A 141,120-nucleotide genomic window follows, 5' to 3' on the forward strand; every position below is an offset into this window, starting at 1 on the left:
AGATGGTTTACAAACATGTTCTCCCATCCTGTGGGTTGTCTTTTCATTTTCTTGATAGCACCCCTTGAAGATCTATTTTTCCTTTTGTTGCTTCTGCTCTTAGTGTCATGTTCTAAGGAGGCTTTTTTGTTTTTGTTTTTGTTTTTTTGTTTTTTTTTTTTTAACATGGCTGTGATGCTGAACAACTCTGGTCTTTCCCATAAAACAAGTAAGATCTAACTGACAGAGTATACTGACCCTTGAAGCAGCAACCCTCAGGTTTCAATATAGGCCTGGGTATTTTTAAATAAGTAAGGCTAGAATGAGCTATGGAGTTTTTAAGAATATATTGAGTGATAGATGGCGATTACATCAGGTGATCTGAACAGACCTGCATAGGTAATAAACCACGTCACACAGGTAGAATATGCCAGTACCGACGTGTATGGCTCCCCATTTCAGTAAGACTATGTGGTTCTCTAGAGGAGGAAGAGGTGACCTTCTCAGCTTTTTATTGGTCAAGTTCTACTAAGGCTTGTAGAATTACCTACCATCAGGTCAATGCTTCTGTCTAGAAGAGGCTTTCAGTCCCATGGGCTGAAAGCAGGGCTAAACTGCTGAGCCACCCGGGCTACCCCTTTTTTTTAAAAAAGGTTTTTTTTTTTCTTTTTTTTTAAGAGAGTTGTTACAATTCTTTATATATTCTGGATATAAGTTCCTTCCTAGGTAGATGGTTTACAAACATGTTCTCCCATCCTGTGGGTTGTCTTTTCATTTTCTTGATAGCACCCCTTGAAGCATAAGCTAATTCTGTAATGATATCCAACTGATCTATTTTTCCTTTTGTTGCTTCTGCTCTTAGTGTCATGTTCTAAGGAGGCTTTGCCTAATCCAAAGTCGTGGAAATTTATGCTTGCATTTTCTTCTAAGAGTTCAATAGTATTAGCTCTTACACTGAGACTTTTGGTCCACTCTGAGTTGGTTCTGGTATATGAGGTGAGAGGTAGTGGGTCTAACTTCAGACTTTTGCATGTGGATGTCCAATTGTCCTAGGATGCTTTGTTGGATTAACACATAATGTGCTCTGAAAACATTGGTTTGGATAGTCATGCAACATGGACGTGACCAAAGTCCCTGCCCCGCCCAGTGAGACAGTCCCCAGCAGACCAATGCCTGACACATAATACTCTTAAAAAATGCTGACAAATGAATGTCATTGAAGGTGGGGAGCCAGAGCTACCAGGTTCAGCTGTTGGAGTCCCCTTCATTTGGCACATGGCTGTGAGTCACTCCGAGAGTGTTTTCTCTAAGCACCCTCTTGGCAGCAGCCTGAGAGGTGCATTGGTGCCCTTGGGTAAGAGAGATAAACCAGTAGTGCCACTATAGCCCAAGCCAGATCTCTGGGGGGGAAAAATCCCAAATTTTGTTCTGAGGCTGCCCAGGAGGTAAGGAGTCAAGAGAAAAGAAGAGAGAAGCTGGGGGAGCAGCTGGCCTGGATGTGAACCAGGACAGGGGACCTTGAGTAACAAAGCAAGAGGTGCCTGTACTCAAGGTCAATGTTTCTTGCCTTAAGCTTCAAGAGTCAAAAGCAGGGAAAAGCTCTTGGCTGGCAGATGAAATGAAAAGATAAAAGTGCTGGCAGCCACCCCAGACATCTCTGCACCAGCAAAAGCTGCATCGTATCCTTTGGGCCAAGTGGAGACGCAGCCTGGGGACAGCCAAGCTTCTGGAACAGGCAATGGATGAGCCTGGGGTCTGGGGAAGGATAGGGAAACCTTTGCTGGGGAAACGTGATGGTCAGCAGGACCTCATGAGGCAGTGGTTGGTTTCCCGTTGGCTTCTCCAGGAAGCAGGCAAGCTCTGTCTCTCCTGGCCCTGACACTACAGTCATCTTATCTGGGGGCTGGGAATGTGGGAGCCTCTGGTGAGCCAGCAGCTCCCTTGTGGCTGCGGGGTCATTGCAGGGGACATCTCCATTGTCATCAGACCCTTCCACTTCTTCCCTCTTCAGTGGTGGAAATACAGGGAAGGTGCCCCTTGTTAATTAGTCCAGTGCTACATGCCAGTCTGTGGAGGCTCGGGGGTTGTAAACATGGACAAGGCTCCTGTTCACTGGGAGCTTCCATTCTACTCCAGGTGGAGGGGTGGGGGGGGGGCGCATGTAAAAGAATGAGTACAGAGTGACAAACGCAAGGACCACAATAAGACAGAATAATGGAGTGGAATGTCTCTGAGGCAGGAAAGGGTGTGGAATCTCTGAAGGATGGAGGGAAGGCCAGTGGGGAAGAGCACGGAGCAAGAAGTGTCCCAAGCCTAGTTGTGCAAGGAGTGTCCCAAGCCTAGTTGTAGGTGCCCGTGAGGATGGTGCATTTTATTCCAACTTTCAGTGGAAGGCTCTGGGGAATTATGAGTAAGAGAGCAACACAATTGGTTTTCATTTTGGAAAAGGCCCCGGGGCTCCTGGACCATGGGCTTAAAGGAGAAACACATTGAGAGGGTGGGGGTGGGGGTGAGGGGTGAAGTGGGGATGGTTATCAAAGGGTCCAGATAGGCAGGGGAGGGGCACAAATGTGTTACTATTTTTTTAAATGTGTTACTATTATTCAGGTTTGGCAAGGCCAACTGATTAGGAGAGACTGTCATTGAAAAAGTAGTTTGTGACAGTCCCCGGGAAAGAGGACAGGCCACAGGGCTACGTGGGGAAGCCCCAAGGTCAGTCAGAAAAAAGGTGGAAGGAGCCTGGGAAAATGTGCACAAGGTTTCTGTGGGAAAGCATGGGCAAGGCAGGGTAAGAAGCCTGAGTATTGGCTAGTCTGATAGTTTCATCAGGCTCTGGGCCACGGAAACTGCTCCCTAGTTGTCAGTACCTGGTTCTGGGGGATTCAGGCAGGTGGCCCTGAGTGTGACAGCATGATAGAGGAGGTGGTTGGGAGTGTGGGCTCTGAATTGGTTGGTTTGTGTATGAAATGCATACTCCAGGGTAAATAATTTACGATCTCTAGGAACTGGCTATTGTAAGAAGGGCAAGGCCCTCCAGAGCCAGCCAGGCTGCAGGTGTCAGAACATCAGGGGCTCCTGTATCTTATGGAGAGAAGTTTGGGAGACAACATTGGCAGGATTGGCTGATGGGTTAGACATAGGAATGAGGGAGGAGGAATCACCGAGGATGCTGCCTGGGTTTTGGTTTAAGCAACTGGGTCCCTCACTCTCAAAGTAGGTCTTTGGGAGGTCAGAAGACATAGCTCCCCCTAGGGAGCTTAAACTCTTGTAGGGAAGACCAGCTTCAAGTTGGGAAGGTTGGCAAGTCAAGTGGCATTAGGCTCCCTGAAGTATGGGTGGACCTTGCCTTAAATCACAGAAATATTGCTAAAAAGTATTGCATAATACAAACATTCATAGTAACCATTTAGAAGTCCTATTTCTCCATGGACTTACATTCATTTGAGAAACCATGACTTCCATGATGAGGGGCTCTGCTGCCATCATCCAGGAATGTTATGCTTTCCCTAAACTCGCCTTATCTGTCTTAGAAAAATCTCTTCATGGGAATTTAAGATGAAGCCTTTCAAAAATATACTCTTTTACTCCATGTAAATAATTGCTTTTTAACTTTCTTGTTTTGTAAGATCATATTTCATCAAATTCAATTACATGTAACAGTAAATAGCTTCTATTATTAGTTGGAATCAAGATTTAAACAACAGTACCCATGACATAAAATAATTTCTGTGTGGATTCGATTTGATGGTATAGGTTCCACGAAAGGTGGGACTGCTGATATATTTATATCTGTCACAAAGCTATAAAGTAGTATCTTCCTGGAATACAACCTTGACCTGGTAAGGGACCAGATGGGCAGGGGATGTTATAACACCTAAGTTAACATTCTCGAGTGCTTGCTAATTTAGATGTCACACAGCAGCTACTGTGAGGGTGGAAATATTGATTGCTGGTGAGAAATTTGATTGTGTGGTTTGGGGCAGGTGATAAAGGTCTTGAGTGGCTTTCTCTGACTAACCTCCCTTGATGCTGGAACATCCCATCCCATCAACTGGAAATCACACATTTGAAATGATCATATAACACCTGCAAATATCTATTGTTATTATTTTTTGGCCTCCGTTTTATTTTTTATTTAAAAAAATTTTTTTTAAGTTTTTATTTATTTATGATAGTCACAGAGAGAGAGAGAGAGAGGCAGAGACACAGGCAGAGGGAGAAGCAGGCTCCATGCACTGGGAGCCTGATGTGGGATTCGATCCCGGGTCTCCAGGATCGCGCCCTGGGCCAAAGGCAGGCGCCAAACCACTGCGCCACCCAGGGATCCCTGGCCTCTGTTTTATAGGAAGCGTCTTGTCTACTACACTATAAGCACTTTGAAAGTGGTCTGGTGGCAACTGTATCTTATGAATACAGACCTCTCCGCAACACCCAGCACCAAACTCTCCTTAGCACATACTTGGGTTAAATACTCTCTATATTACATGTATAAATGAGTGAATTAATTAACATAACATAGGTGTCCTCTGGCAGATCTTTATCGGATCAACTTTTTTTAAACATATGTAAGAAGTCAGTTTGGTTGTGCATCAAAGGACACTATTGAGAGAGAGCAGAATGAGACAAAATTCTGCAAATCATATGTCTGATATGGGATCAATATTCAGAAGATAAAGAGAACTCTTACAACTCAACAAAAAAAACGAACAACCCAATTAAAAAATGAGCAGAGGACTTTAAAAGACATTTCTCCAAAGAAGACAGACAGTAAGATATACAATGGCCAACAAGTACATGAAAGGATGCTCAGCATCACTAGTTGTTAGGGAAATGCAAATCAAAACCATAATGAGAGCCCACTCATACTCACTAGAAGGCTACCGTCGAACAAACCAACCAAAAAAAAAGGGGGGGGGGATAATAAACAAGTGTTGGTAAGGATGTAGAGAAAACAGAACTCTCATGCATTACGGATGAGATTATATCCTTGTACGGATATAAAATGGAGCAGCTGCTGCAGAAAAACAATTTAGAGGTCCCTCCAAATGTTCAACATAGAATTACTATGTGATCCAGAGATTCCATTGCTAAGTACACACCCAAAATAATTGAAAGCACAGACTCAGATACTTGTACATCAACATTCATGGCAGTATTTTTAAAAATTATTATTCATGAGAGATACACAGAGAGAGGCAGAGGGAGAAGCAGACTCCCTGCAGTGAGCCCAATGTGGGCCTTGATCCCAGGACCCCAGGATCATGACCTGAGCCAAAGGCAGATGCTCAACCACTGAGCCACCCAGCCCCTTATGGTGGTATTATTCACAACAGTCAAAAGGTAGAAACAACCCAAGTGTCAGCCAACAGATGAATAGATAAATGAAATGTGGTCTAGCCCCACAATGAAGTAGTATTTGGACACAAGATGGAAGGACATTCTGATACCTGCTACAACGCAGGTGGATGCTGAAGAGGTTTATGTTTAGTGAAATGTGAAACATTTTATGCCAGACACAAAAGGACAAATAGTGTAGGATTCCACTTACATGTGGTACCTAAAACAGGCACTTTCAAAGGAGACTGAAAGAATGATGGTTACCAGGACCAGGAGAGGGGGAGATGGGACGGTAGCATTTAATGGGAACAGAGATTCTGTTTGGGAGCATGAAAAAAGTTTTGGAGATGGATGGTAGCGATGGTTACTCAATATCATGAATGCTTAATTCCACTGAACTATATGATCAAAAATGATGAAAATGGTAAATGTTATATTTTGTCACAATTTTAAAAATCACTAAAAAGAAGCCAAGTCACATCGGGCAGCATCCCACGGACAAGGGGCTGAGAGGTACTTGGCTTGGGTAGCATCATTTAACCAGGTGCCTACATGTCTCTGCTGCACCCCAGGATTACATCAAGCCAGTCATCCTTTTACCTTTGTCTGGGGAGGGTTGGACACATGGATGTTTATCCCAGGGGCTGACATCTGCCAGAGCGGGGACAGCAGCCAATGTTCATGAGGCAGAACGAGAACTGCTTAAAGGGTCCAGACCCTGCCTCCATTGCTCCTTGTCCTTCCCAACACCCCAGCAATGCCTGTCCTGTTGCAATTTTATTGTAACAGGTTAGTCATGTGTTAGCTGAAGTCAGATACTTTGCCTTGAAGACTGGTCCAGTATGGGAGAGTGCTGAGTACCTGTTAAGTCCCTGTTGCGAAATAAAAAGTTTTGCATATGAAATTCAAACACATGCCAAGGGCTCTGAAATATGACATTCCCGGGACCCATGCAATCGGGCAGGCAACAGTGATGCTCTCCTAATTCTCATAGAATGAAGCACCACGTGGATAAGGTCCCCAAAAGGATTTATCTGTATTAAGTTCCAGGATGCTTGGTAAAGTCAGAGCGAGGCTCTCAGGTATTTGAAGAAATCCAAATTGCAAATAGAACCCTAATGAGTGCAGCTCCACATAATCAGGTATTTAGAGGTGAGGCAGGAAGTGTAAATGGAGCTCTACTTAATGCATGTGCTAATTGTGTTTCCCTGCAATTGGGACATCAACCCTGACTGTCTTAAAGCTTTTGTGTGTAGCTGGTGATTGGGCAGGGGTGGGGGGAGATGGGTGTGTGTCTGTGTGTGTGTGTGTGTGTGTGTGTGGCAACGGGACTCCTCAAGTGCAAAAAAGAACAACTTCCTATCCCCCCTGATGGTGTGTAGCTGGTGAATGGGGGGGTGGGGGGTGGACAGGACTCCCCAGGTGCAAAAGAAAACAACTTCCTATCCCCATGGCTGGCTCAGACCTGCTGGGATGCTCTAACTCCACCCTTGGATGGAATCGAAGGAGGAAATCTGACTTTCCAGGCCTCGCTCTCTAGCCAGGATTTTAAATGTCCAGTCCCATATACTAGTCAAAACCCCAAAGTTACAGCTTCTCCCCACCGCCCAGCTCCTGGGGGAGGTAGGGGAAGGGCTGGTGCATGCTTCTACCTGCTATCTGTAGTCCCTGCCTCCTCCAGAATCACAGTTGGGGCAGGAAAAAGACACAAAAGGGGACAGGTGAGGTTTACCAACTGGGAAGCCATGGATCAGCATGAGTGTTCAGCAGGGATCTGAAGCCTACCGCACCAGGCACTTTGGAGGGTCTTTGGAGACTCCAACTGGGAGGAGCTCACACCTGCGGTCCTTTTGATTCCAGTGAAAACACCTTCTCTGGCTAGTCTTCTGTTATTTATTTGTAATCCCACCCCCAGCCCCTAGAGATTTGAACTCATCCTCTGGTTCCCCCTCCATGCCTTCCCTTCTCATCTGGCTGGGAAGATTTAAGAACCCTCCTAGACGCACAGCTGGTCTGCAGAAGCTCCCACCTCAGACCCTCTGCCTGGGGAAGAATGTCACTGCCAGGGGCTGCTTTAGCCACACGCCCCCTCTCTGCCTTCAGATGTGTCAGGGGAGGGCCGCATCCCTGGCGCTGGGGCCTGTGTGCCTGCCCTCTGAGTTCTCTCCAGAAAGATCCTTCCAGTCTGCTGGAGAATAGGGGAAAACAAGCCACTGCTCCTCCACATGGGGGCGATATTCACAAGACACTGACCCCTAAATGCCATCTTTTCCCTGACCTCAAAAGTGCTGCCCGCTTTTTCTTCTTCATTGTAGTTGTTGGATGTAAAGCGGTCCAGCTGTCCATACCTCACTCTGGAATGGGGAATCATGGCCTCTAAAGACTGAATGGAGCCTGGGTCCTTTTTAGTGTCCCTCTACACATGCTTCTCATGACCACAGATTGTAGGCAAAGCAAGGAGAGTCTCCTGGCAAAGAGCCTGCTTCTCCCTCTGCTTATGTCTCTGCCTCTCTCTCTGTGTGTGTGTCTCTCATGAATAAATAAATACAATCTTTTTTTTTTTTTAAGAATTTTGCTTAATAGTAAATCCAAAAGGTGAAAAATTCTCAGCAGAACTTCAGGGAGTCATGCAAATCATTCAGGGGCTTCGGGGGGCCCAGAAAATTACTCCAAAATACCAGTTGCAGGTAAGAGCTCTAGCGGCTAATGAAGATCTTCACGGCCCATGCAGAGCATCAGCAAACTGGAATCCTCCTCCAATGGGTGAGTTTTGTCCAGAATATTAATGAATCCACCAGGGCCTTTCTCCAAGGTACTGCAACATGGATGCAACCTAATTAGAATGCAACCGGGTACCCTCTTGGACCATTTCACACTCGTTTACCACCTCTGGGAGCAGGCACCCCAACGGCAGGTCCCCTTCACCCAGCGTTCTCTCCCCTCCATCGTAGCACCCTGCCTAGCACATGGTGGGATCTAGATATGCCCCAATAGAATTACAGTCTAAGGATGGAAAATGGGGTGATCCACAGAGACCAGGTATTTATTCAAGGGTTTACTCCTTTCCTTAAAAACATTCTTTTAAAATTAGATTTGAGATATAAAAAAAATAAATCTGCTGCTTTATTTTATTACTCTTCTGATATATTAAATTATGCCCTTGGTGGTTTAGAACTGTAACCAGAAAAGTCTATAAAACAAAACAGTAAGCATGTTAAAATTGCCTGTATTTTTAAAAAGTGGGCCTTTAACATCCTCCTGCAGAAAAGGCCAGGTGCCCTAATAAATGAGGAAAGAGGACACAGTGTTCTACTGAGCCCATTTGCCTCCCCAGTATCCATTCGCCCTCTCTTCTAGTAACAGACACTTGATTTTATTCAGTGTGGCAATGTACACAGTACTGCATTTCAAGCTTCTCTTACAGCTAAATATGACCACATGACTAAGTTCTGGCCTATGAGATATAAGCAGAAGTTGTCCGAACAGATGAAAAGGGGGAATAGACTGCTGGCATGTGCTTTTTTCATATTCTTCCTCCACCTGCTCCTTGCTTCTTGCCTAGAATGTTGATATGACAACCGGGGCTTCAGCAACTCTTTTGGCTCATGAGGCAACCGTGAGGCTGGAGGTTTAAGAATGGAAGAAGAAAAGGTAGGAGGAGCTCAGGTCCCTGGTCACCTGGTGGAGCCACCAAGATATCCTAGGACCTTTGACCTCTAGATTTTTTTTCATTTGCAAGATAAATTTCTGTTTTGTTTGTTTCTTTATTTCCAGCTTCTGTCATTTACTCAGTTTTACCTGTTACATTTGTCATAAAGGATCACTTAAGCACCAATCTTTTTTTTTTTTACCCATTTTGGAAAAAAATCTTTCCAGAATGCATGGCACACTCTCTTGTCTTTTTAAAGTACCCACATAGGGCGCCTCGGTGGCTCAGTCAGTTAAGTATCTCCCTTCAGCTCAGGTCATGATTCCAGGGTCTTGGGATCTAGTCCCCACCAAGCAGGGAGCCTGCTTCCCCTTTCCCTCTACCTGCCACTCCCCTTGCTTGTGTTCTCTCTCTGTCTCTGTCAAATGAATAAAATCTAAAAAAAAAAAAAAAAAAAAAGGCTTAAAAAATAATAGGCAACCCATATAGTGAACATATAAAGTCACTGGATTAAAATACAGGACACCCAGTAAATCTGAATTTCAGATAAGCAACAAATAATTCTTTAGTAGAAGCATGTCCCAAATATTGCCTAGAATGCACTCATATGAAAAAATAACTTGCTGTTTATATGAAATTTAAATGCAACTGGGAGTCCTGCATTTTTATTGGTTAACTCTGCCAGCCCTAACAGAACAGACCTTTTTCCTGCTGTTACTCATGATGATGTGTATGGCGATGCCTTGAGGGCCTACTGAGGCATGTAGGGCGACCAGCCCTTCTGTGAAATGGACCTAGATTTCTCTGCTTTTCAGTCTTTGTCCTGCCCTCACAATATTTCCTTATCCTCTTTGATTGTCGGTCTGTCAGTAGGTCTGTCTGTCGCTTGGATTCCTGCCTAGATAAGAGGGGGGCAGTTAGAGCTGCCTTGTGGCTTATGTGAGCCTTAAATGTGGGAAGGGATGGGGCAGCGCCTGGCCCTTAGGACGCCTCCGGCAAGTGTGGTAATTACTGTGCAGTGGGCAGAGTAACTGGATAGTCCAACTGGAGAAACAAAGATCTAAGGAGAAAGCTTCGATGAGTAAAATGTGAGCAACAAGGATGCTGAGGTCGCTGAGAGGAGACACAGGCGGGGGGCCGGGGGCTGGGAGCTGAGGTCACCCAAAAGCTTGAAGACATGCACCCAGCCAGTGTGGGTGGAGCCGGTGGGTAGCATGGGTGTTGTTATGTGTTCCCCAAAATTCACATGCCGAGGCCCAGACCCCCCAGCACCTTAGGATGGGACTATATGAGGGATGGGGTCTTTCAAGAGGTGACTGAGTTCAAATGAGGTCATTAGGTGGGATTCTGATCCAATCCGACTGGTGGCCTTAGAAGAAAGGTTAGCACCAGACCCGCACAGAGGGACAACCACACAAGGACCCAGAGAGAGGATGCCATCTACACACCAAGGAGAGGGACCTCAGGAGAAAGCAACCCTGCCGACACCGTGGTCCCGGATTTCCAGCCTCCAGAACTGGGAAAATAAATGTCTGTTGTTTGTGCTGCGCTGTCCACACCCTCTGTTATGGCAGCCCCAGCAAACCGGTAGAGGTGTTGCAGCAGAAGGCTGCGGAAAGGTGGCAGCAGGCCGAGTGCCTGGACACAGAAATTGGTCCCTTTATCCAATAGATATTATTATTGCTACTGCTGTCCTTACAGATGTCAGGGAGCTCAGCAATGAACACTGTCCTCCCTGTGAGGAGGACAGAAACCTAAGTGAAGGACAAACTAGAGAACCACAGGCAGTGGCAAGTGCCAGGCTGAGGGACTGTCCGGGAGGGAGTGAGGAGCAGGGAGACAGGTGCCAGTCCAGGGAACCAGTCAGAAGAGGCTCCAAGGATTAGGAGCAGGGAAGAAGGGGCCAGCTGGGCAAAGGGCTGTGTCAGGTAAGGGAACTGCAAGGGGCATTTTCTTTTTTTCTTTCTTTTTTTTTAATATTATATTTATTTATTCATGAGAGACACAGAGAGAGAGGCAGAGAAGCAGAGGGAGAAGTAGGCTCCCCATGGGAAGCCTGATATGGGACTTGATCCCAGGACCCCGGGATCACAACCTGAGCTGAAGGCAGGCGCTCAACCACTGAGTCACCCAGGTGCCCCTGCAAAGGGCATTTTAAAAAACCCCAAGGAGGCCATGCCGCCAGAGCTCAACATGGAGAGTAGCCAAGAGGAGGCCAGGAGTGGGTGCAGTGGGCCTGGGCCCCAGGGAGGCGTTTGCACTTACCCTAAGATGAGGGGCAGCCAAGAAGGGCTGTGCCCGTAGAGGAGGCGAGCTCCTTCCGGCTGTGTTGGCAACAGCGGGGGTGACTCCCAAGGGCATGATCTGAGCAGCCGTAACTCAGGCTTCTGGGGAGCCAATTTGCACTTATGCTGGAACACCAGAAGTCCCCAAGTGGCGGAGGTCATAGGTTTGCCTAGAATTGGTAAAGAATTCCACTGGGCACAGTGGAAAAAAAGATATAAATGCAGCTTCTCCTGCACACTGGGCGCTGCTCTGGTGCTGAGGACACAGCAGCAATGCAACAGCCAACTTCTCTGCGTTGGGGGAGGTGGCAATCCAATGCAGTGTGGTTACAAATCAATAAGCGTACGATGCCAGGCACAATATATCAGCTCAGAAGAGAAGTAAAAGTGAGGTGAGAAACAGGGGGAGGAGGCGGTGCTAGTGTGCTACTTGGAAGAAGGGAAGGACTCTCCCATAGAGGACACTTGGGCACAAACCAGAAGATCTGGGTTCCACAACCAGAGTGGTAATTTCAAGGACCCCAGGAATGCTTCCTGGCACTGGAGAGATTTTTCATCTGGCATCGGGGCCCAGGAATGCCCCTATCAATCCCCTGCAGCTTCCATACAGACATTCCTGGGAAGAACCTCAGCCCCAGCCGGCGCACCTCCAGCGGAGATACGTTAACAATCTGTGCTGTGCAAACTCACCTTTGCCCAGCATGGATGGAAGTTGTGTCTCTCCACTGCTCTGTGCATAGTAGGTGCTCCAGAAACGTTTTTTAAACGAATAAGTGTGAATATCCATGGAGTGCCCTGGTAAGCCCGCAGATGTGATAAGTGAGCATTTATGATTCTGTTCAAACATACCCAGAGGCGGATCAGGAGGGTAGGAGATGGCCATATGATCACTGACAAGGAAGAGGCAGGAGGAAGAGACAGTGTTTGGGGTGGAAGGGCTGTTGCTGATCAGAACCGGCTTTCGCTCCATCATGTCGCCTGGCTCATGGCAGAGGGAGCACATGACGAGGTTATCAATATGGGGTAAGAGATTCAAGACACAGAAGGCCTTTATCCCCTGTTGGAAACAGAAGCCGCCCTCTTGCACCCCCTCCCTGGTGATGGTGGTTTTGTGTTGGGAAGCAAAGGCGAAGCACATGGAAATCATCACAGAAGGCTTTACTCATCCGGAAAGAAAAACCACTGTGGCGCATTCGACACCCCGGTCCCAACCCAGATGTTTTGCTACCCAAAGGTCGAGGGACTTTTTATGAGTTAAGATGTAGGGAATCTCCTGACTCAGATAGCAATCTGGAGCTTATCTCCAGGCGGTACCACTCCTGGCCCTTCAGGCCTTTTACCTCACCCTAAAAAGGGAAAGACCCTGAAATCAACCCTAGAGTGATATTTTAGAACAACTGCCAGTTAGAGCACTCTTCCTAGGTGTCACCCAGTTTTCTCCTGCTGTTATGGGACATAAAAGAGAATTGTTGCATATTAACCTCACATAAGGCGGCCGGGGAAGGAAACAGGCTGGATCTGCCTTCCACCTCCAAGCATGCAACCTGAGCGAGGCCAGCATGGGAGACAGAACGAGGAACTGCACGTATTTTTTCCCAAGGTCTAAGTTGACAAGGTCATTCGTAAGCTAAAGATACAAGGACTTGGAGTTTAAGAAGAAATCTCTTGTGTGTTAGAGCTTGTCCTTGAAAAAGGGGAAAGAATTGGTGGGTTTGCTAAAACACCATGAGCAAGGCGAAGTAAAACACAGGACCCATAATGTTGGCAGTTCCTGAAGACCACTGTCGTTCCTAAGTTTCTTCCTTTTCCTATTGGTTTAAAAACAAATGCTCATTTCATGTTAGTTATCAACCTGGCAGGTGTTTTGCTAATCACTAGTGACACAGCGAGATGTGCAGAGATATGGCCCCTCCATTCTCAAGGTGATCCCGCACGCTCATCAGCAGAGTTGTGTGTTTGGATGGGCTATAGAGCCGTCCTAAGTAGGGATGGCAAAGAATGGTGTCCCACAGTATGTCAGCACAGAGTACACATCCAAAAATGTCCAGTATCTGCGAAAGAAACAAATCCGAGATGTGGGTTGGATAGCAAATCAATGGTGTCAAGTTGAGAGAGAGAGATAGAGAGAGAGAGAGAGAGGAGTCTGCAGCCCTGGCAGGAATTAGCAGAAGTGTGGTTAAGAGCGCACATTCTAGAACCAGATGGCCTACCTCCCACCACTCGGTAGCTGTGTGACCCAAACTTCTTTATTGTCTTGGTTTCCTTGACTGTAAAATGGAGGTGATAAGGAAGTACCTGCCTCAGAGGGTTGTTGTAAGAATTAAGTCAAGGTTGTTGTAAGAATTAACTCAAAATGAGCAGAGCCCTTATAAAAAGGCTGAATATTCCATAGATGTAGCTATTCACTTCTTCTAACCAAAGGGGTGGGCATGTCATGGCATCTTTGAAGCCTGAGATGGGATTGGCCGGCATCACATCTCATCACTATTGGTTCTCATAGGAAACCTTTCATCAGACAAGGTAGTGGGCTGAACAATGGGGCCCCCATAGATCTGTTCAGCTGCAATCTGTGAAGATGAATTTATTTGGAGAAAGGTGTTTTGCAGAGTAATTTAGGATCTGAGGATGAGACCAGGCTGGATTAGGGCAGGTCCTAAATCCAATGACAAGTGTCCTTATCAGAGGAAAGACAAAAAGAAAAGTAAGACATCCAGGGAGGAGACTGCGTGAAGAAGAAGACAGAGATTGGTGTGGTGCGTCTACAAGCCAAGGAATGCCAGGAACTGCCTGCTACCACCAAAAACAAGCTGACAGAGATGTGCAACAGATGCTCTCTCAGAGCCTCCAGAAGGAACCCACCGTGCCAACACCTTCGTTTCAGACTTTGGGCCTTTAGAGCTGTGAGACAATCATTTCTATGGCCTTAAGCCACCAATTTTGTGGCAATTTGTTACAGCAGCCCTAGCAGATGAATGCAAATGATATTTTGGGTCTCAAAATTGGAGGACGCTGAAGAAAGCTCCTTCTGCACGGCCTTGCCTCTAGCAACAAGAAAATGACTTGGTATTCCTTGGCCTAAGTCTGCAGACCATCTAGGGAGGGGATATTGAGTGACAGAGCAGAGAGTAATCCTCAAGGTCATGTGAGGAGGTGGCCGGGACAGATGGCTCACCTAAGGTGATGACAGGTACAGGGGGAGGATGACAGGACGAAGCATCTGAAGATCCAAATTCTAATCTAGGTTCTGTACTTCACTAGCCAGGTCACTGTCTTGGGGCTCAGCTTTCTTGTCTGTGAAATGGCAGGATTGGGCTGCGTGCTCTCTGGGGTCCCTTCCGCCGTGACACTCCATGAGTCTGCGGCCGTCCGCCACGGCCGCCAGGGGTGCAGCCTGGAGGAGGACAGTGCCAACAGCCTGACTGCGGCTAGGTCCTTGGCTCTGTCCGCTGGCACAGCCTTACCTGTCTGCCAAGGCCCCAGAGCGAGGAAGGTGGGTGAGGGCGGCGGGCACGATGCAGTGCACTGCAGCAGCAGTGTGGCCGAGTGTGTCCCAGGCAGGGCGCAGCAGCAGAGCCTTCCCTCCTGGTCTGTTTAGAAACAAGTCACACACACCGCGTCTTCCTTCCGTAATGAAACATATATGGAATTGATGCAATTGGTCCCTCTGAACTATTTATTTATGAGTCTTGATTGCCCTCCCCCCACTTTCTCCTTTACTGTCCTTTCTCAGACTCTGAGTTGGCATTAAATTCAAAATCGGGGGACACTTCATGTCCCCCCCACACCCTCCTCGACTTCTGGGTTTATCTATTCTGCATCACCTCTCATGAATTATACTAGGATGTGCCATTCTAACCATATCTGCATTTAAAGTGCTTCTCTCCCCTGGAATGTTCCCAATTAAATCCCTGCCTCAATCTTTAATGATTAACTAACTTGCAGAGACGCAGGAGCAAAAACTTTAAGAATCATGGACGTTGTCAGGACAAAATTTACACTTTGTGGGGCCCACCCTGTGTGTTTCACGTGAACACAAATTTCTTAAGTGGGATTTTCTTGAAACAAAGCAAAAAATAGACATTTCCAAACTGTTGAAACTTTGCCAGGGGACAGAAAGGAATATTTTTCTATTCTTTTTACTCTGGGTCTTTCTCTGTCCTTTCTCAGTAAAGTGATGGTGTGGTCTTGTCTGAAGCAAAGCAGACCATCACTCGTCACTCGCTGTCTCTGCTCCTTCCTGGGCATCAGGCTCCAATTCCCAAACTTCAGAACAAGTCCCACCTTCTCCAAAATGTGGTCCCAGAAAGGAAGGAATTAAGGATTCCGCAGTCCCGGTCCTCTCCTTTTTCTTGTTCTTGTTCTTTTTTTTTTTTTTTTTTTTGCAAGAAAAGCATCTTCAGGTGAACAAATGGGGGGAGGTGGAGCAAAGCCTTGGACCTGGTTGTGAGGAAGTGTGGGGAGGGAGGAGGTTCTTTGGAGATCTAGGAGCGGGCATCTTGCAGTGTCAGGGGTTTAAATTAAACGGAGGGGAGGAGGAGAGACCATCCCGGCGGCGCCTGCAGCGTTGACTCCGGGCATCATTTCGGTGCAGGGACCCAGCTGACACTTCTTATTTCGGGTCCTGCCTCCCCAGCAGCAGTCTGCAACTTGCCGGCATCCGGGCAGCACCACGGCAGCTGATGAGCAGAGGAAAGAGGTAACTTTCAGGGAGGGGTGTGTTGGCTTCTTGATGCTAGATCAGCTCATTTCACAGGCTCCTTAGGCAGGCGGCAGGAAGATCCCCTTTCCTTTGGGTTTCAGAAAGCTTTCTCCTCTGAGAAGCTTCAGCCCTCTCCCTGCACTTTGCGGAAACTCCGGGCTTGATGAAGTTCCTCTATGTCCTTCCCCGCATGGCTTTCCAGCCGAGCGGTGCAAGGAAAGCTGAGTCAGTCGCTCACAGGGGTACATTTTTCAAAATAATTTTAAGACGCTGTTTGGATTATCATTTTTAATGGGGTTCTTTCTCGTGTTGGTTTCATGTTTGCACCTTGTGTTTTGAGGAAGCTGCAAAGAATGTTAAGTTTACGGAGGAAATTTTGGTGGGGGTTTTACGGTTTAAAAAAAAAAAAATTCTACTCCATTGCAGTCCTGCTGCAGTCCCAGCAACCTGGTTTAGCTGCAGAGGCTCTCATGGTGCCGTCTGCCTCTCCTCTTTACCCTTGCTAGAGTCGGAGTCTCTGATTCCCACCTGCCTGGCTTCTCTAAGCCCCCCCACCCATTCCCTCTCTCCTTGCCCACCCACCATCTGCAAAGGACCCCGTAAGTGAGCTGATGTTCGTGACACTTGGGGTTTGAAGGAGAATTTGGGCACTGCAGCTTTAAGAATGCCGTACTGCGAAATCTTTCTCCTTCAAGTGACTGCAGAAGCTCTTCGGCAGTGGGAGGAGGCAGCTGGGGGGGGGGGGGGGGAGGGAGAAGGGGGGAGGGGGGGAGGGAGGGGAGGGGGAAGAGATTGGGATACCCACTCTCCGGGTCTGCCCCTGTGTACCTCAGCCTGGGGAGCACTCAGCCCCAGGGCAAAATCCAAAAGCCCGATCAGGATCTTACTTTGGTTTGGTTTCCCTCTCCCGCATGCTTGGGGCAGGGGACCCCACAGACTTATGGATGAGTTTAAGCTTAGTCCTTGCCTCGGAGCGCGCGTTTGTATCTGGTTAACTGGCTCTCTAAGTTATGGGGAATCGGGCTGAGGCATTCGGTCCATCTCTGTTGTGATTTTTCCTAGCGTGGCTTGAACCCTGGGAACACAAGTGCAGCCTTACTAATCGGGGGTGGAGGTTTTCGTCTTCTGGGTAAACTGAGGCGAGCTTTGGAGGGAAACTCAAAATGCAAATTACTGTTTGCGATCACTGGGGCAGAGGCTGCGGTATTTAAGAATGGATGGATTCCCTCTGTGTTAGTAGCAGGTATTGAATGATGATACATGGGGTGCCTGCCAGTTGGGGGGCTCCATTGGGGGCTCCTCTAGATGGGATGGCACAGCAGCAGCTGAAAGCACACTTTGGGCAGTGGCTTTTTCTGGGGAAATGAACAAGCAGCTTAAGGCCCCTGAGCTCTAGTCTTTGGGACCAGACTCCTCCCCACCTGGCCAAAGGGCCGCCCCAAAGCCAGTCGCTGCCTCAGTAGGTGCTGGCTGGAGGAGCTCCCAGGCTGGCACTGCTGGCATGGCATTCCCGGACATGCAGTGCTGGGATCCTGGTCTGTGCTGAGAGTGATGTCATGCAGGGCCAATGCCCGCAGCTGCCCAGGTGGTCCCAGGCACTGGTAGGGCTGAACTCACAATTCTCCCAAAGCAAACGGTGTCCTTTTACCAAAAAAGAAAACAAAAAAAGGCAAACAACACACACAAAAAAACCCATATTCAGTCTCACAATAAATCAGCACTAAGGATGTGCAGCAAACGTCTCAGATATAAATTATCCAGGCAAGCCCCTGAAACAGCAACTGGGCTGAGGCTGGCAATGTGCCATGACCTCCGTGAGTTCCTGCGTCGTGTTCTGGTTCTTGCTGGAGACGGGAGCCAGACTGGAGGGCTCGTCCTGAGAAAGCCTGCCTGTGCTCGGCCAGCGGAGCCAGAGATAGAGCTCCCTGGGGCACGACAGGTGCTCCTATCAAGCCTCTATCGGCGTTTGGGAAACTACATGCTCACAGACCAGTATTTCATAGAGTCTCAGACCACATAACCACCCAGACTGGAGGAGCACCCCATTCCCAAATTAAGAGTGTCTTTCTGCTTCTCTACTCTGGCCATCCCCATTCTGTCCCAGAGAGCCCTCAGTTTTGCTCCAGCCATTTTAATACATTCCCTGTGTATTTAAAACCATCTCTGACCCCTGCTTATAAATCTGGGGTGACCGGGGTCAGGTGCTTGTAGGACTCCCTGGTGATATGCAGCAACTTTATCTTTCCAGACAAGCATCCTTCGACAGGAAAGATATCGAGCCTGGTCCACCCAAACCAGTCACTGGGGTCCTACGTTCTGGGGCTTTTGAGGTCAGCTTTGTGTGGCACTGAAGTGCAGTCTCATTGGTGCGTCAGCCAGAACTGGCCCTCCACCCCCGCCCCGGAAGCTGCTAGGATGTGTCATTTGGACAAACCTTGAGTTTTCCCTCATCGATGGGACAGAGGTGTCGGTGGCCTTGCCACTCTGGGGAGGAGGAGAACAGAGCTGGCAGGCTCAGGCATCTCCTCTCCCATCTGGGGCCTCCCCACCCAGCCTGGATGACAAATGAGCATCCTTCAGATCTGCAATTAATTCCTTTCTATCTGGAATTAGCCAAGAGAAAAGCCTCTAGTTGATGCAAAGCAAGTGTTGCTGTGCCCCCCCTGCCCCAGCATGCCATCCAAGTGTACCAGTCTCTGGGCCCCTCAGGGAGGTCAGGTGACACAGGAACTAGCACATGCGCTCTGAGGGGGAGTAGGTGACCCTGAGCCTAGCACTCTGACTCTGCTGGGGTTTTGGGAATGAGCTCCACTGGCTGCTAGTGTGAGATGAGTGGGGGGCTTCTCACTGCAAGCAAGGTGCCCCTCCCCACAGGCAGGTGCCATCTGGGCCTGAGTGACAGCAGTAAGGCAGCTGGGGAAGAAGCAGTCAGGGTGACAGGAGACCCTCAGGGTTGGTAGGTGGGGGCAGGCCCTTAGCTCCTGGATGTCCCGGTCTCTGGTCTCTGGGGCAGCAGACAGGGAGCTGGTGAGGTAAGAGCTGGCCTAGGATAGCAAGGGGTCAGCACTTCCTGGGTTTTGTCAGGCAGAAAAGCCAACGTGATTGGCATGATTGGCGATGATCTCCGCACACCCCCACGGCCCCCATGGCAGACCCACAGGCCTGAGAAAAGGAATCTCCCCTGCCCTCCCGTGGGTCAGACCTCCGCGGCCTTGGGCCTGACCCCACAGTAACATCTAGGTGGGGGATATGGGCCTGGGCTGCTTTTTTTTTTTTTTTAATAAAATAATTTTTATTGGTGTTCAATTTACCAACATACAGAATAACACCCAGTGCTCATCCCGTCAAGTGTCCCCCTCAGTGCTGCTTTTTAAAGAGAATTCTCTCTTTCCATCCCCCGGAGTCCTCAGAGGCGGGCTCACCGTGCTCCCCTAATTGCTGAGAGGGGAAATGAGGCTAGAGCTGGTCCCTGAGTCAGGTGGGGGCTGTGCCCAGAGGCGCGGGGTGGGGGGGTAGTGGTGGGGGTGGGTACGTCTGGGTCGGAGGCTGGGGCACCTCGCAATGCACCAGTGCTGAGTCAGGGCTTCTCGGCGCGCTCCCCTCCCACCCCGCCCAGCCTTGGCCGGCCCTGCCATCGCTGCTGCTGCTGCTCCAGGTCCTCTTCTGCAGGGGCAGCTGGAACCCCACGCTAGTGCAGGTCCCCCCGCCCTCCCCGCTGCCCGGGCCAAGTCAGCAGTGCTGGCGGCTGCAGGGCTGCAGCGGGCGGTGCGGAGGCCCTGCACCACTGCTCCGGCGGCGGGCGCGCTGGCGGGCTGCTCCTGCTCCTGCTCCTGCTCCTGCTCCTGCTCCGTCCCGACGGCCACCTCCCGGCGGCTGCGCGCAGCCAGCGCCGAGCCAGGACCCGGTCCTGATTGGTGCACTGAGTGAGTCTCGGGCTTTATTTATACCACCTTTTCTTCGCGACTCTTCATTAGAGTTGACGGCTGGGGCAGGAGGCAGGAGGCAGGAGGCAGCCTTCCCCGGTGGGCAGGATGACAAACAGGGCTCCTGCGCTGACTGGCTTCCCGCTTCCTCGGACGAGCCTTGGCCATGGGCGCCTGGATACTCAGCGTCCACCAAGCCGGGGGCACATTCGGAAGCCCCCACAGAAGAGCAAGATGGGCAGCACCTCGGAAGGATCAGGAGGGAGGAGGCTTTGAGATGAGCCCCGGGGAGCTGTGACCGAGGCCCTGGCTTTGGACCTCCTGCCCCTCGCACCGTGGACACCAGTTTGGAAAGCGAGGCTGCCTTTCCAGTAGGGGGGTAAGGAAAGGATTCCCACCTCAGCATCTTCTTGGGTGTGAGCAGAGGGACCTTCTCGGACTGCATTCTTGAACGCTCCCGCTCAGGATTGCTGGAAAAGCCTATGGAGACAGACTGAGGCACGGAGACGATGGGAGAAGGTTTTCTCCCCATTGTCATGGAGGCAGTAGCAGGAGGTTAAAGACGACGGAGGAGGTCCAGCTTCCCCTGCAGAGGGAAGCCCAGCCAGCAAATGTGGGTGGGGTCCTGTACAGCTGACCCTCCTGGGTGATGCGAAGGGCTTAGGTGGCAGGAGCCAAGGGTCTGGGGGACGGAGAGGGCAGCCCCAGGGGGTTTAGCCAGCACCTTGCGCCCAGAATAGCAACCTCTGGTGCAGGTTGTCCTTTATGGCAGCAGCAGGAAAGTACTGCTCCACTCGTCCTCAGGGGCCTGTTCCTGGCAAATGCCCCATCGCCTGGCAGGATGGGAAGTGATGTCACGCTGCGTACATGAGCCTACTCTTTGGGGGCTGTTCGTGCTTGTGAGACAGTTCAGAGACTGGTGTCTCTCACGGTCCTGGACCCTGGACGTCCACAAGGAGAGCCCTGGTGCTGGTAGCCAGCGCTCTTTTTAGTGTCCCCATCTCTGGAGGCTGCCCTAGGAGCCTGCATTGCGCTGGAAGAGGAGGGTGACTGGAGAAGGGGAGGAGGAGGAGATGGCAGGGGCCAGGGGCTGTAGAACCTGCTCTGCATTGATGTCATCAGTTTGGGGGCCCTGTTCAGGCCCATGACTGCCCCAGAACTCACACCAGGAGCCCTGATCAGCCTGGGACAGGCACTGCGGCTGCCAGTCTTCCTGCCAAGGGCACGGGGACAGGTGGTTCTCCAGGGGACCGTCTGCACCCTCCGGGCAGAGCCAACTGGCCAGCTCCATCCCTGCAGCTCCTCCAGGGTCGAGGTCTGTGGAAAGGGTCCGTGAATGGAGGGTCTGGGTTTCCACTGGAAATGGGATGCTCTGGTGTCCACCTGGTAAAGCAGCAACCCCAGAAACCCCAAGACGGGGAGTACCAGGGAGGCAGGTGGCAGATGGCAGGAAAAGGCTTCAGAGCCAGACCCCGACCCATGGGTGTCCCACTGACCATCTTTTGCTTTCTATCTACCCAATGTAGAATCGGCAGTTTCTCTGCCGTGCTCACTCACGCAAATCTGATTAAGGACCAGAACCTGTCTTTCCTTTTATGCATGTAAACTTTAACCTCCCAAATGGGAGATACTTAGAAATCATCTGGTCCAAGCCCCCGGCTCAGAGATGAGGACAGGGAGCCCCAGAGACCACTCGACTTGACCAAGGACACAGGAGGCTCAGGGCAGACCTGGGAGTCTCTGGGACGTGCTTGGACCTGGGCCTGTGGGACAAGGATGAAATCATCAACACTGGACCCACCCTAACTCTGGTGAAATAGGACAAGGTAAGGAAAGTGGGCATCGGGAGGTGGCAGGAACCTGAGCTCCTGAGGACCATGGGCAAAACGTAATGGCCATCAGGTCGTTCTGCCCCGGGACCTGGGTGCTGCCTTTGAGCAGGTTTACGGCACTTCTGGTTTACAATTATCGTGGGGTGAAGTGCCGGGTGGGCCAGGAGGCGGGGTGCGAAAACATGGGGCTTCATCATAGTTGCTTTTCTGGTCAATTCCAGCAAGTGGGGCCTCTGGCGCGGATGGCGGTTATCGGAGCTGTAAGTCAGGCTTCCTCCAGCAGAGGGCGCCCGAGGACGTGGGAAGGAAGCCCAGCCGCTTGCCGCTCGGGGGCGGGCTGCGGGGTCGCTGGGGTGCCCGATGGGGCTTTTGGTTTTACTTGGTTCACGCCGCCGTCAGGCAAAAGAATTCTTCGGGATTTTGTTTCAACTAATAAAAGAAAGGAGGACTGGCCATCCTCGAGTAAGGTGGCAAATGACAGATGGGCCTGCCCACCGGCGACGCTAAACTGAGAGCGTCCTGGTCCTCTTGCAAGATCTTCAGGCCACGCTTGGGTTTCCGGTGGGGACCTGTGCCCACCCCTGCTTGGGGATCCACGGGGGTCCACATGGATTGGCCACTGGGTTTGCTCGTTCTTGTCCCATCAACCTTTCCTGATGACTCTGTCTTTTTGTCACTTGGTTGGGGGCTTCTATTGCAGGGTCTCAGCTCACTTTTGCATGGGATGAGCTCCGGCCGCCTTCCCATCCCCCGCGGTTCCTCTTCAGTGTTGATTCGGTGTCGTGAATAGGGCCGATCTGAACACCCTGGAAACTAAAATGCGGTGTACTGGTGACCTTCAGGTGCCGGGAGGTGAATTAGTGCGATTATGGAGAAGACAGTCCGTTTTCTTGTATCATGAGATTACTTCTCTTCTCCGTGATAAAATAGGTTGCACAGGTCACACATTATTGTGCCCTACTCACCGCTCTTCTTGTGACAGTGTGAGATGATAAAATGCCTACGTGCGGAGATGAAGGCAGGTGAACTAAGATCGCACGTCTTAGTTCTCCAGTGTAGGGCAGGTCTGAGACTGTCGTGCTTGTGTGTGCACCGCGTGGACTCCCGGACAGAGGAGCAGGGCAGCTGCTGGGCCCCTTGCTAAGATGTGGGTGGGGTTTATGCCGACATGACAGAAATGGGGACAGTTAACCGAGTGATTTGACTGGGGCAGTCTCAAGGGGCACCAGTAGGCAATGCGTGGCTTTCTGACCCTCTGACAGTGTAAAATTGTTACCGTCCTCCCGCTTGCCGCAATTTTGCTCTCCGCAGTGTCCCTCAGTCAACCGCGGTCCGGAAGCAAAAGATCCTCCTTCTGAGCTATCATCAGATGGTCGATAGTAGCCTAAGGCTATGTCCCAGCGCCTAGTCATTCACCTCCCTTCATCTCCGCACGTAGGCATTTTATCATCTGACACTGTCACAGAAGGGTGAGTAGGGTACAATAAAATAGAGACACAGAGAGACTACATTCACACAACTTTTATTCCATTATAGTCTTATAATTGTTCTACTTTATTATTCATTATTCTTGTGCCTAATTTATAAATTAAACATTAACGCAGGTGCACATGCATAGGAAAAAACATAGGGTATATAGGTTTATCCAAGGTTTCAGGCACCTACTAGGGTTCTTGGAACACATGGCCCTGCAGAGAAGGGAAGACTACTATCTATCTCCCAAGGAATTCTTTTTTTCTTTTTTTTTAAGATTATTTATTTCTTTGAGAGAGAGCACCTGTGCATGAGCAGGGCAGGGTGGAGGGAAGGATGGGGGGCAGTGTGGTGGGGTGGGGAGCAGAGGAAGAGGGCGAAGCAGGTTCCCCACTGAGCAGGGAGCCCCCTGCAGGGCTCCATGCAGGACTCGATTCCAGGATCCTGGGATCATGACCTGAGCCGAAGGCAGACACTTAACGGACTGGCCACCCAGGCACCCCTGTATATCTCCCAAGGAATTCTTGATCATACTTTCTTGATAATATGATTCGACCCCACAAGTATTTATCAAGCATCCACTCACGTGAGAACTGGGGCTGTGAATAGGTGCAAACAGTATAAAGCACAGTCCCTGCCTTTAAAAATCAATAGCAATATCACCGTATGACAATACGGTGGCAAAGCACCAAGGGATGGGATCACTTCTTAGTGACTGAATTGACAGTTCTGTTTCTGCCTTCTCCTCCTTGAACCAAGTTCTGGTCAAGAGTGGGCACTTGGACATTGTGCCAGAGTGACAGATCACTTGAGTTCAGAAGCAGGGTAAGTAGACCCATCCAGTCCTGGGGCTCAGGTTCCAGTGCCTGGGTCAATGCCCATTACTTGCTTTCTTGGGGTATCTTGCTGTGGGGTCTATCTGCTCCGGGTGGGGCATTTGGCCTGGGCCCTATGTTCAAAAGAACCTTCAGTCTTTTTTTATCTGTTCTAGTGTACAGCACAGTTCTCTCGTATTTGGGGTATTTGTTAAAAACATTCTGTTTTAAAATATTAAATGTTTGAAACACATTTTTTTTAAGATTTTGTTTATTCATGAGAGACACACACACAGAGAGAGAGAGAGAGAGGCAGAGACACAGGCAGAGGGAGAAGCAGGCTCTGTGCAGGGAACCCGATGTGGGACTTGATCCTGGCACTCCAGGACCACGCCCTGGGCCGAAGGCAGGTGGCAAACCACTGAACCACCCAGGGATCTCCCTGAAACACATTTTTTAACCCTATTTTGACATTTCTTCCTTTTGCAACCTCCCAGGTCCCCTACAACGGGGAAGTGGCCTGCATGTCTCACGTCCTCTTTGAAAGGCCAGGCCACGTCCTCTGAAAGGCCAGACCACATGCAAGGCACTGCCACTCTGGTTTAAAGGTCACCTTGCCCTGCAGCCCACATGTTGCAAATAGTCCTTTCAAGGTCTCAGAGATACCAGGCTTCCTTCTGTGTCATAAATGTGCTTATTTCATAATAGGGAGTAGACTAGGCTCAGGCATTTTTGTTTGTGTGTGTGTGTTTTTTTTTTAAGTACTAATTTGGTTTTTCTTCCTCTTCTTTTTTTTTTTTTTAGATTTTATTTATTCATGAGAGACACACAGAGAGAAGCAGAGAAGCAGAGACATAGGCAGAGGGAGAAGCAGGCTCCCCATGGGGAGCCTGATGCGGGACTCAATCCCAAGACCCTAGGATCAAAACCTGAGCCAAAGGCAGATGCTCAAGCACTGAGCCACCCAGGTGCCCGTGGTTTTTCTTTAAAACTGAAGGGATTAGATAGGCCTGGCTCATGATAAAAATGTGAAGGGCAACCCAGGTGGCTCAGCAGTTTAGCACCGCCTTCAGCCCAGGGCATGATCCTGGAGTCCCAGGATCAAGTCCCATGTCAGGCTCCCTACATGGAGCCTGCTTCTCCCTCTGCCTGTGCCTCTGTCTCTCAAGAATAAATAAATAAAATATTTTTAAAAATGTGAAATGGGCCAAGCTTGTCCTTGACACTCCCCACTGCCTTCACCCCACTAACCTACCCCACAGGCTCAAAGGGACCCAGGTCACCATGGGGCCTCTTTTTGGTGCCTCTGCTCAGCTTGGCGGCCTGAGCTCCATGCTTTTGTTAGATCTGACCCATCTCTCTCTCTCTCTCTCTCTCTCTCTCTCCTCAGAAGTTTGCAAATTCTGTTGTGGACACCAGTGCATGTAGGTCCCTGGAAGGCACACGCTCTCTGACATTTCCTGGAGACTGCAATGCTTTGACTCAAGAAAGAAATTCCTCCTAGCAAAATCACCCTTGGGAGAGAATGTTGGTGAGGGACCCTTGAGCAGACAAGCCAGGTACCCCCAGGCTACCTCCACATGCACCTGGCCCTGCAGTTGATTTGGTCTTCATGACTTTTTTGCTTCTTAGGTCCTTGCAGGCCAACAGTGGCTGCTCTCCCAAGGTGTTCCTTCTGGGCAAGTGGAGAGACACAGCCCCAGCAAAGAAGCCCGGTGAGTGCCTTTATCTATTCCAGCCAGAATTCCAGGTGCTCGCCACACAGTCTTCTGAGGGCTGTGCTAAGAATTCTGCTTATTTATAGAAAGACATGGGTGATGCTAATCCACAGCTAAGTGCGAGGGTTGGGGCAGTGACCACAAACACAAGTTGGCAGTATCTACCAAAGGATGAGGATGTGCGTTGGTGTGGCTGAGTAGAGAAAAGGGGGTTCCCTTAAGGACAATGACCCGAGTCAGTATGGGAGTCATCCCCATAATCCTTATGTTGGAAATATTTATGTGTCCTGGGATGTGGGTGACTTTCTGGCTTTCTGCTGAGCTGTCATCCTTTAGAGTAGACTCACTGTCAGGGGGCAGCCTATTCCACCAATTACTGTGTCTTTTTACCAGCTGCCTGGTTTTATGAAGGCCCCACCTATGCTTATGGCACTTCCCGCTCCATCTCATCAAGGGCCAGGTGTGGGACTCTCTCACCTTGCCTTTCAACAGGATTGACTCTTTCTCCTGTCGAATAATCCACATTTCCTACTGGCATGAGGTCACTCTTTTTTTTTTTTTCCTTTTTGATTAATCAGTAGAATAATGTAGGTATCTGCATCAGAAATAAGGTACTCATGTTAATATTTTCTGAATTAAGAGAGAATTGCCACTTTGTACCCCCACAGCCCTGTGGCTGTAAGAGATGGGTGTTTTAACCATGGTCCAGACCATCTCCTTAGTAACTGTCACCTCTTACGTCTCACTGGGGGTTCAGGATGGACACGGGCTTAATGGTTATAGCCTCTGGTTCTCATTGGTGATGATGATGTTGGTGACAGTGTTGGCCCCAGGGCCCTGGTCTGGTTCCTCTGGCCTCCCAGGTAGCAGAGAGGACTTCTTGGTGTGTTTCAAGATTGGCAAGGAGGCAGATGTCACTGGAATAGAGTAGTGAGCAGGAGCGCAATAAGACATGAGGTCAGGAGTCAGGGCCAGGTTTATTTGAAGATTTTAGGCCATAGAAGGGACTTTAGCTTTGACTCTGAGCAGGGAGAGGAGCCACTTTTGAGCAGAGGAGAGATGTGACTAGATTTCATTCTAAACACCACTCCTGGATGCTGTGCTGATGACGGGCCTTGGGGAGCAAGGGCCCAGTAAAACTGTAGGAGGCTGTGACAGTCACTCAGGCAAAAGCATGACGGTGGCTTGGACAGTATAGGAGGGAAGGCTGTGATGAGAAAAGCGTCTAGGTTCTGGCTTTATTTGAAGGTGGAACCAGCAGGCTTTGCTGATGGACTGGATATTGGGGGAAGAGAGAAAGGAATCAAGGATGGACAGCAAGGATTTTTGCCAGGGTGCTGGAAGTATGGGGTTCTTATGCATGGAGAAGGAGGAGACTTGAGAGAAGCAACCTAGGGCGGCCAGGTGTGATCAGAACTTCAGTTTGGCATGTGTCACATATTCAGATTCCTATTACATATCCAAGAGACTTTGAATTGGCTGTTGGCTCTCAGAGCCTGGAGGTCAGCAGAGAGGTCATGGCTGCTGATAACAGTTTGGGAGTTAGCAGTGTACAGAGGAGATTGATAAGCCATGAGGGTGGATAAAATCACCCAGGGAGGGTGTGTAGGTGGACTGAGCCCTGGGGTCCCCTGACATAAAGAGGTGGGGGCTAGAGGCAGGCCCAGCAGAAGACACTGAAGGGTGGTCAGCGGAGTAGGTGAGAATGAAGACAGTGGCCTCCAAAAATCCAAACGGAAAGGAAAAAAAAAGAGTTTCAAGTATCAGGGAAGGATGAGCCGTGTCAAATGGTGCTGAGGGGACTTGGAAGTGGTCATGGGGTTTTGCAGCACAAAGGTCGTCGGTGACCCTGACGAGGTATGAGTGGTACAAAAGCAAGCTTTGGTGCTGCCTCCTCAGACCCAGTTGGCAAGAAAGAGGATCCATCGGACTCAGGCTCATGGCAGCCTTCAGGTTCTGAGGATGCCACAGGCTCAGGGGAAGCTCGTCCCTTCTGCCCTGGGTCTCGTGTGGACGGCTGCAGCTGCAGAGCCCCAGAGCTTATCCTTTTGTGTCCAGTGACTGCAGAGAGACAGCCTCCAGGCTGTTAGTCTATGGGGCCAACCACCTCTATTTCTGGTCCTATTGGGAACTGCTAGGCACGCAGCACTGGGCTGCCCAGCACAAGTGACACACCAGACCTTTCAAAATATTCTGCCCAAACTTGGTCGGTCACACTACTTCCTTTTAAACACCATCTTTGTCCTCATATTCAATAAGCCAGTGACAGCAAACCGACACATGATGCAGTCCAGGTCTACGATTTCCCGATCTTCTGGGTCACCCCAGGATAGGCTTGAGAACTGCATGGTCCCATACGGTGGCCACTTGCCACATGTGCTTGTGCACCAAGGAACCAAATGTTACCTTTTTTAAAATTTTTATCTATCTATCTATCTATCTATCTATCTATCTATCTATCTATCTATCATCTATCTATCTATGAGAGAGCGAGAGGCAGAGACACAGGCAGAGGGAGAAGCAGGCTCCATGCAGGGAGCCCAACGTGGGACTCGATCCCAGGTCTCCAGGATCACACCCTGGGCTGAAGGTGGCGCTAAACTGCTGAGCCACCCGCGCGCTGCCCCTAAATGTTACCTTTTATTTAATTAATTCCAGGAGTCACGTGAGGTAAAGGCGTGGAACTTTCTCACCTTCACAGACACTTCTATTGGACAGCACCATAGTAGTTTCAACTTTTTAAATTTGAGGGGAGGAAAGAGGGGAGGAGGCAGCCGAGGGCTTCTGAAATTGTAGGTAAAATTTTGTGTGATGTGAGTTGTTTTTTTTCCCCTGGAAAGGGTTCATAGCTTTCATCATATTCTCAGGGGATTACATAACCCCCAAAAGGGTAAGAACCATGAATCTGGAGCAATAGATGGTAACTACATCATCATCATCACCATCATATATAATATTTATTTTATTTTTTTAAGATTTTATTTACTTATTTATTTGAGAGAGAGAGAGAGAACATGAGATGAGTAGGGAGAGGGGCTGAGCAGGGAGCCTGATGTGGGGCTCAATCTTAGGACCTAAGGGTGATGAGCTGAGCCAAAGGCAGATGCTTAGCCAACTGAGCCACCCAGGTGCCCCTCTTATTTTTTTTTAATTAGGCTCCACACCCAAAGTGGGGCTCACACTCATGACCCTGAGATCAGGAGTCACATGCTCTACCAACTAAGCCAGCCAAGTGCCCCTATATGCTATATAATAAGACATGTATTTCTTATGTAACATATGTCATCATATATAGTGTGGGGCGGCACCAGATTTACTTAACCAGAGAAGTTGCCTTTCAATGTTGTGTGTTGTTCATAACGCTGGCAGTGGAGTTGTGAAGCCATCTTGGAGATGGTCTTGTCCTAGGAGAAACCACTCAAGGGTCCCTTTGACACTCACTGGCTTCTGGGGGCAATTTAAGACCAGAAGCATCTGGCTGAGGAAGGGCTATAGCCAAGGCAGCTGTGTGGCCCCCCCACTGTGGAGGTAAAGGTGATTAGAAAGGTGACTAGAAGGTGGCAGTGGGCCAGTAAGCCTTGGGGAAGGAGAGGGTGGAGTTTAGACCTTTCCACTGTCTGGGACGGATGGGGATGACCCTGATGCAGTTGGACAACAAGAAGGAACACACTTCAAAGGTGTCTGGGGAACGAGCCATTGGAAGCCCACTTCAGCAGCTAGGAAGTCCTAGAGAAGCAGGTAGACCTGGCACCCCAATACCCAGGAGGCTATGGTAACACAAACAGGGGGTTGCGGCTGACTCTGGAGCCAGACCACTGGACTCACATCCCAAACTAGCAGCATGACCTTGGGGAGCTTTCTAACCTCTCCACGCCTCAGTTTCTTCATCTGTAAGATGGGAATAATAAAAGCCTAGTGTTTTTATGAAGGTTAAAAAATGTCATTTCTGTAAAACACTTGGGCCCAAGCCTGACCAAGGGAGACCCCCAGTGTAAGTCTTTGTTAGATAATCCAATATGGATCAGCAAGACTTTCTGTCTCTAAAGAGCTAGACACTGAGGGTAGTGGGTCTGCTCTCTCTAAGACATGGGGCATCCTCCTGCATCACCCTGCCCAGCTGTACCTGGGGAAACCAGCAGACCTCAACCTGACCATCCAGATCTATTCTGGAGGGATGATGGAGGCAGTAAGCAGGACTGACAGCCTTGGGGTAAGTTGCTGCTCCCAGGGTTCTTTGGGCAGGGGCTATGTCCTTCATACCATTCTTAGGACAGAAACTGGCCCTGTTTTCCTCTTTGAGCTGGAGAAATAGGATGTACCAGCTATGTATATTTATGAAAGCTGCAGGCAGGGCAAACAGATCTGGGCAAATCTCACTTCTCTGGACTCAGGGTTGGGGAGTTTTCACTCATTCCAATAAAAATGGAGGGGATTCCCCTCTGTCCCTGCAGCCTTTGTTAAATAGTGTCTCTGTGTTCTGAGGCTAAGCATGCCTTTGGGGTTCAGCAGAGGTCCAAATTCCAGGTCTGTCACATTTTTTTTTAAAGATTTTATTTACCTATTTAGAGAGAGAGAGAGAGAGTGAGCAAGGGGAGGAGCAGAGGGAGAGAGAGAACTTCCAGCAGACTCCTTGCTGAGCGCAGAGCCCGACTTAGGGCTCGATTTCATGACTCTGAGATCAAGACCTCAGTGAAATCAAGAGTTGGATGCTTAGCTAACTGAGCCCCCCAGTTCCCCTAGATCTGTCACTTTTAAGCGATATGACTGAAGCTTCTCTGAGACTCAGTTTATCACCTGCTAAATGGGCATAATATTAAGGATCTCATAGAGCTGCTGGGAGTCAAGTGAGACCAAGTCTGTAAAACACATTAACAGAGTATAACATAGAATAAGCACCTGATAAATGGTAGTAAATAACGTATGTATGTATTCATTTGTATTAAATATCTACCGATCAATCAATCCATAGATAGATATCTCCTAAGAATAAGCTGACCTCTCTGTCCTCAATTAGGAAAAAGACTGACTTGATGCATAAGCCAAAGGGTGACTTTAGGAACTGGAAAATAAACAGAACTCAAAACTATGTTTAGTTAAAATGCCCAGTCAGCATAGCAATGAGTAAACATTTCAAAGTAATTCTCCCCTTTGTGCAGCACTCTTCTTACATTTTTTTGCTATTTTTAATCTGGTGGCGATTTCTTCACCAGCCCAACCAGTCAAGTTGGGCTTCCTTATTCAGAGATGGGGCCTTGAAAACTGTGCTTGCTGACACAGGGCTCTGTAATGCTAGGGGGACTCCCTGGAGCACCCCCATGTGCCGTGTGCACATACCGAGACCCCTCCACTATTACTCTCCCAAGTGATTCTCTGATGTCAGGGTTGCAGGGAAGAAAGTCCCTCTGTGCAAGAACTCTTTCTTCTGCAGGGTCCAGTCTGGGGCTGTGTCCCTGTAGTCCTTTCTTCGAGGGCATAACAGACAGGCTGCCACAGCTTCCTGGCCACTTGCCCCTGAGATGGTCACAGCCAGGGCCCTGGCATAGCACAGCTACAGCTGTAGGATGCCTGACGCTCCTGTGTTACCAACAACCTGGATTAGATCTGTTAGCAGTAAGTAAGTACCAAGAGTGCCAGAGCTTTCAGATGACTGGCGGGGCTCTTGCCATGTATTTGTAGCCAATAAGGAAGACTGGTGACTCCTTTTTTCTTTTCCTACTGAGATATAACTTACTTGCCATAAATTTTACCACTTAAAAGCGTACTGTTCAGTGGGTTTTAGTGTATTCCCCAAACTGTGCCCCATCCCCATATCTAATCCCAGGACATTGTTTGTTTGTTTTTAATTCACTGTTTTGCACAAGATTGATCCATAGGTTGACTGGAGAGTGGGACTCCTTGGTTACATTTCAGGCTTAAAGGCTTCTGGCACATTGGTTCACAGCTATGACTGGGATGTGGACTTTGCACAGACGGAGGCATACACTGAAGTCTGCCCACACTACTTCTATAGCCCCCTCTCTCCATAGCCCTGCTTTGCTCGTAAGTCAGGTGTATGTGTATGTCTGGGTGCTTGGTGGGTCCTAGGTGAAGTACAGATGGCTTGGCATCCTTGAGCCTGGTCGGGCTGGGCACAGGTGAGTGAGACAGATTTTGGTATATACTTTGTCAAGAGTCCTCATTTACACAAAAATGCTAAAGGAAAAGAAAATCAGGCCTGGATATGGTTTGGCCTTTCTGGATGAAAAAGTGTGTTAAGAATCTGATTATTCCAATGCTTTAGTTGCCAGAACCTGGTGTCTCCAAAGGGAATGCATTCAACTGTTGGCTGCCCGGGTCAAGGCATTTTGGTGGTTCTGCAAGGAAAGCAAGAAGAGAAAGGGCCAATGAGGGCAAAAGCACTCAGACAGGATGCTCCCAGGTGCTATATGCATACGGCGGAGAGCTAATGCATCCTCAGGGCCTGGCATCCCACAGAGGTCCCTTAGATGAACTGGGGTTGACCCGAAGTGCCACCACGTGCAGGCACTGTATCTCATGCTGTGTATCCAATTTCCCCGAGGGGCAGAGGTTCCGCAGGATTTACTGACTCCTTACCTCGAACTTGATGCTGTCTGTACACACAAGAACACCAAGGCCTCGAGAGGCTAAGCAATTTGCTAAATTGAGACAAAATGGCAAGTGCTTCAGAGGTGAGGCCGGGGGTCTCAAAGGCGTGCCTGGGGTCCTGGTTCTGCCTCACTCTCTTCCTTGTGACGGTGGCCAAGTTTTACCTTTCTGATCCTCGGCGTCCTCACCTGGAGATGGGGGCGGTACCAGTACCAATCGCACAGGACTGTTTGAAGATCCTGCCTGGGGAAGGGTTTACGATGATGCCTGGCACACTGAGAGCACTCAGGGCAAATGAGCTGTTATTACGATTGGTCAAGGTTACACCCAAGTCAGGAGAATCCCCTTTTCCTTTCCATTGCAGTGTGCTGCCTCTAGAGCCACTGGCCTCATTTGAATCTTCCTGAGTCTTTGAGGATCTGGGAAGAACATCATCACCCCATCTGCCCCACGATGATGGCCATCCTGCGGTGAGGGTGGCTGGGGAACTGTCCCCTACCCTGCATGGTGGGTGTGGGGGAAGGTCGGTCTGACCTGCAGCCATCCACCTGCACCTAGACATTCTCACCTGCTGGCTAACTCTTTACTTTTCTAGGACTGTTCCAGAATCCCCGGGAAAGTGTGGGAAACATTGGGCTCCACAATCTCTGTGCACTAATCTCAGGATCTTCATCCATCAAATGGGGGCAGCCCACCTGGCCTCCACTTGCTCCCTCCTGCGAGCCCAGATGTGATGACACTCCAGGGCAGCCAGGGCAGCAGCCGCTTCCCTGCCGTCTCCACAAGGACTGTTTTCTCCCCAGTACGAGTCGAATGAGCTTCCCCTGTCGCTTCAGGGAGCCGCCGCATCACCAAATCAGGAGGACCTTCGCCCTTGGGTCGGTCTCGGTCGCGTCCCGGGGTAGGAGACAGACGCCTGCGAGGTGTACGTGCCTCGCACGGAGTCCTGCGGGTGTCGTGAGTGTCGGTCTGCGAGGAGGGGAGAAGGGTTTGCTTCTCGCGGAGAGATCTCTGTCCTGCAACAACCCCCGGGGCAGAAGCGCTTGCGGAGGGATCCCCGGGGCCGCTTGTCTCCCAGAGGTCCCGGCAGGTCGGGCTGAGCGGGATTCAAGACGGCTGGCAGCGGGGTGGTGGCCGGGATCTCCTTCCCCACCGCCGACAGGCGAAGCGGGGTCTTTGGAGCGGCCCCTGCACGTGCGTCCGCACTAACCCCGAGGGCGGGCCTGCCCGGGAAACCGCGAGAAATGGGAGGCGCGCACCTTGCGGGCGCCCGGCTCCTCCCCGCGACTCCGAGCCGGGACGCGTCTGCGCCTCCGTGCGGGTGGCCCTGGGAGGCCGAGCCCGGCCTGCGCCCCCGCCCGCCCCGCGCCCGAGGCCGGGGCCGGGGCCGGGGCCGGGGCCGGGGCCGCGCCGGAACGCGGGGCGCGGTGAGTGGGGGCGGGGCGCCGCCGCTGGGGGCCGGGGCCGGCCCGGGAGCCCTTCCCTGTCTCCTTCAGCCCGGGGCCGCGCGCGCCCTCGGCGCCCTCCCGGCCGGTCGGCGACGACAGGTCCAGCCCCGGGACGCCGCCTCCGCCCGCGACGGCCGCGACGTTGGTGCCTTCTCCCCTCTTCCCCCGGGGAGGCCGCGCGGGCCGGGCATCGCGGTCCCCGGGAGCGTGGCGACGGCGGGGCGGCCCCACGGCTGGGCGCGCGCCGTCCCCCTCCAGGGCGCACCCCAACCCCGACGGGCCCGGCGCCCGCAGCGCCCCCGCCCCGAGGCCCGCGCAGGCCGGCCCCGCCCCCAGCGCCGCGCCGGGCCACCTGGCCTTCCGTGCAGGTGCGGGGAGGCCGGCGCCCACCCGCCCGGGGGAGCCCACTCCGGGGGCTCTGGGGCCGCCGGCCGCGTCTCCCGCCCCGGGGCCGGCCGGTGCGCGCGGGAGGAGGACCTAGAAGCGGACTCTGCCTGGGCTTGCCTGGGCTTGTTCAGAGCCGGGCTGCTTCCCTCGGCGACCACGCGGATCCGGGGGGATTTCGGGATCTTGCGGGAGCCCTGCAGCCCGGCGCCGGCGAGGAGGGCGCTGGAAGCCCGCGGCCCTGCTCGCCCCGGGCCTCGGCGTCCACGGCCGGCGCAGGTAAGCGCTCGGGTTCTCAGTCTGCTCAGAGTTCGGGAAGGGGGCAGGAGCTTGAAGGCTGATCGCGGGAACCCTGCTGAATGTGCGGCCTCCGAGTCCTAAGGAGAGAAATTTCCAAGAAGCAACAAAATGCTCTTTGATTTCATAATGTTTGGAGAGAAAGGGATGCCTTTTCTGGGTTTTGCGTGGCTGGTGGTTTCTTTCTACCTCACTCTCCGTGGTGGGTGCAGAAGGGCTCGTGGGTCTGGGGGTGGAAGCGGGGGGCTCTGGTTTTAGGGCCGCTGCTTTCCCAGCTGCGAGGGAAGCCCGTACCTCGGTTTCCTGAAAGCGGGGGGCCTGGAGACTAGCTCCCCACGGTGGCTATGACAAATCTCAGCAGATATGAAAAGTCCTGTGGTCACTACGGAAGTGTTATATTCGGGGCCCAGTTTGCCAGCTTGCATTTTTAAAGAGAGGAACGGGAGAAGGGGTTTCAGCCTTCCAGTCCCGGAGGTGGACATGAGCCCTCCACCCCCCTCCCCCCACAACCCCCTAGTGGCCAGAGCCGGGTCCAGCTGGGAGCTGCAGGTCAGCATGGAGACTGGATCAGCAGATGGCCTCCGCAGGAACTCCCCACCCCCAGGTTAAGTGGCTGTGGCCTGGTAGCACGGACAGGGCCCATGCTCTTGTGCCTTCACTATTTCTGTGCCTGCTGAGGGACAGGAAGCAAGGGGACAGCATGGTTGTGCACAAAGACTCCGGGCCTACGCCCTCCTGGTATATTCACTCGTGTCTCCTGCAGCGAGGAGTGGCTGGGCTTCCTGGGTTAGTGCCTGTGGACTCCTTTAGCAGATGCTGAGAGCCACAGCACGGGGCCAGGAGGGCCCACTGTATGTGAGGCCAGTTCTGCCTCTGCGCCCGAGTCTGAGATGCCTTTGGGACAAATGGTCACTCCCCTGAGTGTCCACATGTGGCATGTGCCATAAGTGCTGTGTGGTGGTAGCAGCTGAGATGGGTGGCTGGCAGGCTGGGTGCTGGGCAGGAGGTGAGGCTCCTATACTTGCCAGCCTTCCCCTTGAGGGTCTGTCCAGGGGCAGAGGGCTGATGGGGAAGCATCAGCTGGTACCCTGGGGTCCAGTGGCTTCTGCTGCCATGTAGGTTAGTGGCCTGGCTCCTGAGCTTCCCCAGCTTGAGGACTGGCCAGTGCTGTCCTGCTTTGCCCTGCCAGTCCAGTTGTCTGTCTGGCCTCAAAGATTCCCTGGTTCACACACGTGGCAGCCACAGGACTGCACTTATACTCCTTACCCCGCACCCTTCGTGCACATCACAAATCAATCATCCTAAACACACTCTGGCCTTGGGTCCTTCCATCCCAGCATGCTGGGTGGTAGTTCCCACGGGTCATGTAAGCTGATCTTCTGTTGGAGGAAACTGGCCTTACGTGGACACAGCAAACATTTAAAACAGTGTTAGGTTATGATAAATGCTCTGAAGGGGTAGGAAGGTGAAGAGTGCCAGAAAGGGGTTGTTAGTGTTGATGGGGGAGGGAGGGCTTAAGTCATTGAGGAGAAACCTGAAGAAGCCAGGAGAAGCCTCCTCAGGCAGAAGGGTCACCAGCAAGCACTAAGGTCTGCTGTTTGGTGCATTTGCAAAATCGACAAGAAGGCCAGTGAATCTGGTGGTGAGCAGCAGCAGGTGAATTCAGGCAGGAGTCAGCTCATTAGGACTTTGTGTGCCTTGGGACTTTGAAATTTTAGGTACTTTTTTTTTTTTTTTTTTTAAAGATTTTATTCATTTGTCCATGAGAGACACACAGTGAGAGGCAGAGACACAGGCAAAGGGAGAAGAAGCAGGCTCCTCAAGGGGAGCCCGATGCAGGCCTGTATCCTGGGACCTCGGGACCTTGCCCTGAGCCAAAGGCAGATGCTCAACTGCTGAGCCACCCAGGTGTCCTGAAATCTTAGGTTTTAAAACTACCACTCAGGCTGTTTTGTAAAGAATATATAGAGGTGAGAGTGGTGGCAAAGAGACCTACTGGAGATGTTCCTTGGACTGGTTAGAAACCACTGTGGTTCAGACCAGGCTGTAGCATCGGTTTTGAAGGGACAACCAGCAGAGTCTACTGCTGGGTGGTCACGGGAAGGTAGGACGCCACACAGAGGAGATGAAGATGACTCCAACGTCTGTGGCTTGCACAGATGGGTGAATCATTTATCGAGGGGCGGGGAACAGGCTGCTGGGTTTTATGGGCATCTGGAATTCTGTTTTGGCTACAGTACGTTGCCTGTTAGACACCCCACTGGAGATGGTGTTGGGTTCTGGCACCTGGAGTGTGGGAGATTGGTCAGGGCAGGGGTGTCTTTGTGACTAAGGTGGTACCGAATGCCAGGAGATCGAATGAGGTTGCAGAGGGAATGGGTGGTGGAGCTTTTAGGGAGAGCACGAGGCAGAGGATAGTCATCTTGGAGAATGGGAAGAAAATGGTTAGAAGTGATAGAACAGCACTTGCCATCTGGCAGATGTTTGATAAATATTTGTGGGACACTTGGATGGGTAGGTACATACATGGATGCATGCACGCATAAAAAGTGGTAGGATTGGTGTGCAGAGCTGAGCATGAAGGCCAGCTGGGGAATGTAATAGGATAGTAAATCTCTGGGATTTCAGGGGCTCACAGGGCTGGGGCAGTAGAAAGGATTCGGCCTGAACTTGGGAGAGCAGCCAGGCTTCAGGGACAGTTGGAGAGAAGGGGGTGGCATTAGCAGAATTAGGAAGGCACGAGGTGTGTTTAGGAGTCTGTTACAGGAGCTGGACTCTGGATGGGTGGAAGGTTCTTACAAAGGGAGAGTTGGTGCAGCAGAATAGCTGAGGCCCCTCGAGAGGGCCGGGGCGGGGGCAGGGGGAGAAGCCGGAGAGTGGGAGAGCCTGTCCCCCAACCCAGTCTGAGAGGGCGACAGGACACCCCCCCTACCCCTCATCCCCACCCCCAACCCCCGTGGCAGAGCCAAGCTGCCCAGGTGTGGCTGACAACACACTCTCTGGTCTCTGTGAGGTGGGGAAGGCATGAGGATGATGATCTTCATTTGTGTTAGATGCAAATCAAGGTGCAGAGAGGCTGTGGGGCTCCCCTCCTTAGGATGGTGTGGACACAGTCCCACCCCAGAGCCCCCTGGCAGTTCTGGCCGAGTTGGTACTTGCTGCCTCGTCCGAGCAGGTTGCCTGCAGGTCTCTGTTAGGACAGGGAACAGAAACATCTGTTACCTCAGACCTTAAGGTACAGAGCACCAGCGCCCATGGAAATCAGCACCTTTTTCTTTTAGGCTGTCTGGTGGCGAGGGCAGCCAGGAGGGCCATCCGGGGCTACTTTAAATTTCAGCTTGAGGGATTCAAGAGCCCTTAGGAGTGAAAGCGTTTAGTGGCTGGCCTTGTGGCTTTCCCCTCTTTGCCTGGCTGCAGATGCCACGCAGAGGCTGCTAGATGCCAGGGTTTGGCAGCAGGTATGGATCGGTTTTCTCTATTCATAAGCATCTTGGTTCCTGTTGGGGCCCGAAGTGTCCACGAAGCACAGGACTTTCTGGTCAAGGACTTGGCATCCAAGCCCATCTGCCACCAGCCGTGTGAATCTGCATATAGTACTTAACCTTCCTTGGTTTGGTTCCTCATCTATAAAATTAGGCTTATTGAGACACCTGGGTGGCTCAGTGGTTGGGCGTCAGCCTTTGGCTCAGGGCATGATCCTGGGGTCCCGAATTGGGTCCTGCATTGGGCTCCCTGAATGGAGCCTGCTTCTCCCTCTGCCTGTGTCTCTGCCTCTCTCTGTGTGTCTCTCATGATTCATAAATAAAAAATAAAAAAAAATAAAATTAGGCTTATTGTGTTAGGACCTATGTTGTAGAGTCGTGGTGTAAAATACGTGAGATAATGTGTATAGACTGTGGCCCAGGATGCACTGGCAGCTATTAGACATCCACAGAGATAGAGAGCTTTTCTTTCAGTACTTCCATTAAATCTAAAGAATCTTCCTCTACAAAGATAATATTTAGTGAGGTTTTTTAGTTGTTTGATTTTTGCATTGCAAATAATTTCTCTCAACTTCCCCTTCCTAAAAATTGATGCTTTCATTTTTGTTGTTGCAGCTAACTAGAATTGCCGATTTTTAAATGGAGTAAAATGGAGGTGCTTGGGTGGCTCATTCAGTTGAGCATCTGACTCTTGATCTCAGCTCAGGTCTTGATCTCGGGGTCATGAGTCCGAGCCCTGCACTGGGCGTGGAGCCTACTTTATTTATTTTTCTTTTTTAAAGATTTTATTTATTTATTCATGAGAAACACAGGAGAGAGAGAGAGGCAGAGACACAGGCAGAGGGAGAAGCAGGCTCCATGCAGGGAGCCCAACATGGGACTCGATCCAGGGTCTCCAGGATCACACCCTGGGCTGAAGGCAGCGCTAAGCCCCTGAGCCACCCAGGCTGCCCTGGAGCCTACTTTAAAAAAAAAATCATTAAATGGAGTAAATTGCCTTGGAGTGATACAAACAGAACGTACCTGCTCCCAAGTCGCTGCCTATGAGCGCAGGTCGCAATGGACCCCCGTGTGCTGTGGGGGAGCTCCCGTGCATCAAGTCCAGTCTCATCCTGAGGCATCACCTTGACCTCTGTGGTACCAGGTGACCTCTTACCATTTGATGTTAATGACCTCTGTCATTTGATGCTTGGGTTGTCTCCTTTTTTTTTTTTTTTTTGGCTTGTCCTCTTCTGAGAGTGGTGCTGACTCACTACTCCCAGCTTCCCCCGCTGACCTCCTGCAGGCGGGCACTTCTGCCCAATTCCTGTCACCTCCCCTGGGAAGGTAGATGGTAGAAAGGGAGGGTCCATCCGGAGGAGAGAGAGTTGTCCTGACAGTGGGAGTGTGGGGGGCAAGGGTGGATTGAATTGAATTGATTCCTAATCCTAGCGTTAAACATATACTGAGGCTGTCACATCGGGTCATGATAAAATTAATTAAAACAGACTTGAAAGTGGCTAAGACTACTCATAACCCCTCTATTATGAAACCTACCGCCAATGGTGGGGTGAAGCCAGTTTAAAATACTAGATCAGGTGGGCAGCCCCAGTAGTGCAGCGGTTTGGCGCCACCTGCAGCCCGGGGTGTGATCCTGGAGACTCGGGATCGAGTCCCACGTGGGGCTCCCTGCATGGAGCCTGCTTCTCCTTCTGCCTGTGTCTCTGCCTCTCTCTCTCTCTCTCTCTCTCTCTCTGAATAAATAAATCTTTAAGGAAAAAAAAAATACTAGATCAGGTGATTGACTCCTGATCGATACAGCCCCACCTCCAAGACCTCCACGAGGCCTCGGCAATTGTCAGAATTGTCGCCAAACTCCAGAGGAGTTTAACCTCCCTTGCCTTCGACCTGGAGAGACAGAGAAACAGTTCTTGAGAATCTGAGAAAGTTGCTGGGTCCGGGAGGGAGCGGTGTTGAATTGACTCACCCTGGGTACCACCCCACTGTCTGCCTGCCCTGATCACCCCCTGGCTCATCAGGGCATAACCAGATGAGGGGCGCCGGGTGGGATACAGTTGGACCTGAGAGATTGCACGGAGGGAGAAGTGGGATCGGCCAGGGTGATAACCACAGGCCAGACGGTGCTCACCTTGGGCCTCTTCCGTTTGTCTCAGGCCAACTCTCTCGCCAACCACCCCAGGTTCCAAGCCCGCGTCCCACTTTGGTGCCCACTGAGGACTGTCCTATCCCCTCAAATGCATCTAAGTCCACCAAACACTGCAGACCTTCCTTTCCCTTAGAGCCGCTCATAAGCCACATCATTCAACACTGATTGGAGGGGCAAAAAGCCAACCCTTCCCCCCAGCCTCTCATGCTCTTCCCGGCACCGAGGAATCACACCTTCCCCTAAATGCTAACAGAGATGGGAGCTGCCGCGTGTTCGCATAGTGCTAATTATGTTCATTTATGTGAATTGTTTCTATTTAAGCCTAATTACTGTCCTGGAGGCTAAGACTTCTGCTGTCCTTAAGTATGTGTCAAATTAACTTTGTTAAAAGTTGTCTTTACGGCAGCAGAGAGACAGAATGTGGTCTGCGAGTGAGATGGCCCTCGTGTTACCCCTCATTTCCTCAGGGGTCCTGGGTAAGAATTGAATGTTTCCCCGACCTGTTTTCTTACCTCGGAATAAAGAACTCCTGTGCTCAGAGTCGCTAGGAGGATGCCAGGAAGTGGTCTTTCGAACTCCTCCATCCACCCCTGTCGAAGGCTAAGTAAGGTAGCAGCGGGTGAGATAGACTGTCGCCGCCCCCACAGACTCTGTCGTCCAGTCAGGACAGCAGAAGGTTGCATAAGTAATGCACAAACAACAAACATTTATTGAGCTCTTACTGTGTGCCAGGTGCTGTTGTCAGCATTTCTCAAATCTTAACCGATTTAATCCTTGTGTCAACAGTAGGAGGAAGCTAGAGTTGTTCTCGCTTTGCATGTGAGGAAACGTAGACGTAGACGTAAGTGTGGTCATGGCAGAGCCGGGCTCCAATGCACGTGGCATGACTCAGCTGCTGCCGAGAAGGGGTGACCTGCAGGGTGCCCCGGGAATGGACATGGGCGTGCAGGCACTTGGGGGACTGCAGAAGGGGAGGCACATCCCACCACCAGCGCCCTGTTCGGTTGGTTGGAAGCCAGTCTCGGGTCTCCCCCCGCCCCCCCCCCCCCCACCCAACACACACCCAGGAGGAGTGGATGGCACCAGGGTGCTTGGCAGGGTCTCTCCACCGCAGTTTCTAATTTTTATTTGTGGATCTTTTGTCCTTATAGGTTCCTGTCCCGTCAACAGTTTGCAACCTAAAGAGAAAAAAAGTGGTTAGGACACCAGGCAGCATTTCTTACATATTTTCCTGATCCGCCTGTATCACAGGTATCTGCCCTCCAGGGACTTAATCCCATCATGGCTATTTCCATGGTTAAACGGTCCCAGGAATTTGATAAAAGGGAAATCATGCTTGGGGTAGAGTCAGCAGAGAGAAGGAAGAGCCCAGGGAAGAATTCAGATGTTTCATCAGAACTTTAACATTCATCCATTCATTTATTTATTCTTTTCTTCCCTCATTCGCATGTTCACATGCCCGGCACACCTGGGTGAGTTCCTTCTGCGCTGTGTGTCCGCTCCGTGCGGGCCTTGCTTACAGTCGTGGCCATGTCCCTCTGCTGCGTCCCCGGTAGAGTTAGTGGGGAGGAGCAGGTGGGTGCCCTCTGCCTGGGACATCTTGGGCGGTCTCACTCCCTAGGGGCAGGGGGACCACCCCAGAGTCCACTGCAGGCACAGGCAGGCAAAGGGAATAGCATGTTTCTTAAAACAGAATAAACACAATTCACCTTTTCCTGCCGAGCTGGATTATCATGTTGAATGTTCGGGGCTGTGCTGGGTAGTGTGGAACCATGGCCTGAGGGCCCCAGCTTCAGACTACCGGGCTTTTTCTATGTTTTATTGCATTTCCATCACTCTGTTCTCTGCCCCTCACTTGTCTCCCCTGGTGAATTTGTCAGTGAATCTGATTTCTTCAAACCTTCTCCACCCTTCTGAGTTTCTGCTTCTAAATTGCTGTGGACCAGGAGCCCCTGGATGGCTCAGTGGTTGAGCGTCTGCCTTTGGCTCAGGTCGTGATCCCGGGGTCCTGGGATTGAGTCTTGCATTAGGCTCCCCACAGGGAGCCTGCTTCTCCCTCTGCTTATATCTCAGCTCATCTCTCATGAACAGATAAATAAAATCTATAAATGAATGAATGGGGGATCCCTGGGTGGCTCAGCGGTTTAGTGCCTGCCTTCGGCCCAGGGTGTGATCCTGGAGTCCCGGGATCAAATCCCACATCGGGCTCCTTGCATGGAGCTTGCTTCTCCTTCTCTCTCTCCTTCTGTGTCTCTCATGTATAAATAAATAAAATCTTTAAAAAAGAAAGAACGAATGAATGACTGCGGGTCAGAAATCCCCATCCCCGTGACAGGTTAGCACTGTGAGCTATGAGTTAACGAGTGAATCTCAAGGGCGATCTTGCCTCCACCCCAGTATCAGAGGAAGGGACAGGGTGTCATTTGAGAGTGAAGCATGTCTTTGATTCCTTGCTTTTTAAAATTGTTTCTTAAGATTTTATTTATTTATTCATGAAAGAAACAGAGAGAGAGAGACAGAGAGAGTTCTAAGATGAATTTACCTGGTTTTGAATTTCAGCTAACTATCACATTGGGGTGACAGTTTATCCAAGGGGAGTATTAATGAACAGAGTATGTGAATAGTCACAGAACAGTGCATTGGGGGTAACCATACCTTCTGAGGAAAGGAAAGAACTCGGTGTAGAAGTTTGTGCTGCTCAGAGGCCTCTTTCTTACTCCTCCCTCCCTGCCCCCCAACACCCTACCCACCCCACCCCGTGTTGCTGTTTAATGAGTTAATGGATGACTCCAGGGCTGTGTTTCCTGTGGCGGCTGTAACAAATTTACCACAAACTTGGGGGGTGGGGGGGTTACAACAACAAAAATTGATTCTCTCACAGTTCTGGAGGCCGGAAGTCCCAAATCCAGCAGGGCTGCCAATGCTTCTCCCCCGCCTCCACCTCCCCTAGCCTGAAGGCTGTGCAGGAGCCAGTCAGTGAAGCCAGCAGGAAGGATGCTCAGGGCAGGCAAGGCAGGGCCACGAGGCCCAGGCACAGGAGAGTCAGCATCAGTGGGCCAAAGCCCCTGGTCTGTGATCTTGGAGAGATCTCCCCTGCCACTGCCACCCCCACCTACTGTCCAGCAAGCTGGTTTGTGGCTGACATTTAAAAATTAGAGAGCTTTGTTTTTTTGGCTCGAGCCAGGTAGCAGATTCACTCTGCACCCGAATGCAAAATCCCACCCCCACCCCCCCGCCCCCAACAGGACGAGGCTCCCCGCTCAGCCAACTGAATCTGCACATCAGGGTGTCTGTATTCTTTTTTTTTTTTAATATTTTATTTATTTATTCATGAGAGACATGGAAAGAGAGAGAGAGAAGCAGAGACACAGGCAGAGGGAGAAGCAGGCTCCATGCAGGGAGCCTGGTGTGGGATTTGATCCCGGGTCTCCAGGATCATGACCTGAACCGAGGGCAGATGCTCAACCACTGAGCCACCCAGGCATCCCATCTGTATTCTTCTGAGGGCAGGTTTTGCCTGGTGAGCCCATGGTCAGGCAAGGTCTGAGGACATGTGGTACTTGAGGGCGTCGTAGGTGGAAAGTAAGCCATCAGTATGCAGGGACAGGAGCAGAAGGGACAATCCTCAGGATCCACACACATCTCTCCCTTATAACTTCTCTCAGGTCAGTCTTGAGCTGTCCGACCATTGGGACACTGGGTCCTGATGCTCTTATGAACACACTTGATGCTTGAGCCCTTCCTTTGGGGGATACCAGTTGGTTCCCCCACTAATTCACTGCCTGGTGCAGTGGATTCGTATCTGATTTGGCTTCTGTATGTCTTCCATTCTCTTTGGTTCCGCATCTCAGATCACCAGTTAACCCTCTGAGCTGCAGCCCTCGCCAGGACTCTGGACTGGGGCTACGGTGAATGGCTCGCCTCTTGCATGACCCCCTTCACCAGACCCCTGTGACTGAAGTGACTTCTCTATCCTGCCCACTGGGAATGTTGCTGTTGTTTACCTTTTAGCTGATCTTCATAAGCTAAAGGCGTATGTACAGACACAAACCTTAGATGATTATTCTGAGTATTATTTTTCAACCTACCTCTTTTTCTTTCCAATGTTTTACGATGTTTGCTGAACTATTAAAATGTGATGGTTTCTGGCTGAATGTTGCAGCTCTAGTTTTGCCTTGGATGGCAACAGGAAGTAACTGCTCATGAGAATGTTAGAGTTTGTGAGTTGTCCCATTGGGTCAAGCCCTGTCTCCCCAGCTCCGGTCTTGTCTCTAGGTGTCTGGTCCCTCTTGCAGTACAGGGGAACTTGGAAGGGTGACACCATGTGTGAGTTATTCACCAGCCTGTAAGAAAGCCAGTAGAGGGGAGCCCAGAACTCATGATGGAAAGCAGTAAGGGGTTGAAGTGGTAGGGATGATGCCAAGTTCAGGCCTGAGGCTGAGGCAAGGATTTTAAGTGGAAAAGCAGATCTCAGGCCCCAAGGGTCAGGAAGTGGGGGTGCAGTGCCTTGTTTGAACTCCTAGCAGACTGGGTGGCTAGCGATTGGCAAGCTTCTGGATTTTAGTCATGCATGACGTTCCTCAGTGTGAACCTCAGTGGTGAGTGTTGGATCCAGACCCTTATTTGGATCTGAGTGGATGTCGGTGGGGATGGTCACCTGCTCAGGGGGTGTTGGCAGGAGACAGGGGGGTGTCGGGCCTGCAGCTTTCCTTCCCCTGCCTCCCCTCCGTGCCCGGGCTCCTGGTCTGGCACATGAGCTGTTTTTCTCATTTCCCTGTTTGGCACTAAGCTCTGTCTCACCACCTCTACCCTTTGTCTTTGGCCTTTGTGGTCTCGCTTGGGCCACTTTTCTGGGGTCTGGTGACCGGGAACAGCAGCTCCGTGCAAGCCTGCCCTGAGCAGGTGAGGTGTGTTCCCAGGGAAGTAGGTGTGGATACAAGATATTTCTGCCCTCATTCTTTCCTTTTAAATGTTCTTTTAAAATGATAAAATTAGTACAACGCTCGTAAAAAGTCAAACAATCCAGAGGTAGATGAGGCTAATGGGTTAGGCCAATTTCTGGCCTGCGTCTCCTCACAACTCCCCAAAGGCAGCCACTGTCAGGTCTGGGCTTATGTCAGCTCCTGGGTTTTCTGGTGACCAGTTGCTGAGCCTGTGGCAGACCAGAAAAAACTCCAGGAGTGTGATGTGCTCCTTACATTTCTGGAGCTTCTGTCTCTGCAGGACTCACATTCCAGGGTGCACAGTGAGGTGCAGGGGTATCCCCCAGATGTGTCTGCCACCAGCTCAGCCCTGTACTCCTGGGGCTCACCAGGCAGGAGCTTGTCTCAGGAGGTCTGAGGTGGACTCGATCAGCTCTGCCTTCATGTGACGTGAGGGTGGACGCGCCCGGCTCTCCCTTCCCTACCCCCGTGCACTTGGACGTGTGGCATCTGCTGTTCCACTGAGCTGGCAGGTCAGGAACGCAGAAAGACTCTGCTTTAATGGGTGAGGCTTGTATTTATTCAGGCAAGACAAACTGTGTGAAAGTTCACTGACGCCCGTGAAGCACCTGCCACCGGGCAAGGTTACCTGCTGTGACGGCGGAGGTGTCATTGTTCTTTTTCCTTGGCTTCATAGCTTCAGTCTGTGCCCTTCAGAGCTGAGCTGCAGTGGGGTGAGCCCCGAGGTCTGGAGCCCTCTGCGAGTGGCAAGTGAGAGCCTGGAGCAGCTGGGCAGCTCGCCCAAGCTGAAGTCTGTTCCCGGAGGTCACTCCAAAGATGCAAAGCCCATGATCACAGGCAGGAGGGGTCCCCACCAGTGGCCCTCTGGGCTATGGGACATGTCAAGTGACTAAAAAGGTGACCAATTGCCCAGGACTTTTAAAGAAGAGAGAAAAGTATTTCTCACTGTGTTAGGCTGTTTCCAAACTGTTTTCCAAACTGACATTTGGGGCAGGGTGATTCTCTGTGCCGGGGGTGTCCTGTCCGCCATGTGAGACATTTAGTAGCATCCCTGGCCTGTACCCACTGGATGCCAGTGGCACCCTCCACCTGCAGTTGTGACAACCCAGAACGTCTCCAGATATTGCCAGCTGTCCCCTGGGGGACAGACCCCCCCCCCCCATTGAGACCCACCAGACTCCAGGATTCAGAAATGGGCTTCCTATGACCACTGCTTGGGCATCATGAGCTGCTTCTCGCTTGGGTGCAATTTTTCTTTGTTCCTTTTCCAAAAGGCTGACCTCATCCGCCTCATTTGTTTGTTTCCTTGACTCACCCTGCTGTAACCACAAGCAGCCTTCCTACTTTGAGGGATCCCAAATGACTTATCATGGGACTTTATATGTAAATTTGAAAGATTCTGGCCGCCTATATTGGGGGCAGGAAGCCTCAATTTCATTTTTAGCTCTGTTTGATATGCACTCCCCTAGAGTATTTCCGAGCATGGGGAGCTCCTGCCGACAATTTTACTGTGAGCACCTTTGCAGTTTGGTTTTCTGAAATCGCTGAGCATTTCTCTCCCTAAGTTTGGGTCTTAGCCCAGTGACTAGCAGATGATCTAAGGGCCAGGGCAGTCTGAAGTTGGCCAGAGCTTGAGGGATTTTCTGAAAGCCTGTGACCTGGGACTGGCTGTTTGAGAGCGAGGAGGAGGAAGAGGGAGTCAGGCCCTAGGATGGACCCACCCGGGATCATGCCACAGGGCTGTGTATCAGGCCCCTTGAGCAGGGCTGGCCTGTTTGCTGGCTCCTCTTGGGACCAGAGTAAGGGAGAAGCTGACTTTGAGATCCGGCTTCACAAAGCACAGTGTTGCCCTGAGGCCCGACATAACTCTGAGGTTGGAGGCCTCGCCTGACCCAGGCAGCCTTTTCCTTTGCTCCTTTGGGGAGTGAGGTCACCCCCGAGGAAGGAGGTTGGGTTCTGCTTGAGCTCCACCACTGCTTCTCCCTTGGGCAGCTTTCCCTGCCTCACTGTCTGCTCAGGGAAATGGGTTCTGGTTTCCTGGTAGGGGCTTTAAACTTAGCATCTGCCCTTGCACTGGAAAACCCCAGTTATCAGAAGATCTCAGTAGTGCCCACAGCTCTTGGATGCTACCGTTCTGTTCTGCAGTGGCTCCCAGAGGTTCGGATTACTAGGCCACCTCCAAAGCACACAATTTGAACTTGAGCAGTGGTTGGGATGCCCCTCCCTCTCGCCTCCTTCCCACACACCTGTGCTGGGAGCTCACACACTCACTATGGACTTGCACTTGGTGAGCATTGGAGAGTGCAAGGGAAGAGAAGTTAGGTCTGGCTGCCCAGGGCTCCTAGTCCCGGATGGCAAGGAAAGGACCCATGATGCTTGTGGACTCGAGACCACCAGCCCCACCAGCTGTGCCCCTCAGCACCTTGGTTCAGACATCAAGCCAGGACCCCCTCTTGCAAGCCAGAGAGTATCCCAGGTGCTCAGTCACCTTTGTTGAAGGTGTGGGGATAGGCAGGCTAGGTGAGCCTGTGTGTGCTCAGAGCAGAGTTTCTCGAGGGTGCCTGGAACCTTTGCTCTTTGAGGCTGTTCTTCCTGCCTTTACCTGCGCCAGAGCCTAGTGGAGCTCTGAGGCTTCCGGATTCCAGTGTCAGCGGTAGCCAGTCTGCTGGAGTAAAGCTGCCTTCCCAAAATAGCCACCCAGAGGGAAAGAGCAGCCCTGGAATTTGATCCCAATGATGACCATGACGGCCTTGCTCAGGCTCCCAGTCCCACCCAGCTCCACCTCCCTGACTGTCACCCAGGAACTGTTGATGGGTGTGGGAACCGGGTCTTTCCTGTCTCCTCTTCCCTCCTTCCTCTTTGTTCTTTCTCACCACCAGCTTTGAGATTAGATACAAACAATTCAGGAAAGATGTGCCAGCATGGGTGGTGGTGGTGGTAGTAGGGGGTGATCACAGGGTACAAACAGAGGAGGGAGCGCCTCTCCACAGGTGAGTGCACACCTATGGAGGGGCCAGGTGCTGGCAGAGAGCCCAGCCCCTGGCAACCGAGTCTGGTGCCTGGCCCCAGGTGGCAAGCCCGACAGGTCAGACAGGTGGAGCCGGCCCTCAGCCCACAAAGCAGGTAACCTGCCTTTTTTTCCCCCCCTGCTGGTTTAGTTCACTGTCAACTTCAGGGAACATTTACACCTTGAGAAAAAGACTTTTGGGATTAGTAGAGAAAATCATGAATTTGTTTCTAGAGGATTTACTGTGTGTGTGCAGGAAATTTGGCCTTGGCATTAGAAGACACATTTCTAATTGTCTGATCTTTTGTTCCGAAAAGTAAATGTCTTAACAGGGCCTGGTTGCTTAACGGTGAGTGGGGAAGGCAGGGCCCCATCAGTATCCCAGGTGCTCGGTGATCCTTATTGAGGGGCTAAGGACCAGAGTTTTTCAGTTAGTACAGATGGAAAGCCTGTGGAAGGCTCTATGGTGGTTAGATGGGCTGTTTTCCATAAGGGGGGGTTTGGGCTGGGGGCTCTCTCTGCCTGGCAGCAGGGCTCAGTGTTAAATCAGGGCCGCACCCTCAGTCTCTACTCTGAGAAGCACTTAGGGGGTGGGGGAAGTGCCGGGCTTCTTCCAAAATTCAGATTTATGTTATAGCCCCTTGGGCTGGATTTTATTTTGAAATTGTCTGTGAAGTTCTGAAATTATGAAAGCCTGTCTCTGCAGCAGTTTCACTCCCGCTGTATTTAGCCCTTAGTGTCCAGGGGGATTTCTGGTCAGAGGACAGGAAGGGAGTGCAGGTCTAAAGCACAAACCCAGGACCCTGTATCCGAAACCAGGACTGCTTTTGTCCTGTCAGGCATCATTGAAGGTCCAAGTGGTCCGGGCGCGCTCCTCTCTGCTGCCGTCAGGGAACATCACCCACCAGGTCACTGGAGAGGGTTCAGAACAGGGGCCACCTGCCTAAACTGTCCTTGCTCCATCTATTTGTGCAGGGAGAGGACGGGGCTGCTGTTTCTGCTGCCGTTGAAACAGATGTTTTTGTTAAATGCTTTTCCTTTTTTGTTTTTGTTGTTGTTGCTGTTGTTTTTTCAATTCCAAGGTAATTTGTGATGTTTAGATTGCTTAGATCATGGGATACATCTGTTAGGATTCCTTCCTTTGCAAGTAAGACAGCAGTTCTACTCAAACTGACTTAAGTAGTTGGAACAGTAAGTGTTGTACAAAACCCTAATTCCAGAGGCTGGAATGGGGTGGCGGGGTGGATCCAGGGCTCGATGATGTCGGGGCGTTAGGTTCTCTCCATATTTCTGCTCGGCCATCCTCTGAACAATGACTTTGTCTTCTATCTACCAGCTCTCTTCCGGCCAGCCTTCCTGGGCACCTCTTGTTAGGAGTGAGGAAATCCTTCTCGAAGCCCCAGCAGACTTTCCCACACATCTCATTGGCCAGAATGATGACTGAGGCCCGGCCAGCCCCAAAGGATGGGTGGCAAGGGAAGGGGCTGGCCGGGATGGCGTTGGTGAGGTCTATGACTCAGAAGAGGCTGGGCTTACCTGAGCCAAGTCAGGGCCTGTGAGTAGGAGCAGAGAGGCACAGATTTGGGGCAGGTAACCAGGATCTGCTACATCAGAGACTTGAAATTGATTCAGATTTCTAACTGGCTTGGGGATTCAATAACCAATAATAATGCTCACTCTGAAAACACATGTATTTAATACTCCATTCTTTTTTTAAAAAAAAAAGATTTTTTTTATTTATTCATGAGAGACAGAGAGAGAGAGAGAGAGAGGCAGAGACACAGGCAGAGGGAGAAGCAGGCTCCCTGCAGAGAGCCCGATGTGGGACTCGATCCTGGATCCTGGATCCTGGGATCATGCCCTGAGTCAAAGGCAGATGCTCAACCACTGAGCCACCCAGGCGTCCCAAAGGGAGCGTAATAGTCCATTCTTAACTCAAGGGCACTTCTAGAAAGTCACGGCGTCTGCTGTTCCCCGTTCACTTGCCAGACAACTCCTCTTCCCAGTGAGCTGGTGGTCCCGGTTGGTGGTCCTCAAGCATTTGAGCTGTTCTCCCTCCCGATGAACGTGCTGCTTCAGGCCTCCATCTTGTAAGGACTAGAATAGGAAACACTAAGGATTCTAAATATTCAGAGGTGTTAGATGAGTAAGGTCCCCAGTTCTGCAGAGGGCAGAGGCAGCAGGCTTCTGGCTGGCAGCCCCCAAGAGCCAGCAGACATGCATGCCATTTACCCAGGGATGTTGCAGGTCCAATGGAGGGACAAGCGTGCACCAGTGTCACCTACCAGGGACTATGTGGCCTTTTCTTTTTTTTCCAGGGAAGGCACAAGTGGATCCTGAAATTCAGGAGAAACGGAGGTGCTGCCTGCCCTTCTGGGAATGCTGATTCCCCTCGACCCAGACTGACAATAATTGTTAAGGTTAAAACATCCGAGTAAGTCTTTTATGGACTTGTCCCGGAGATCTCCCACTGTTGTGTTATTTTTTTTTACCGTGTATTTAGGCTTATTTATTTTTATTTTTTTCCATTTTACTTAGTTATCGTACAATGCAATATTGGTTTCTGGAGCAGAATTCACTGGTTTATCACTTACATATAACACCCAGTGCTCATCACAACAAGTGGCCTCCTGGATCCCCATCACCCACCTAGCCTCTCCCCCACCACCTTCCTCCATCAACCCTCCGTTCTCAATTGTTAAGAATCTCTTATAGTTTATCTCCCTCTCTCCTCCCCACTCCTTTGCATATGTTCATCTGTTTTCTTTCTTAAGTTCCACATTTGAGTGAGATCACATGGTATTTGTCTTTCTCTGACTGGCTTATTTCACTTAGCATAATACCCAGAATTCCATCCACGTTGTTGCAAATGGCAAGATTTCGTCCTTTTTGATGGCTGAGTAGTATTCGTGTGTGTGTGTGTGTGTGTGTGTGTGTGTGTGACATCTTTATCCATTCATCAGTTGATGGACATTTGGGCTCTCTCAATAGTTTGGCTATTGTTGATAATGCTACTATAAACATTGGGGTCCATGTGTCCCTTCAAATCTGTATTTTTGCATCCTTTGGGTAAATACCTATTAGTGCAATTGCTAGGTCATAGGGTAATTCTGTTTTTAACTTTTTGAGAAGATTCCATACTGTTCTCTGGAGTGGCTACACCAGTTTGCATTCCTTTTTATTTTTTTTTATTTTTTTGCATTCCCATCAACAATGCAGGAGGGTTCCTCTTTCTCTGCATCCTCACCAACACCTGTTGTTTCATGTGTTGTTCGTTTTAGCCATTCTGACAGGTGTGAGGTGGTATCTCATCGTGGTTTTGATAGAGTGATGCTGAGCATCTTTTCATGTGTCTGTTAGCCATCTGGATGTCTTTTTCAGAAAAGTGTCTATTCATGTCTTCTGCCCATTTCTTCACTGGATTATTTGTTTTTTGAGTGTTGAGTTTGGTAAATTCTTTATAGATTTTGGAGACTAACCCTTTATCTGATACGTCATTTGCAAATATCTTCTCCCATTCCGTAGGTTGCCTTCTAGTTTTGTTGATTGTTTCCTTCAGTCTGCAGAAGCGTTTTATCTTGATGAAGTCCCAATAGTTCATTTTTGCTTTTGTTTTTCTTGCCTCAGGCAGTGTGTCTAATAAGTTTCTATGGCCGGGGTCAAAGAGGTTGCTGCCTGTGTTCTCCTCTAGGATTTTGATGGTTTCCTGTCTCATGTTTAGGTTTTATGGCCGTTTTGAATTTGTTTGTGTGTGGTGTAAAAAAGCGGTCTGGTTTCATTCTTTGCCTGCTGCTGTCCAGTTTTTCCAACACCATTCATTGAAGAAACTGTCTTTTTCCATTGGATATTCTTTCCTGCTTTGTTGAAGATGAGTTGATCATAGAGTTTTGGGCACCATTCTGAGTTCTCTATTCTGTTCCAGTGATTCCTGTGTTTGTTTTTGTGCCAGTACCATACTGTCTTGTTGACTACAGCTTTTGTAATAGAGCTTGAAGTCCAGAATTGTGATGCCTTCAGGTTTGCTCTTTCAGGGTTGCTTGGGCTATGTGGGGTCTTTTGTGGTTTCATACAAATTTTAGGATTGTTTGTTCTAGCTCTGTGAAAAATGTTGATGTTATTTTGATAGGGATTGTATTAAATGTGTAGATTGCTTTGGGTACTGTAGACATTTTAACAATGTTTGTTCTTCCAATCCATGAGCATGGATTGCTTTTCCGTTTCTTTGTGTCCTCTTCAATTTCTTTCACAAGTGTTCTGGAGTTTTCAGAGTACAGATCTTCTATCTCTTTAGTTAGGTTTATTCCTAGGTATCTTATTGTTTTTGATGAAATTGCAGATGGAATCAATTCCTTGATTTCTTTTCTGCTGTTTCATTATTGATGTGTAGAGATGCAACATATTTCTGAACATTGATTTTTTATCTTGCAACTTTGCTGAATTCATGTATTCTAGCAATTTTTTGGTTGAGTCTTTCTGGTTTTCTGCGTACAGTATCATGTCTGCAAATAGCAAAAGTTTGACTTCTTCCTTACTGATTTGGATGTCTTTTGTTTCTTTTTGTTGTCTGATTGCTGAAGCTAAGGTTTCCAGTACTATGTTAAATAGTAATGGTGAGTGGACATCCTTGTCTTGTTCCCAACTGTAGGGGAAAGGCTCTCAGTTTTTCCTCATTGATGATGATAATAGCTGTGGGTCTTTCATATACGGCCTTTATGATGTTGGGGTATGTTCCCTCTATCCCTACTCTGTTGAAGGTTTTATCAAGAAAGGATGCCATGGGGTGGGCCACCTGGGTGGCTCAGTGGTTGAGCACCTGCCTTCGGCTCAGGTCGTGATCCTGGGGTCCTGGGATGAGTCTGCAATAGGGTCTCCTCAAGGAGCCTACTTCTCCTTCTACTTATGTCTCTGCCTCTCTCTGTGTCTCTCGTGAATAAGTAAATTAAATCTTTAAAAAAAAAAAAAGGATGCTGTATTTGGTCAAATATGTTTTCTGCATCTGTTGAGGATCATACAGTTCTTATCTTTTCTTTTATTAATGTGATGTACCATGCTGATTGATTTGTGAGTATTGAACCACCCCTGTAGCCCAGGAATAAATCCCACTTGATTGTGGTGAATAATTCTTTTAATCACTTGCATTTTATTGAGAATTTTTGCATCCATGTTCGTCAGGGATATTGGCCTGTAATTCTTTTTGTGTGTGTGTGAGATTCCCCACTCTTTTTTTTTTTTTAAGATTTTATTTATTTATTCATGAGACACACACACACACACACACACACACACACAGAGGCAGAGACAGGCAGAGGGAGAAGCAGGCTCTATGCAGGGAACCTGATGTAGGACTCGATACCGGGTCTCCAGGATCACACCTTGGGCCAAAGGCAGCGCTAAACCGCTGAACCACCTGGGCTGCCCAAGATTCCCCACTCTTAAGGCAGGTTTCTCTCTGCCCAGGCTCTAACCTGGATGGAAGTCACTCACTGATCTGGGCAAGTCTCTGAAGCTCCTCTGAGCCACCATCACCTTCCTGCCGCTGAGTCAGGTTTTTGGAGATCACTTGCAAGAGCACAAAAATTTCCTTCTAGCTTTCAACATCATTGTGAAACTCAAGAGGACACTTAAATAAGACGGTGGTGAAAATCGTGGTAGAAATCATTGGATTCCAGGCCTGGCGGGGGAGGGAGCAGGAGCACGTGGTGCAAAGCTGTGACTTGTTCTCACTACCAGGCTTCGGCCCCCAGAACGGGCATTTTAAAAGTGCTTGTTCTCGTGGTTCAGAACTGCTCACACTTGTAATTTTGCACGCCTGTGATTTCTTGCCCATCTCTCTCTTCATGGGCACCCCAAGGCCCAAGATGGCCTCCACCCTCCCTGCCCAGCCTGGGGTCAGCACATTGTAGGTGCACAGTCAGCAGCTGATGGAAGAGATGTTCGTGCTTGCTGAGACATGTGCTATCGGATTGGGAAGGTTTCCTGAATGAATTTCCACATCTCCTGGATGAAGAGGGCGCCTCCTTTTCCAGGAATTGGAACATCCAAGAGCCATGTTGCCAGAATCCACTTTTTCTTTAGCGCCTAAAATTTAAGTGCTAGGAACTTAAAACTCCCTTGGTAGAGATGACTTCTGGTTTTCTTGTATTCCTCCCAGCTCCCTGGACCCGCAGCCCTGGCTCTGCAGTGAGGGGTGTTGGGCCGGGGACTCAGGAGAGACTCTGTAGGAAGTGAAGTGACGGCAAAAATCAGGGCTCTACTGAGCCTCGGGCCTTTGAAACATATTGTGTTAATGCAGCAGAAGCTCTCCTGGTGGTTGAGCCAAAGACCTTTCAGTAGAAGAGAATGTACATTTTAATCTAAGTACGTTTACTCTGACCTTGGGTTGCAACTTGGCAGGAAAGTCTGACTTGGTTCAAGACTGCTGCCTTGCCTGCTTTATTTTTATTTTTATTTTTATTTTTATTTTTTTGCCTGCTTTATACTTCGGGGAACACAGTCGGATTTCATCCACTGACTGATTATTCACCCTTGCCTAAAGTTCTGACCTCGTGTCTGACTGGGGAGATTGTCCCTGAAGTCCAAGCCTCCCCTCTCTGACTGGGAAGATTGTCCTCTCTGTGAGGACCCTGGACTGAGGAAGAAGAGGGAGGACACTGTCCTGGCCACTATAACTGCCAGATCAGCCCTGGCCCCTGGGAGTAGCCTCCATAGGCAGACACCTTCACCCGCAACACTGCCCAGATTCAGAAAATGGGGTTCTGCGTGGAAGTTGGGGGCAGGGGCTACTGAGCAGTAGAAGGTACATCTGGTCTTGCTTTTTTAAATTTTTAAAAATTTTTTTAATTAATTAATTTATTTATTTTTTATGGTCTTGTTTTTCTGAGCCATCTTTTCCTTTGGTTCATTTTCTGAGCTAGAGGCTAGGCTGGATCCAAGGTGCAGCACCTCCTGGTCTCCCTCCCTCCCTAGAGCTCTGTGAGTGCTTGACCTTGCTGGGGTTTGGCGTGTGCCCCGTCCCTGGGAAGCATGCAGGCTCTTCCACCGAGCTGCCCTGACCTCGTGCTCTGCAACAGCAGTGCCAGGCTTGAGGCCACTGAGCGCCCCCGAGCCTGTTCCCGCCTCTCACACCACCATTGGCAGGGCCAGCCCGCCCCAGATGCTGTTCTGTACTCACGGGCACCACGAGTGCTGCTCCTGCTTCTTTCCCACGCAGCTGTCTTTACTGTGGGGGGCCTGCTGCTGTTTCTAGTACTTAGGAGTCCACCTCGTCCAGCCGGCCCGGGAGCCCCTCGGCTCCTGCTGGCCCCTGTGCTGATGTGAGGATGGTCACCACAGATAGTGAGTGCCATTGGCCCCGCCCCAGGCCCACTGAGTGGTCAGGAGCTCCAGCGCGGAGCCAGGATTCCTACTTCACGGGCCTCCAGCTGATTCTTGGGCACAGGACAGCCGTTGCCAATGCTCTGACCTGACAGATGTGCTCTGCCGGAACTCACCTCTGGGATGAAACTGACATATTACAGGTGCATTTTCCACCCTAGAAAGCCATAATTAAAGCAGTCTGGTCTGGCTTGCTCTAGGCAGAGCATCACGGGTTCATCTGTTTGGTGGCAGAAAGCTAAGGTGAGAGCAGGCTCCCACCATCTCCGGCTGGACACCTAGCAGCCGAGGAAGGAGGCAGCATGTGCTCTGTATCCTGCTGAGCGTGTGTGGCAAGGCCGCAGAGGGGCTTTCTCCTCTCGGGCAGAGGCCCTGCCCACCCATACGCCGTCTTCATCCACAACCACTTGCCTGAAACCCGTTTCTGGGACCTCCCGGGCTGGGGAAGGGGACACAGTGACTCTCCCAGGAACACCACCCCTGTGTGTCCCCACCCCACACAGAAGAGGAACTGTCCATCAGTGGTCCACATCCAAAGAAGCTAGTGACTAAATATTCTAGAAGCTGCTGTGATGGTCAGCTGAGGCGTCAGTTTGGCCAGGCTGCAGTACCCAGTAACTCAGCCAAACACCCATCCGGGAGCTGCTGTGAAGGCCTTGTGCAGATGTGGGTGGCATATGTCACTGGTTGACTTTTAAGATTATTCTCGTTAATGTGGGTGGGCCTCGTCCAATCAGTAGAAAGGCCTTAAGAACAAAGCCGGGGGTTTCCCGAGGAGGAAAGAATCCACCTGTGGACTGCAGCGTCAGCTCCGGCCTGAGAGCGCCCAGCCTGCCAGGCTGCCCTAGCCAGCCCCACAGTCATGTGAGCCAGTTCCTTGAAATAAACCTCTTCATCTGTATCCCCTCCTGGTTCCACTTCCCGGGTAGGATGCTGACTGGTCCACTCTCTTGGGGGCGCCCGGGATGGGGGAGCGTTGTTCTCTTGCTCCCTTTTCGTGTGGCTGTAAAGTTCTAACCTTTTCTCTTCCTGGGAAGTGATGACTTTCTTTTTTTTTCCTCTCCTGGTCAGTGAGTGGCGGGCCAGGCCTGTGGGGAGCTGTTGCCTGTCCCCGCTTTCTCCACCGTCCTCTTTCCTCCCCACGTTCCCTTCCCATCCACAGGTCCGAAGGAGAGGCAGAGCAGGCCTGCCCCCTGAGTCATCGTCAGGGCCAGCTGTGAGTGTTTCTTTGGCAGTGTCTTAGCTGGTTGTTGTGAGTAATAGTGAAGGAAGCAATCAGCAAGTATACTGCCCTAGAAGTGCTGCACGTTGTTGGGCCCAAGAGGGAAGAAATAAGCGAGAGGCGCTCGGAGCCAGCGTGAGACGCCAAAACCAGGATGTTGGAAGCTCTGCTCCGCCATGTTGGTTGGTAAGCCAGCTCTGGGGCCTGGAGCGGCCTGTTCATGGATGCTGAGGGGGGAAAAGCACCCCGGCTGGCTTAGGGGAGGTTTTTGGCTGGGAGAAGTTTGCACGCAGGAATAATAAAATCCAGCATTTACAGAGCACTTGGTATGTATGAAGCCCTGCTCTAAGCACTGGAAATGTAGTCTCAGGAGCAAGGGTCTGTTGTTACTTCTGTTTTACAGAGAAGAAAACAAAGTGCCACGGTAACAGGGGATGTGACTGATAGAAATGGGGGATGGGATTTGAACCCGAGCAGTCTGGCTTGAGAATCCTTACTCTTAACCGGTGGCTGGTATCCTTGGAGATGGGCCTTGGGTGGCATCCCTGCCCTGTGGGCCGGCCTGCCGTGCAGAGTGGCTTGAACATAAACACACACCATTCCTCTTCCCCCACGAGGCAGATTGCGAAGGCAATCATTAGTTTTGGTGGGTGTGCCTGGGTGGGCATGAGGAAATGTGTCTGCCTTGAGGAGGATTTTTCCTTTTCAGTCAAGGCCAGGCCCAAGATGTTGACAGGAATGAGAAGTTGCTGGTGTTTCTGCCTCAGCGGCCGATGAGGAAGGTTCCTCCATGGGAGCTCAGCTAAAAGAGTCTGCTTCTCTGGGTTCACCCAGCTCTACCTGCAGATGCCAACTTTGGGTTTGCCTTGGCAACAGGAAGGGGATCCAAGCTACCAGTAGTTGGGCAGCAAGGGCACAGGGGTCGCTTCTTGGGCCACGAGGTACATCCATGGCCTCCAGTGAGCCCGGATAACCCATCTTCAGGCCCTGTGCTTTGAGAGAGCCCACTGAACCAGCCTTTGGTCCTCGTCTGTCTTGCACTGGTGCCTTTGTGCTCTTTTGACGGAACCATGAGTGCTCTAGTCTCTGTCTGACTGATTTCTTCCACTCTCCAATCTAGTGCTATATAGAAATTCACACAAGTCTGAGAGGTGAAGCCAGGTGTCCGCTTTACTCCTCTGACCCCATTGACTAAGAGAAGCTTCTAGAGTCCATGAGGTGATGGGCCTTCTGTACCTTTGATGCAGGCCAAGATAACACCTGCTGTGACCCCCACCCCTACCGGCCTTCACACACCCCCATTGTTCCTCCTCCAGCCACTGCCTGCGGCACCTTCCCTGCTCATGCCCACCTGCTTGGACCCCATCTTTTGGTTCTGTCTTGTCGACCTCTGTGCTTCCTAGCGCCGAGGGACAAATGGGCCTGCTTCCATTTAGACCACTTTATGTAAGACGGAAGACCCATTAGAAAGGTATTCTGAGTCTAAGCTTGGCCCTGACGCATTTCTGGTCCAAGCCAGTCCTCCTTGTCTTCATGCTGGAGAGCAGAGTGGGCAGCCAGGCTCTCTTGAGCAAATCGGATTCCTGTGGGAATTGTTCTGTTTCTCCTCAGAGCTCAGAGAGCTTGCCTCAGAGAGGGCCCCTTTGTAACGCACATTGGACTGGCCACACCCGTGCCCACTTGGCCACAAATTCCCCTGCGCTCCCCAGACCCGTGGAGCCGGGCGTGGGCTGAAGTGGGGCCGATGGAATGCCCGGAATGCCGGCTGCAGTGACAGACCAACACTCAGATCCCTCACGGGAGTTTTGACCAAGGCAGCATTTGGGATGGCTTCTGAGCAGAAGTCTTTTTATTTTTCCCAGTTTTAGGCAGAAATGAAGAATGCTTGCCTTCTCCCAACCACCAATTGATTCAGGATCTTGAGCTTTGCAATTTTAATTTTAAGAACCACACTCTTGGGTTGTGATCTAACTGGCCTATTGAGTTCAGGTAAAATTATTTGCAAGTAACCTCTTTTGGTATCTAGCTGTGCTTTTTGTTTTGCCAAAACAGAAACCAGAAAAATGGTGCTTCTCAGATACAGTTCACCTGCAGAACTTCCTGAATGATAAGTAATGAAACAAATAAGCAGGCTTTGCGTCCATTCCAGTCTTTGTAGGAAACCAATGTCTTTTTGGCAATTTACTTCTGCAGTCTTTAGAACAGATATATAGGATATACTCTGGCATTTTTGTATCTGACAGTAGATTGGGACAAAGAGGGGCCACTTCTCCGTCTGTCTCTCATGCACGCACACATGCACACATACTGGATCTGAGGGCGCCCACATGATAAGTCAGGGATGGTGACAGCCCTGTGCCCTGGACACTTGGCTTTGCCAAGACTCCCTTTGCTGTTCCCCAGTAGCAGGGTTGGCTTCATGGACTTGTCACCTCTGTGCTCCGCTGGGCCTGTCTTTGGACTTGAAATTTGTAATTTTTGGACAAAGGTCCCACATTTTCATTTTGCCCATGAATTATGTCGCTGTTTCTATCAGCCTGCCACAGGCCATCAGGCTGCAGGTCCAGAGGACTCTTGTGCCACATCAAACTCATAACCTGAGATGGGATCCGGCCTTGGGGCCCACTTCCCCGGAGTTCCTGGCACAGAGCAGGCGCTCCAGCAAAAGACATAACTGACTCATCCAGAGGGTCAGGGTGAGTGGAGCTGAGTGGGACCAGAATCTTCCCTCCAGCCGCCCCCGGAGGATACACACAAATAGGGAACTCAGGTCCTATGCATGGGGTTGCCTCAGGTGGTAATCAGAAACTGATTCATCAGAATTTGGAGAGGAATTTTGGTTTGGTGAATTGTATCTATTTGGGGATTATTCTGTTAATTTGCTGGGGCTGTCCTAGCAAAGAACCACAGAGTAGGTTAGCTTAACCAACAAAAATTTGTTTTCTCTCAGTTCTGGAGGCTGGAAGTCCAAGGTCAAGGTGTCAGCAGGGTTGGGTCCTCCTGAGGCCAGCCTCCTGGCCTTGTAGGCTGCGTCCTCCCCTCCGCCTTCACAGGGTCTCCCCTTTGTATCCACTGTGTTCAAATTTCCCCTTTGGAAAGGGGCCAGTCATGTTGAATTAGGACCACCCTAATGAGCTCATTCTAACTTAATCACCTCTTTAAAGACTCTGTCTCCAAATAAAGTCAAATCCTGAGGTTCCAGGGCTTAGAATTTCAACAAATGAATGGCGGGGTTGGGGGCGGGGGTGCTGGGTGGTGGTTGGACACAGTTCAACCTGTCTCTAAGATTATTCCAGGCACTTCAGAATCTTGTTTTAATAGCTCAACAATATCTTCCCAGTCTGAGAAGGCGAGAATTGTCGACTCCAGGGTCTGTTCTCCAATGCAGGAAGAAGCGACATGAGACTCAGTGGCCAGCAGAATGTGGCTGTGGGTGGTTGCTCAAGGGTGTGAGGCGAGGGTTACTTAATACTGGCTTCCAGATAGACACAGGAAGAGTGACGGTACAGAGGATGGGAGCCAGCTGTTCCCAAGTCCTGTGGGGCCTGAGCGAGAGGAAATGAGTGTGAGCAGGATTCTGGTCAGAGCCGGGAAAAGACCTTCAGGCCTGAGGGTGGGGTCAAAGGTGGGGGTCGGAGGCTGAGGTCGGAGAACAGGAAGTGTGGTCTGGAGACCCACACTTGGTCACTTGGGGTGTCCTAGGAGGCAGGGCCGGGCTTATAACTGCTTCAAATGGCCTATGAGCTTCAGGGGCCCTAAGTCTGATGCCTCCATCTGGGGCTAGGCCTGGGCATCTGTACACGTAGGAAGCTCCCCACGTGAGGTGATAATTATTGAAGCTGGTTCATGGCTTTCTGGAGCTTCTTTTACTTTTGTACTTGTTTGAAATTTTCTGTAATTAAATTTTTTTTTTTTAAAGGGAGGGGGTGTCTGGTGGCTTAGTTGGTAGAGCATGTGACTGATTTTGATTTTGACTTGATTACAAGCTTGTGAGTTCGAGTCCCCCGTTGGGTGTAGAGATTACTTAAAATCTTAAAAAGAGAGAGAAGGAGGGGGGGAAACTCCCAGGAGCTTCTGCTGCCAGCCCCGGTTAGGACGAAGATGGGAAGGAGGAAGCTTTGAACCTGCTTCTGGGCTCCCCTTGACCTGGGGGGGAGCGGCGCCCCCTGGTGGCGAGAGGCGGCACGACACACACACACAGCCGGGTCAGGACCTGCAGTCCGCGTCCAGGACGGGGTGTGTCCCAGGAGGACCCCAGAGGAGGAAGCCAGGCAAGCCCTCACAGCAGGTTCCTAGCCTTTGTTATATACCACGGACCCCTGTGCCCACCTAGTGATGCCTGTGGACCCAAAAGATAAAGGCGAAAAATAAAATACTTGGGATTACAAAGCAGAACAATCATAATGCAATGTAATTATCCAACTAGTTGATAAAGCCACATTTGTTGTAGCGTAGATATGTGCCCCTTATCAGCATATTAAATAAGATCCAGCAGAAGCTGTGCTAATGATGACTATAATTTAAAAAGAGTGATGAGCATTAATGGCCTTTAGAGAAATCTACATCCGTGGTATGAAAATGTCCGCAGTTTGTGTTGTGGACAGAATCACAGGTGCTGTGAAAAACTCCTAGGACTTGTTACCTGTATTTGTCAGGGAATGCTACATTCCTGTGGGAAGTTGGTGAGAGCAGAAGTACCCAGTCATCCTCTAGGTTACTGACCTAGTAAGGGTAAGGACCCTGCTTTAGGAGGCAGGCAGGGCCCCGCTGCGCCTACCTCAACGTGGCCCAAGTGACCGTCATGTGGCTGCTGCATATTCTTATCACTCATCCTGCAAACACTGACGGAGGACCCACTGTGTGCAGACACCCTGCACGACGCAGACCGGGTCTCTGCCCTTAGCAAGTGTGCAATCTATGGAGAGACAGGTGATAAATACACATAGGTGCCCTCTTCCTATTGACTATCTTACATGTAATATAACAATGTTTCCTGAAAATTGTTATGTAATTCTTCGTAGCAAACATTTTCTCTTAATCCCGTTTGCCTTAAAGCCACGTTTTCAAACTAGTGAAGCCCAGGGTCCCTTTTTATTTTTTATTTATTTTTTAAAAGATTTTATTTATTTGAGAGGGAGAGCAAGCACAAGCAGGGGGGGCAGCAGGCAGAAGGAGAGGGAGAAGCAGACCCCCCATGGAGAAGGGAGCCCTATGTGGGGCTCAATCCCAGGACCCCGGGATCATGACCTGAACCAAAGGCAAGCGCTTAACTGACTGAGCCACCCAGGTGCTCCATTCCCTTTTTATACAGCAAAAGAAATCTGTCCTCTGGAAGATTCCGAGGGGCTTCTGGGAAGGAGGGGTGCTCATGTGTTTTATCTCCTTCCCGAACTCATCAAGAGTCCCTTCAGAGTCACGGCTTGTTCACAGAAGCACTGTTCACAATGGTGAAAAGGTGGAAACAACTGAGGTGTCTATCACCAGATGAATAGAGAAGCAAAACAGTCATACAGTGGACTATTATTTGGCCATAAAAGGAAATGCACGGGCTACAACTTGGGTTGACCTTGAAGACATCATAGCAAGTGAAAGAAGCCGTACACAGAAGGGCTACCTGTCATCTGATTTGGTTGGTATGAAACATCCAGAAAAGGCAAACCCATGGAAACAAAAAGTAGGTTAGTGGTTGCTAGAGCTGGGGAGAAAAGGCAGTGGGGTTACAGCTTAAGGAGTACAGAGTTTCTGTTTGGGGTGATAATAAAGTTTTAGAAATAGTGGCAATGCTTACATAATCTTGTGAATGTCATTGATGCCACTGGTTTGTGTACTTAAAAATAGTTAAAATGGCAGTGTTTTATGTGATATGTATTTCACCACAATTAAAAAAAAAATCACTGCTTAAAGATATCTTTCTGGTTACACCACGTGACCCACCCCCTCCCCCATACTTTCCCAGTCACACAGTGGCCCTGGCTCCCTCTTCAGTCATCCTCCATACTTGGTCCCTGGGAGCTCTCAGGTCTTGTGACCTAAGTGCTACCTTTATGCTGACTGCTTCCCATTTTTGTCTCTAGATAGGTCCTCCCCCGGAACTCTGACTGCTCCACCACTAGGGCTGTCCAGAGGTAACATAATGTGTTCAGAACCGAGCTCCTGCTCTTGCCTCCCCAGAAACCTGTTCCCTCCAGTGAAGAGCAACTCTGTCCTTTAATCTTAGAAGTTTAGACTGTTTCTTGACTCCTCATTGGCTCACATTCACATCTGAGCCTCCAGTAAATCCTCTCATCTCTGCGTCCAGAACGTATCCATGACCTCAACTTCCACCATCCCTTGCCTGGATGATGCAGGGGCCTCTAAGCCAGGCTTTATTTTTTACAAGTAGCTTGAGGCACACCTCTGCTCAGCCCTCCAGTGGCTCCCATGTCGCCCAGTGTGTAGAAGCTAAAGCTCTCACATTGACCAGAGGCTTTGCATGCTCCCCTTGCCCCTCTCTGCCACCACTCCAGCCACAGTGGCACCTGCTGTTCCCTGAACAAAGAAGCGGGCTCCTCCTCAGGGCCTTTGTGTGTGCTCTTTCCTCTCTGCCCAGGACATTCTTTCCCTGAGTGACCCAGTTCTCACTCACTCAACATCAGGATCTTGTCAGACACCATCCCACTGGAGTCACCTTCTCTGGACACCTGTATGAAGCACCCCCTTCACCCACCCCAAGCACCCCCTGGCCCTATTACCCAGCTTTACTCTTCTCCCCTACACTGACCACCATCAGACACATTGTGTGTTTGTTGATTGTTTACCATCTCTCTTGACCAGAAGGTGAGAGATTTGGTGGTATTCTGTGTCATAACTTCAGATAATTAGCAGCAGCTAATTAATAGATAAGTATGGAATGAATAACTTAGTAGAACCCTTTGATTCACTGAAATTCTACAATATTCTTCAAACACTGCTTCCTTATAAGCACTAATAAATTACTTGGCGTATGTATAATGTCTCCACTTTACAAAACAAAACCCTGGGCTAACCCTCAGACCCATCTTCCCTGTATTGGCTGTTTTTTTGTTTTTGTTTTTAAAGATTTTATGTTTAAGCAATCTGTACACCCCACACAGGGCTCAAACTCAAAGCCTGGAGATCAAGAGTCTCAAACTTTGCCCACTGAGCCAGTCAGGTACCCTGTATTGGGGGTTCATATTGGTTAAGGCAGAGACCAGGGTGCTGTAATAAGGAGCCCCCCGCCCCATATCCAGTGGCTCCAAGGAAATAGATGTTTCTTCCTCCCGCGCACGCCGGTAAAGGGGAGCGTGCCCAGTTAGCGGGCACCCTAACACCCACCTGGGTTCAGAGATCTGGGTTCTTTCCATCTTCCTTCTGCAGTATCCTGCAGATCGTGCTCCTGGTCTGCATGTCCACACTGTGTGGCTGCCTCAGGACCTCAGCATTCCGATGAAAGGAAGGGGCAAGAGTGGAAGGCCATGTGCTGTGTTTGAGGGCCCACACCTAGAAGTAGCCCAGTGTCGCCATCCACCTTTCAGGTGAGGCCAAGTCATATGAGCACACGTAGCTGCCAGGGGCTCTGGGGAAAAGCAGGCTCTGGCTGGGTGGCCATGTGCCCAGCTACTACCACATTGCCAAAGAAATAGCTGCTGTTGGCTCCATTTTAGAGATGAAGAAGCTGAGTCTAAGAAACAAATCACTTGTTCAAGTTGGTGCCCCTAGCTAATCTTGGCAAAGTTAAGTGGCCCCTTTTAGGTCATGCAGTGTATCATCTGTTTGCTACCCCTGTGTCACCAGTGACACAAACTTGGTGGCTCCTAAATCAACACCAGGTTATTATCTCACAGTGTCTGTAGGTCAGAAGTCGATTGTGACTCAGCTGGATCTCTTGCTCTGGGTGTTGCACACCCTGTGCTGGCCGGCTGTGTCCTCAGCCTCCGCGTGCAGGTGGCTGTGGTTTTCAGGCCACCCTCATTTCCCAGCAGCCTTCCCACATTCATGGGCCCACTGGCGACATTGCAGAGGGCAGCGGTGGGATCCTCACGTCAGAGCCCCCTCCTAGGGATCGCCCTCACTCTTGACATTTCCCTGATTTCCTCTTTTGCTACTAGCCAAAAAAACCTGCTTCTTTTGAAGGGTTTCCTCTCTGCCCAGGACTGGGCCAGGCCAACCTGAATAAATCCTAGCCTCTGGAGGCCCATTGACACAGGACCTGACCTGTCAGCACGGGCCACAGACTGGGTGGCTTAAATGGATAGACCTTGCTTTCTTGTGGTTCTGGAGGCTGGAAGTCCCAGACCCAGGTGCTGGCAGGTTTGGTTCCTGGAGAGAGCCCATTTCCTGCCTTACACATAGATGGATGGCTTTTGCCGTATCCTTCCATGGCCAAGAGAGAAGCAGTAAGCCATCTGGGGTCTCTTCTAAGGCCACTAATCCCATCATGGGGCCCCACCCTTGTGACTTCATCTAAACCGAATCACTTCCCAAAGACCCCTGGCTCCTAATACCATCATACTGAGGGTTAGGACTTCACATGGGCTTGAGGGGCGGAGAGGACAAACATCCGGTGCATAACAGGCTTCAATTACGTCTTCAAAATTAGCCTCCCAGCAGCATTTAGTGTTTGGTTAATACCAGAGGACAGGAATCTTGGGGGGATGGGGTTGGTTTTTAGAATCCTGCCTACAGCTGGGGTTAGGACAGGAACAAGATTAGAACTTGGGTTGTCACTGTACCACAGGACCCCTCTCCTGGGGCCAGCAGTGTACCTCAAGGCAGTGCTACCTGCAAAATGAGTCCCCAAGCAGAGGTACAGAGAAAGATAGCCTTTCCTTCCAGTGGCTTAGCCTTTTAACAGATCTGGGTGTCTAAGAACTGCAGTCTGGGGGCTCCTCAAAACCAAGGCCTGGGTGCACAGGTGAGAGGGCTGGGTGCACAGCACACCAGGGTGGGAGGTGGGAGGGCTGGGTGCACGGCACACCAGGGACAGCAGCTTTCAGAGTTTGGGAGGTGCGGAGTGGGGAGGCTCAAGGTGTCGGGAGAGAGTTTAAATACATCCCACTGAGACCTGAGGGCCTCTGTGGGAACATAGCCCCACAAGATGGTGCCCCTTAAAGAGGGAAGAGGCCCCCCGACTCCAGAAACGCGGCTGGTCAGGCTGGTCCTGGCCTTTCAGCTGTGTGGCCCAACGGCCTCATGAGCATGCCTCAAGGGGTTGCATAACCTCCTTGGGGGGGGGGGGTGGAGGTGGGGGAATACAGAGAGGGGGCCCCTATGGGCCGAGTTCCTCTTCCACAGCATTGCTCATTGTGGCACCGGGGAAGGTAGGGGCAAGATGGGCCATATTCTCCTCCAAAGGGGGAAATGAGAAAGGTGACCAGCCCGCATTTCTATCAACAACGTAAGGAAAAGTCCCCCTTCTGTTCTAGTTTTTAAAATCATGTACATGAAGGGGCTCCTGGGTGGCTCAGTTGGTTAAGCATCCAACTCTGGGTTTTGGCTCAGGTCATGATCTCAGGGTCCTAGGATCAAGTGCACGTGTGGGGCTCTGACTTCAGTGGGGGGTTGGCTTGAAAACTATCTCTCTCTCTCCCCCCCCCCCGCACCTCTTCCTCTCTCTCTATTTCTCTAAAAATAAATAATAAATCTTTAAAATCACATACATGGCTAGTTACTTAGGTTGGTGTTACACTCTGAAAATTGTTTAGGGCTCCTCTGACTTCGAGACAAGTTGTCACCCCTTTTGCTGTTGTCCGAGGAGGAGGATCTTGTGCCAGTGACTGAGGGGGGAGAAGGGAAGAAAAGTCAACCAAAGCCGATCTGCCTCTGGAGCCACTGGCCATGATTATGGGGCTACTCCACATCTGGGCCCCTCATTCTGCAGTCAGGCAATTGCAGTGCAGGGACGGCAGTCATGATGTGCCAGGGCCTTGGACATGGAGCAACAGACAACTGCCAGCTCGCTTGGCGCAAATTCTAGAGAGATGACTTGGGGTCAAAGGAAGACTCCATCTGCGTATCTTACCAATTCCCCAAGGGGGACGGAGGGAGGGAGGGCTGGGAGCCCAGAAGTGGAAAATGTGGCTCATAGGGATTGCATTCCCTGTGGGATGGGAACCGTTGGGGACAGCCTGGAGCCTGAGGTTTTTCTGGGTCCGCTGTTCTCTGGGTCAGTCTTCCTTGTGGGGCCAGCAGCCCCTGGGATAGGAGAAGCAGAGCCCAGGAGCTCTATGGAGAGGTGGGGAGCCTGGAGTCAGTGGCTCCCTTTGGTGGAGACCATACTAAGTAGCTTAAAATCACCCAGCAACCTGGCAGTCATGAGTCTCACTTCCTAGACCCTCGGGGCAACATTGGGGAGCTCAGGCTGTGGAAAATTAGCTACAAGCTTCATTTGAAGTGATTTGAAGGTATATCATTGCATGTCTCTTCCTCGCACCAACCGCCGCCCCCCCCCCCCCCCCCCGCCCCTGCCATACCTACAGTGAGAAGTCTGGTTCTTTGAATATTCTTTCCCAGTGCAAGGAAAACCAAGTGATCTCCTGACCAGACTTGCCTGTAAAATAGCCAACCACTCACCTGGGAAGGTGGGCAAAGGGCTTTCATTTCAATAAAGCAAGAAACATATAGTCAGGCCTGGTCTGTGACACAGCCTCTTGCCAGACCTCTCCTGTCCCTCATCCTCCCTCAAACATGCAAAGGATTAAATGACTCTGATCTTGATGGGAGAGGGGGCAGTCTATTCCAGGCTCTTGCCCAGCCACGTGCCAAAGCCCAGGGCTGATTGCACAATCCAAGCCTAAAACTATTCATATCCGTAAAAAGCTGAGAAGCTTCATTGACAGCACTCTCTGCTGCTGCGGTCTGTTCATTATCTGGGGTCCTCTCAGGAGGAGGTCAGGGGCTTCTGAAGTGACTCAGAAGGAAAGCAGCTGCTCTTCTGCTCTGCAGAGCAAAGTCCATGAATATGCTTGCTCAAGCTCTGAGAATTGTTTTTAGTAAATTCTTTTCTGATTAAAGAAGAATATATGCTCATTCCAGCATTGCTAGTAATAGCCCAAACCTGGAAACAACCCGTGTCCAAAAGCAGTAGAATGGATACATATATTAGCCATACAACAGAATACAATATGGTGATCAAAATGAATGAACTGCTGCAGCTTTGTGTGAGAACGTGGGTAAATCTCACAAAAATGATGTTGAGCAAAAAGCAGAAGACACAAAAGGAAAGTAGAGTGTGATTCCGTTGATGTGAAGTTCAAGACAGGCGAACTATACCATTTTGTTTAGGGATGCATGCATGAATGGTTTTGTAAAAAGAAAGGAAGTGACTGAAGCAGAAGAAAGGTTTGGGGAGGTTTCTGGTGTGCTGGAAATATTATATTTTTTGCTCTGGGTGAGTATTTGTTGTATAATATTAGATTGTACCTTGTATTTTAGGTAATTTTCAGTATGTATATTTCAGAATACAGTGTTTTTAAAAGTTAGATCCAAAAGGTCTATGCCTATGATAATCTTTGCCTTTTGTGAATCACATGCAAAAGCAAATCTAATGTACACTAAAACCCACAAAACATCATTGAAGGAAATTAGCGATGACCTAAATAAATGGAAAGCCATCCCATGTACATGGATAAGAGGATTTAATATCATTAAGATAGCATTATCCCCCCAATTTATATACAGATTCGAAGAAATCACTATTAAAATCCCAGCTTGCTTGCTTGTCTGTCTTTCTTTCTTTCTTTCTTTCTTTCTTTCTCTCTCTCTCTCTCTCTTTCTTTTCTTTCTTTCTTTCTTTCTTTCTTTCTTTCTTTCTTTCTTTCTTTCTTTCTTTCTTTTTCTTTCTTTCAAGAAATGGAAATGCCAATTTGGCATATGCAAGCAACCCCAAACAGCCAGAATAATATTGAAAAAGAAAAGTAATGTTGGAGGACTCATACTTCCCCATTTTAAAACTTACTACAAAGCTACACTAATGAAACACTGTTGTACTGGAAAGGAAGGAAATATAGGTGTAAATCTTCATGAGCTGGGACTAGGCAGTGGGTACTTGGATATGATACCAAAAGCACAGCAACCAAAGGGTAAAAAATAAGTACATTGGACATTGTCAAAATAAAAACTTTTATGCTTCAAATTATCAAGAAAATGAAAACACACAGAAGGGAAGATTTTATAAGTCATATATCTGATGTGAGTCCAGTATCCAGAAATATAAAGAACTCCTACTCCTTAATACCAAAAGGACAGAAGAATAGGCAAGGGAATGGAAGACATACACTTCTCCAGGAAGAATATGCAAAGGATGAGCCAGCACATGGAAAGATGTTTCATATCATTATTAACTAGAAAAATGCAAATCAAAGCCACAACGAGACACCACTTCACACCACTAGGATGGCTAGAATAAAAAATAATAATAAAAAGTGTTCAGAAAATGGAGAGAAATTGGAACCCTCCTGCATTGCTGTAGGAATATAAAAAGTTGCAACCAGTTTGAAAAAGTCTGGCAGTTCCTCAAAAAGTTAAACACAGAGTAACCATATGACCAGCAGTTCTATTCCTAGATGCATAGCCAAAAGAATTGAAAAATGGGTCCACAAATGTTTAAACAGCATTATTCATAATAGCCAAAAAGTGTGTTATCAGCATATAAAAACGGAAAATGTGGTGTACCCATTCATTGGAATATTACTTGGTCATAAAAATAAATGAAATATTATACAAGCCACAATGTGGATGAACCTTGAAAACATTCCAAGCGAACGAGGCCAGTCACTAAAGAGGACCTACTATCGGATTGCATGTATGCAGGTACCGGGACTGGCAAATTCACAGACATAGAGGGTGGGTTAGGGATCTCCTGGGGCTGAGAGAGGCAGTAAACGGGGAGTGAGTGGCAACAGTTTCTTTTCCAGGTGATGAAATCATTGTGGAGTTAGATAAAGACGGTTGCGCAGACTTGGGAATATACTACAAACTATGGAATATGGAATCGTACACAGAAAAGGGTTATTTTATGGTATGTGAATGGTATCTCAATTAAAACACATGAAATTTTCAAAAATCTAAAAACCAGTAAATCGGGAATTAATTTTTATTTATTTATTTATTTTTTAAACAGTAAGCTTGACTTTACAAAATAGCATGTTCATTGCAAGAAAGAACAAACACACTTCCTTCCCAAAGCAACCGTCCCTGCCCTGCGAACAGCGCGGGTACCGCTGGATGAGGAGTGACGATCACATTTGTTACTAGTGGAAAGAACGCCCCCGTCCCCCACCCCCACACGCCACACGCCACACACCAGCTGGCTGAAAGGAGGGTAACACTAGTCCTAAAAACGCCAGTCGTTCCCTCTGCAGGACGGGACGTCCTAGCCATGTGGCTAGAGCAGGGGCGGCCCCGGCGCGGCGGGCAGGGAAGGGAACGTGGGAGCCCCGGGGTGGAGCCTGGAGGGCGCAGGGGGCGTGGCTCAGGGTGGAGCTCGGGGTCCCGGCGCCTCGCCGCGGGCCGCGGGGCGGACGGTGGAGGGCGCCGGGGCGGGGTGCGGAGGGCGCTGGGGGCGGGGGCGGGGGCGGGGCAGGGGCGGGGCCTGGGCCGGGCGCGGAGGGGGGGCGGGGCCGGGCTGGGACGCGGACCGCGGGCGCGGCGGTGCCCAGACGGCGGTGGCGGCGGGAGCCGCACGCGGCCGGGCCTCCGTCCCAGCGGCGCCGCGGCCCCCTGCCCGCCGGGCCATGCCGCCGCCCGCGCCGCCCACGGAGCTGGTGCCGTCGGAGCGCGCCGTGGTGCTGCTGTCGTGCGCGCTCTCCGCGCTGGGCTCGGGGCTGCTGGTGGCCACGCACGCCCTGTGGCCCGACCTGCGCAGCCGGGCACGGCGCCTGCTGCTCTTCCTGTCGCTGGCGGACCTGCTCTCGGCCGCCTCCTACTTCTACGGGGTGCTGCAGGACTTCGCGGGCCCCTCGTGGGACTGCGTGCTGCAGGGCGCGCTCTCCACCTTCGCCAACACCAGCTCCTTCTTCTGGACCGTGGCCATCGCCCTCTACCTGTACCTCAGCATCGTCCGCGCGGCGCGCGAGCCTCGGACCGGCCGCCTGCTCTGGGCCTTCCACGTCGTCAGGTGTGTGGCAGCAGCGCCGCCCTCCCCGGGACTCCCTCCCGGGCCCTGCCCTCTGCCCCTGTGGGCCTCGCGCCCTTCCGGCGCCCGCGTCTCGGTCGGACCCCTGGGGGGGGCTCACGGGTCAGGTCCGCTCACGTTCCCGGGCGGAGAGGTGGACCTGCCCCGAGCACCGGCTCAGCCGCCCGGCACCTGCCCGAGAGGTGGGGGCCAGAGCTGGGCTCCCCTAACTTGGAAGCACCTGGAGAGATGGCAGGGACACCTGATGCCTTTTGCCTCCTGCTTCCCTGCTTTCTGGCCACTCTGCTGCCCTTGCGGAGAGATTCCTCGTTCTCAGGCCGAGAGATGAATTAGGTGATGCTCCAGGAGGGAGAGGGTGGCTGCTCCCGGTGCCACCCTGTGCCCCAGTTGGTGTGATGCGTTCAGCCACTCCCACGCCAGCTACCCCCTGCCAAATGCAGGGTTTCTGCTGTAAAATTCCCGAAGTACCTTCTTCATTATTTTGTCTTTGCTCATCTCTAGACTCACACGATCTCGAGTTTCTAGGGTTTGGAATCTGAGGGTGAGGTCAGTGGCAGAGGCTGGTCTGGGAGAGGGCCCCCAGCTGCCTGGAGTCTATGAGAGCAGAGTAAACCCAGGCCTTGCCCTGCCCTGGCACTAAAGCGCCTCGTCAGGTAACCTTCACCTATGGAAGGTTGGCCCCTTTCTGGTGTAATTTCAAGATTTGAACATCTGATGGTGTCCTGCACCGCACTCAAGGCAGGAATTTTACAGGGCTTGTTTCTCCTTTTCTCTCTCCCAGATACCAGCACCAAATACTGCCCTAATTATAGGCTCTCTCTGTTAAATACTTGAGTGCTTTCCACGGGACCAAACTGAGGACAGTCAGCACTTTGGTAGAGACAGGTCACCTGGGTGTCACAACGGTGAGATCACAAGCCTGCGAGAGTCATTTGACCTCTAGGTCTCAGAACTGCTGGATGAAGGCCAGCCAGCTGGTCCCTGGGAAACTAAGTGGCCTGCTTCTCAGCTGTTCATGTCAAAAGTTTTGCAAGGAGCCCACAGTACCTCAGATGCTGCAGAGACCCACAGGGGCTGCCTTTTCTCCCTTTGCCCCCTCTCCACCCTGGCCTCTGCGTATTTCAGAGACCCAGTCTTTGGCAGTCTTGCTGGGTGTGGACAGCATGTACACCAGAGTTCACATGTACTTGAGAAGGAGCCTATGACTGGACCTGTCTTTGCCAAGAATCTTTTCTCTTGTTTTCCCTTCTTAAAAAATATATTGAAAAAAATATTGAAAACAATATTTTTTTAAGTGATGAAGAAAACCTGGTGCATCTTATAGAAAAGGTACATTTCATAATGAACCTGAGTTGGGACTTCCTTCTGTTCAGTCCTAGGGGTGTTTTCTGTGATGCCGAGGGAAAGGCCTCCTAAGAAAGCCCATGTGTCCTCTGTGCTGGCCATAAAAAAGAAGGGAGTTGCTCATCTTGTCTGTTGAATGGGATCCATCAGCTTCTCAAAAGAAAATTACTAGGGTTCCCCAGGTGGCCTTGGACTCTGATCTCAGCAGCTCAGGTTTTGTTTTGTTTTGTTTTTTTTTTTTTGATCAGCTCAGGTTTTGATCTCAGAGTCAGGAGTTCAGGCCCTGCACTGGGCTCTACACTGGATGTGGAACCTACTTAATTTTTTTTTTTTTTTTTTTTTTAATTTATGATAGTCACACACAGAGAGAGAGAGAGGCAGAGACACAGGCAGAAGGAGAAGCAGGCTCCATGCACCGGGAGCCCGACGTGGGATTCGATCCCGGGTCTCCAGGATCGCGCCCTGGGCCAAAGGCAGGCGCCAAACCGCTGCGCCACCCAGGGATCCCAATTTTTTTTTTTTTTTTTTTTTTTTTTACCTATATCCAAGCTACAAAGGGAGTTTGACAATTTGTTCTTTGGAGCTCCCTTTCAGAAGTTAGCTCAACTTGCTGGTCTAAGAGAATTGGTAGGAAACCTGTCTAACAGGTTCATTTATTGACCTAGATTCCCCAGACTGTATTGCTAATGACCTTGCTAAGGGCTCTCCATCAGCTTTCTTTGGTGTTGGAGTTTATAATTTTTTAAGACCTGTTGACATGAGAAATCTCATCTCCAGATGTAGTCTCCATGGTCATCTACTTTTTAACCATTTCAGACAACTGAATATCAGTCCTCATCAAAACTTCAGTTTGGGAAAGTTTTAAAATGTGATAACATAGAGGTTGAGAATGTCTATTGGAGTTTTTATGAAATGATTTCTTTTTAAGATTTTATTTTTAAGTAATGTCTGCACTCAACGTGGGGCTCAAACCCACAACCCCGAGATCAAGAGTTGCGTGCTCTACTAGCCAGGTGCCCCTGAAATGATTAAAAAAAAAAAAAAAAAAAAAAAACAAATATCTTGATAAATAGATATAGGAGAGATTCAGACAGAAGAGTCAAAATGGCTCATAAATATACACGGGGAAAAGCTGACCCCATCAATAGTCAAAACAATACAAATTATAACAATGAGGTACCATTTTCTCCTTAACTTAGAAAAAAATAGTAAAGTAGAATACTAATATGATAAATGCTGGTAAAACTAGTATTTTATTTTCCTACATTATTATTGGCACTGTAAACTGGAATAATCCACATAGAAAGTATTTGGTTCATACCCCTTGATCCAATAATCCTATTCATAGGGACCTAGTGTAAAGAGATAATCCAAAATACATTCAAAGCCGTAGGTACAAAGGAGTTTGTACAAGAATTTGGAAGCAACCTGAATGTCCAAAAAATAGAGGAGCGATAGGTCACAAACTACACTTCACCAGAAATGTTACACAGCCATCAGATACTGGCTCTGAACTCTGTAAGCCATTTTTAAATGGTTTTTAAATGGTATGCTACAATGTTAAGTGAAAAAAAGCCATTTATAAAAGCGAACCACTACTTCCCAGAAAATGCCTGCACAGACCCCATCATAAGACCTGACCAGGTTCCCTTTACAGAAAGACAGCCAAACCGCTGCACCACCCAGGGATCCTGGAAATGGCATTCTATCACGAGTTGCATCTGGCTCCTGAAGGCTTGCAAAGTGCTGGTTCGTTCCTTAGCTCATTGGCCACCAGTAGCCCTGGGGCCGGGCAGGTTGGTCCTGCCACAGCTGGTGAGACTTGCCCAAGCTCACATGGCCATAAATGAGGGGCTCAGGGTTAGAACTCCGAGGGTCAGTCCTCGGTTTAGGATCCCATCTTGTCTCTTGGCCCAACAATATTTTTTTAATTAAAAAATTTTGGGGACACCTGGGTGGCTCAGTAGTTGAGTGCCTCCCTTTGGCCCAGGGCGTGATCCTGGGGTCCTGGGATCGAGTCCCACATCGGGCTCCCAGCAGGGAGCCTGCTTCTCCCTCTGCCTGTGTCTCTGCCTCTTTCTGTGCCTCTCATGAATAAATAAAATCTTTAGAAGAAATTTTTCTTTCATCATCAAACTCTTTTTTAACTTTCCAGATTTCTGCCATGACAGACATTGTATCCTGTTGGCTTTGTCTTCTGCATTTATTTTTCTGGAACCATTTAAGAGTAGATTGATGTCCCCAGAACCCCTCAGTCCTTTAGTGTGTATTTCCCTAAGCAAGTGTCAGTCTCTTAGGTAACCACACACACCTTCCAGAAGTAGGGAAATGGTATAGCAGGGAATGATGCTATTACCGAGGGTGGACTTTACAGAGATTTTGCCCGTCTTCTGCAGAGATTTCCCCAGTAGCAAAGGGAAACCCTTGGCTTGTGTTTGACTTGTTAGGTCTCTATTCTGCAATCAGCAGTAGTTCTTTCTTGGTATTTCAGGACACTTCTTTGAAGAATACATGTCCATTGTTTTGCAGAAGGTCCCTCTGCTGGGCTGGCTGGTGCTTCCCCTTGAGTGGTTTCAGGTTTTGCACTTGGGCTGGAATCTAACAGAAGATTCTCGCTGCTCCCTCTCCAGGGACTTCGATTTGTTCTGCCTCTGGTGATAATAATTTTGATCACCTGATTAAGGGTGTTGCCTGCCAGTTGTGCACAGCAGTTCCTGTTCTCCTCTTGGTAATTAATAAATACCTTGTCGAGATAAAGATCTTCTTATGCCTCAGACTTTACCCACCCAGTTAGCATGCATTGATCTGACAGTGTTCTGAAGCGAATTTCCTGTTTTTTGTTGCCTTTCTACGGTTGTGTGAGAATACTCAGCATTCAAGGGAAAGTCCTGTATTAAGTCCCTGTCCACCGTACGTGAGCTGTTGAGGCAGCCTGACATGGACACCCGATATCTTACAGTCACATGGATGTGCATCTGTGAGCATTTACAATACCTTCTCTGAGAAGGTGCCCAGAAGCTCAGGCCCAGAGCCACTGTGGGTGCCATCAGTTCTTTTCTGGTCAGAAACCATCCCTGCCCCCCTGCTGATGGTGAGCTGCCCCTCAGAAGCAGTTGTCAGAGCGGTGGGCTCCTTCTTCTGAACAAGGCCGGAGCAGGGTCGGTGGACCATCTCCTGCACCTATGTGCCCAGGCACCACCGTAGCAGGTGTCATCCTGTGTCCTGTGAGCAGGGGAGGAAGGCTGGGCTGGGGGGAGCCTCACTGCACCAAATCGGAAGGAAGGGTCCTGGCCAAGCTAGCCACCTCAGGAAGCCATAGGGTTTCTTCTGGCACGACGTGGGAGCAGATGTGAGCATGACCTCTGGCCCCTGGGCCTACCTGCTCCCACTCCCTGGAGGTTGCCTGGGGGTTCTGGAGGAAGAGTCTGTGGTTCCCAAGCTCACCATCAAGACCCCTGCTTGATGGGGGTGGGGAGTGGGAAGTTCTAATATAGACAAAAGAGGAAGCGAGGGCCACGAAGGGGAAGATCCTCTAAGCTCTTTGATGGGAAACTAGCTCACTGTGGGTCTCGGTGATGGGGCCCCAAGCAGGTGAGTCTGAATGAGGGTTGCATGTAAGCACCTGCATGAACGGTACCCCATGTCAATCGGTATTCCCCAAAATAACAAGAGTTGAATTAGCTTTGCTTTTGCCCTCCTAAAAAGTTTTTAGAGGGCACTGCTGCATCGTGAGGTCTCTGTACAGCGTTTTGTGTTCATGGGAAGCTGTCCGCGGCCCCAGGGGCTGTGAGAAAGCAGATGCTGCCCTAGAACCCCCTGCCAGGGCAAGTGCCACTCTGCCCATCCTTACCCGGCATCCAGTCGGTCAGGACCTGGCTGGGCAGGAGAGTGTCTCTGAGCATTGCAGGGTGGCTTTGTGACGCCCACCAGCACCAGGGCTGCAGAAGAGGCACCAGGGTGTGTGTATGCGTAAAGTTCCTTTGGACACCCCCCTTCCACACTCCCTTCTGTGCCCAGTGCCACAGAGTGACCTCGTGGTGCCGGGCTAGTGGCCGGCTCCTCAAACTTCTCCCACGACCTACCCCTCTGCCCCACACTCAACAATAAGTGCCCTTTGTTTAGGGAAGAAACCTCCAGGCAGCCACAGGCCTTGTGATTCTCTCCACCAGGCCTGGCTCACTGCAGCTGTGCTTCCCTCTGCACAGCTCTGTCTTGCTCCCAAGAACTCTCTAAATTGGCACATTGTTGCACGGTAGTTTTGTTCTGAAAGCATTTTTTGAGTTAACATTCAAGGTTTTCCGTAGGCCACCCAGCACATAGACCAGGCACTGCTGTTTGTGGGAGAAGACTCTTGTTTCTTTCCCATCAGACGCCAGCCCCCTTGTGGAAACATCTGTAGGAAGAGTGAGGTTTGGGGTGGAGGGAAGAATGCAGGAATCTAACGGTGGAGGTGGATAGACTCTTTGTGCAGAGTCCGATCTGTGTGAAGTGCAACTGTCCCTCTAGGTGTCCCCCACTGTGACTCTGGTAGGAGAGATTTCAGAGACCACTTACCGGCAGAGCTGGGAACTCTAAGGGAAACCCAGAGCATCACTGTCCTGGAGACAGGCCCCCTGCTCAGGGTCAGATGACCAATGGCAGGGAATTCAGGCATTGGGGATGGGATGGCTTACTCACCACCTGGCTAATCCTGTGGTGTTTCTGGTTCTGCTCCCCTGGAGGAGATATAAAAACAAAAGGACACTAGGGCCCCTGGCTGACTTGGTAGGTAGGTCATGCAACCCTCAATCTCAGGGTCTATGAGTTCAAGCCCACGTTGGGCACGGAGATCTGAACGGATTTTTGTTGTTGTTGGTTTACCCCTCCCCTAAGCTTACTGAGGGACCCCACCAGTCCAGATGTGGTGGGATTCCCAGGAACTAGCATGTGTCTCTTCCCCATATTTCGTAGAAAGCTTCCCTAGTCATCTCCTGGGGCTGCCCTAATAATGTACCACAGACAGAGTGGCTTAAACTAGAGAAATCCATTTTCTCATAGTCCTGGAGGCTGGAGGTCCGAGATCAAGGTTGGCAGGGTTGGTTTCCTCTGAGGCCTGTCTCCTTGGCTTGTAGATGGCCATCTACACCTTTGGTCCTCACACAGTCTGCACCTGGTGTGTGTCTGTGTCCTAATCTCTCCACATAAGGTCGAAAGTTGTGCTGGATTAGTGCCCATCCTCCAGACCATTCTAATTTAATCACCTCTTTAAAGACCCATCTCCAACTATAGTCACATCCTGAGGTGCTAAGGGTTAGGAGACTTCGACATATGAATTTGGTGGGGACACAACTCAGCTCTTAGCAGCCTCCGAGGGAGGACAAAGCCATCTTGGACTCTGGCCTAGGTTTTCAGGTGAACACAAGCGAGAGGGTGTGGGCTTCTGGTGTCCCTCCAAGTGGGGGATTGTGTCCAGAGTGTGGCCTTTGGGCTTCTTCTATCCAGGTGACCCCAGCACTGCTTCTCCTCGGCCTGAGTTATAGCTTAACAATCTCGGATTTAGAATGTGGGTCACAAGCATCCACACAGAGGCAGGACAATTTGCTCACAGTTCTGGTCTGCCTACATGTGGGTGTCAGGGTGCTTCCTCCAACCACAGGAGTTTCTAGGTCATAATCAACTAAAGCCCATGATTTTTTTCACATGCTGTTATTCAGCTATATTTTACTTGTTCTGATTTTAATTTTTTGGTTGCCAGCTTCTTTATTAGGAGGGAAAATATTACATGGTCTGTGACAGAAATTGGAAGTATGCATTTCTAGAAAGAAGGGATTATGTCACACATGTGTTTCTAGAGTATCTTCCAGATTCACAGTGCCTACAGCTCAGGCCAGCCACCTGGCCAGAGAATGGCTTGGCTTATCTGAGCTTGCCAAAAATAGGGACTTTCTCCTCACTCTATAGGTGGAGAACCTGGGACATCTTCAGCTCTTTACCCCTTTTTATCCTCCACCCGATGGCATCCTGGAGCCAGCTGGTGAGACCCAATTATTAAATTTTAGGGCATTTTGTGAGCTGATTATTAAGTATAATCATTAATAAAAACTAAACTATATAAACTTATAAGTTGTATTTAAAAGAGTAGTAAGAGTATTAAAAATTACATCTTAATTATTTTACTGTTATCTGTGCACTTGAGGTTATTTACAACTATCAAATCTATGAGATGGAAATACTGTCAATTACTGTCCATCTGTCCCCAACCACATGTATTGGTGGCTTGAAATTAGTCACAGTGGGAGTATTGCACCATGAAAAACAGCAAGCACCACAGATCAGGGCTTGGTTTATTTTGTTGATTGTGTAGAGTAGAGGTCAGCATACTTTCCCTGTAAAGGACCAGATAATAGGTTTTTTTCAGCTTTACAGGCCATCTGATCTCAATTACAGCTATTCAGCCTCTGCTCTTACAGTTACAATAAAACTTTATTTAAAAAAGCATAAAAAGGGCGCCTAGGTGGCTCAGTGGGTTAAGCATCTGTCTTCAGCTCAGGTCATGATCCCAGAGTCCCTGCTCAGCAGGGAGTCTGCTTTACCTTCTCCCTCTGCACCTGTGTGCATGCTTGTGAGCTCTTTCTCTCAAATAAATAAAAATCTTAAAAAGAAAGAAAGAACAAGAGAAGAAAGAAAGAAAAGAAAGGAAAGGAAAGGAAGAAAGAAAGAGAGAGAGAGAGAGAGAGAGAGAGAGAGAGAGAAAGAAAGAAAGAAAGAAAGAAAGAAAGAAAGAAAGAAAGAAAGAAAGAAAAGCAAAACAAAGCAGAGCAGACTCTGGCCAGATTTGGCCTGAGGGCCATAGTTTCCTGGACTCTTTATCTAGATTTGAGAAGATGATAGAGGAAACATCAATAGTCAAAATTATACCTAACAGTATTCCTTGTATGAACTTCAGCAGAGGTGGTAGTCAGATGGGGCAGGCAGGAAGCCAGGTATTTAAGGGGTGAGAAGACATGGTATTGTGGAGCAGGGGGGAAAAAAAGTAGAAATACTCTTCCAGGGTTGGGAAATTAATATCCGATCCCACAAAGAAGTTGCTCTCTAGTCACCATTTGTCTTCTCCCTTAGCTTTTCCTTACTTCACATTTTTCTTATGTGTGAAGAAAAATTAAAACATAAACAACTTCATGTCATGGAACTACTCTCATTTGCCAACTGCAACCATAGTGTGTTGGCAAAAATTGAGTGCATTCTGTGAGGCTTGATTGGCTATACGGAATTCACCACAAGGACCGTAGTGTGATGTGTTATTACCTGCAGATTGTGTGCTTCACGTCTTTTATATCAGTTAAATTAATAATAAACGTATATGTGCATGCTTACATACGTACATACACAGGCACCGGCATACAAATCCTTTCTGTGTACAGAGCCAGTTGTGAAACACTACCAGCACACCACGGCCCTTACCCATAACTCACAAGTCTGGTAGAGCCTGCTTTGCTGGGTCATTAGCCTCTCCCTCCCTCCCACTCCATTCCCACCCCTCCCTGACATTGCTCCTTACCACCTCCTACTTAAATACCTCCCCAAGCAGCTTCTGACCATCTGCTGAGGTTCAAACAGTGACTCTGATTGATCAACCCACATTCTTTCTTTCTTTTTTTTTTTTTAAATAAAGATTTTATTTATTTGAGAGAGGGCTAGATTGAGGGAGTATGAGGAGGGGAAGCAGGAGGGACAGGGGGAGAGGGAGAAGCAGGGAGCCTGGGATCATGACCAGAGCCAAGGCAGAGGCTTAACTGACTGAGCCACCCAGGCGCCCAATCAACCCACATTCTTAACCCTTTAAAGCCTTCTGCCTGTTTGGTCTTCTCTCTGGCTACCTCCCAACACAGACTTAGCTCCAGATGTACCCCAGTAATACAGAAGAAACACTTCGCTTACTAGCTTTCCTAGGACAAGCCTGAAGTCACAGAATGGATCTGTCTCCGTGGGGGGCCCGGGTCTCCCGTGAGGGACGTCAGGAAGGGGCCCGGGTCTCCCGTGAGGGACGTCAGGAAGGAGGAATCACTGCCTGTGAGCGCCTGCCCTGGGCGCACCCTGTGTGCTTACTTCCAGCCGGGAGGGCGCCCCTCCAGCCCCTGCCCAGCCTCCTGCAGGGTGAGGCTCTCTATACACCATGCTTTTCCCCATTGCAGGATTCCTTGGAGGAGCCCCGTAAACCATAAAGCCATGAGTAGCAAGACAACTAAAAGCTTTTTACTTCCTTTTCAATGACAATATGTTCATGCCGTGAAGAGCTAAGGAGCAGATTGGGTCACTTGCCACAAACTTCACCCATTCAGCAGGTCCCTGTTCTGTTCCTACCAGGCGCCAGGCACTGTTCTAGATGCTGGAAAGAGCAGTGCACCTGCCCTCATGGAGCTCTTTGTTGTGACACGTTGTCCCCAGATGCCCCCAGGATGGCATGAGTTTTTTTGTTTTGTTTTAAAGATTTTATGTATTTATTCATGAGACACACACACACACACACACACACACACAGAGACATAGGCAGAGGGAGAAGCAGGTTCCCTGCGAGGAGCCTGATGCGGAACTCAATCCCAGGACCCCGGGATCATGACCCAAGCCAAAGGCAGACGCTCAACCACTGAGCCACTCAGATGCCCCTAAACGGAAACCCTATATTATGACAGAACAGTTTGACGCTAATATATGTCCACTTCACAAATAAGTAACTGATAGGACAAGCATCTAAAGTGGACAGACTCCTGAGGGTAACTTGGTACCTTTCTCATCACCCTTTAACTTCTGTGGGGTTTTTGTCCCTTTTGACCTGACTGAACACAGCACTTCTCATTCTGGCAAGACTAACACTCAACTTTGGTCTCATCAACTGTTCTACAACTTTCTCTCTAAAAGAGCTGCTACTGGCCGGCTCAGTGGAAAGGCATACTACTCTTGATCTCGGGGTTGTGAGTTCTAGCCCCACATTGGGTATAGAGAGAATCCTTAAGTAAATAAATAAAACTTAACTTTAAAAAAGCAGCTGTTGGGGCATCCCTAGGTGGCTCAGCAGTTTGGCGCCTGCCTTCGGCCCGGGGCATGGTCCTGGAGCCCTGGGATCAAGTCCCACATCAGACTCCCTGCATGGAGCCTGCTTCTCCCTCTGCCTGTGTCTCTGCCTCTCTCTCTCTCTCTCTCTCTCTCTCTCTCTCTCCCTCCCCCCATGAATAAATAAATAAAATCTTTAAAAAAAATAAAACAGCTAGGGGCAGCTCCCTAGGTGGCTCAGCAGTTTAGCACCGCCTTTGGCCCAGGGCATGATCCTAGAGACCCAGGATCAAGTGCCACGTTGGGCTCCCTGTGTAGAGCCTGCTTCTCCCTCTGCCTGTGTCTCTGCCTCTCTCTCTCTCTCTCTCTCTCTCTCTCTGTCTCATGAATAAATAAATAATTTTTTTTTAAAACAGCTATTGCTCACACAGCTCTCAGGATACAACCAATTTCTGACCTCAGGGTTTTACTGATGACATGTCCTGTTTACATACTGCTCGTCTCCCAGCAACTGACCTGGGACATAGGCCCATAGGCCCGTGTGTACTCTTCCCAGGGGCAGGAACCGCATGGGCCTCACACGTTCCTGGCACCTGCACTATAGGCCAGAGTCCTGGGACGTCGGACACGACTCACGGCAGCAGCGGTCAGACACAACAACACACTTACCGGTGCCCCAGACGTACACCAGTCAGTTTATTCTCATGACAACCTACTCTGCTCCAGGCACCGTCACCATCCCCCACTTGGTGGAGAAAAACACTGCTGCGTTGAGGCCAAGTCAGAGTGGGGCCTGCTTGAACCCTGTTCCTTGCATGGCTGCCCAAACTCCTAACCACCTCACTATCCCACCATGAAACCTCTGTGGGTCCCCTGGCCCATTTAAAATGCTTCACAAGCAGCCTGGTGTGGGGACACTGGGAACCTTGGGGCTCAGCTCTCATCTGGCTGTGTTGCCGTCAGGATGCCGTCAGGGATGCTGCCCTAAGAGGGGGCCCCTGCCCCAGGCCTTATGCTTCAGAGGCCACCTGTGACCTTTGCCAGGAATACCCTTCCCATAGAGCAAGGAGTCCTCAGGCCCAGAGAGATGTGCCCACCCAAGCCCCTGTTCCCCCTCCTAGATCCTGCTGCAGGTGTACAGGACCCTAGCATTCCCTCCCAGGCAACCCCAAGCTGCCAGTGCATGTACCCCTGGGCCCAGGTGGCCACGGGGGCTGTGTGGGTGAGACATGGGTGCATGGGCTGGTGTACGCTGGCATGCAGGCCAGCCTGGGGGCAGGAAGGAGCTACCCTCGCCATGCCACAGCATTCTCACACCAATCACCAAGGAGCCCAGCAATTCTGAATGAGAACCCGGCCTCTGAGGGGTGGCGGTGGGGGGCACCTGTCAGGCAGGAGGCCAGGACATCCCTGTGTCCTCTTACCCAGGCTCTGCGACATTAGGGTGGGCCTGGCAGGGCTTGGGCAGAGCGGGGCTAGGTTGGGGGAGTTGACGACTCCTGCCTTGCTTTCTCCAGGGATGCTATGTGGTCCAAGGTTTGGAGAGCACAGCGGCCAGTGGCATTGCCCCTGCTGGCTTTGTTGGGAGCCTGACCTGCTGCCTCCTGTCTGCCCCTTGTTCCTCAGCTGGGGGGTCCCGCTGGCCATCACCGTGGCAGCTGTCGCTCTAAAGAAGATCGGCTACGATGCCTCGGACGTGTCAGTCGGCTGGTGCTGGATCGACCTGGAGGCGGAGGACCGCATCCTGTGGATGCTGCTGACCGGAAAGCTCTGGGAGATGCTGGCCTATGTCACGCTGCCCGTCCTCTACCTCCTCATCAGGAAGCACATAAACAGGGCGGTAGGTACCTGCCTCCCCCCACCCCACCCCCAGCCCCCTATTCTAGAACTTTCTGGGGCCACTGTGCCCTAGCAGCCTGGTGCTGGGCTCGACCACTTGGGGGACAGGCCAGGGTGACGCATCATGGGCTGTCTGGTTTGCTAATTATGCAGCCCTGGCAGGGGTGGGTCCTGTCATTTCTCCATCACGGACAAGGGAATAGAGGCTGGCGGAGGCTAAGGGCCCCCTAGGCTCACCCAGACCGTGAAGCCCAGGCCACTGCGGCCACTGCCACTGCGTGTGGAGTCCAGGAGGGGAGCAGCGGCCTGTGTTCTGGGCCAGGCCTCTGCTGCCCTCTCCTGGCAGGCCGCCGGGCTTGCTCCACCGGGAGGGGAGTGCCGCTGCCAGGAAGCAGCATCCAGATCACTGAGCCGCCGTGGCCCCGGGAGACGAGGGCGTGAGATCCCGGAACGGGCCACACGATGCCTCAACTGCATTCCCTGTGGTCACTGAAAATGTGTCATAAATGCAGACTCTTCGGGGTCTCAGGAGCTCAGCAGGAGCCCGGCTGGCTGGAAATTCCAGGCAAGAAAGGTTTTCCTCTGGTGACGTGGAAAATCCTTCCTTGTCCCTGACTGCGGGCTCTGGGCTCTGCAGGCCGAGGCGGGGCGCGGCTGCTCATGGTGGGGCTGCCAGGGGCTGCGTGGTGGGGCTGCTGGGCGTGGGGGCAGGGTGGGATGGGGGAAGGGTGGGAGAGTACTGAAGGGGCCCCGAGCCCAGGCCCCAGGGCGCCACGGCCATGCTGGGCTTTCTCTTTGCCCCATTTTTCAGGGGCTGAAGCTGCAGGGGGGTATGCCCCCCTTTATTCTTTCGGGGTGTATGTGACATGGCAGCCATTTCTGAGTTCGTAGGGTGCTTGTTCCCTGCGGCTCCTGCCTGTGGCTTCTGGAGTCTAGACTTGGGGTTCTCTTTTCACTCTGAAATTTCCCGGCCTTGCCACCTCCCTGCCCCCCTCTTCTGCTACTGCTGGAGTTGCTGAGCGGTCCTGAGGGGCTTAGTGATTGGTTTGAAATCCATCTTCTTGCTGGTCTCCTGCCTGGGCTGGGGACACCCTTCTTGGCTCCTTTTCTTCCCTGGAAAGGTTCTGGGCTCCCAGATGAAGCATCCCAGGCTGTCCGTCTGCAGCCGCCCTTCCATGCACCCCTCTTCCTTGCCCTTCCAGGGTGACCTGGAGCTGTGCCTGGGAGCCCAGCCCCCATGGGAGAACAGATCCTGTCTTACAATCCTGCAAGTGTTTCCAGAAAACCGGAAGACTAGTGGGCAGGGAGGGGTAGGGGTTGTTCCCTGCCTCTAGCTAGGAAGGAGAGCTAAGAATAAGTGAGCTGGGGGCACTCCAGTGGCTCAATTGGTTAATTGGCCAACTCTCTTGGTTTCAGCTCAGGTCAAGATCTCCCAGGGTCATGGGATCAAGCCTCTCGTGGGGGTCTGTGCTGAGCACAGAGTGCTTCAGATTTCTCTCCCTTCTCTACTCCTCTTTCATGCACTCTCTCTCTAAAATAAATAAAAATAAAATTTTGAAAAAAAAAATAAGTGACTTGGAGCAAGCTTTACAAAGAAGAGTTGCCAGGGTATGTGGCTTCTCTCCACACGTGGGCTTTCAGTGTCCCAGACACTGGACCAGGCTCAGAAACACATCTTTGTTATGAATAGCTGCATCTATGGCTACAAATTCAGTTGTGATCTACAGATGGAGCCTCCCCCTTCCTCTCACTGAAGGTGTTCCCAGGAGTGGGGAAGTACAAAGCCCGCGCCTGCTCCCCTGTCCTTTCTGCCCCAGCTTTGGATGGAGCCCCTCCTTCACAGGCCTCTGCCCTGGGGGAGCTTGCATTCTGGAGGGGGAAGGCAGGACAATAATAGGCAACAGGCCTGATAAACAAAGATGAGTAACTTCTAGGAAGGAGGATGTTAAGAGCTACAAAAAAAGGGGGGGGGACAAAACTAATTAACTGAATCTGGGGACAGGACTACCTGGAAAATGCCTTTGCCCTTGAAAGGAGGTTGTCAGGATAGGCCTCCTCCAGGGGGTGACATCGAGCAAAGATAGGCAGGATGAGTGGCTCACCCGTGTTCTCCTCGGTCCCTGCACAGCACGAGGCGCTCTCCGAGTACCGGCCCATCCTCTCCGAGGCGCACCAGCTTCAGCGCCGCGCCTCCGTGGCCGATAAGAAGCTGATCCTCATCCCGCTCATCTTCATCTGCCTCCGGGTCTGGAGCACCGTGCGATTCGTCTTGACCCTCTGCGGCTCCCCAGCGGTGCGGTCGCCGGTGCTGGTCGTTCTGCACGTATGCAGGCCTGCCCTCCCTGGCCCTTGCTGCTCTGGCTCTGGTGTAGGGTTAGATCCCCCCCCTCCCCAAGCCCCTATCCCCCACAAAGTGGGTGCATCCCAGCACACCAGCCATCCTGGGACTGGCAGGAATCTCGGCTCCACGGTGCCTTCCTTTCTGCCTGAGACCCAATGGGGGAGTCTCAGTGAGAGGGTGGAAGGGCAGTGAGGCTCAGGCACAGCCCAGGGGCATTAAGGGGCCCTCTGGTGGCCTGGGAATGGCCCGAGAGCTGCCTTGATCCTGTCCTTCCCAATACAGAAGACCTGCAGCTAGGGGGCTGAATACCAGCCTCGGTGGGTGGAGGACAGGGTTCTGGGGTCCGAAGCACTTTCTGGTCTGTGTGTGTGTGTGTGTGTGTGTGTGTGTGTGTGTGAGAGAGAGAGAGAGAGAGAGAGAGAGAGACCGCCTCCAGCTTGGGCACTCATGCCTCTCCTTTCCTCCCCTCCCCAGGGTATTGGGAACACGTTTCAGGGCGGCGCCAATTGCATCATGTTCGTCCTCTGCACCCAGGCCGTCAGAACTCGGCTCTTCTCTGTTTGCTCCTGCTGCTCTTCCCAGCCGTCTACAGAGAGCCCGACTGGCCCCCCCAAGGCTCCTGCACCCTCCAAGACAGGAGACTCTCAGGGATCCAGACGTACCCCAGATGAACTTCCAAGCACCTGAGCTTTTCCCTTCCTGGTTCTATACAGGTGCTGCCTCCCTGGGAACAGGTGGCTCTATGAGTCCCTGCTGCAGGGAGTGGGGGTGGGCATCTGCTGGCACTTTAAGCCTCTGCTTTTGAAGCTCTTGACCCCCCAGTGGGGCAGCAGCCATGAACTCAGCTTCTTCTACCTCCTAGACCCTCGGGTAGCACATACCCACTCGCCCCCATGTCTGGCTACACTCAGGAGTACTTGTCTGCAGTGAGATTGCATGCAGGTTGGCAGTGAGATTGGCACATGGTCACTGTTAGGTTGCCCTAATAGATGTCCACTGGTCATCAGCCTCATGACCACACAGCACTATTTACAGTTCGAGGGACCCACACCTGTGGGAAAGGCACAAAGAAATATGTATACCTTGCATCTATCCTAAATAAAATGCCAGGGGTTGCCAGAGATGCATCCCCCACTTAGATGTGACGAAGCAGATTTTGGGTTTGTCAGGGCATTGAGATTTCCTGGAGAGCCTAGCTTTGCTGGTCAGCAAAAGAGCCATTTCCCTTTAACCAGGTTGAAGGTTTCCAGGTGACTACCATGACTCTAGCACAATCACTCTGGACAGCTGGTCCCCTTGGGGCCTCCCACATTCTCTGTATGGGTTGCCAACACTTGATGCAGATTGTGCTTGCATTTTGAGCCCAGAATCCAGACTCTTGCCTCCAGTGGTCACTTTAAAATACAGGTTCCCTTCTCCAGTGCAAGAGCTGGAACAGGTACAAGAAGAGGTATTACGGGGAATCCCTGTGGGTGCCTGCTGCCTCTCGCATCTGTTCTCCTGAAGACTGGAACAGGGAGAGCTGGTGAGGGATCGGCTGATTCACTTCCTGGCTTGTTTTTTTATAGGAAAGGTGACCAGAGAGTTGGTGAATGATCCACAGACAGATTCCTCCCTGTTGGTTGGGGGAAGTGACACAGGCATCTTGGGGTGATTATTTACATTTAAAAGAAAAGGATTTAAAATAAGCATCCACATCTTTGTATTCGTGGCTCCTCCACCAACATTTCCTCTAATTTCAGAAAACAGTTTCTCTGTTACGTCACAGAAGCCACTGGCAAAGATGGCAGGTGTCTGCGTCACCGCAGGAGGCATGGGGAGAAGTATAACTCTAGCCTATAGGTGTCCCTCCCTTGGGTTTGGTCAGAACTCTGCAAAACCAAGATGACCTTCTGAACCTGTAAAACCGTTCTGGATTAAAGCCAAAGCCTCACCATACTGCTGGTTCCTATTTTATTCTCAGAAGCAAAATCTGTCAGAGGAAGAGAATCTGAAGGGAAGAGTCATTGATAGAACTAGATAAAAAATACTCATTTTTGGTTTCCCCACCCCCTTTTTTTAAAGGTTTCTTTATGAAAATCAGCAGAAGGTGATCATCCCTTTAGGACTCCTGGGCTGCCCTACAGAAAGCTACCTGTCATAGGGCAATCTCCTAACAGAAATGGCCAATAGAAGGGGAATCCAGGGATCCCCTAAAGACAAGACGGCAGATCATGGGCACATGGCTTCTGGAATGGAGCAGAAATTCAGGAAGTTACTTGCTGCAAGAGAGAAAACGGTTCAGAGCTGAGTTAGCCTGTGGGCCACAGAGGATGAAAAGAAAATAGAGCCTGCTCGGAAGAGGGCCCCGGAGTCCTTGGCTTAGACTGCAGCGCCTGGCGGGTGTGGCTTCCACAGGACTGGCGACACTGGGTGTCCCCAGGCAGGCCACTGTCAGGAAGGGCCGGCAGAGGGAAGAGGGGCTCAGGAGACTCTCTGGGGCTCCCTCAAGTTCTCATTCCACTTGTTTGATGCCGCTGCTGTGCTGTCTGCTTTTGTAACAACCACCTAAATGTTACCCCTGGATATTTCCATTTCCACTCCCCCTGCTGCCTGCCCAGCTCTGCTGAGGGCCCAGGTGTTCCCATGATTGGTGGAGACCATGTGGGCAGGGGAGGGGTGCGTCCCAGTGCCTTGGCCTGAGGCCAGGGGCCCGGGTGGGGGGTTGGGGAGGCTCTGGCTGGATCTCTGTGGGGTTCAGAACTCGAAGATGATGGGGGCAAAGTCATATCTTAGGAGTCCGGGAGGGGCTCCTGCTTTCCGATCAGAGCAAGAGAGGCTTCCTCTCGAACTTTGCTCGGCCCCCTCCGTGGGTTTCTTTCTCTTCCATCAGCCTTGCTCATGTTCCCGCACCTGTGTCCTCCCTTACTGACGTGTAACTCAGCCAGGACAGATGCTACGGCCTTATCCGTGTGTCCTCAGCCCAGAGCCTTCTCTTCTCAGGCACTTTCTGCCTTTCTGTGCTTCTCAGTTGTTTATGTTTGTTTTGTCTTTTAATGAAGTAGTATTTGGCCGGGGCTGAGGGTGCACACAGAGCGCTTCTTATGTACACAACGAAAAGAAACCTTCTACCAGAAACGTTTTACAAACTTCCTGTCATGGCATAATAACAGTTGTGAGGTCTTTGGGGCCTGTGCAAAACTGTATCGAAACCCTGATCATCTTGGGTTGAAGCCAAAGTCTCCCTATTTTAACTTAAATAAAATAATTATTTTTTCTTTCGCGTGTTTGGTAAACTGATTTCCCGTGGCCCGGTTGGGGATTGAGGTGGGCCCAGACTAGCCTATGCTCTGGGGCAGCTCCAGAGCCTTCTATACACCTGAGACCTGGAAACAAGACCTGGGCCCTTCTCCGTGGGCAAATGCAGTCAAGTTGGGGGAACCCTATTGGCTCAACCATCTTCTCCTGAGTTCACCTGACAGGGTCTCAGGTGTATGAGGGGCAGGCAGGGAATGAGGACTTTAGATACAGATTCCTGGGCCCTGTCCCATATGAGGATCAGCAGATCCAGATTCCAAGGACCTGCAGCTTGGAGCTAAACTCCCATTAGCCAGACACTCTAGCACCAAGTCACTGACCCTGTTCCTGCCCTGCACCATTTTATCACGGCACAGCGGGACTCACGGCAATGGTAGCTACAGGCTGCCCAGTGGCTGGGACTGCTGGGACATTCCAGGGCTCTTCTCTGAAAGTAACAGCCATCCAAAAACTGGCCACCGGACGGCAGCCCGGCCCTCAGAATTGGGCTCTAACTGCTCAATCTTGGGAACTTTGCTCTCCAGGGTGCTGCTCGTTTCTTTGTTACACTTTCTGGGTTTTGTGACATTAATGAGCACATGAAAAGATGATCCACGTCATGTATCATCAGGGTAATATAATTTTTTTTTTTTATGATGGTCACAGAGAAAGAGAGAGAGAGAGGGGCAGAGACACAGGCAGAGGGAGAAGCAGGCTCCATGCACCGGGAGCCCGACATGGGATTCGATCCCGGGTCTCCAGGATCGCGCCCTGGGCCAAAGGCAGGCGCCAAACCGCTGCGCCACCCAGGGATCCCAGGGTAATATAAATTTAAACAATGGGATACCAAGGTGCCAGGATGGCTGAGTGGGTTAAGCGCCTGCCTTCAGCTCAGGTCATGATCTCAGGGTCCTGGAATCGAGCCCTACATCTGGCTCCCTGCTCATCAGTGAGTTTGCTTCTCTCTCTCCCTCTGCCTGCCGCTCTGCCTACTTGTGCTCATTCTCTGTCAAATAAATAAAATCATAATTAATTAAAAAACACAATGAAATACCACTGCACACATACCAAAATCCTAACAACAACAAATGCTGGGAGGATGTGAAGCTGCAGGAACTCTCACTTGTTGCTTGTGGGATGTATCGTGGTAAAACCAGTTTAGAAGTCAGTTGGAGGGCACCTGGGTGGCAGTCGGTTAAGAATCTGCCCTCAGCTGGAGTCATGATCTCGGGGTCCTGGGATAGAGCCCCATTTTAGGCTCTCTGCTGGATGGGAAGTCTGCTTCTCTTCCCTCTGCCCCTACCCCCACCCGTGCTGTCTCTCTCTCAAACAAATAAAAATATTTCTTTTAAAAGGAAGATAGTTGGGCAGTTTCTTATAAAACTAAACATACTCTTACCATATGATCCAACAACTGCACTCAATATTTACCTAAGTTGAACACTTAACGTCTTCACAAAAACCTTTCCACGAATATTGATAGTGGCTTTATTTGTAATTGCCAAAACTTGAAAGTGACCAACATGTCCTTCAGTAGGTGAACTGATAAAGTGTGGTCCATCCAGACAATGGAATATTATTCAGAACTAAAAAGAAAAAAGAACTATCAGGCCATGAAAAGACATGGATGATATGCATTTCAGTGAACAGTCAATCTGAAAGGGCTACATATACTGTATGATTCCAACTATCAGACATTCTGGAAAAGGCAAAACCATGGAGACAGTAGAAGGCTCAGCGGTTGGGGAGGGAGGGATGAATAGGCAAAACACAGGGGATTTTTAGGGCAGTAAAACCACCCCCTATGATACTATGATGATGGATACTTGTTAATACACATTTGCCCAAACTCACACAATGTCCAACACCAAGAGGAGACCCTAGTGATCTCCTACAGACTTTAGGTGATGATGTGCCAGTAGGTTCATCCATGGTCACAAACACAACACTCTGGTGGAGAGTGTTGATAATGGAGAAGGCCGTGTGGGAGTATGGAAGTAGGGGTATATGGGAAACCTCTGTACTTTCCCTGCACTTGTGCCGTGAACCTAACTGTTCCAAAAATCAGTCCTAATAAAATTAGCAAATTGAAAATACATTGACTAGCCCCTAGAAATGCTTGCATCTTTTTTATATTAATTTTGCTATTAAGACGCAACACACACAAATATAAATAGGACTGCACTTGTCCTGCCTCTTCTAGGCAACCACTGTGATGGGCTGTTATTTGGGTTTTTTTTTAAGCTACTGTTTCCTTTGCCATTCTTTCAAGTCTCTAAACAAGATGCTTCATGCTTATCTGTGCAAGAATGGAAGAAGCCTCCCTGTTGCCCATGTCGAGGAACCTTCTTGCCACCCTACACTCTTCATGAGGTGCCACATGCTTCTCCCAGTCTGTCCTATCTCCCCTCAGTGTTCCTTTGTCACCTCCTCCTGACCTTCCCACGCACCCTCTCTTCCTGCTTAGAGAGGTCCTGTGCACCACCCGTAGCACAACACGCTGGGCCATGTTTGTGATGTGCATGTTTCTTCCCAATGCCAACAAGCAATTCTCTGACACCAGCTGGGAGTCTGACAATTCAGTTCTGACACTGTCTACCTGGAGACAGCATCGGGTCCCACAGGTGAAAGGTTCAGTCCAACAAGACTGTTCCTGCCCCTCCAATGCCACTCTCAAATCACTGGTACTTCTGACCAAGCTATGATCAGAGGTTCCAACGACCCCATCCTTGAGTATGATGAGTTTGCTAGAGTGATTCAGAGAACTCAGAGAAATATTTTACTCACTTGGTTACTGGTTGATTATAAAAGGATATAACTCAGGAACAGCCAGATGGAAGAGGTGCATGGGGAAAGGCATGGGGGAAGGGTACTGCTCTCCTTGGACTACCAACTCAGAGGCCCTTCAGACCCCATTCTTTGAGTTTATCTGGAGGGTTCCTTTTTTTTTTTTTTTTTTTTTGGAGGGTTCCTTACAGGCACACAGTTGCTCGTCTCTGGGTTACCTGGGGGCTTTTCCAAAAGTCATCATATGGACATAAAGGTACTTTTACCATTCTTGATGCTTAGGAAATTCCAAGGACTTTAGGATCTGTTTGTCAGGACTCGAACTAAGACCAGTTATATATTCTTTATTAAATCACAATATCAGAGTGCTGTCCCCATGCTATTCATTCTCCCTGGAAAGCTTTTTCTCCCCTTCCTGCCTGGCTTTTCATTTCTGCCCTTAACCAGCTGACACACCAAAGGGCACCTCCCTCGGCTCCACGGCCTTTTACACAGACCTCTGGGATGCCACAGCGTCTGTTCCCCCAGAGCCTGCCTGATTCCCGACATAGATCAGGGCCCCCATCTGGATCAGCCCAGCACGCACCTGGCAAGAGAGAAGCTTTGGGGAAGAGGTGAACTGCTTTCTGAATGAAGCATGTGAGTCCAAACCAACCAACCAACAAACCCCTCAGGATCACTTACTGGAGCAGAGTCCAGAATCCACACTCCGTGAAGTAAGGGCGCCTACTGTTAGGAGTTCAGGACATTTCTAGTAACCATAGCTAGTGTTTCCTGAGGTTTTACTGATGTGCTTTCAGGGGGCGTCTGTGACCCAGCAGCCAAGAAAGACTTCTTGAGATGTTTTTGGTGCAAAAGGGGTGTGTGTGTGTTTTTTTTTTTTTTAAGATTTTATTCATTTATTCATGAGAGACACATAGAAGAGAGGCAGAGGGAGAAGCAGGCTCACTGTGGGGAGCCCAATGTGAGATTTGATCCCAGGACCCCAGAATCACGATCAGAGTCAAAGGCAGATGCTCAACCACTGAGACACCCAGGTGCCCCCTGCCCGGTGCACCCCAAAAAGGATGGTTTTATTAAAGCATGAGAACAGGACCCGTGGGTAGGAGGAGCTGCCCTGGAGTTGTGAGGAGTGGCTGATTCTATACTTTGGAGTAGGGGGAAGTAAAGACAAAGGAAGTTGGGATCCCTGGGTGGCGCAGCGGTTTGGCGCCTGCATTTGGCCCAGGGCGCGATCCCGGAGACCCGGGATCGAATCTCACATCAGGCTCCCGGTGCATGGAGCCTGCTTCTCCCTCCGCCTGTGTCTCTGCCTCTCTCTCTCTCTCTGTGACTATCATAAATAAATAAAAATTAAAAAAAAAAAAGTGTTCCCACCTCTTTAAAAAAAAAAAAAAAAGACAAAGGAAGTTTCTGGAAGGATTGTCCTATGTTAAAGGAGACTTACAGGATCCTGGCGGGGGCGGGAGAGGGAGTGGTTAATATTAAGATAAGGTCACCTTAAAAAAAAGATAAGGTCACCTTTTGCCTCTAGTGAAGTATTAGCATCATCACTGAGCTCCTTGAGGAAGGCCATTCTGCCTCTCCCAAGTGCTTGTCAATGGGCTGCAAGTCATGAGATTTAATTTTATCTACATTTCTTTTGCTTTGTTTTCCACATAACCCCCCCCTTGAATAATTCTGACCCTTAAATCTTTAAGATTGCTGAGGGAGGAAGGTCTTCCCTCTCCTAACTTCCTCCTGCTGAATCAGAAGGGTCCCCATTGGGCTGCTATACGAGGAGTTACGAAAGGCAGAGGCCACTGAATCCATTCCAGTCCAGGAGTTTAACCAGCCATTAAAGGACGGAGAAGGATCATTTAAAGCGTCACGGTGAGTGTTCATGTCACTTAGAAACCCAGAAATGTTTTTGTGGTAATCTGGAATGTGTACACAGCATTTTGTTTTTAATGATAGGACATGTTCCTTCTCTTCTTTGTGCAGCAGTTAAAGCATCTAATGCTGTAAAACTGCTTCATGCATTTGTGTTTCTTCAGTATTTAATAGGGAAATGTTATTTTGAGTGTCATTTAGGGCTTTGACTGTGTCCTTGTGAAGTTTCCATGTGCCAAAAGACATCCTCCAGTCCTGAAGAGGGAATAAAAATGGATGCTCGGTGGTCATACCAGTGAAACATGGAACATGTCCACCATTGTTTTAAATTTGGAAGGTTGGCTGGGTGTAGTGGTTTTAATAACGCATCCGTGTATCCCGGCAAAACCCAGAGTACAGCACCCAATCCAGCCTGGGGGAAGCCATGGCCACAAGTTAGAGGTGGATCTGGTTAAAGGTGGCTGTTGTATGCATGGCTAAAGCCTCTATTTATAATTTTACATCAATAGAGGTGGCTCCTAGGACAAATATGGCTATGGGATAATACCATCAGGAAGCCCTCTTTGTTTGAGGTATAGCCTCAACAATATCTTAATTTCAAAGAATCACTGGAAAATGCAAGGAGACTTGTCTGGGAATATGGGCATCCCCAAGTGCATTATCCAATCCAATCATAAGGAAAGTGGGGCTACCTTTTATCTCCACAAGTACATAATCTCATGCAGTAGGGTATGCTCCAACTTTTATTTTCATTTAAGATTTATTTATTTATTTGAGAGAGAGAGAGAGCATGCAGAGGTGGGGGTGGGGGCAGAGGGAGAGGGAGAGGGAGAGAGAATCTCAAGCAGAGATTATCTGAGGGCTTGATCCCAGAACTCTGAGGTTATGACCTGAGCCAAAATCAAGAGTCAGCCACCTAATCAGCTGAGCCTCCCGGGCACCACATATGCTCTGGCTTTTATGGTCTTCCCAGCCACGTAGAATTGGTCAGGGTGTAGCTGAGTTATACAATTGGTGGGAAATTCATCCCATTTTCCAGCTGTTCAAATAATGAAATGCCCATGGGGTCCGGTTGTTATTCCCACAGAATAACAAGCATGAAGACTATCTGTATATGAGCTATTCCTCTGAAGTTTACCTTAAGTTGTCTAGCTTAGGCAAACAAACATTCAAAGACAATCAGAGCTAGAATTTAACATCTTAAAGATGCATTATTGAAATAATTTTTTCCTCTCTAAAATCACCCTTATTTCCAGAGATAGCCAAACTGAGACTAATTTGTTTGTAAAGCAAGGCCAATTTGAACAAACGTGGCCTAATTATTTGCATAAGCTCAGCAAGAATAGTGACTGATCGCATAGATTTTTCAAAATCTGCTTTGCTGGAACTTCTCATAAAGAATCTCAATTGAACTTTCAGTCGCCTCTTTAGGCCAGAAACCAAGCCAACCCTTGCCATCAGACATGCCTGCAACACCCATAGATTTGGCCGCATTCTTCTTCTTGAGGTCCCCAAATATCCTGAGGTTCCTATACCTGCCAGGAAGTGACATTCTTTACTCACCAGGTAAGCCTGCTGGGAGCTCTGAGCAAGGTATCAGGCCAACATTTCCAAGGGGCTTTATTGGCTCCATGTTTCATAAAATCAGCCTCAATTCCCTACAGCTGTCTGGTCATATCTGAGTGCATGTCTCTCAAATACAACTTTCCAGTCAAAGCCTTGGTAAAAATAACCAGTGTTTCCAATGGTGTCCTGTTACAAGGAGAACAGATTCTCATTGAAAGAATACTTACTGAGACCTTTTGAATTTCAGAGGGTTCAGGCAGAGAGAAATGCTAAAATTTGTTCACAAATGAATACTTTACCACATTTCCATAAATCATGGATATCTTAAGAAGAAGTTTCCTTAATCTGGAAGAGCAAATATTAGGAGAACTAGCAATGTTTCAAATGAGTCATGAAACTGTAATCATCCTCTTCAGTTCACTTAGTCCCATGTTACTATTTCTTGTTCAGTTTAAATGTAGTTTTTTCATTAGTTCTGGAAATTTTCACCCATTTCGGTTTTATGATCTTAAAGATGTCAGATACTTGTATTTGTCAAAAGCCCTTTTTATAAATCTCCTTGAAGAAAAACTCATTTTGCAAGAGCATCAGAGCAGTAAGTATAAATGACAAAGAACTCATAAATGTACACATTTCATTTGCTTTGTTCTGCACGTCATTACTATGTTTGGGGCCAAATGAGGTAGTGCTTCTCAGCGCGGGGCCCTGGATGACAATGTAGCAGGATTTCTTTTGCTTTGGTCCTCACGGTTCTTGGTCACACCACTTCAAAGAATGAAGAGATAGTCTGGACAAAGGATGGTGGGCAGCAAAACAAAGTGTACTGAGTGATAGTACAAAGCTCCCAAAGAGGGAGGGCCCCAAGAGGGTGGCCCATGTAGTGTTTAAATCTAGGGTTTTTTGTGGGCTCTTTGGTGTGGGCTGTTTCAATCTGATTAATCCTCCCTGCACCTGTCACCCAATCAGATTCTTGTCCACGTACTCCTCTACCTATCAGGTCCTTGTTCATGTATGAAAGAGTGGAGGACACCTTCCAGGGTGGTGTTTTGCAGCCTTGGGGATCAAGAGGGTTGGTGACTGCCACTGCGTTAAGGAGTGCTGGTTAGCCACAGGCCACCACCAGATTAAGCTCTGTTTAGATATCCCAGGGGCTGTTGAGTTGACTCCCAGGCCTGGGTTAGGACACCTGAAACCATTCCCTTCCTTCTTGTCATATACAAGTTCCAAGTCCTCCCCACAGGAAGACTTAAAGCTGGGACCCCGAAGAAAGCCTAGAATAAGAGGATGGGGTCTTTTTCCTTTTAAGGGTAAATTCCTCTTAGGACCAGAAGGCCCCGATATCCCTGCCTGCCTTTCTTCTGATTATCCTCTATTAACTACACAGATTGCAGGCCTGGGTAAGGAAAAGTACTCCTGCAATGGGCCTTATTGCATCTCAGAGCCGGAGCAGCTACATTGGGATAGTAGGTGATGTTGCTCTTGTGTGGTGGGGGGTGGGTGTCTCAATGCACTTTGACTGGGCAAGGGTCATAATATCACACATATTATATATATATATATATATTTCTTTTCCTTTTTTAAATAATCTATCTGCCCACTGTGGGGGTCGAACTCACGACCCTGAAATCAAGAGTCGCACGCTCTGTCGCCTGAGCCAGCTAGGCACTGGGGTGATGATATCACAATTTTGGGATTAGTGGGCATCTGAGGTGAAAATTCAAAAGTGGGATTTAGAGTTTTGGGTGGGACGCCTGGGTGGCTCAGTGGTTGAGTGTCTGCCTTCGGCTCAGGGTATTATCCTAGAGTCCTGGGATAGAGTCCTGTATCAGGCTCCTGGTGGGGAGCCTACTTCTCACCCTGCCTATGTCTCTGCCTCTCTCTCTGTGTCTCTCATGAATAAACATATTCTTTAAAAAATAAAAAAATAAAGAGTTTGGGGTGTAAATGTCGCTTGAGGCTTTCTGTTAAAGAGCTGTTGAGTGTTTCTGGGAAGTCCTTATAGTCAACAATAAAGTTACTTGCAGCTTCTATCTTTCTAGGCCAGAGTCTCGAGGGTAGAGATAAGTGATGTTGATGCAAGTGGCCATATCATCTTCAAGCCGTGTGACAGCAGGCCGTGGGAAGGGACTGGGAGACACAGGTGAATCCAACAACCATGCTCATGGATGATGAGGCTCTGGAAGGGGAGAAACTGGGTCAACCACATGCTACCATTTATAGTTGCTTCACTCTGGGCAAAAAACTGTGACCTGGCTTGGCCTCAGTTTCATCTAAAATGGGAATAATGGCCCGATGCTTAGTCATTGTATTCACGTTGGCCTTTCTTGTGTTATCTAAATGTCACTGAAGATTCTACTCCCAGCCCCGCCCGACACAGCCAGTTCCATCTTTTCCACGCCCTGGGCCCAGCAGTCCTGGTGCCCCTTGGGAGGGTAGAATATTGGGCAGTCCCAGCTTATGAAGCATTTGAGACATTCCTCATGACTATTTTTCCAGAGGTGGGAGGAAACCCTCCCTTCTAATCCCTTCGGTAGCTTTTCTTCTTCCTGGCAGACAGTGGGTCCCTGGGCTTGTCCGGGCCCAAGGCACTGGGGAGAAGGTGGCCTCCCTGCAGCCGGTGCTGCTTCTCGCCCCACCAGCCCTGGAGGAAAAGCAGAAGGCAAGGATGTGAGAGCGGGGAGTCAGAGCAGGCGATGAGTGCTGTCTGACATTAGCCAACCACCACCACCACCAGGTAAGAGCCCTGGGGACTCTGCACACAAGGCCAGAGGGTAAGTCTGCTCTGGTGGGACACAGATCTGGGAAGTCTCAGGGCTGGGCGTCCACACAGCAGGGCTTCTCAGATGGTAGGGAGAGCTGGAACCACCTGGGGTTCTGGTTAAAATGTAGGTTCTGAACAGGTCTGGGGTGGAGGCTGAGAGTCTGCATTTCTGGCAAGCTCCCAGGTGATGGGGCTGTTGCCTGTCCATAAACCAGCAAGAACTAGAAGGAAACTGTGATTCTGGGAGCTCTGAGAGTGTGGACTGGTGCTTGCAGGGTTTGGCTTTGAGGGGAACTGGAGTGGCTGGGCAGCCCCTGTAGGGCTGCTGGCTTCTTCCTCAAGATCTCAGGTTGGTAAGATGCGTTATGTGGCCCTGGGGTGTCATATGGTGCTAGATCCCATGGGGCTGCTGTACGCCTTCGACTAAGGAGTGGACTGGACTGGAGGTGTGTGTTGATTTTTAGTCTTTGCTGATATCTGTGATGCTCCCGCCAAGGCCTGTTTCAAACGATGTAGGAGAAACGTGCCTCGGTGGAAAACCATGTATTACCACAGCACACTTCCTGATTCCACAGGGCTCTGCCCCTATACTGCCTTTGAGTTTACAATTCTGCAAGTTGTCAACAACGATGCTAGCACAAAATAATTGTCTATAGACACCAAATGAATGCTGTCAGGGGACTTTCCCTGACTGTCTGTCCTCCCTCCCTCCCTGGAAGTCGCTTAAATCCACTTGCAAATCCCTTTCGACATTCCGGATCTATAAAATGTGTCTGCTCTTTGGATTCTCTTTCAAACCAGTCATAACATCTGCCTGGGTCCCTCAATCATGAGTTAAAAACCTTTAACACGTGCTTCTTTTTGATTTGTACAAGAATCATAATTTTTAACTTTTTTGGGGGGATTATCTTTATTAACATGTGGTCACTAGACACACAAAGATGTGCAGTAGCTCTCAGATCATTAGAGGATGTCTCAGTATTCTTTTATTAAGGTGAAGTTCACACAACATGAAATTAACCTTTGTAAAGTGTACAATTCTGCACCGTGCTGTATAACTTCAACTAGTTCTAAAACATTTTCATCTCTTCCAAAGGAAATCCCATACCCATTAAGCGGTCCCTCTCCACTTTCCTCTCCCCCTGACCCCTGGCAACCACTAATCTGTTTTCTGTCTCTATGGATTTACCTATTCAGGATTTCTCATATAAACGGAATCATGCAATATGGACCTTTTTGTGCCTGGTTCTTTCACTTAGCAGGAGGTTTCAGGGGCTCACGCGGCGTTGTAGCAGTACTTCATTCCTTTTTATAGCTGCATAATTCATTGTGTGTGTATGTCACTATTTGCTTATCCATCCATCCATCGATGGACATTTGGGCTGATTCCACTTCTGGCTATTGTGAATAAGTGTTGCTATGAACATGTGTATATGTCTATTTGCTTGAGTACCTGCTTTTAATTCTTTTGGGCCTATATCTAGGAGTAGAATTGCCGAGTCATAAAGTAATTCTGCATTCAACTTTTGGAGGAAACATCAGACTGTTTTCCAGAGCAGCTGCACCATTTCACATTCCCACCAGCGATGTTCCAGTTTCTCCAGAGCCTTGCCTACAAGGATGAACCGCACGGATGACCTGTGCAGACGCTCTGCTAAGGGCAATGAGCCGGTCACAGAAAGACAGGTACTGTATGATTCCACGTATATGAGGTAACTAAAGTGGGTGGATTCACAGAAAGAAAAAGATGAGTGAAGGTTGCCAGAGCTGGGGGGAGGGAGAAATGGGGAGTTGCCAGGTAGTAGACATAGAGCCTTCATCTTGCAAAGTGAGAAAGTTCAGGAGCTCAGTTGCTCAACAACGTGGATATACGTAATGCCAGTGAACTGTATGCCTAAAAATAGGAAGCTTTGTTGTGTTTGTTGTGTTTGTTGTGTTTGTTGTTTTTTTTTTACGACAGTTAAAAACAAAGAGTTGTCTACCTAAGGTAATGTGTAACCGAGAGGCCACTTGGGTCCCCAGGGAGCCTCGTGACACACCCCCCCCTTGGCTTGCACGCTTTCTGTCCATGGTTCTTGGGGGACACACCTGTTTGTATATGTACACTCTGATAAGCAAGGTCAAACTCTATTCTTGGAAGGACACAGGGGAACCTTGTAAAGTGTCTGAAGTTTACTCACCAGCTTGTCAGAGCGTGATGGGCAGCCTTCCTGTCCTTGGGATACCTGATAGCATCTTGAGTCAGGTTAAGTGTCAGAACTCCTAACTGGCCTAAGGAGCAAGAAAGTTAGCTTGGATCAGATAATGTCTTCTCCATCCTCCTTCTACCCACCATGCTGAGTTGAGTTCTGATGGCCAGGTGGCAGGCCTCAGTGGTGTTTGGTTGGCCCCACTGAGCCCTAGGCTTGAAAAGTTTTATGTCAATAGACCAGACCCCCTCTGCCTCCCTCACTGCACCAGGAGCACTGCCTGTGCAAAGTCAGAGTGCAAGGCACACCTGGATAGCTGGGTGCATGCTAGGACCTGTTAATCACTCCTTCCTTATCTAAACCTGGATGGAGATGACCTATTCCCTTCCCACCCAACCCTCCAATCCCGCCTGCTGGCAGCACGGGGGTAGGCAGCCTCATTTTGTACCCTCTGAGGCACATGCAGGCATTTATTTTTCTTTCTTTCTTTTTTTTTTTTTTATAAGATTTTATTTACTTATTCATGAGAGACACAGAGAGAGGCAGAGACACAGGCAGAGGGAGAAGTAAGCTCACCCAAGGGGAGCCCAACGCGGAACTCCATCCCGGGATTCTGGGATCACGCCCTGAACCAAAGGCAGATGCTCAACCACTGAACCACCAAGGCGTCCCCATGCAGGCATTTCTACTATCACGCCATACACATGTTCCTAAAGAACCCCAATGTTCTACCATGTGGCACATATAAATAATAGGGCTTATGAGGGGGAAAAGGGTTGGGGCAGACCCACTCAAATCTCATGCAATTTTTAAATCTGAACACAAAACCAAATCCAGTCCTAATGAAAACAGCAGCCTGGGTAAACCTCCACTGACATTTGAACCCAGCATTAGAGAGATTCCATTTTTCCTTTACGACAAAGGTCTTTAGGCCTCTCACTTCCAATAGAGAGCTGTTTCATCAAAAAATTTTAAAATTTTTTTAAACTTATTTTTATTTATTTATGATAGACATAGAGAGAGAGAGAGAGAGAGGCAGAGACACAGGCAGAGGAGAGGGAGAAGCAGGCTCCATGCCAGGAGCCCGACGCGGGACTTGATCCCGAGACTCCAGAATTGCGCCGTGGGCCGAAGGCAGGCACAAAACCACTGAGCCACCCAGGGATCCCCTCATCAAAATTTAAAATCTGATTTTGGGAAATCTCTGGGTGGCTCAGCAGTTTAGCGCCTGCCTTCAGCCCAGGGCGTGATCCTGGAGTCCCGGGATCGAGTCCCACATCAGGTCCCTGCATGGAGCCTGCTTCTCCCTCTGCCTGTGTCTCTGTCTCTCTCTTTCTCTGTGTCTCTCATGAATAAATAAATAAAATCTTAAAAAAAAAAAAGAAGAAGCTGTAAGGACATTTTCATTCATATATGTATATATATTTGTTTTCATTGAAAACAGCCAAAGTCAGATTTTTTAAAAAAGATTTTATTTATTTATTCATGAGAGACACACAGAGAGCCAGAGACATAGGCAGAGGGAGAAGCCAGCTCCCTATGGGGAGCCTCACTCCCAGGACCTCAAGATCACAACTTGAGCCAAAGGCAGACGCTCAACCACTGAGCCACCCAGGTGTCCCTGTCCTCACAGATTCTAAATGGATTTTCTTACATGGGAAGTCCAGGTAGGTAGTCTGGGGCTGGACTAGCACTCCACAGGGTAGGGGTGCAAGCTCCTTCCACCTTGTGGCTTTATCTTATGTAGCTTTGATCTCATGGTCCAAGCTGGTGGCATCTGGATTCCAGGCAGCAGGAAAGAGAAAGGGATAAAGAAAGCAAGGTTCCTAGAAGCCACCAGGTCACAACACCTTTGTGAAATACAGAGCTTCATCGTATGTCCATGCCAACTGCAAGGGCCATAGGGAAACGCAGTCTTTATTTTGGGCAGCCAGAGGTCCTTCCCCACATTCTATTACTGTTGAAGAGGGACTGAGATAATCGATTTGGGGATGGGCTGGGGGAGCTACAGCAGTCTGTTCAAAAGAAGTCTGCAGCAAAACTTGAAGAGTCCAGACCATTGCTAGTAGAGGTGAGACCAGCAGTGACCCAAAGTCCCAATATCATTGTCTGGTCTCAAAACAGCCCAGGGATTTGCCAGCCTGCCTTCTGGTGCCAATTCAACATTTTACATTTTTGTTAAATTTTCCTATAGAAACTTGTAATTCTGAAAAGCTTCATTTTCAGAAAGATCATTTTGATTCTTTATTACAACAGCAATATAGAAGTCCTCTTATTCCTCCTCCCCTCATCCTGTCACCAAATTTTATCAGTTTTGCAACTAAATATTTCTGGGATGTATTTACTTCTCTAACCTCTTCCACCACACTGCACCAGGCCATGGCCACCCTTCATGGGTTGTACAGCAAAGGAGCTGCTCCCTCTCCTCTTCCCCAAATCCATTAATCTTCTTTCCCTCCAGGTTTCAACATAGCCACCATGAACCTGGAGAAACACAAATGTGATCATTCTCCAAAACTCTTAATGCCTTCTCTCTGCTATCCTAAGTCAAAAATCAAGCTCCTTAACTCACGTGGTCTGCAAGTGCTAAATCTAGTCTGGCCCTGCCCACCCGCCAGCCTCCTCCCTCCACCCTTCCTCTCAGCTCCTCAGACACACTGACCTTGCAATTTCTTGAGGGCATCACTCAACCACAGGCCTTGGCACATATTGTTCCTGTCTGGAAGGCTCTGTCCACCAACCCCTCCCGACCTACCCCCTTTGCCTCTGTAAGCTCTTTTCATCCCTCCTTCCTGTCACAGCTCAAGCTCACATTGTTAAGAACCTTTCCTTGACCAGGCCTCCACCCCACCTTTAGAGCTCTTTTATAGATACAAATTCATCAAATTCATCAATGCCTTTATTTGACTATGCTGTGTCCTCAACTAGAGTCTAAGCCTCCTGAGGCTGAAGGCGATTTTTATTTTTGAACCCTGTTGCATTCCCCTTCTAGTATCACAGTAGGCTCAGTAAATTTAAACATAGGGACACCTGGGTGGCTCAATTGGTTAAGCATCCAGACTCTCGATTTCTCAGGGTCCTGAGATCAAGCCCCAGGTCAGACTCGGTGCTCAGTGGGGAGTCTGCTTGAGATTCTCTCCCTCAACCCCTCCTCCCACTCATGCTCTCACTCTCTCTAAAATAAGTAAATCTTTAAATAAATAAATAAATGTATGTATGTAAACATACACTAGGGTTAAAATCATCTGTGATCTCACATCCCAAAATAACTAACAAGTCAGATTCTGATAAGTCTTCTAAATTTGTGTGCTAACATACTTACATTTTATGTTAGTAAAAACAATTTGAGAGTTGAGATCTGGGACCCAAATCCTCACAGCAGAGTCCCCGGCAAGCACTTTCAGCATCATGAGAGGTTAGAGGGGACCTAATATATGGCCCTCTGGAGAAGGAGGAAAATTGGCTTTGGGTCCTTCTCTCCCTCAATGATAAAATCCTAATATAATTTCCCCATGATGAACCAAACTGTATGGAAGATGGGGAAGAGAGTCAGGAGGGCCCTGCCTATACCAAATATCCTGCAAGTATCCACTTTTCCTTTAAGAGTGGTTCCTTGGCTCTGATAGAAGTAGCTTCAAAACGCATACAGTTTCCTGGAAATATTTGTACGTGATCCTGGGACACGCCTCAGCCTGTCCTTCGGTTGATCAGTGTTGTTCATTACTGTTATTTTAAACCACAAGGCAAAAATAGACTTCCATTGGCAGATTCCTCTCCTAGTCCGGACTGGGGCTGGTCAGGGAAGGCGAGGCCCAGAGGATGGAATCTGAGGACCCCTCCACCCCGCCCCCCCACTACACCCAGAGACCACTTGCAGGGGGAGGGCACAGGCCATACATCCCAGTCGGTCTGCCAGGAGTATACCTCCTCCAATGGGCTATTCCTCCATTTGAGCACCCAGATCCCAGGAGCCCAAGGGCCTTGCCATGGGCCCAACAGCCGCCAGAGACCCTAGGTTGCTGGGCCTGGTCCTAGAGTGGGAGTGACCAAGCAGGGACACAGAACACGTGCAGGAGGTGCAGGCTGGAGCCCTTGGGTGCTTCCCCTGATGGTCCCGGTGGCAGGGGCCCAGGCAAGGGGCTGGAGCCACTGTAGCCGCTGTGGGTCTGTGCCTCCTTGGCCGGCCACACTGGGCACTGGTGACACACGGCCATGCCCATGATGCCCAGTATCCACAGAAGCCGGGGCAGGAGGGCCCGAGCATGACCCAGGACTGCCAACTAAGGCTGATTCTTTTTGTTTGCACAACTTGTGTCTTCCCTTCACCTTCCCATCCTCCTCCCCAACAAAAGTGCATTTTTTTGGAGAATTTTTCAAAACTCTGAAATAACTGGAAACCTCTGGTCTTGCCAAACCTTCACCGGGCATCATGCTACGGCACAGGGAACGGACAGGGAATGAGCTGGTGGGGGTGGAAATGGCCAATCCTCTCTTGTGAGAGGGGCAGGGGACCCCCAACTCACACACAGAGACTCTCAGCCACCCTCCTCACAGTCCCCCTCATACAGGACCCTGGTTACAATTCCCAAGTTTGCTACTGAGGGAGGAACAGCTGCGGGCTCCCCATTAACTTCTCCTTGTGAGGGAGGAACGGCTGAAGTAATTGGATTTCTGCCACAGCAAATAAAACAGGAAATATATCCTGTGAAGATGAAAGCCTGCGGGCCTTGTGGGACTCTGCTCTGGATTTTGGCCCCTTGACCCGGGGGTGCCCCATGGTGGCTGAACACGTGCTGAGCATAAGGAGCCTGGCTGTGGCCTGGTCATGCATGGAGGACCCAAACCAGCAGCCGTGACTCACTTTCCCTGCCCTGTAGATAAAGACATCCAGACTAACTACTGCCTTTACAGTAGGGATGATTACACATAAAATCACTTGGTTCTTCCAGAGGAAAATAAACTCTCTGAGCAAGTGTGGCATGGTTATTTGAGCAAAAGCTGCCTCTCGGAAGGATTTGCTGCAAGCTTCTTGGCAGGGACCACTTCTGAGAAACCTCTGGTGACCCTAACTCTTGCCCTCGGGTTACCTGCTATGGTGTGGGGCCAGCGGCTTTCCATGCGTTTGTGACAGAAATAACCCTTCCAGTCACTCATCACGAGCCTGCCTAGTGGAGGCTTTCGCAGCGAGCACGTACCACAGACTGTCCCAATCAGGAAGGCGCGGTGCCTGCGCTCCTGGGGGGGGCGCCCGCTTGCTGAGCGAAACCCCAGACGGTTCATTTAAAAGAAGTGAAAGAAGACGCACCTCTGGACTCCCGAAAGGGTTATTCGGTCTCGGGCTGGCTATAAAAATGCTATTGGCTGTTACTTGGCACGGCCAAAGTACAGCCAGAATGTCTTCTCCCTCTATTCAGTGCATTTGTTATTTTGGCTGAAAGGAAGTAAGCAGCACTCCACGCTCGCAGACCGAAGATGGAGCAACAGGATCCAACCAAGAAGGAGGGGGTAAGTGGGCCTCCCAGCAAAGGAGGGAGCACGAAGCAGCCTGCTGCCGGGGCCTGCTCCGCATTGCTGGGTGGGGGTGGCGGTGGTGGTGGGGTTCTGTTGGAAGGAAGGTGCTGCTCAGAGTTCACTTAGACAGGGACTAGAGGACAGATTTAGGGGATATTGAGATGTAGAGATTGTTCGGGGATCATTCTACTGGAACAGCTTTGAAAAATCCCTGCAACCAAATTGAAGAGATGCAAAGGGTTAAGTTGTCCCCACTGCCTCCCCCAGAAAAGCTTGAAGGGCAGGCATTCTGCAACCAGCCACAAAACCCTTACATGTTGCTGGCGAGGTGCATTTTGATCTGCTCGGATTTTGGCTTCAGAAACATCTTCTTTAGGTTTTTCGGCAAGTCACATGGCTGGGCCGACATGGCAGGAAGGTGGGCACAGAAAAGACTGTGCGGGACTCGAATCGAATTCAGATCTGTAGCAGAGATTCTCAGCCTTTTAGATGAGAGGCTCCCTGGTTTCTGGATCTCTTGCCTCCTACCCCACTCCCCTCACTCAAAGCATTTCCATTGTACTTTGAGAGTCTCCCCATTGAAGAAAATACATAATGATAGAAAGATTATGAATTTACTATGAACGCTTTCAAGGAATTTGCATTTTATTTGCTGCAACAGCATTTGCTTGTATTTGTGGCAGCAGAGGTACATATTTGTGCAGATTATTACTGAACCGGGCATGGATGTGAGACCATTAGCACAGACAAGTTGAGAGCATGCTCTGTAGCTCGTGGGTTAAGAGCAGGTTTTGGAGCTGGAAGCACCTGGTTCCGTTCCTGCTCCATCCTATTCTAGCTGTGGGAACCTGGGCAAGTTATTTAACTGCTCTGTGCCTCAGCTTTTGCATCTGTAAAATGGGAATGATAACCCTACCACTTCATAGGGCTGCTGGAGCAAATAATGAGATAATGTACTCAAATTACCTGGTACATCATGATTCCCCCATAACTGATATTACTTTGCTCACCCTTTAGAGCAGGGCACTAATGGCATTTGGGGCCAGAAGATTCTTTTTTCTTTTCCTTTTTTTTTTTTTAAGGATTTTATTTATCTATTCATGAGAGAGAGAGAGAGAGGCAGTGACTTAGGCAGAGGGAGAGGCAGATCTCAGGACTCTGGGATCACGACCTGAGCCAAAGTCAGGCACTCAACCACTGAGCCACTCAGGCACCCCAGGGGCCAGAAGATTCTTTGCTGTGAGGGGCTGGCCTGAGTATTGCAGAATGTTGAGTAACATCCCTAGTCCCTTCTCATTAGAGGTGTTCTCGTACCCAGAGAATCAGAGCTTTCCAGGTTGCTGAGCACCTTTACGTGGATCTTGTTAGACTCTCGTGACAACTAAGGAATCATTATACTGCTCAGTGTTAACCCCCCTATTTTATATAAAAGGGACTGTGCGGTGACAAGAACTTAGGGGCTCAGGGGTCAGGAGAGGCCCTCAGTCATGCCCTCTCTTCAAAGAGGAACATGCTGGCCATCTGTGCCCCTGGGTGAGGCTGCAGAAGAACACCCCGCATGGTGGTCCCTGAAAAGAAGCAACACATTTTGAAAGGATATGATTAAAATGGTCACAAGCAGAAGGTGTAGGCTCCCTGGATTCTCCAAGGGAGGAAGCCTCCTCCAGTGGCAGGTGGGATGAAGGCTATCCCTTCCTGGCTGCCTGAGGGCAGACCTGCCCCTTTGGACAACAGCCAGGACACGTGCTGGGCTTCCTGGGATACCCGAAAACAAAATGATTCCATGGTGGCTGCTGGTAAGAATCTGCAGATTACTGAGTGAAGGGGTGGGGGCGGTTAGGAGGTGAGGGAAAGTGGGAGCCCCTGGGAAGCCTGCAGAAAGCAGGGACTGTGTGCGCTGATGGAGGGGGTCCAGCTCTCTGTCCCCCATTGGCTGTGTGACCATGGGCTCACTGGCCTTTGGGTCCTTCATAAGTAAAAAGAAAAGGCGAGAATCTAACCAATGGGCATCAAGGACTTTTTACCAAGGGAAAGGACTCTTGGCCTGGAGGGGGGGGGAAGTCCAAGCATTTTAGAAAATGAAAGCACATAATTTTAGGGGGTACATCCACCATCAAAATACCTAGCATCTTGGAACAGGTAACCTCCTTTCTGACTCTATCGCTGCTCATGATGATAGCAAGCCTGTGTGTAGCACTTACTCTAAGCCAGGTGTGGCTCTAGTGTTTTTCAGGTATAAACTCATCCATTCTTCACATCAGTCCTATGAGGGAGGGAGTATGGTTCCCCCTTTTACAGGTGAAGGATCTGAGACACAGAGAAGTCCAGTAACTGGCCCAGGTCCACCCAGCGAGCAGCAGGAGCTTGGGATCCGATCCCAGGCTCTTGGGCTCCCCCCTCACTCTGCCCGGTGCTCTAAACCACCATGGCCACAAGACAAGGCACCTCTCTGTCCCTCCCTTTCCGTTTGTGAACGTTGGGATCAATAGTGTGAGAAAGTGATTCAGAGTTAATAATTCATAAGAACTAATTTTTCTGGAGATGTGTGTGTTTTTCTGGGAGATCCCTGACAGCGGGAATGGATCCAGGAAGCAAATTCCCAAAGAGATTCGTTTGGGGCAGGGCTCCCTTCCCAGCAGCCTTGAATCACACCCATTTGGAAGACGGACCCCGAAGGCCACTATTTTACTAAGTCTCAAAATGTGTTCATGGTTATGAAACAGGAAGCCAGTTTACTGTGGGCATGAAGAACGTGCGATTTCTCCCAAAAGCATAAGCTGAGTCATGGCTCCCCTTGGCCTCTGAGGATACACGCCCCCCCCCCCCTTCATGTCTGAAGGCCACTTGTCATTTATATAAGCTGCTGGAAGACCTGCGTGGCTCTCGCTCATGCCCTAATCCAGCTCAATATTTGATCTTTTTCTTTTTCGAAAGAAAGAAAGAAAGAAAGAAAGAAAGAAAGAAAGAAAGAAAGAAAGAGAGAAAGAAAGAAAAGAAGGAAAGAAAGATAGATGGAAGAAAAAGAAGAAAGCTTAAACCATGGTTTTCTTTTACATGCTTTTTTTTACATATAGTACCTTTACTGAGAACATAACTCACAGATCATGCAGTTTACCCCTTGAAAGTATGCAGTTTTGGGCAGCCCTGGTGGCCCAGTGGTTTTAGCACCGCCTTCGGCCCGAGGTATGATCCTGGAGATCCAGGTTCGAGTCCCACGTCGGGCTCCCTGCATGAAGCCTGGTTCTCCCTCTGCCTCTCTCTCTCTCTCTCTCATGAATAAATAAATAAAATCTTTTTTAAAAAAGTATGCAATTTGGATAAAATATACCCATGAATATTCACAGTTGGGCAACCATCAGCATGATCAAGTTTAGAACATTCCCATCACCCTGAAGGAACCCTGTACCCACCGGCAGTGATCCACATCTCTCCCCAGCCCCTGGCAACCACCAATCTACCTTCCGTCTCCGTGGATTTGTCTGTTCTGGACATTTCACAAAGATGGAGGCAGACAGTGTGACTGGCTGCTCTCGCTTAGCACACTTTCGAGGCTCAGCGCCTTGCAGTGCTGAAGGGCACTTGTAGTGTGTGTCCTTTGCTCTTCCTTTGGGCAAATCATCTTGCATTGCATGGATGTCCTGCACCTGTTGGTGTATTCTTCAACTGATGGACATTTGGATCGTTTCCCTTTTGGGGCCGCTATGAATAACGCTGCCAGGAACATTTGTGTTCACCTGTTTGCGTGAACAAGTTTTGGTTTCTCTTGGGTACACACCTGTGTGTGGAATTGCTGGGTCGTACGGTTACTCTGTTGAACTTTGTGAGGCTTTCCAAAGCGAATGCATCATCATACAATCCTGCCAGCAACACGAGAGGGTCCCAATCTTCCCCTTGCCAACACTTTTTACTACTTGTCTTATTGATTTTAACCATCCTTGTGAATGAGAAGCTGTATCTCATTGTAGCTTCGATTTGCATTTTCCTGATGGGGTACCAGTGCTTTGATTTTGCTCCCTAAATGGTCCTCAGAGCTGGTACTTCTGCCCCTGGCTCAGCCATGCCCCACCTGAGCCCCTCTTCCCTGACACTTCTGACACCTCTTTTAAACCATTTCTGGGTTTTTTTCTTTGTAGAGCTCACTACAGTTATAGTTAAACTATTAAAATACTATGTCTTTTTTTAAATATCCTCCTTCCCCATTGGACCATGATGTTGAGGGCAGCTGATCTGCTCATCAGACTGTAGCGTGGTGTCTGGAATATAGTCAGCTGCCAACCACTATTTGTTTAATGAATGAAGGCGTTTGGACCAGCGTGGTCAGTGAGAACCTACCCAGAATGTCTTTGCTGTTTCGACAGAGGGTAACCCCCTGACTCCTACAGGTCCATAGACCCTATGCCTGCATGTGCCTATGGCACATTCTTGAATTCAAGGAGGAAGACAAAAAGCATAGAAGTTAAATTGTGCGCCCTATGCTTAGGGACTCTACAGCCCGAGTTCTTTCTGATAATGTTCCCTGGGATCTCATAAAAGCTGTCAGGTTGCTGGCTGTCCAGGACGCCTGGCAGCCTCCCGCATTCTGGGGCACCAGCCAGCTCCCCAGCAGAGCTTTGCTAAGGACTTCAAACCATAGGACCCATCAAAGTAGAAAGTGGTCAGGAGTTGCGGTTGGAGGCATGAGTGAAGCCTGTTGTGTTTCTAGTTAATCATTTACCTAGAAAAGAATTAGAAGAGGAAAACTTTATCACTTTTCTCCTTCCTTCCCCCTTCCTTCCTTCCTTCCTTCCTTCCTTCCTTCCTTCCTTCCTTCCTTCCTTCCACGAAATCAAGCAATAGAACAGCCACAGGGGAGGGACTTTGTTTTGTTCTCCGCTATATCCCCAGCACTTAGAACAATGCCTGGCTCACATTTGAGTGACTGCCCAGAGCACTTCAGGTGGGAGGTGAGCTAGTTCAGCCCCGTCCTGCATCTGGGGTGGGGTGTGTGTGTGCATGTGCCTGTTTATGCACCTGCCTTTAGGGGATGGTGGAGGTTGAGGAGAGGCTGGAAACTGGAGCCCACAGCTCTTATCTCCCTTATCAGAAATTTCCTGCTGAATTAACCATTTGTTCATTCATTTGGTGGAGGGAGGGGAAGGGCGAGGTTTCATTTATGGGGGCTCCTTGCAGGTTTTGCTCCTGCTCCTGCTGTATGGAGCACCAGCTCGTGCTCTCCAGGGCACCAGGACAAGGCAGGGATGGCTACAGGTTCTCTCCCTGCCCTGCTCTTCACTTAACTCGCTGCAGAGGCACTGCCGGGAGGAAGACCTGAGGGCCTCGGCTGCCATGGGGGGCATGTGTCCCCTGGATGGGGCCTCCATGGGAGCACATGGATGAAGGTGCTCAGGGGAGGCTTCTGAGAGCTGCGTCCAGGCCCTGGTCTGTGGATTCACCTCCATAGCTCTACAGTTTCATAATTCAACCTTGTAACAGCTCTGAGGGAGTGTGATGACCTTCCTTTTGAAGATAAGGAAACTGGAGATTCTTGCAATTAAGCTAGCAAGCGGCAATGGGCAAACATATTATAGAATCCATAGATTCTAAAAGAAGCTTTTTCCACTTTTTTCTCCAGCTTTTCATGATCTTGCTAATGACTTCCTCTTGCCATTAAATAAGTATTCATTTTCCTCATGTATCAAAGGGGGATATGATCACAGAACACCGGTGTTTGAGTCCCCAGAAACCTGGATTTATATATTTTCTCTCTGTGTGCCTGTTCCATCAAAAGTCCAGAGGCTAAAGAAAGTTAATCAGTGGCCCTCAAGAAACAATTAAAATTGTTCACATTTTCTTCTTTTTGATTTTTAGGGGAGTTTGTGTTTAAGGCAGGACTTGAGTGCATTTGCTACTGTCAGCACATACAGCCCCGTGGTAGGAATGTTATGGAAGCATTTCAGACATGAGGTAGAGTGTTGGCGTAGGTGAGCCTTCAGTGTCTTTCTGACCCGGCGGTTCTCAGGGGCAATTGCCTCCCCCCAGCCCGGAGGACATTTAGCAATGTCTGGAGACTCTGGGTTGTCACAGGTAGGGGACAGGTGGCCCTATAGTGCCTACAGGACAGCTCCCCAGAGCAAAGAATTATCTGGCCCTAAGTGCTACGGTTCAGGGAACCTACCAGGTTAGGTGGGTAGAGGTAGGCTTCAAGATAGGGAGCAGTCGAAAGACTACGGATCTTCAGATTCTCTGGCATCCTTCTATGTGACATCGGAGTAAATCAGGAGTTCCCTTGAACCCCAGCGCCTCCTATGACCTGAGCCAGGATTTCTCCTCCTCCCGCAGAGGCTGACACTTGTACTTTCACTGGCGACGCTGATAGCGGCCTTTGGGTCATCCTTCCAGTATGGGTACAACGTGGCCGCCGTTAACTCCCCTGCCGAGGTAGGTCCCTGGGGTGAGTGAGACACAGACACCCACAAACGAGGAGGGGGGCTTGGAGCTCCCTGGGCCTGGGCATGTCCACAAGGGTGGCAATAGGTGCACACCCGGGCACACAGTGTGTCCTCAGGTAACAGGAGAGGGAAATACCCATGAGACACACAGCACAAGCCCAGGAGAGTGACTGGTGGGCACAGGACCACGGGGATGGGCCCAGTGCCCCCGGCCTCAGCTTCTCCTGGAGAGCCAGGCCTGGTTGTGCATGCTGGGGCTGGCCTCGGGATTACGGGTGGGGGCTCTGGTCTTCTGCAGCCTTGCACTGTCCAGAGGATTCTGGAGGATCAGGGCTCATGCAAAGGACCAGAGGACTGGAATTCAGAACTTGGGGGGAAGTGTGCTTATCAGAGGCCTGGCAGCTCCCTGTGCTGGTGCCCGGGCTAATTGCTGTTCATACAACTTCATCCTTTTTCCCTTTCGCTTTACTAGTGCCCAGGCCATCTGTCAGTTGGCCCACCAGCTTACGGGATTCTTTTTGCAAAACCAGGTCAAGTTATTGTGGCACTCTCTTCTTCTTTGTTCTCCAGCTCATGAAAGCATTTTATAATGAGACCTATTTTGAACGTAACAATAACTACATAAATGAGTTTTCCTTGACCTTGCTGTGGTCTGTCTCCGTGTCCATGTTCCCCTTTGGAGGTTTCATCGGATCCCTCATGGTCGGCCCCTTGGTGAATAAACTTGGCAGGTAAGGCGATGTGAATTCCCAGCTCCTGAAGCTCCTAGATCCCAACCATTTAAAACCGAGAGCCAAAACTGAAATGGTTTTTTTTTTTTTGTTTGTAAAACTAGGTAATAACTGCTCTGATGATTTCTGTTTTCTTTTCTTTTCTTTTCTTTTCTTTTCTTTTCTTTTCTTTTCTTTTTTTTAAGATTTTATTTATTTGACAGAATGAGAGAGCACAGCAGGGGGAGCAGCAGAGAGAGAGAGTGAGGAAAGCAGGCCCCCAGCTGAGCAGGGAGCCTAATGCAGGACTCGATCCCAGGATTCTGGGATCATGACCCTAGCCAAAGGCAGACAGATGCTTAACTGACTGAGACTCAATTTTTGCCACTAATTCTAGAAACATTAGAGATTCTTGATCTCTAATGTTTGATTCCAAAAAAAAGGTCCTTAAGACATCACACTCCCTGGTGTAAATTCCATGGGCATGAAAAAGTGGTTTTGTTATTAAGAGTATTTAAGAGTCCCGCCCCACCAGCTTTTTCCCTTGGCAGACAAGCTCAGAGGCTAGGTAAGGTCAAATTGTCTTCCTGGCCACAGATCTCTTTAGCTCAAGAGTCAAGACCAGAACCCAGTGCCTTCTCCAGTATTTTTCAAAAAGAGTATGAGATTAGAAACATACAACCTCTGCTTTGGGATCTAAAATCCTAAGGTCTTCCTGGGAGTTTGGTGTTGAACTGAGCAGTTTTCCCTGGGGGCCAGGACGTTAATCAATCACAGGTTTGAAGGACGAGTCTTTTAAGGAAAGGACTTTGGTCCGTTGGTCCTTTTGGTCCACAGATGCAGCAGACAGTTGCTTGTCCAGCTGTCTGCCTGAGATGATAAAAGCTATTCAGTTGTTTGTGGTTTTCCTAAGGATCTGTTCCTTATATAACAGTAGCAACCAACAATTTATTGATGGGTTCCTCTGTGCCAGGCTCTATCCTGAACACTTTTAGGGTTATTAATTCTTCCAATCCATACAAAAGCCCCGTCTCCTTTTTCAAAATAGGAAAACATTTTCCTATGCTGTAACTTAGCCAAGATTATACAGCCAGGAGGAAATTCCATCTCTGGGCATGTCCAAATAATACTGTTGTATCAGGCAAGTATTTTCTTGATCTCTTGCTTTATTGCTTAATCACACACATAGCATCTTTTTCATACAAGATGTTTAAATGTTCGAGTGGACAGACTTAATTCTCCTTTACAGTTTTTGCTTTTTGTGTCTGATGACAGCCTTCCCTATCTATCTGGAGTCACAATGATTGTCTGTAATTTGTAAAATATTACAATTTTGCTTTTCCCAGATTTGGCATTTTATTTTGTTTGGTGTTTTTCTGTTTTAAGATTTTATTTATTCATTTATGAGAGACATAGAGAGAGGGAGGCAGAGGCATAGGCAGAGAGAGAAGCAGGCTCCATTTGGGAACCCCGATGTGGGACTCGATCCTAGGACCTCGAGATTATACCCTGAGACAAAGGCAGATGCTCAACCACTGAGCCACCCAGGCATTCCTTGTTTGGCCTTTTAAAACATTAAAAGATTTTTATATATGCTGTTGAATTCAGTCTGCTAATATTTTATGCACAATTTTTCCATCTATGTGATATAAGTGAGGTTGGCCTACCCATTCCGTCTAATGTCCTTATCCGATCTGGTTTCAAGATTACGCTAACATCATGAGAGTTAATGATTTCAAAAACCCTTGAGTGTATTGTACTATGTGGCTCTTTCCTTCTGCTCCCCACCACTGATGTGCTGTGCACTGTGGTCATTTCCACTGTCTCACAGAGAGAATGTTCCCACACCAGGCTGTGCACTTGACCTGTCAGTCTTCGACTGCAGAGAGCATAAAGCAGCCACAGAGCCTGATGCTGTAACTGGGCGGACAGTTGGTGAACATCTATCTTTTAAATGAATAAGTGAATCCTGCACCCAGGCTAACTGAGATTTCCTCCTCTGCAGGAAAGGAACCTTGCTCTTCAACAACATCTTTTCCATAGTTCCCGCCATCTTAATGGGGTGCAGTGAGGTCGCCCGGTCGTTTGAGATGATCATTTTGTCCAGACTTTTGGTGGGAATATGTGCAGGTAAATGATACTACCCTGTGCTACCACTCTGTAATTTAGGATGATCGAGAACCTGAGTTGAAATTTTAAAACAATTATTTTATTTAATTTAAAATAATTATTTAAAATTTTAAAACAATTCCATCTTATCTTCTCTATTGGTACATTATTTCTATGTCTTATTTTATTTTTTTTTCTATATCTTATTTTAAAGATTTTTTAGTGGTCAGCGTAGGATTTAAAATGTACATTTACAAATGGTTAGAGTGTACTTTTCAATCAATAATAAACTGCTTCACACATTACGTAAAAGAACTTGTAACCTTATATTCCCAATTCCTCCTTCCCAACCCTCATGTCATTCATATGACTTTAAGTTTAAGGTATCCTATGAATACACAAAATACTTTAAAAAAAAAAAAAAAGGATAATCAATGAGGAGGGGCAGGCACCAGGGTCCAGACCATTCTGGGACCCCTGAAGGAGGGAGATGGAGGCTGCTCCTCTGCCTCTGCCCTGAACCAGACTCTGGATCGGGGACTTAGTCTCAGGGGTGGCCAAGGGCAGAGCATCCCTGTGCCGCTTCTGGTGAAGAGAGCCGTTCTGTGAAAGTCAGAAATACAGAATTCTGTTCAGAAGCTCGCTTCCCGTCTGGTCCTTTATCTTTGTGTTTTCTCAACTGCAGGAGGGACGGTGAGTGGGTGGTGACCCTTGATTAGTGAGCTGCATTTTCTTGTTCTAGGCAGAGTAGACTGTGTCGTGTGCTGTAGAGATAAGACTTGTCTTCTGCAACTTTCGTTTTGGTTATCTATACGGGTGTGAAAATCAGGTTGCAATATAAAACAGGTTTCTGTTTTTTTAGTGGGTCTTGGTCAAAAAAAGCATGTTGACTAACAATCCAACATACGAATCCTTCTTTTATTTTTTTTTAAAGATTCTATTTATTTATTCATGAGAAACACAGAGAGAGAGGCAGAGACACAGGCAGAGGGAGAAGCAGGCTCCATGCAGGGAGCCCGATGCAGAACTCGATCTTGGGTCTCCAGGATCATGCCACGGGCCGAAGGCGGCGCTAAACCACTGGGCCACTGGGGCTGCCCCCATGAATCCTTCTTAATGAGAGCAGCCTTTCAACTTTTATGGGGAATGTGATCACAACTTTTATGTGATGTTTGCGATGGGCTTTTCAGGGGTTTGTTTTCATTTACTCCTCCAAGGCAATGACTCACTGGGGTCTCTCGCTTCATAAGTCCCAGAGCTATTTTGCAAACCCTCCAAAGTTATCCTTGGAGGCCATCCTTTGGTGGTCATAGGAAGCTCCCCCATAATTGCTTCAGACTGAAGAGATGGGGTTAAATCTATGTGTGGGGCCTTTCCCCAACCTGACATTCTTTTGTAGACTGTACTTCCCAGGGCTGGTGGGAGTGAGCAGGACACCTACTTTCGGGGCCGTGTGCCTGCCTTCAGGGTGGGCATCCAGGGTGGGCGCCCCCAAAATGCTGCATCCTGGGTGCCTTGCCAGCAACCTTGCACCTGGTCCTGGCAGTGCCAGCAGCTCTCATCTTCTCCTTCAAGTATGGGAATGAGGATAAATGATTGAGCTGGCTGGAAGCCAGCAAGTCCCTCAGCTGGTGCTAGTGGACAATGGGGGAGATGGTGAGGAGGTAGTGTTAGGGGAAATGTTGAGGAACTGTGGAGTCCAGGAGAAGAGGAAAATAAGATCCCTGAAGAGAGAAGAGGTCCTGTCAAGGAAAGTGATAGGCCCCATGACAAGCTACTCTGGTACAGCTTTCCCTGAGAGCGCTGGATGGCCTGAGGCCTGAGCCCTGAGGGTGCCTGGCCCTGTTCCTGCCTCCTGCCACCCCTGCTGGAACTCAGCTAATGAAACAGGGCTGATTTCTGGCAGGTGTCAGCAGTGGGCAGGTGCAGGCAGGCCCTTTTCTGTTGACCATCCGGCACTTCAGAGTTGGTCCCAACAGGGAAATGTTAGACTCCAAAAGAGAACAAATCACAAAACTCCCAACCTTTACTCTTAAATAAGCATGACTTTGAAGTCAGCAGTTCTCAAACGTGTTGGCCTCAGGCCCTTCTTACACTCTTAAAATTATTGAGGGTTCCAAAGAGCTTCTTTCTCATGTGGGTTGTATTGGTCAATATTTGCCATTTAGAAATTGCAACCAACAAATATTCATTTAATTGACTTAAATGGCAACAGAAAGCCATTACACGTCTCTATGAGAAGAGTTGTGTATGCCAAAACAACAACAAAACAACAAAAAACTTAGTGAGAAGAGTGGCATTGCTTTACATTTTTTGCAAATCTCTTTAACGTCTGGCTTCATAGAAGACAGCTGGCTTCTCAGACCTGCTTCTGTGCCCTGCTGGTTGTGTAGACGCTGGAATGCTCCACTGTGTGCTCACGAGGACAAGAGTGAACAGGGCACTATCTAGGATGGTTGGAAAATAGTTTTGATCTCACAAGCCCCCTGAAAAGGTGTCAGGAGTTTCCTGGGTCCTCAGATCATGTTTGGATCTGAGGTCATAATGCATTTGTAGTTAATTCTTTCACATGGCTCTGGAAAAAGTCAGGAAGGTGTGTGAGCCAGCAGCATGCTACTCAGACTTCCTAAAAAGGAAGTGAACAGCAGCTCTGCCAAAGGGGGTATGGGACAACGGCAGTGCAGGGACAGACAGTGGGACTTGATATGCTCAGTTCACCGGCTCACTGTTGGCCAAGTCGCGTGGCAAGAGCGCCAGGCACATTCACCGAAGGAATTTCAAATGTAAAAGCCACTTTCCCGGACTCTGTCCGAATGGGCCAGCTGGGATTGCCCAGTGGAGTCTCAGAATAGAGACTGCTTCGCACGAGCATGAAGAGGACCCATCTCTTCACAAACCTCCTGATGTTTGCTTCTTTGATTTTGTCCCTAATTAAGCGACTTGCTGCTGAGATGTGGGCTTCCCCACCCTGGGCTCTGAGTGGTGACCAAGGAGCCCACCCGTCAAGGGCCCCTGCCTCCTCCCAGCCCTTTGGGCACTAGGCCGGCAAGGGTCTCCCCACAGCACACCCCACCAGACTTCTCAGAGCTGCTGCAAAGGCTGCCCCTCTTTGCTCCGACAACTGGGACGAGCCAATGTGAATGAACAGCAAGCCTCTTTTAAAACACTAAGCAGATATCCTTGGGCAGAATCGCAAGGCTTGAACACTTGGCTCTCAAAAGATTCCTTCCTGTATGGATGTCATCAAATACCCACCCGCTGCCAGCACCTCCAATCTCCACGAGCCCTACACGGTTCCCCTTGGCCTCCCTGTGGCTGGAGCCTCCTCTTAGACCCTCATCCCTTGGAGACCCAGCCTGACTCGTGACTGGGTGTCCCATCCTTGGGGTACTAACAACCCAGCTGACCTCCATCCAAGATTCTCAGCCTCTTGTTGGGCTTTTGGGGGAATTAAATGGGATGATATATGTGAAAATACTTTAGAGCCTATAAAATTAAGTTCCACCTATTCTTTCTTGTTTCAGTAAGATGAGAAAACTTAAAAGTTTAAATAGTGGGGATTCCAGAAATCTGAGGTAGCAATTATTTTACGATATATATTTACATTTGTCATGCTTACTGATAAATAGAGTTAGTGCTTCGGTGTCTATGTGGGCATCTGTGCATCAGTTTGTTACGTGATATACCTTCTCAGAAGGTGGAGCCGGTGGGCAGGGGTCCTTGGCCTCATCTGAACAGACTCTCCCAAGGAGCCAGAGAGGACAAGGTGCCAGACCACACCTGGGCTTTTCTTCCCTGACATGAAGCCAGGTAGGAGGGCAGCCCAGAGGTCAGGCCACCCATGTCCCCTTCCCCTGGTGACACGTGTTGAAAACCAAGGGTGCTTGTCTGTGAACTTCCTTGGTTCAGACTATTTTCTCTTTTCCCCATTGCTTAAAGGATGAAGAATTAAAAGAGGTGTTTGCTTACTCTTGCCTCCTTGAGACAAAAGTTTCAGCCCAACTAATGTGATTACTGGATAAGAACAAGTGTGTTTGGAGATGCAGCTGATCTCTCTCAGACTAATGTTTCCTGATGGTGTTTTTACTTCCATCCCCTGACAGGTCTGTCTTCCAACGTTGTCCCCATGTACTTGGGGGAGCTGGCTCCTAAAAATCTGAGGGGGGCCCTCGGGGTGGTACCTCAGGTTTTCATCACTGTCGGCATTCTTGTGGCCCAGATCTTTGGTCTTCGGAACCTCCTTGCAAACAAAGAAGGTAAGCTCAAGATGGCTGCAGACCCCACGCTTCCCTCCTCGAGGGCCCAAGCCCAGCATATAGTAGGTGCTCAGTAACAGGCAAAGGCAGTGATAGTTGCAGGGTGCCTGGGTGGCTCAGTGGGTTAGGTGTCTGCCTTCAGCTCGGGTCATGATCCCAGGTCATGATCCCAGCCCTGCATGGGGCTCCCTGCTCAGCGAGGAGTCTGCTTCTCTCTCTCCCTCTGCCTGATGCTCTCCTACTTGTGCTCTCTCTCTTTCTCTCTCTCTCTTTCTATGTCAAATAAATAAATTAAATCCTTAAAAAAAAAGTCACACCAACCAAAATGTATAACATGCTTGTTGGGGGCCAGGCACTATGTCTTTATCTTAATTCCATTCAACCCTCCAAATAACTCTATAAGGCAGATACTTATTATGCCCATTTTACAGATGTGGAACCTGAAGCATAGAGAGATTGGATAACATGTCCGAAGTCTCATTAGGATGCACTTCAGGTGGCTTGGGCCTAGGTCCATGTTAAACACTGATCCCCCTTTCAATGCCCCTCATAAGGAGCAGGGACCAGGGGTCACAGGGCTAACTTCCTGTCTCCCAGTGATGGCACGTAAATGATCAGCAGGATGCAGGGCAATGTGCAGAGCCCTGGTGTCCCATGAAGTGTTTGCCAGTGTACAGCTGGGAGCCAGGATTGTGGCGGGGGGGAGAGGAGGACAGGCATTCCTGACGGGCATGGGGGCAGAAGTGCAGAAAGTCTCTGTGTGTTCAGGGCACTACAAGTGTTGTGTGGACTGCATTTGTCCCTGCATCCTTTTTTGAGGCTATTTCCCTGTTGGGGCCCTTCCTCTGGACAGAACTTTGGCCTTATTCGTCATTGAATCTCCAGCACAATTCCTGGCACGTAACAGATGCTCAAGAACAAGGAAGGAGGGAAGGAAGCCCAGATGAGAGTAGCAGTGCAGGAGGCAGGCAGTCACGGTGCAGTGGTTGTGAAGAGATCTGACAATCTTCTTGAAAAGATTGCAACAGGGTGTCTGGATTTGGCAGTTTGGGGTCTCCAAGAGGAGTTTCCATGTAGGGGGTGGGGTGGGGGCCAGAGTCAGATGGCAGTGGCCCAAATCGGAGATGAGTCCATATGTGTGGTGGGCTATACAGGGCAACTGAGTCAGAGTCTGGGATTAGCGGAGCCCTGGATTCAGGAAAAGGGAAGGGAGGAGGTTGGGAAAACGATGAGCCATCCAGCAGAGCAGTGGGCAGGGCAGAAGCTGAACCTACTGCACGGGATCATTTTCTTAGGGGGAAGGTTCAGGGGTTGAAATGGGACTTGAAAAAGATGATGTCGGGGTGCCTGGGTGGCTCAGCCAGTTGAGCGTCTGCCTTCAGCACAGGTCATGATCTTGGGGTGTGGGATTGAGCCCCACGTTGGTCTCCCTAATCCGCGGGGAGTCTGCTTTGCCCTCTCCCTCTGCCCCTTCCCCTGCTGGCTCTCTCTGCTCTCACTCTCTCAAAGAAATAAAATCTTAAAAAGAGAGAGAGAGAAAAAGATGACGTCTAAATGCGGGTGTTCTTTGTTTACTCCTCTTCCATTTCAGGAGTGAGACTCGCTGGTTGTCACAAGGCTGTCACCTAAGTCTGAGCCTCAGTCTGTATAACAGGTGGTGAAGAGTCCCCAGGGCTCAGCATGCCTGGGTCTGGCTCTGAGCTTTGCCCCTGATCTTGGGCACGGGGCCTGTGGCCTCTGTGCCTGCATTTGTAGGCATGGGGCGGGGTTGGTCCTGGCACCTGCCTCACGACGTGGCTGTGATGGGGAAGTGAATTAACACACGGAGAGCCATTAGGACAGTGCCTGGTATGCAGATGTCCACCATCGTCACTGACTGCAAGCCCTAAGAGAAACGGGGGAGAGTCAAGGTGTTAAGAGCTCCTAGAAGGGGCCTGAACGACTCATTCACTCATTGGACCATTTTTATTGTGCAAAATAACATAAGAAAGGAGAAGCACATAAGACATAAATGGACATATCTTCACTCTGTCAGAGATCAAACACCGGTGCTCAGTCTGGACACAGATCTGGAACTAGAACCAGGCCAGTCCCCTAGAAGCTTGCTTGCTTGCTTGCTTGCTTTTTAAAAAATATTTTATTTATTTATTTGACAAAGAGTTAGTGAGAGATTGAGCACAAGCAAGGGGAAGGGCAGAGGCAAAGGGAGAGGCAGGCTCCCCCCGAGCAAGGAGCCCCAACATGGGGCTTGATCCCAGGACCCTAAAATCAGGACCAAAGGCAGACACTTCACCGACTTGGCCTCCCAGACACCTCACCCCACTGGAAGCTTTCTGCATGCCCCTCAACCATGGCCTTCCCACCCCCACGGGGAGCCAACTGTGCTGACGTTTACCATCTCATCCTTGCATCTCCCTATAGTTTTTTGTCACCTTTTGCAAAGATCAAGCTAATTTTCCATTCCTGGACTTCATCCAGTTTTGGACCATTGTGTGGACCACTGCCCCCACCACCAAGTTTGGCTTCTGTGGGGGTTTTCAGCACAGTGTAGAGTTCTGTTCTGTGAATACACCGTGCTTCGTGCATCCATTCTACCATCACGGACATTTGCATTGTTTGTGGTTTTCATTCTGATGGTCAGTGCTGCTCAGGCCATTCTAGTTCAGATGTCCTGGTGGCCCCAGCAGAGTCCTGAGTGGCATGCTGCATCAGAGCATGGGAGGGCATCCAGTGTCACCAGCTCTGTGTCCAACCCTTAAGGAAACCAGTCCAGGTCTCGGGACAGAGTGGCACCTGGGAGAGCAGGTGCTGGGGGCGCAGAGGGCAGGTGACCTGGCTGGAGCCGGCTCTCACGTGGACACCGGCACCCCTGCAGGCTGGCCGATCCTCCTCGGGCTGACTGGCATCCCGGCGGCTCTGCAGCTCCTCTTCTTGCCCTTCTTCCCCGAGAGCCCCCGGTACCTGCTGATCCAGAAGAAGGATGAAGAAGCTGCCAGAAATGGTGAGACTTTACTGTGTGGGGCAGAATGGGCAGGGGACAGAGGCCGCAGCGTCTTGGCTGTGGGAAGTTGGGGCACCCTGAGCCGACGCCCTGCTCCCTGCCGTTAGCGCTGAAGAGGCTGCGAGGCTGGGACAACGTGGACTGGGAGATGGAGGAGATCCAGCAGGAGGACGAGGCCGAGAAGGCGGCAGGCTTCATCTCCGTGCTGAAGCTGTTCAGCATGAGGTCCCTGCGGTGGCAGGTCATCTCCATCATCATCCTCATGGGCGGCCAGCAGCTGTCGGGAGTGAACGCGGTATGGGGGCTGGGCTGGGGGGCTGGGGGGCTCGGGGGCCAGGGGGCGGTGTCATCAGGGGGGTGGCGGCATCACAGGCGTTGCCCTGAGGGCCCCACCAGCCTCTGGGTACCTTCCAGATCTACTACTATGCAGACCAGATCTACCTGAGTGCCGGGGTGAACGATCATGATGTCCAGTATGTGACAGTGGGCACCGGGGCTGTCAACGTGCTGATGACCATCTGTGCCGTGAGTCTGCGACAGCCACCACGGATGGAGGACATCTTGCGGGGGGAGGGTCCTAGCCAAGGAAAGAGCCGGATCCGAGGTGCCTCTTGGTCTCCTCATCTGCAGCCTCTGGCTCTTGTCAGATGACAGCCTGTCTCTTAGGAGGCAGCCTGTGCAACACCCCCAAGGTGGAGACCCCTGCTCCCGAGTCTGGAAGCTTCCACTGCGTGAAGTGGCTCTTCCCCAATGTCTGGCATTCAGGGTTGCTACCTGTGCCAGGAATGCGTGGGACCCCTGGACTGGAGAGCGTGGGGGCCTACTGGGGGGCACACACATGGGCAAGTGGGCACACGACCTGCCCGCGTCTCCTCACAGCTGTCCCTCCAGAAGGGGTGTGTGGGACGAGCGGGGGCTTCCCAGGAAGGCAGCTCCAGGCAGAGGTGCGGCCTCCTGTCCGCAGGGCTCTGAGCCTCTCTGCTCATCCTGCGCCCCCTCCCTTGCAGGCGTTCGTGGTGGAGCTCCTGGGACGCAGGTTCCTGCTCCTTCTGGGCTTCTCTGTCTGCTTCACGGCCTGCTGCGTGCTGACGGTTGCTCTGGCCCTGCAGGTGAGGCAGCTGGGGCTCGGGCGGAGGCAGGAGTCTTCTGTCCACCCCCTGAGCCCACGCCTGCAGTATGAGGGGGAAGACCAAAATGGTCTTTTAGCAGCTACGACGAATCAGATGCCTGGGGACCATCTGCAAGCCCCCGGGGCCCCCACCCCAAAGCAGCCCACTGCCACTGATGGCCGATTTTCTGGAGGCCTCTGGGGGGTGCTGCCTGTTGGAGGAGCCAGGTGCCCTCCTCCTCCAGCCCTTGCAGAGCGGCTGGCCCTCTGAGGACCCAAATCCCCGACGTTCCCCATCCCTGGTTGTCCCTGCTTTGCAGGTGTGATCCAACTCTGTTCTCTCCCCACAGGACACAATATCCTGGATGCCTTATGTCAGCATTGCCTGTGTCATCTGCTACGTCGTAGGACACGCCCTTGGGCCCAGTATGTACCCCAGAGCCGGCTCTATGCTTTCTGCATCTCTTCCCCTGCACCATCAGCCCTACAAACCTCTGTTCCCTGGAAGAGGCTCCTTGGAGACCGGATACAGCCCCCAAAAGGCTTCTCCCCCTGCCTTCTTATTGCAAAGGGGTTTGGACAGAGCATAATTAGAGTTAAAGTGGTAAAGCAGCCTGGACTGTGTGCGTTGAAATGGGCCATATGATTAGCGTAGAGAGCCTTGAGGGTGGTCATGGCCCCTTTTAGGGATGTCACAGAGTGTCACCTGTGGTGCCAAATTCTTGCTGTTGGTCTTACCCTGCTTCTCCACAAGCCCTGGGGTACTGGAGACATACTGGCCCTTGGGCCCGTTGCCTTGGGTGCCCTGACCAGTAGGGGCTCCAAGACCCTGTGTGGTCTTGCTCTGCTTTCAGAGGAGGCAGCTCTTCCTCTTCTCTCACTCTACCCCCCAAGGTCCCATCCCCGCGCTGCTCATCACGGAGATCTTCCTGCAGTCCTCCCGGCCGTCGGCCTTCATGGTGGGCGGCAGTGTCCACTGGCTTTCCAACTTTACTGTGGGCTTGATCTTCCCGTTCATTCAGGTGAGTGGGACCCAGGGGACCCAGATGCACGAATCCCCAAGGGGGAAAGGGAGAACCTTTTCGAGAAAGTGAACCCTGATCCCCTTCCCTCAGGTGGGCCTTGGAGCTTACAGCTTCATCATTTTTGCTGTGATATGTCTCCTCACCACCATCTACATCTTCCTGGTTGTCCCCGAGACCAAGGCCAAGACATTCATGGAAATCAATCAGATTTTCACCAAGATGAATAAGGTGTCAGAGGTGCACCCAGAAAAGGAGGAACTAAAGGACTTCCCGCTCTCTACTTTGGGGCAGTAACTCCAGAAGAGGAGCCTGCCAAGCGGGTCTGTGTGGAGCTTCCCTCTGGGCTTTTATTCCTGACCAGTAGTTGTCTGCGAGCATCCAGAATGAGGACCAGCCCAGGGTGGAATGCAGGCCCCACTGGGACTGTCCAAAGGGCTTCTGTGGTGTCTCTCTCCAGACTGACCCACCATTCCCGATTCACTGTGAGCAGGTGCGTCTAGCTGTGCTGGGCTAGCCCTGGGTTAGTAGCTCCCGATAACAGCTGCTCTTACAAAGAAAATCATCACTACAGTGATGGGTTGGAAGGAACTGCCTCTGGCCAGAGAAAGGAACTCTTCTGCAATCCCATGGGTCTTCTCAGGGCCAGAGGCCTGTATTCAGAGGGATCCTTCCTCTTGCCAGGTCCATCTTCAGAAATACCAGTCCTACAAAGTGTGATGTCTGAGAAGCTGGGGCAGGTCCCTGTGGAGACTTTAGTCAGAGATGATTAATCCTGAATTATATCGCTGATGGACAATGGCATTGCCTCTGTATGCTCAATAAAACACGTATGATCACTTCTCACCAATACATACTTCTTTCCTAAAAGCAGGTAGAAGGCATGGGGTTGGGTGCTCCCTGTTCCTTCAGGCAGATTAAATATGCTACGGCACCAGCCCCTCGAGGATGTAAGTTTGGCCAGTTTTGCTTGTCCTGGAATCCCTCTGCCTAGAACAGAGCCTGGGGTGGAGGAGTCACTCAGACAGTATTTGGAGGAAGAAGGGGAGAAGCAAGAGATGAGGTGGTTACAAAGTTGTGATTTTTAAAAATTTAAGATTGGGGCTCCTCTGCATGTCTTCAGGTGCATAGCAAACACCAAGGGGCCCTGGAAGTGAGGGGTCAGGAGAAGGAGGAATGCCCCTGCCCCCACACATGAGGCAGAGCTAGAGGCTCTTCTTAGAGATGTAGGGGCTCAAGGGGGGTGGAGAATAGAATGGAGACCTGCTCCCACGCATGAGGGAGGCAGAGCCAGGGGCCACGTGGATCAGAGGTGGAATTAGGAGCAGCTTTCGTAGGAGTGGGATGGGGATCCCACAGGTGATGAATTAAATAACTTATAAGAGTAGCAAGAGTCCAGAAGTGAATAGTACCCCACTGTGGTTGGACCACCCTTGACCTCCTGCTGCAGGGACACACCGTGTGCAAGGGGGCACAGGAAACAGCCACACACGCGGGAGCTTTTAGCATGGAGGAGTGGTCCCTCCGGGATTCCAGAATCCAGGAAACTGGAGCTTAAGTCCTTGGTCCTGCCTCTCAGTTATGGTGCAACAGGGGCTCCTTGCTCGGCTTTTCTGTATGTCAGTTTCCTCCTCTGTTAGAGCTAATAGCAGATGTCTCACATGGTTACGAGGATGAAAGAATATGTTTATGGTGTTTAGATCAGCGGCTGGCATGCGTTATGTATTTAGTTATTTTTAAGAGCTTGATAATGAGCATTGATCTTGAAGACAAATAAACCCACAGGTAAATATGCAGTGAGAGACCACTGTGCATGTATAACTGGGATTAAGCAATTAAGCAAAAGAATGACAGATGGTGGGAGCCATCTCACTGGTGCAAATAAGCCAAGACAGGGAGCCTAGGACGATCCATGTGGCCCTAGATGAATGTTGGAGATACTAGTATGAGCTCACGTTCAGCTTAATATAAACACAGATTGCTACATACAGAAATACTGGGGCGCCTGGGTGGCTCAGTCAATTAAGCATCTGACTCTTGATTTAGGCTCAGGTCATGATCTCAGGGTCGAGATCAAGCCCTACGTCCTGGAGCCTGCTTAAGATTTTCTCCCTCTCCTCCCCAACCCCTCTCTGAAAGAAAGAAAGAAAGAAAGAAAGAAAGAAAGAAAGAAAGAAAGAAAGAAAGAAAGAAAGAGAGAAAGAAAGAGAGAAAGAAAGAAGAAAGAAAGGAAAGAAAGAAAGAAAGAAAGAAAGAAAGAAAGAAAGAAAGAAAGAAAGAAAGAGAAAAAGAGCCACTTACAGATGTGTTTAATGGGTCAGAAAACACAAGAGAGAGGATTGGGCTTGGTCTTGTGGTTGCACAAGGAAGGTGTAGAACCAGGGAAGACCACAGGATCGCTCCAGTGCAGAAGATGCAGTAGGAAAGTGGAGGATGGGTGTTCCAGGTGAGAGCCACATGGCACTGTGGAGGTGTTCAGGGGACCTACGTGTCTGTCTGAAATGAAGCCAGAAAGGTGTGTGTCCTTGGGAGTCAAAGTGAGTCTGGGGCCCTCCACACATCCTGGGTGTTGGGTGATCACTGGGTCTGAGGGAGGGCTGTGGCAGTAATAAAAGGGGGGGGGCAGTGGGTAAGAGATGGGGGGCCCTCCAGAGCCAGCAGTGGTTGGGCTGAGATATGAGAGAATTCAGAGAGAGACCTGTAGGATTTAGGAACCACTCGGCCCTCACAGGTGAGGCACCTGGTGCCCTGCCCGGTTTCTGACATGCCAGTGGTGAAGGGTGTGGGGAACAGACTGGCAAGTTTGGGGAGAAGATAGTAACATTTTTGGACATGTTGTGATGGAAAAGCTCATGACATACGGAAGAAATGTCCAGAAGGACATCAGACACGTGGCTCTGGGGCTCAGAAGACAGATACCACATTCACATAACTTCTATTACAGTATAATGGTGAAACTATTGTGTTTTATTGTTGATTTCTTGCTGTACCTAATTTATAAATTAAACTTGATCACAGGTATGTGTGTATAGGAGAAAGCAGTGTACCCAGGGTCCGGTGCTATCCACAGTTTCATGGGGGGTCTGGGAGTGGATCCCCCATGGATAATGGGGGGCTACTGTATTTCTTGCTTCCTCCTTTTACGATTCCTATTTGAGTGTGTGCTTTATCACATGACATGTCCATGTACATAACTTATAAAAAATAAATACACATACACTGGAGGTTTGTGTTCAAAACTTTATTACTGATGGAATAGTACTACAGAAAAGGTTTGGAGACCACTGGGGGCCAAGGTGGCAACAAAGATACGTGAAGATGGAGGAGAAAAGATAGTTTGGGAGAATTGCAAAGTGTCAGGAGGTTGGAGGTTCTTTGGATGCTGACCAAGGTCAGTCAAGGTCAGGGCAATTAGCAAGTGAGAGAGGAGGAGGAGGAGAGGGGGGCTACGGACCCTGTTTACTCACTGCAATGTGCACAGTGCCAAGTGCAGGGGCTGGCACATGGCGGGGGCTCACTGAATGTTTTCTGAGTGGCTGAGTATTGCTGGGAGCAGTTCAGGTGAATAAAGGCAGAACAGAGCGAGGCTGAGGTGACACTGCAAAGAGTATACCTGAGAGAGGTCACCAGCCCCAAGGCAACGAGCACATTCATCACCCCATCAGGCGGGTGGCAGGTGGCTTTCACCTGTGGGTTCCACGCTTCTAGATTTCATAGATGAAAATGCAGTGGACTAGGGGCACCTGGCTGGCTCAGTTGGTGGAGTATGTGACTCTTGATCCCCGGGTTGTCAGTTCGAGTCCCACATTCAAGTCCCCCTCGAGAGCATAGAGATTACTTAAAAATAAAATCTTTAGAAACAAGATTCAGTGGACTGCGTTGGACTGGACTCCCCCCCCACCTTTTTTTTTTTTTTTTTGCAAGCAAAAACATGACAAAGAAGGAGGAGAAACTCCAGACTACTATTATAATGAGAAAGAGACCATTTAAAAGAAAGCGCATTATTTCATGTAATTTACAGAAAAGACGTGATCACAAAATCAACTATCAACTGAGCAGAGGTTTCTTTGTAGAAGCCTCACTACACTGCCCTCTCCCCCCTGGGAGGCAGACTTCAGGACCAGGAGGGCAGTGACATTGGCCCTCTTTCTTATAAAAGGGCTTGTGGACTGTGTCTAAAGTCCCACTTTGGGGGCGCCTGGGTGGCTCAGTGGATGAGCATCTGCCTTCGGCTCAGGTTGTGATCGACCTGAGTCCTGGGATCGAGTCTCACATCTGGCTCCCCGCAGGGAGCCTACTTCTCCCTCTGCCTATGTCTCTGCCTCTCTCTGTGTATGTCTCTCATAAATAAATAAATAAAATCTTAAAAAAAAAAAAAAAAAGAAAAAAGTCCTGCTCGGGCATGGGAGTGGGACAGGATCTTGCCATCTGAAATTTGCCCCCTCCAGGGCTGGTTCCTGGGTTCCTGGAGGAAGAATGAGGAGACAGGGAGCTGCCGTGGAAACACATGAGATTCGGCTCTCTTACCCGCAAATGCTTCATCTTCGTCCTCCTCCTGCTGTTCTCCAGCCTGTTGACTGAGCAACACGGCGGTGACGCATGTGGGGCATATTCTGTCTGTGAAGAGTCTACAGTCTAGCCGGTGATCTGAAAACCGCATTGCCCTGGAGTGGCAATAAGAGAGGACAGAATGGGAGACCTGTGTGTCTCGTTCCGAGCCTGCTCTCAGCACTGACTTAATCATCTGAGCAGGGAGCTTGGCCCTCGCTGACATCTCACAGATGTTGAATGAATGAATGAATGTGAACTGGAACGGTCTTTGAGGAAAAGATCAACAGTGGGCCGAGCCTTCAAGAATGGGCGAGATCTGGGGGATCCCTGGGTGGCTCAGCGGTTAGATGCCTGCCTTTGGCCCAGGGCGCGATCCTGAAGTCCCGGGATCGAGTCCCGCGTCGGGCTCCCTACATGGAGCCTGCTTCTCCCTCTGCCTGTGTCTCTGTCTCTCTCTGTCTATCGTGAATAAATAAATAAAATCTTTAAAAAAAAAATGGGCGAGATCTGTACAGGTGCGGTGGAAAAGGTGTTTGCACCTAGTGGAAGAGGGAGCAGCATGATGATGAACATTGTCAATCAAGGATATTCATTCAACAAATATTTGTTGAGCACCTACTATGTGTCAGGCATTGGCTATAACGGATCTAGTGGCCAAAAATACAAGTAAATAAATACTTAAGGTTATCGCAGAGAATACTCAAGATAGTGTTCAGAGCGTGCCAGGTGATGAGTGGGGCTTACTTTTGGAAGGGTGGTCCCAGAGAAGATGTTCCCGGGAGGCAACATTCGTCCTGCGATCGGGAGAAGGCATGTTTTAAGCGGGAGGAGCAGCAGGAAGGAGCTTGGTCTTGCCATCAGCTGGACTTGCCGTGTGATCTCGCTAAGGAAATGTCCAGGGCTCAGGGCCCGTTCTTAGGCAGCTGAGAGAGCAGGGACCAAAGATACATGCCTTCCTAATGGATCAGGACTCCAGGCCTTGGGAGGAGCAGGGGCTGCAGCAGAGAAAACATAGCCTGGTCCTTTAGAGAATACCTAAATTGTCATGAGCAGAGCATTAGGGGAAATAGGGACTCAGGATCCCCTCTACCCTATGACATGTCCTCGGTACACCATGACCTGCGCACACCCGTGTGTTCTGCTTGGGTCATTTCATATAACGTCCACAGTATGCGTCCACATTCCTACGTAATGCTCATAATTCTGTTTTGAAACGGCAGCCTGGCCTTCCAGTCAGGTGATGCTGTCATAAGCTATTCAGTCACTCTCTTTTTTTCAAAAGTTTTATTTTTAAGTGATCTCTACACCCATAGCGGAGCTTGAACTCACCACCCCGAGATCAAGACTTGTGCACTCTACACATTGAGCCAGCCAGGCAACCCCCGCTTTTTTTATTTAGCTGATAGAGTGAACCTGAAATGAAACTTTGTTCAAAATTCTAATGGCTTATTTAATACTACTAAGCGTAATTAGAAATAAATAGGCTGTATTTTTTTTTAATTTACTTTGCTCTTTCCTCTAAATGGACAATTAGTCCAGGTTCATAAGAGGAGGCGCAGACGGAGAAATAACACAGGAGAAGCATAACACATCCAGGCCATCAGGCCCGACCTGGTTTCCAAGACTCCTCATTTCTAGGGACGATGGCACATGGTGTTTTCCCCTCCTTGGCGCACCTGCGGAGCTTCTGGTTTGGCTCTTGGCAGAGGCACAGACAAAATTCACGCAGCATGTGAGTCTTATCTTATCAGTCAACATGTCCGAGGAAAATGCACTCCCTCAGCAGCGTCCAGAGGCCAGAGGGTTATAAAGCCATGCAGGCCCCGGGGGAGAAACGGGTGGTGCTACAAGCTGTCAGGGCGAAGCAGGACCCAGGTGCCGCTTCGGAAGCAGGGTGCACTGTTTTTCACCTGAACAGGGTTGGAGAATAAAGGAGACAGGGACTCCTCCACCCACTCCACCCAAGGAGGGGTAAGTGCTGAGACTACTGTCACCATCTCTGTCCTATGGGAAGAGGGAACCTGTGGGGGAAGAGGAAGGCTCCAGAAATGCTTCCAGCAAGGAGAGGACAGCTCTGCTCCTGCCTTGCCTGGGGAGTTGCCAGCTCTGAGAGAGTGGGGTTGGGGGTGGTGAGCAAGTAGCTTCCCCTAACATCTCAGCTCAGATGCAGCACAGGGGGCTGAGTCAGAGCTAGTGAACTGTGGGAGGCTGGGGCACTTCAGAGATGCCACCTGCCCTCCAGCCTCTGCCCGGTCCTGTTCTCCCCCCATACCCACACCCCGGTCCCTGAAGGTGCCTCATCTTGCTCTTGTCTGCCAGGCTGACTCCCAGGGGCGCCAGGCCAGGCAGCTGATGGGGATGGTGGGTCTCGGGGGAGCAGCAAGGCAAGCAAAGTTTTGGGGGGATGGTCCAGCTACCTTTTTTTTTTTTTTTTAAGATTTTATTTATTTATTCATGAGAGAGAGAGAGGGAGGGAGAGGCAGAGACACAGGCAGAGGGAGAAGCAGGCCCCACGCAGGGAGTCCTATGTGGGACTCAATCTCGGGTCTCCAGGATCATGCCCTGAGCTGAAGGCAGGCGCTAAACCGCCGAGCCACCCAGGGATCCCTCCAGCTGCTGTTTTAGAGCCCTGGGCGGCAGCCACAGAGCCTGCCCCAATTCAGCCACCCCTGAGCTATCCTGGATGCTGTAGCAAGCAGCGAAGTGTGATTGTCTTGGTTTTCCTGAGAGCCTGTCCTGCAGTAAAAGACAAGTCATGTATGTTCTCAGGGCGTCAGTTTGTTGCTCCCTCCTTCTGGAACTTTCTTTCTGCAGAAGCTCACAGGCTGCCTCATCTCATCCATTCAGATCTCAGCCCAAAGGCTCCTCCTCAGAGGCACATTCCCCATCCACCCTACCGAACCCAGCCCCTCAGCCCCCATTGGCTTCCAACCCATCACTCCGTCTTACTGTCCTCACATTATTGTTATTTGGATTTCGCATATGTGTACAATTTTGAGGGTGGCTCCCTCATGCTCCATGAGGACCTTTGAAGCTGCCCCCACTTGGTCCAGGGCCAGGCACAGAGGACATGCATAGACAGGTCTTCCAGAGGGAATGAGTGTTTGGGTGGCCATCCTTGCCCCTAGCCATCTGCCACCTCCAGCTGGACTCAGCGTAGGTTCCCTGCTCCCCATTTCCGGGGGCCGAGGGTGACCCCCCAGAGCTCCTGACCATAGCCCCATCTCCCACCAAGACTCCAGCCCACGCTGCTGTTGGTGAGCCTGAGCGCAGCCTTTGGCTTGACCTTCCAGTATAGTTACAACATCGCTGTGGTTAACAGGCCCAACGAGGTGGGAGGTGGGAGGTGGGAGGCTGCCACCATGGTCCTTCCCCTTGTACTCCGCCTGGATGCCCACCTCTGTCTGGAGACCAGGGAATGATTTTAGAATCATTTCCCCATCCTTTCCAGGCATACTGGGACAGAGGGGTGGGGTAGAAGTACACCTGAGTTCCCTGCCTGTGGCTTTGAGCCTCAGTCCCACTGCCCTTCCCCTGGGAAGACCACTTGCAGGTGGCAGAGAGACTGGGGTCAAGGAGGTTCAGGTTCCTCCCTGAACCATGGAGCATCTAAGGATCAGGACGGGGTGAAGGCAAGCAAAGGAAAAGGAGAAGGGGTCCTTGTTAGGTGGAGAGGATCCTGAGGGCAGAGTGTCCCCAAGGCCTCGTAAGGCATATGAGTCAAGAGAGAGGGACAGCCCCCTCTGATCAGTCAAGTTGAGGATGGAGAACTGACCATGGCTTTGACCTCATGGAGGGCATGAATGACCTTTACAAGAACAGCTGAGATGAGAGCTGGAGGCAAACATTTGACTGGAGTGGGTTCAAGGGCCAGTGGGTGGGATGGAGGAGAGACAGCAAAGACAGGCAGCTAGCTATTTGCAGGAGTTTTATTGCACAAGGGAACAAAAAATGAAACTCAGTGAAGGGAGATGAGGGAGTCATGTTAGGTTTTTATAGGGCAGGAGTCTTGTTTGTGTACTGAGAGGGAGTAGGCAATAAAAAAAGGAAGGAGCTATGATGCAGGACACACAGGGGACAACTGCAGGGAGAAAGCCCCATAAAGAGCAAGGACAGGACCCATGGTCTATTACCATTCATTTGGGTATGAGTTCTGTTGTACCTTTATGATGTCATTCGTTTATAATTATATTTTATTCACAACTGTTTTATAGGAGACATTGTACTAGTTGCTCATAGTGTGTGTTAATATACTTACAATGATCTTTTTTCAGTCATGAATGTACCATCACCATATCATACTGCATGCTCACGAGTTCTCTATTAGACATATATTATCTCTATAACCTATGAGGAAACTAAGGCTTATGGAGGTTAAGATCACTTGCCCAAGGTCACACAATCAGTAATTTTCTTTCTTTCTTTCTTTCTTTCTTTCTTTCTTTCTTTCTTTCTTTCTTTCTTCTGAAGCACATTTCTTTTCTTTTCTTTTCTTTTTTACAATTTTATTTATTTATTTAGAGAGAGAGTGAGAGAGAGAGCGGCGGGGTAGGGATAGAAGAAGAGAGAGAATCCCAAGCAGACTCTCCAATGAATGTGGAGCCCAATGTGGGGCTCGATCTCACAGCCCTGCGATCATGACCTGAGCCAAAACCAAGAGTGAGATGTTCAACAGACTGAGCCACCCAGATGCCCCTGGGTGACTTTTTAGCAACCTTTTGTGCAGTCTGGTTCCTCATCTCACTCCACACTACAGTAGGCTTTTTTATTCTCAGATGACAGCAGAGAATCCATTGTGTCCCAGGGGTACCGGCAGAAACACCCTTCAGTACAATGACAAGGGGCAGCTGAGAACATTACATCATCATCTCTCATGAGATGCCCAGTGTTCTTGGCTGCAGATAGAGAATGGTTTCCATGTCTTAAAGTCATTATAGGTTCCATTAGAAAACCTACTTGGAAGACACAGAACACTCATGGACAAGATGCTCATGCTGCTCCTGTGGTCTTGCACTCTATCCTTGTTTCCTCTCAGTGGCTTACCGGGGTCGCTGATAGTTGGCCTGCTGTTTGACAGGTGTTGCAGGTAAAGGAGATGTGTTGCCCTCACTTAAACCACATTGTCTCTAGATTGTGCATGTGGTGGGAATTGGTATGATCTTGAAAATCAAGAGGCTTGAAGTCCAGTTCCCACTTGGCCACAGACGCCATGCCCTGGAAATAAGCCCCTGAATTTCTCGGGACTTCTTCCCATGTCCATTGCACAGAACAACATTCCCTCCATCATCTACCCCATGGAGGGGGCACAGCCTTTGAAAGAAGAGTGCTTGATGGCACTTAGCATATGCCTCAGCAGTGCAGTAAGTGCTTTGCTTGTTCACTGGGTTTAGTTACAGCCAGGTGCCCCTGGGCTCCAGGTTATAACAGCTGCAGCCCCTCCCTGGGTGGCCTCGGCACCACTGTTGTTCTGAGGTTTGGGGTTCAGACTGAGTCACTGCACATGCTCCTGTCTCGTGCCTTGTGCAGGAAAGAAGAATATAGTTCTTTGTACTTTGCTTGGTTTACCCAGCAATCTTCATGCCCAAGCCCGAGTGCTGCAAGGACATGACTCTGCAGATAAGGACGGATGCCTAGGTCAAGGTTCCAAGAACGAAGGGTGTGAGCCGAGGTCTCAGGGAAGGCACCATGGCATTCCATTTGACCAGATCTCGCTCTTTCTTTTTGTTTTCTTAATATTTTATTTTTAAGTAATCTCTTAAAACCCAATGTGGGGCTCAAACCGATAACTCTTAAGATCAAGATCACATACTCTACTGACTGAGCTGGCCAGGCGCCCCTAGATCTCACTCTTCAAAGTTCATTATTACACTTAGCACTTGATGTGCCAAAGTTGGCAGTTTGTAGGAGGTAGTGGAAAGCCCTCTAAAGAAAACTAACATTTAAAAAACCATATCCATTCAATTTTCACACATTAAAGAAAACATTGCTGGTGAAAATTACTTATTTATTAAAGCAGGACCACAGGACCTCCTCCTCTAGGTACTTGATTAACAATCTGCCAGATGTTGTGCATTTGAATGAAGAAAACATTCAGCATATTGGAATGATTCACAACACAGGCTTCTTTGTAATTCAGACTGTGCTGTTCTCAGTTTCACCAACAGTGATTGGGCTGTTCTAGAAGCCTAGGCTGGGCCACCACTCTCTTGCCTGAACCCCACAGCCCCAGACCTTGGGACCTCAGTGATGGTCTCATCACTGCCTTCAGATGAGGACCCTGAGCCCAGGAGGTTCGGTGGAGCCAGCCTGTCCAAGTGGGATCTGGGCAGCCCTGAGCTAAGCTAAGGCTTTCCGGGCCTCAGGAGGCTGGAGGTGGGGCAGCCATGTGTGCGCTGTTTGTTCTCTTCGGGCCCCAGGCCTGGCTGATCATCTGCTCTCAGAGTTCCAGCTCTGGTGGCAGTTCTCTTGGGGGGTGTGGCCACCCCAGGTGGCTGAGAAAACCCGTGTGCATACCTGGTGAGCCCTCACCGTTGCCTAGCAGATGGTTTTCGTAGAACTCCTATGGCTACCTGTCAGGAGGGGTTTCTGGGTTTCTGTTTGGAGACACCCACACATGCACACACACCCATTCCTGGCAGCAGAGCTCCCCTCCCCCGGTACCCCGCTGCTGACTGTGTCAGTCAGGGGCCTAATGGTTCTCAAAGGTGGGCAGAGAGCGGGGACACCACAAAGGGTGGTGGTGCAGAATCTGCAGCCCCCCCCACAGCTGGTGCTCTCTCTCACCTCCTTTGGCAAGGCCCGTGCCAAAGTGGGGGCAGGTAGGCAAAGGAGCCATTGTTGCAAGTCAGCATGGAGCGTTCTGGAAAGTAGTGGTGGATCCTGGGGGGTAGGTAAGGTACATCCAGGGCAGTTCTGTTTTTCTTATCTTTTTTTTTTTTTAAGATTTTATTTTATTTATTTATTCATGAGAGACACAAAGAGAGAGCAGAGACACAGGAGGAGGGAGAAGCAGGCTCCATGCAGGGAGCCTGATGTGGGACTCGATCCTGGAACTCCAGGATCACACCCTGAGCCAAAGGCAGACGCTCAACCACTGAGCCACCCAGGCATCCCAGGGAAGTATCTTTAAAAACACACTTTTAGGGCACCTGGATGGCTCAGGAATTGAGAGTCTGCTTTAGGCTCAGGGTGTGATACCGGGGTCCAGGGATAGTCTCACACTGGGCTCCCCTCAGGGAACCTGCTTCTCCCTCTGCCTGTGTCTCTGCCTCTCTCTGTGTGTCTCTCATGAATAAATAAAAAAAATCTTTTTTTTTAATTTAATTTAATTTTATTTTATTTTATTTATTATGATAGTCACAGAAAGAGAGAGAGAGAGAGAGAGGCAGAGACACAGGCAGAGGGAGAAGCAGGCTCCATGCACCGGGAGCCCGACGTGGGACTCGATCCCGGGTCTCCAGGATCGCGCCCTGGGCCAAAGGCAGGCGCTAAACCGCTGCGCCACCCAGGGATCCCCAATAAATAAAATCTTAAAAAAAAAAAAAACACAACTTTTACCTGGAAACACAACTGATAAGGTTTTACAAGGCATCTTCCGAGGCAGATGTACCGTTTACCCTGAGGAGGAAGGGCTTCAAGCAAAAGGAATACTGAATTTGAAGCCTCGATCAGCAGGGGAGCGAGGTTTCTCAACTCCAGTGAATTTTTTTCTATTTAGAAAAAAAGTGATAGAAGTAATCCATGCTTTAGAAAAATCAGAAAGCAAGTCAAAGCAGGAGTTGTCCTCAAGTTCTGCTCCCCAGGGACACACACCTGGTGTGTAGCCAGCAGCCCCAGCTCTGCAGTTAGGAAGGGGAGGGTACCCTCGCGACACCCTGGTCTGAGGATCCTGCAAGGCTTGCCTTATAAGTGCAGGCCACAGGGCTTAGTCCCATCTCCGCGGAGGGTGGGGGGGGTGCTCGAGCTGCCTGGCGGGGCGGCTGACTCCGGGAGCAGCAGATGGGACTGGATTACATCCCGGGCTCTGGGCTCTGAACCGCAGGAGGCTGGGACTGCTTCCCCCTCCGACTCCTGTCTTGCTGGAACCAGGCATCTCCTGCACGCGCCCTTCCCATGCCCCTGGGAGTGGCGGCCTCCCAAGGACCTTAGGGCCACTCTGGGAACAATGGTGGACATCCTTAGCATCTCGGGACTCTCCCTAGCACAGATCTTCAGGCCGCTGGCCACCTTGGGCAGGGCTACAGGTCCCGCAGATCGCCAAGGTCAAAGGCAATGTGGGTGGCCAAAGCCCTCAGCTCTGCCACATTACTGGACGACATGGTCAGGTGAGGCTGAAAGGTGACCTGTGGTTGGGTGACGAGCAGCTCGGGGGACGTGGGTGGGGAGGGCAGCTTTGGTGGGTGATGGGGACAGATGGTTCCCCGGTATGGAAGGGAGAGCCTCAGAGACAAGGGGCGCACAGCTCGGGGATTCTGCTATAGAGAAGATGCGGGGGGGCCTAGAGGGAAAAGGGTTTCCCAGAGGGCACTATGCAGCGTGCTTGACTGCTGACAGAATGACCCGGGCAGGGCAGAGGGTGCAGGAGCCAGCAGTGGTGGAGGGGCCCTTGGACATTGTCTTCTGGTTGCTTCTATTGCCTCAGGAAAACAGAAGGCCAGGCCATCGCAGGTGGGGCGGAGGGACAACAAGCCTACAAGAGCATGGAGGGGGAGTGTCTGGGGGGTTCAGTCAGTTAAGTGGCTGCCTTTTGCTGGGGTTGCGATCCCGGGGTCCTGGGATTGAGCCCTGCTCCCTGCTCAGTGGAGAGCCTGCTTCTCCCTTTCCCTCTGCTCCTCTCCCTGCTTGTGCTGCTCTCTCTCTCTCAAGTAAATAAATAAATAAAATCTTAAAAAAAAAAAAAAAAGGAACAGCGTGGGATTGTTTTTGTTTTGTTCATAAACATTTCCAAATTACCCAAATTCCACGGGGTAGATTCACCACCAGGGACCTTGAAGAGACTCAGAGCCCAGCAGGTGCTCAGTGAAAGGCCATTGGCAGTGAGGGTTCCCAAGTGCAGCTGAACTTCAGCAGGAAACTGGGAAGAGGCTGCCTGCCCCGGTGCCCAGGCTGTGCCGTCTGTCCATCCGTCCATCCGCCCACCCTCCGCGCCCTCACATGGCACTCAGCAGCAGCCTGTCCCCTTTGCTCCGGTGATGGGATCCCCTGCTCAGTGAGGCTGACGAACATGGTGGCTACCACGTTCTCCATCCTGGCTAGCGGGGCTTCCCTGAGCCTTGGCAGCACCCCAGGCCCCGAACCTTCCAGAAGGGGCTCCCATAGGCCCAGCGCTGGGCCCCGCCTCCCGTGGGGGAGTGGATGCTGTCTCTAGCCACAACAGTAGGAACAAGGCGCGGCTTCCTTCCCTCCAGGGCTCATGCTTTTAAATCACAGGCCTGTTAAGAAAAACGATGCTCTTCCTGCAAAGTGAATGAATACCCTGTCTTTTTAAAATTAGGATGATTTTCTCCAATTTTGAGTGTGGCGCCCCTCTGTGGCTGGTCCCAGGCAGCCCCATCTCTGCAAGGACTTGCCCCTGCTGTCCTCGCTCTCATGGGGGGTGACTCTCATGGGGGGTGAGAGGAGGGAGTCAGGACACGGGGAGGCCCGCGGAGGGTGCCCCAGCTCCCCGGGACCCCGGCCCTCAGCTCGGAGCGCTGGCTCCCTCCAGGCCGGCCCGGACGCTGGCACTCGGGGCCCCTCGCTGCTCCAGCTCCTCTCTCTGCCCTTCTTCCCCGAGAGCCCGCGTTTACCTTGGTTCACGAGGGTGAGGAAGAAACAGCTGGCGAGGGAGGGAAGATTCAGGCGCTGTGGGCTACCGCCCCTCCCGCGCCTGCAGGTGGCCCTGGGCGGTGCCCACCAGAGGCCGGGCCGCTGCCAAGACGGGAGATGCAGGCGCCAGTGGGACAGGACGATGGCGGGTTGGGGGGCTGGGGGTGCATCCCCGGCAGCTCGGGGCTCGGCCGGTGGAGAACACGGTCAAGGTCAGAGTCAGCCTCATGATTGATGGATGTTGAGGGCTGGGAGCTGGGAGCTGGGAGCTGGGCCCGGTGGGTGTGGTGGTGACGGGGGCACCATCACAGGGTCGGGGACCCCGTTGTGGTCAAGTAGCACACCAGGACAACAGTGGGCTGTGGCCGGAGGTGGGCCGAGCTGGCGGGGAGCTCCCCCTGCCTCCCTGAGGCCGGTGAGCTGCCGTCAGCCTCAGGAAGGCCCAGGCCTCCTCTTGGTGCCCAACCTCTTCCCATTTTGGCCTCTGCAGCTCCTGGGACCAAGGTGGGACCAAGGCGGCTTGTGTGCCCAGCAGCAGGTGGGGGTGGGCAAGCGGCAAGGATGAGGCCTTCGGGGGCTGCTGGCCTGTCCATGAACTTCTGGTCCCTCAGAACTTCCGGTCCCCCGAAAGCCACTTGATTTCACCACACCCACCAAACATTTCCTGCGCCCCCCTGAGCGGCAGGGTTCTACGCTCTAGTGCGGGGTCCTGGAAATACGAGGGTGCCAGCATGCCGCGCTGTCGGCCCTGGACGGAGGAAGCCCGGGGGGAGGTTCTGTCTCCAGATCTGCCTCTCCCCACGTGCCTGCCTTGCTCTTCTCTTGCTACAGACCCTTTTTCTTTGCTGCCCAGTCCCCGAGAGCCCCCCAGTCTCCTACCAACAGTCCTCTCCCCTCCGCTGCAGAAGGCCAGCCTAGGCTGGAATGGGCTGGGGGTCAACCCCATGTCAGGCTCCCAGGGGCGGGGACTGGTTGACACAGCTTGGGTCAGGAGCCCAGCTTGGACTTGCTCAGTGGGGCCGATGGCAGCCTCACTGTCTGCGAACATGGTTCTTCTGCTGTAACTATCACGCGCAGCTGGAAGGGTGGAGATCCGAGAAAAAGCAGGAGGGAGGGAGTGGGGGGAAGGGGGCCGCTCCCAGAAACATCGCAGGGTGCTCGGCTAGCCCAGTTAGTGTTCGAGGAACGTGTCAGGAAGAGGGGGCATCAGGTTTCAGGGACTCATGGGATGTTAGGAGTGGGGGACAGCCCAGGCACGAGCCACCGAAGCCACAACAGCACCTGTGGATTTCGGAAGTGCGGTGTGTGCCCATGTCCTGGGGGCAGGGCCAGGAGAGGCAGATCCAGGGGCTCAGAGGGGACACCGCTGGCACCTGGAAGCCCAGACAGAGCCAGGCTCAACCCCAGGCCTCTGGACTCCAGATCACAGCTCTTCTTGCCTGCCACCCACTGACTCCTTCCCATCCAAGGGGGCCCCTAGGCTTTCAGGACTCTTTGTTGTCAAGTCAGGAAGGGTAAGCCAGGGGCCTGGGCCCTTGGGCCACTCCTCACTGCCCCGGCGCCCTTCAAAGACATGATTTACGTGTCTGTGGGCATGGAGGCCGCTCACTCCCGGTATGCAACAGTGGGTGTTGGCAGGACCCACACAGTGGTGATCATCACCTCGGTGAGTGACAGGGAAGTGCCCTTCCCCTTGTAGGGGCGAGGCAGGCACACAGGAGCCCCAAGGGGCTGCTGAGAGGTGCAGTGGTACTGGTCCTGGGGTCACTAGGGGGGGCGTAGACTCCTGGATGTCCACATACTGACGGACCACTCGTGTGACCTCCACCAGGCCACTTAGCTACCTTCAAATCAAGTTTCTTCCTTTGTAAAGTGGTCGTGGGGGTTGCGCTACCCAGTGTGTTGATGTGGGAGTTATTGTTGCTGTAAAACTTATCTCAGAGTTTTATATTTAACATGTGAAGCACTCACACCTTGCTATATATGCCACGTTAAGAAAGTAAATCAACAGAGGAATGCTCGTTCACGAGATCAGGTGGCCGTGACCCCAGAGTTCCTTTCTGTAGAACCTCTCCGGGGGTTGTACTATTGTTTTGGTTACTGTTTCTTGAGTTAGCTGTGAGGCTGAAGATATTTTAGAAAGTCATTTATTACTTGCTCATACTTTCCCCAGAGCCAGTTTAAGCCCCAGCCAACTTCCAGGGGATTTAAGGAGGTGAGAGCAGGAGGGTGATGGGAAGGGTAAGCCCAGGCCCGGCCCCCACCCTTCCTGCGTGGAGTCCTGTCCACTGACCTCCCGCTGACTCCCTCCTTCATGTTCCCTTCTTCTGGGCAGGCCTGACCCCTCCTGGGAACCCTGCCCTCTAGGACCCTCTGCCCACCGTCCTGCCCAGGACCCACACCTACATGGAGAAATAGCCTCGGGTGCCAGGCCCACACCGTGAGGTTGGTCTTCTTCCTCTAATTTTTTGTACAAACCAGGGCTGCTTTTTTGCTCATGTTGGGCCCTCACTGAATGGCAGCAATAATCCTTGTCCATAGGGCTGCTGGGAGGATTAGAAGTGACCACACAGGGTCTGGCACCAGGTCGGCCCTCCGTGGGGCACTGCTGTTGGTGCTGGTGGCAGGTACGGAGTAGAACTGGAAGTGTTATGGGAACCAGAAGGATGTAGGGAAAGTTAGTTGGAAAGAGCGTGGCTCAAGATTGGAATATTCAAGAAGGAATATGCATGTCCAGGGAGTGGAAAGGGCAGTGTGCAAGGTGAGTGGGGCCTCATGGGAGGCCAGACTCCAGACGGCCACACTGAATCCAAGCAGCAGGTATTGAGGGGTGGGGGGGGGTGTGTGTGTGATTTTATTTAT

At 50.2% G+C, this 141,120-nt stretch overlaps 2 protein-coding genes and 2 long non-coding RNA genes across 7 annotated transcripts; 3 read left to right on the plus strand and 1 right to left on the minus strand.

The window, feature by feature from the left end:
* Positions 1-31,535: 31,535 nt before the first annotated feature.
* On the minus strand, positions 31,536-33,645 carry LOC144310406 (uncharacterized). Its single transcript, XR_013376114.1, has 3 exons — positions 33,012-33,645; positions 32,305-32,559; positions 31,536-32,063 (listed from the first exon to the last, which is right to left on the minus strand). It is a non-coding gene; the product is annotated as an uncharacterized LOC144310406 (long non-coding RNA).
* Positions 33,646-34,208: 563 nt separating this feature from the next.
* Positions 34,209-66,242, plus strand: LOC144310407 (uncharacterized). Its single transcript, XR_013376115.1, has 3 exons — positions 34,209-34,427; positions 50,342-50,457; positions 53,481-66,242. It is a non-coding gene; the product is annotated as an uncharacterized LOC144310407 (long non-coding RNA).
* A 4,073-nt stretch (positions 66,243-70,315) lies between these two features.
* GPR157 (G protein-coupled receptor 157) lies at positions 70,316-88,561 on the plus strand. Of its 2 annotated transcripts, none has more exons than XM_077891322.1 (4): positions 70,316-70,735; positions 82,751-82,964; positions 85,092-85,336; positions 85,779-88,561. In XM_077891322.1, the coding sequence occupies exons 1-4, from the start codon at positions 70,353-70,355 to the stop codon at positions 86,107-86,109; spliced, it is 1,173 nt and encodes a 390-aa protein (XP_077747448.1). In that variant the 5' UTR covers positions 70,316-70,352; the 3' UTR covers positions 86,110-88,561. The 2 variants fall into 2 exon arrangements, with proteins under 2 accessions (XP_077747448.1, XP_077747449.1); XM_077891323.1 differs by having other exon boundaries at positions 85,092-85,286.
* Positions 88,562-104,908: 16,347 nt separating this feature from the next.
* LOC144310409 (solute carrier family 2, facilitated glucose transporter member 5) lies at positions 104,909-124,746 on the plus strand. 3 transcript variants are annotated; one of them, XM_077891324.1, is made up of 12 exons: positions 104,914-105,260; positions 111,585-111,683; positions 112,265-112,425; positions 114,410-114,534; positions 118,617-118,769; positions 121,645-121,770; positions 121,878-122,065; positions 122,185-122,295; positions 122,778-122,879; positions 123,229-123,304; positions 123,773-123,900; positions 123,994-124,746. In XM_077891324.1, the coding sequence occupies exons 1-12, from the start codon at positions 105,228-105,230 to the stop codon at positions 124,195-124,197; spliced, it is 1,506 nt and encodes a 501-aa protein (XP_077747450.1). In that variant the 5' UTR covers positions 104,914-105,227; the 3' UTR covers positions 124,198-124,746. The 3 variants fall into 3 exon arrangements, with proteins under 3 accessions (XP_077747452.1, XP_077747450.1, XP_077747451.1); XM_077891325.1 differs by lacking the exon at positions 122,185-122,295; XM_077891326.1 differs by lacking the exons at positions 111,585-111,683; positions 112,265-112,425; positions 114,410-114,534 and having other exon boundaries at positions 104,909-105,260.
* The last annotated feature ends 16,374 nt before the right edge of the window (positions 124,747-141,120 follow it).

This window comes from Canis aureus, chromosome 3, assembly GCF_053574225.1.
Source record: "Canis aureus isolate CA01 chromosome 3, VMU_Caureus_v.1.0, whole genome shotgun sequence".
In the NCBI taxonomy this organism is placed as follows: domain Eukaryota; kingdom Metazoa; phylum Chordata; class Mammalia; order Carnivora; family Canidae; genus Canis; species Canis aureus.

Coding starts and splice junctions, on each gene's coding strand:
- GPR157 (XM_077891322.1), top strand. CDS start 70,353: ATGCCGCCGCCCGCGCCGCCCACGGAGCTGGTGCCGTCGGAGCGCGCC. Junction 70,736..82,750: donor TGGGCCTTCCACGTCGTCAG/GTGTGTGGCAGC, acceptor CTTGTTCCTCAG/CTGGGGGGTCCCGCTGGCCA. Junction 82,965..85,091: donor GGAAGCACATAAACAGGGCG/GTAGGTACCTGC, acceptor GTCCCTGCACAG/CACGAGGCGCTCTCCGAGTA.
- LOC144310409 (XM_077891324.1), top strand. CDS start 105,228: ATGGAGCAACAGGATCCAACCAAGAAGGAGGGG. Junction 111,684..112,264: donor CCGTTAACTCCCCTGCCGAG/GTAGGTCCCTGG, acceptor TTTGTTCTCCAG/CTCATGAAAGCATTTTATAA. Junction 123,901..123,993: donor TGATCTTCCCGTTCATTCAG/GTGAGTGGGACC, acceptor CCCTTCCCTCAG/GTGGGCCTTGGAGCTTACAG.